This window comes from Zonotrichia leucophrys, chromosome 3 (assembly GCF_028769735.1).
Source record: "Zonotrichia leucophrys gambelii isolate GWCS_2022_RI chromosome 3, RI_Zleu_2.0, whole genome shotgun sequence".
NCBI classification, from domain to species: Eukaryota; Metazoa; Chordata; class Aves; order Passeriformes; family Passerellidae; genus Zonotrichia; species Zonotrichia leucophrys.
In genome coordinates, this window is record NC_088172.1 from 94,010,397 (window position 1) to 94,154,575 (window position 144,179).

Genomic DNA, 144,179 nt, shown 5'->3' on the forward strand with positions numbered 1-144,179 from the left:
CCTCACTTAAAGTTTATTCTTTTTGATCTTTTTGTCTCAGCACTTCTTTATATGGCAAAATGCTTGGAAAGGAGTTGTTGCCTTTTTCTGACAATAGCATAGACCATTGCCACAAAATCCTTGAAGTGGAGAAAAATGCACTGGCAACCCAAAAAGAAACAGGTCCAGCATCCTGATGCTGCATTGTAACAGCACACCAACACCATGAAAATTGAGCATTAACCACATTCTTCCACCCACACAAGCATGGGAGGAAGGATGCTGGGGCAGATCTGTGCTTCTCCATGTGCCACATCTCCGTGTGGTCAGTGTGACATCAGTGTGACATCCCTGGTGTCACCTCCCTGTCCTGCACAAAGCTGGGCTGCTCTCAGTCAGTCAGGTAGAAGCAGGAGACTGAGGATTGGGGGCTGCATTTAGAACTGATGTAGGGAATGGATGAATGGCAATGGGCGCTCACTTCAGGCAGGTCTGCTTGAAATGAAGCAGTAAATTCAGATGTGCTTTGCAGGCCCCTGGAGTGGCTGCAGTGCTTGCACAGGAGCTCAGTGCTTGGTGTCTCTGCTGCAGCAGTGATGCTGTGCAGGTGCTGCTGCTCTGATCACTGTCAGTGAACATCTGTGACTGGGGCTGGCATCTGCGTGTGGGGAGGAAATAACTGGCAGTGGAGCTGCTCACCTCCACGTGAAGCAGGTGCAGAAGGTAACAACCATCCAGCTGGTGCATGGCTCTGAGCACTGAGCTCCTGTTCCCTTTCCAGCCCCCCAGGCAGCCCCATCAGAAGATGGACAGCTGCTTCCTGAGGCTCCCCCTGCCTACAGGCCCTTTCCATGGATCAGTGGAGAGTTAATGGAAACAGGCTCTCCTTTGTCCACTCCTGGGAAGTTGATCCCTTTTTGGGAAAGAGAGCTTTCTGAATTTACCATCACGTGTCTGTGTGCACAGACACTAACCCATACTCCAGAAGGGAGCAGGACTGTCCTGTTGTGCACTGCCAGCTGCACAGTTGCAAGTCTCACTTTGTTTTTCTTTTTCCATTTCACAATTCACAACAGATGACACCTTCACTGAAACCTTGGTTTTAAAATCCCCAGGATTACGTGAGAATTTATTTGAAAGGAAGGCAAGTTCTTTGCTTTCATTTTTCCAGGGAAATATTTGAAAATTAGACCACTCAGTGCCTTGGATTGAAAAATCACCAGGCAAATTTAAAAGTTCATTATATTTTAAAGACTTGTTATTTTTTAATGCCCAGAGTTGGCAATGTAGCATAAGTCTGTTGTCAGCTCACAGATTTTACCTAAATTAGATACTAAAGGACTTCAGCAGTCCTTACAAAAAAAAAAATATGGGGCCATCTGTTACCAAAGAGTTTCTTCTGAAATTACAAATCTCCATTGCAAGTGCTGCCCAGCTGTAATTGGCTGTGAGGTGAGTAAGCCACCACCTGAGGGCAGAGAAAAAGACAGTGAACTAAAACTTCATCCAGAAAATGATCAGATTTTACTGCATCTATTTAGCCATTTTTCCAACACAAAATGCTTCAAACTGATGAAATGCATTTTCCATGCACAGGAAATAGACATGTAAAAATATATGCATTAAAAAGTACCAATTCAATGAGCTTGTTTAAGTGTGAAACAGGATTTTCTCTAAGGGACCCTGTGTTAAGATTTAAGGAAGAATGTAGGAGGAGACAGCAGATGCTCAGAGATAAGTGAAAAGGATTTAGGTGTACTTCTATTAATACAAAACCTGCACTGAATTATTACTATGAACACAGGATGTTCCAGCCATGTGGTAACAGACAAGTCAAGCAGTGATGTGGGAGTCTTCCGGCTGAAGCTGCCTTCCTGAAACCAGGAATAAAGGAGAATGTGTCAAACAGAAAACCATTAAATGTGAAGCTGAAAAAAAATTAGTAATGAAAAGGAAGTGTGTAAAAATGAGGCCTTGTTTCCTGGTAACCCTGTGGAAAAGTCAAATTTAGTGATAGAGATTGTACCTTAAATTATGCATGAATTAATGTCACAGCTATGAGTTTTAACTGCTGAAGTTCAGGCAGCACTGACAGCAGCAGACTTGCCATGCAAGTAGTGTAACCTCAAATTTGTGAAAAGGGGAAATATAGATATTTGCTGTCTGGCACAGAGACACGAACTCCCATTTCTGATGAAAATCACAGTTCACAGGTTATGGAGTCCCATAGACAAGATACTTGTCATTCATGGCTGCAGCAGTACTGCTCACAGAGAGATAATTATCCCACTACAATTCAGCAAAAACATCTAAAACCCTGCAATTTTTTTTAAGAACTATATACTTTGTATGTTTTTGGTGCCTGTGTTATACGTAGAAGGAGCAGAGGTGGTGGCCATCATTTTCTAACACCCAGCCGTGCTGGGTGATGCGCGCCAGGGTTGATTGGAGTGGGTTTTGCAGAGCAGAGCAGGAAGCCCATGGGAACTATGGGGACTGCTCCTTGATAAGGAACAGTGCCAGCAGGGTCATCCATGCAGTGTTTGAGGGCTGAGCAGCCTGAGTGGGGTCTGGGTCACCCCCAGGGGCTGCCTGAGCGCCAGCCTCAAGGGGAGCACGTGAGGACCAGCTGCACATCCTTCCCAAGATTTCACACATCAGGATACCTGCTCTGTCCTGGCAAAAAGCCTGGCATGTGTCTCTTCCAAATCCTCCACGGGAAATCAGACAAGAAAACACTGCAGTGATCCTAAAAATTAAGCTTCAAATAACCTTTTTGCTCTGTGCATACCAGCAGGGCTGCACGTGTCAGTGCAGAGTTCCATGGTAATACAAATGCCACAGATCATGACTGGATTGCTGGATTTATCAGGCAGTTAAAGGAAGGGGTGGAGGAGGACACCTTTTCATAATAGCTTATTTTAAATATCAATCAATCTCAGAGGTTTTAATTAAAATAGAAACTTGCTTGGGAAAGAAAATAACTTTTAGAGCTGACCGATCCTGAGAAAGGATTAGTGTATTTGGCACTGTCCCTAATTTGTCCCTAAGTGAAATGAATTCAGTTTTAAATTCTCTGCCTCTCCAAGGTGTGGATGCCAGCTGCACAAATAGATCCAGCAATTCTGTACTGTAGGTAAAATTGTCCCCATGTCACTCCTTGCCTCACTGCTTCCCCAGCCTGCTTAATTGCCATATCATGAAACAGCTGCCATCCAGCTACACCTCATGTCATTTTATTTTCTTTTTACCACTATAGTAGGAGATTACAAAACTGATTGCAGGTTGTAATAGAACTTACTATGTACCAAAACAATCATACCAGCAACTGTTTTCAATAATAATTATTAGGGGCCCACTAGAAGTGTCAGCTTTAGTATTTGGTGCTTTGATATTTTTCCAAATATTAAAGCAGTATTAAAAAATAATGAACTGGACTTTAAAGTTAAATGTGGAGGTATTTGTCTGCAGGGCCTGCTGCTGTTTCTGTTCATTTATGGTGGTCAAAACTTTGTGAAAAGTAAGAGGGGAATGAGGACAGATTGACAACCACCTACAGATCAACACCTTGCAGCATAACATTGTCCTCATGTCTGTGAACAGCAGCTGGGTGGAGAATGTAACATTATCCTGCATGGCTTCCTTCTCAATGAGAAAGGAAAGAAAAGCAGCTCCAAGTGGTGCTCTTGGCAGGGACTGGAGAAGCTTGTAGAGAAAAGAGTTACAGGAAAAATAAAATCATGGGAAACCTTGTGTCTGTAGCATGTGAAGAGAGATATGGTGTATGCAGCAAATAAAAGGGGCAACCACAGAGGGAATCCTGCACTTGTGAGGGGTGGAAAAAATGATATGGACAGGAGCAAGTGAAGTGACTCATAGAGCACTGCTGTCACCGTGATTTTTTAAGATTTCCTAAGCCTCCTGATGTTTACATTCTTGTAGCAAACTTTCTCACACACTTTCTGGAAAAAACTTATTGTTTTGCATTCTTTTATGGAGGAGGAGAAATTTGATGGGCTGCTGGTTTGTCCAGTGTCATTGGAGAGGTGGCACTGTAACCCTCCGACCCACTGAGAATTTTGGAAAACTATAAATGTTGGAATCAGAAAATAAACTTCCCTTTTCTTCACCTTGAGAGCAGTGGTGTGTGCACTTATGTTTTTTCATGTCCTAGAGCAACACACTGCCATGTACAGGAAGGAGAGCAGATTTACCATCATGGGGATGAGCAAGAGGAAAGCCCTGGTGATTCCATGGTGAGCTCTCAGCCTCTTCTTTTCCCCTGGTTTATATTATATTATTTATATATTTTTTATATTCTACCACACACCAGGGAAGGATCCCTGCTCTGCCTCGGGCCAAGCATGACTTGTTTCAAGGACAGGCCATTAGTGCCACCTCAGAGATCTCAAGCCCTGTCTCCTTGGAAGATTTGGTTTATGTGGCTTCTGAGCCCATCTGCTGAAAGATAATGTGATGGTGAGAACCAAACAGCATTAAAATAGCAGAGTTATAAAACAGAGTGAACTGCAGGTTAGAGAAATGGGTATTGAACCAGCTCCCCAGTGCACCTGCAAGCACAGTGAATTTCATGAAAACAAGCTCCTATTAAGCATTTGAAATCATGTTTTGAGCACCTCCGCCCTTCTGCCCTCTGTGCTGCTTTACAAGCACTAACCTGGCCATTGTGGGGAAAATTCATTTCTAGACTCACTTCAGTCAGTGAGCCCTTGACTGTCACAAGCTCAGTGAATGTATGCTTAAAAATGAAGTTACATAAATACAAAGCTGCTAAAAAACCAGAAACTTCAAGAAAGAGACCTCTCAGAGCATCTGCACAAAGAAGTCTGCAATAAAGGGCTCAGAGTAGTAGTTCTAATGAGCTATTTATTTCCAGCAGGATGACTGGTTACCACTTCCTTCTAAAAGCATACTCATTCAGAAAAGGCTCACAGCTAAACTCTGTCTCTTGCTAGGAAAGCCAGTTATCACCTGAGGCCTGAGTCAGAGGATGGATCTCGTGTGGACAGGACTCCCTGGACACAGCAGTCCTCCAGTGTGAAACTCAGAGCATCAAGTGCCAGCAGGACAGGCCACCTCTCCCCATGTCACCTCACCCTTGTCCCAGCCTGCACCCGCATCAGAAAAACAACTTTTGGAACAGATTTCTCTCGATCTAGTGCCAAAGTCACTTGGCAATAGATCAGCTCCACATAAGGAACAAACTTATAGATTTAAAAAGGAAATAAAGAAGCCTCTTCTTGCTTTTTTGCCATGTTCTAATTAGTGGGAACCAGTCTCCCTTTGGCTCTCTGAGCAGGATCTGGCAGGGATGCAGGAGTGAAGCATTTCATGTGAGCATTCTAGTTCTCCATCACCAGGCTGCTCCCCAGTTGCCTCTCTCATGCATCACCACTGCTGACAGGTGACAACTCTGAAGCAAGAGGACATCAGGAATGCAAGATACAAATAATTCATTTTTGCAACACTGATTTACTGATTCAGTGCTGGGAAAAAGTTTGGAACTTGTTTAACCCTACCCATCCAGCTCAAATTTATGTCCCCTGCCCTGATAGCTGCAAATATCTCATGGTACTTTATTAACAGACCACTGCCATTACCAGTCTTTGCAAACCTTTAAATCAAAACTCTTTGTTTTCCACAAGAAGTCATCTGATTTAAACAGGGATGGGCTCAGGGAAATTCAATGCCAGGTGCTCTACAGGTCAGACTGTTTGATTACAGCTGTTTTTTTCCTCTGGATTTGCAGCTATTTTTTCTTTTCAAATTGAAATTATCAAATTGTATCAGTGCAAAATCCACAAGTGTTCATACTGTTAATAGAAGCACAATAAAACAGAAGGCAGGAAACAGGATAACTGTGGGTGGCTACTACACTTTGAAATAGCAGGAGCATCTTGAACCCAACAAAATCAGCAGATGAATGTTCCTGTTCTGTGGGAGCAGCATGGAATCATGGAGAAGAGCTTGATCATCTTCAGCCCTGGCCCATTTTTATTTTGATTCCTGCTTTTTTTTTTCCCCCTTTCTAATTTTTTTTTAGGACATTCTATTATTATGCACAGATCGATACCATACCACATGAAAAACATCCGAATTGGAGATGCAGTCTGTCTGCAGTTCTGGTTGAGAATTATTTTCACAGGTTATGTTTAGACTCTTCTTGAATTTTGAACTCCTGTTTCTGGTAGTTCTGCTGCATGCTGTTCCAACAGCTCTCATTTCACTTCCAATCTGCATCTATGAGAAGGCACAATATAAGCAAAGCATCCTAAAATGTCATTTATTCTGAAAATCTTACAGTTCCATCTCTTCTTTTTGATGCTTTGTCATGTAAAAAAAAAATACATTTGAAAAGTTTTAGTCATACAGTGACATTAAAGGGACCCTAAATAAACATGCAGCTCTTACTTCATTTCTCACTGCTGTACAAGCTCTTCCTAAACTAGTACAAGGAATCTGCCTGTCTGCAGATATGTGAAAAAGCAAGCAAAGAAGAAATTAATCATCTCTGCTACTAAAATAAAGCTGGTTTCTCAGTCCAATTACAGGACAATGAGTTACTGCATTAACAGTTTCTGATTTATGTGTGCTGGATGCTGACAAGTGGTAACTTAGTGCTGGGGAAAAAATGGCATTTTGAAACACCCTGCATTTTTCCAGGCCTGTACAAAATGAATGTATTAGAATGTGTGATTTTTAGCAGCCTATCAGACTGATTATATTTAGGCCAGAATGACCTCAGTACTCATAAACATTTTGTCATGGTCGTATTTTTCTAAAACTTAACATTTCCCCTGGTTGCCTTATTTGCAGCATTCACCTCATGCTTAAATTCTCCTTTGGGGCATCTTCTGGGGAAAGTCAGCATTGCCTTCAGACCTGTCTGTACCAGCATGATGAAACTGTGCCTGTGAATTGTTCCACCTCACAGTCTGAGGCTGGCCTGGCAGCCTCTGTCACCAAGGTAAGCCCTGCAAAGTGCTCAGGTTACCTCTGATCATCTCACCTCTGTGGAGACCAAAGCAGCTCAAGTCAGCCTCAGAGAAAGGACACACATTAATCAAATGAAGCAGTGGACTCCTCTTCCCACCCCCTAGAAGATATTTGTATGCCAGAGTAATTTCTTTTTTTTTTTTTTTTAAATAGTTACTAGGTGTTTGCTGTTAAATCCCATGATCTTCGTCCACAGTCATTTGTTGTGCCAGAAATGAGAACAAAAGATAAACAAATTTTTTTGAGAAAGTGTGTTTAAAATAAAGGAGAAAAGTGAAAATCGTTACATTTGTCACAGTGGGACAACTGCAAAATATTGGGATAATATAATCTTAACAATTCAGTTCAAAATGAGAAAATTCTACCTATAATAGCTAGGCCTTTGGGGATTTTTTTCCCTCACTTTAAGAGCTCTCTGTTAGCTCTGGAAGCAAATTTGTCACTCAGCCCAGCAGACACATAAAGAGGGGTAGTGCACATAGCTGGTGCTTCAAACACCCACCAAAGTCAAATTTCCTAGACTGCTCTTGACACTAACTCTCACAGACAACACTCTCTTAGCAAAATTTCATCTGAAGAGCTTTCAAAAGTTTGATATCACCGTTTTTTTGCTTGCCTTGAGGATCCAACCTCTGCATGAGCAATGCTCCCTGCTGCTATGCCTGGCTGCAGCCACTCCCCCTGGATTGACCCTGGATCTGATCCACACCCTCCCTGTCCTAACAGGACACAAAATGAACGATACTCACACTCTGAGATGTCCAAGGCAAAAAAATAGGATGTTTATTTCCCAATTTCAATATTTATAGAATTCTAAAAAGTGAGGGAAAATATCCCAAAGGCCTAGCTATTATAGGTAGAATTTTCTCATTTTAAACTAAGCTGTTAAGATTTTATTATCCCAAGATTTTGCAGTTGTCCCACCGTGACAAATGTAACGATTTTCACTTTTCTTCTTTATTTTAAACACATTTTCTCAAAAAAATTGTGTATCTTTTGTTTTCATTTTTAGCACAAGAAATGACTGTGGACAAAGATGATGGGACTGGAGGATGAAATTGCTACCTCTCGAACCACTCTGGTCAAACCAACAGTCCATCAATTTTCTCTTCTTCCAGGAAGGAATGAAAACAATCATTATTTACATGAAAAATGGGTGAGAAACTGTTGCAGGGCTTTGCAAGTGTTTCTCAGGGTGAGAGAGATAGACGAGAATCTTGACTTCATGATCAGAAGGCTGGATTTATTAATTTGTGATATATATTACATTATTATTATTATGCTAATAGGAATAGAGAGAAAGTTCAGAAGCTGCTAAGCTAAGAATAGCAAAGGAAGGAATAAACAAGGGAGCTCTCTGTGAATCTGTCCCAGAGAGCTTGGTCCCTGATTGGCCTTTAATTGTAAACATGGAACATGGGCAAATCACAGGTGCACCTGTTGCATTCCACAGCAGCAGATAACCATTGTTTACATTCTCTTTCTGGGGCCTCAGCCTTCCAGAAGAGGGAAAAATCCTAAAGAAAGGATTTTTACGAAAAGATGTCTGTGACAAGAAACTCCATTAGAAAAATGTAAACATCAGAAGGCTTAGAAGAACTTTAGAAGAACAGGGCAACCCTCCCCTTGTCTGGGGCTGCTGTGGTGACCAGCCCCCTGCACTGCCCATGCAGCTCAGTGTCCCTGTGGGAGCCAGGAGTGAGTGGTGTCCCCCAGACTGCCACCAGCTGTATTTAACGCCTTCACAGTGACATGGACAGGGAGATCAAGTGCAGCAGCAGCAGTAAATTTGCAGGTGACACTCAGCCAGGTGGTGCAGCTGATGTGCCTGAGGGACAGGGTGACATCCAGGGAGGCCTGGACTGGCCTGAGGACCATGAGAGTCACACAAAGTTCAACAAGACCAAGTGCAAGGTCCTGCACAGAGGCCAGGGCAAACCCAACACAGACTCACAGACTCACAGACTCACAGAATCACAGAATCACAGAATCACATAATAATGAGGTTGGAAGAGACCTCTAAGATCATCGAGCCCAACCCATGCCCTAGCACCTCAACTAAACCATAGCACCAAGTGCCATGTCCAGTCTTTTTTTGAAACACGTCCAGAGATGGTGATTCTACCACCTCCCTGGGAAGAGCACTCCAGTACTTTATTATTCTTTTGGTGAAAAACTTTTTCCTGATATCCAACCTGTACCTTCCCTGATGTAGCTTGAGACTGTGTCCTCTGGTTCTGTCAGTGCTGCATGGAGAAAGAGACCGACCCCACCTGTGTACAACCTCCCTTCAGGAAGGTGTAGAGAGCAATAAGATCACCTCTAAGCCTCCTCTTCTCCAGACTAAACAGCCCCAGTTCCTTCAAAGTTTCCTCACAGGGTTTGTGTTCCAAGCCCCTTACCAGCCTTGTGGCCTCCTCTGGACACGCTCAACACAGGCTGGGGGATGAAGGGGGTTGAGAGCAGCCCTGCCATGAAGGACCTGGGGATTCTGGTGGATGAAAATTTGAATGTTGTCCCTTCCAGCCCAGGCCATTCTGAGATTCAGATGCTGGGGGTCTGTATCAGCTGGGTGAGCAAATGCTCTGCCTCTGCCAGGAGCAGCCTTGCTCCTGCTGCTCCCTATAAGCCTCACCAATTTGCTCTTGACTGCACCTGGCCACTTCAAGAACAAGACCCCTCGCCCAAGGAATGACCTTTCCTTCCTGTTAAATGTATCTTCCAAAGAATATTGAGTGGTAGCAAACAGTACAGAAGATAAACAACCAGGCTTCTGGCTTCAGGGGTACTTTGGTTTTCTGTTGTAGTTATGGTTTTAAGTATCCTTCTTGATATACATTACTTCATTTTTTTCCAGAAAGACCTCGTAATTACCTTGTAGCCTTTTCCTTATTCCAGCAATTAGCAATATAGAAATGAATTATTCTAGACTATGGATAAAGGCCTAAAGACTCTGGATAAAGGCTAGGTATAGCCAAAGTTGTTTAATTTCAAAAATTATGAGGTATTATCTTGAAAAAAGACAAATCCTTGCCATTGCCACTGTTTCTGGAATGGAAAATGTTCAGAACCACTTCAGGAGCTACAAAGCTTGGTTGAGGGATGTGTGGGAGTATATGTGTGTGCATTGTCAAAGGGAGAGAGAGGAAAAGAATTATGATAAATACAGCATTTTTTGGTGTTCAGATGAGTTTCATGTGAAGTCTGCACTTCAGCAACTTTATAATTCCCAATGGCTTTCTCTTCAAAAATAGGAAATTTTTAAAAAGGGAGGAGGAGGACAGAGTAGTTTGTAGAGTTTTCAGTAATAACACCTTTTGTAATCTCCTAACAAACAACTTCAGACTTTCATGTTTTAATTATTCTAGAACCTACCCTGTTGAGATTGGCAGAAAAACAAGTAAAATTACGTATTTTACTTGGGAGAAGATGAAGACTCTGTCCTAAAAACCCCCTCAGCCTGAGTTAGTGTGAATGGCTCCACCAGGCATGAGTGTGGATGCAGAAATTGGCACCAGGAGCAAGCAGGCTGAGGAGAGGGGACGTGTGTGCCAAGCAGCAGCATCCGAGTGTCTGCCAAGACCTGATAAGCTCCAGAGACTTCACAGTCCTGCTGAATCTGCAAAAACTGATAAACTGAGCACAGACACTCTGCCAAATCTGCCCAAATGCACTGGCATCAGCCATGGGTGTTGCACAATGCCAGCAACATCCATGAAGGCTGCTATATGCGAAACCACAAGATTATCTGTTTATCTGTGGATATGAATATATATAAAACACACACACACACACACATATATTAATGATGAAACAAAATGATCTGGAGGGGCTTCCTGAACATCCTGACACATCAACACACACCTCTGCTTTTGAGTAATCAGCTGGGTTGGTCTCCCAGCTCCTGCTCCACCCATCAGTGCAGATGTTTGTGAGCTGCACGAGGGAATAAAGGAATGCAGCATGCAATGAGTCCCTTGCTATTAATAACAGCATGACAAAAGGCATCTAATAAATGCTGTTGTGCTCTGTGCTTCCCCCAGCCTGATCCCAGAGAAAAGGGATATACAACAACCCATTACTGCAAATTTAAATTTCTGTTTTTGTGGATATGACCTCAGCAACAGTGTCTGATGCTGGGTCCAGACTTTCTAAATGATAGACTTGGGTATGTTTCCAGTGTGACATTTTTGAAATGGCTGCCACCATAAACTGAGGCATGCCCAGACACAGACACAGGGACACCCAGACCTGGAGAACTGGTATGGTGGAACGGGACAAATTACAAAGTTGCCTGGCTCCTCACCCAAGCTTTTAGACCCTGTGGTCTGTGAAGTCTGAGGATCACAGCCTCTTCTTGAGACATTGACAGTGCTGCCAAATCAGTAACCTGTCCCTCTCCTAGCAGAGCCACCAGGGCTGACTCCTGCTCCTCCCAGCTTGAAAAAACCCCAGGGCCACCAAACTCGACCCCTGTCAGGACCCAGGACACCCCTCTGGCTGTCCTGAGCAGCTGAGACCCCTGCCAGGGGGCTCAGAGACCCTGGCACAGAGCCCAGAATGCCCCTGTGGTTTTGATTATGACCTGTGGAGCAAATTACCAACCTTGTATGAAAATCAGCAAGCCACAGCAGTTTAGGTAGAGTAATAGTGAAGTTATCACGGGGTGGAAAAGTAGATTTTCGGGGTTTTAGAATGGGGGTTGAGGAGGCAAGATGGAGGGAACTGTGTCCAGCCTTTCTCCTTCTTCTTCTTGGCCTCCATTTTCTGCTGTGATGTTGGCACTTACAGATTGGTTTAGAGTAGAAGCTCACTGTCTTACATAGGTGATAGGCATTGGAAAGTAATTGCAAATATTGTATAAGTAGTTTTCAGTATAAAGACATAACACTGCCCCAGGGGCAGGCAGAATGCCTGGAACTGTCCTGCTGGACAGACCTCGGCAGGGCAGGAGAAAGAATTTTATAGATAAGATACAACAAACAACCTTGAGACCGAGCCCTGAGAATGAAGAGCCCTGACTCCTTCTTCGAGTGCTGGGCTGGGAAAAGAGACTTTGGAACTCTTCTTGGGGTCACTCTGATAAGCTAGAGAGCCCAACAGGCCCCGGCAATGAAATTACTTCTGTGCCATTCATACCATCTTGGCTCCAGAGGCCACCAAATTCAGATGGCCCTTCATGTTCTCCTGTCATCTCCATTGCTCATATGATCAGACAAGAGTCATCTCCAGGGAGAATCTATCGGGAGTCTGCTCAAAACAGCCTTTATTTTCAAAACGGGTCTACTCTCATCATTCACCCAAACTTTCCCCCGTCCTGCCTCATCCCATCTCCCTGCTTCTACCTGCCAGATGGATGATCAATGTCATTTTCCAGAAAAATTGTGATTAAATTGTGTTGCCTATTTACGGCAAAAAAATGACAAAAATGAGCCACCCAAACTCTTGTGCAGGTACTGGTCCTGGTGAGTGTTTTTGATGGGACCAGCAACACCAGCTGAGGGGGTCATCCTGCAGCATGTTCCACTTCCAAGCACTTCACATGCAGTGGAATCTGCTGCACTTTTCTCAGGAAAATAAATACCTTTGCTTTTGTGCTTCAGTTTGAGGCAGAGACCACATCAGATTGTTCCTAAATGCAATAGAAGACGAGTTAAATGGAAGTTCTGCTCTGATGCTAAAACGAAGTAGTTCTTTTAGAAGGAACAAGCTTTCAAAATCCTTCCACATCGGCCGGGTTTGCAGGACCTCTTGTGGTTAAAGCCCGGACTTGCAGTTCCACGTTTTTTGCTGGAGGTGGGAGCGCACCTGAGGCTTTTCCTCCTACACCTGTGCAGAGGGGAAGGAGAGGCTTTGGCTTGAAATGTCAAACAACAAAATTAGTGAAAGGAAAAGTGTGCTAACTGGCATCTGGCGACAAATAACAATAATTTGCAAAATAATAATAAGCAAATAATATTTTTTGTTATAATATTTGCAAATATTATTTGGGAGGTAACACAATTTTATAACAATATTTGCAAAATAATATTAAGCAAATAATTTTTGTGTGGACTTAAGCTTATAAAAGTAAGTTGTTCTTTTGCTGTATCTCAAGCATACCAGTGAAGAACCATGAAATGGAATTTTCTGACAGAGTCACAGAACCACAGAATACTCCGAGCTGGAAGGGACCCACATGGATCATTGAATTCCAGCTCCTGGCCCTGCACAGGACAGCCCCAAGAGTCACACCACGTGCACCACGTGTTATAATGCATCAGAAAATTGCTTTTAAAGGACGTAGCCTCACCAATGAATATGAAAAAAAAAAAAAAAACTAAAAAACCAAAACAAAACCATGGGAAGAGATCCTGTTATTTTAGCTGCCACTTCTTAACTCTGCCAGTGAAACCAGCTGAGAAGTGGGGCTGGCAGCTGCCCAAGCTTCTCCTCTTGCCACCATAGCGCTGCAGGGCAGGGAGGAAGCTGTCCAACGCCAGTGCCACAACTTCTCCCTCCTCAAGGGTGTTTTTGTGGGAAGGCTCCAGCTCATGCCATCACACCATCGACCATAACAAGCACTGTGCCCCATGGCAGGCAGGGAATGAGGTTTGGAGGTGTGAAAAATGAGTATTTTATGATTGACTTTTCGCAAATATTAAAATGAATATTATATGTGTTGTGTTAGAAAGTAATGCTGTATTAATTCTCTTAAGTAGTGTGTTAAATATAGTTTTATGTTATAACAAAATGTTAAAATAGAAACTATGCTATGTAGGATACTTTTTTTAAAAGAAAGGACTTGCACTGAGATGGCAGCCACAGGACTACTTTACCTAAATCTTTCAGAGAAAGAGAATTTATTGCCCCATTAACAGGAGAAATGAACTTCTTCCTGCCTCGATGCCATTAGGATTAGGAGGAAGTAGTTGATGAGGACCAGACAGAATCCTTTGTTTGAATGAAATTTATGCATCATATATGAAGTGTATGAATATGCAACAGGTTATTGTTTTTAAGAGGTAATCCTCTGTTAACATGTATCCTTTTTTGGGCTTATGTTGCCCAGAAAAAGGTACCGGGACGTCTGTAACTCTTTGTTTCTGTTGTCTCATGTTGTCCTAATCCAAATTGTTCAAAATTTTTATTACTCTAATTATATTGCTATTTTATAACAATTTTATTACTATTAAACTTTTAAAAACAAGTGATTGGTGTTTTTCACAGAGGGCAGCAGCTGTTGTCCCAAAATGGGTTCTTTGACTTGGTATGCCAGAGGCCAATCCACACACAGAGCTGAGGTATTTGATTTATTCACAGTTCTGCACAGAAAAGGGGGCTGGATGGCAAAGCCTCAATGCCAGCATGACAAAACCTTTAAATATTTATACATTTTAGTAAACAAAGGCATTAATGTTGACTGGCTAAAAGTTACATAGTTCTCTTATTAATTAGTATTCTGTCTTCTGCTTATTAATGATTCTCTTGTTTCTCCTGCTAATTAGTCCAATACTCAGTCTTTCCCTTCTTTTAGGTCAGTGGGTTTGGAGTGGTGGTCACCACCTCCCCGTGCCAGAATTACATTTTACCCAATTGGAGCTGGTTCAGCACAGTTGCTGAGCTGTCTTTATTAGTTTCTTCCTTATCTTTGGGGTCCTGCCAAATGTCCTTGTGGCCCATAAATTCTGCATTCTTTGTGTCCACTATCAGCTGCACATCCTTCTCCCCAGGCCTTGTTAACCTCCCCCGAGGTGGGACATCACCTCGAGCCCTAAACCTTTACAAGGTAACCCTACCCTCAAGTAATGTGTATTTTAACACCCGGACCAGGGATTGCTCGTCAGCCGCTATTTCATGGGTTAAATCCCCTTTCCTGTTGACTAGGGTTGGCAGCACACGAAGATCAGACATCATCCTACGTCCTTTCTCACGGAAATTTCCAGATATTCCGCGTTTTGCACCAATTGAGGCCAACAGGGACGCACAGGCCCGGCCACCCCACCAGCGTTTCCCGCCAAAGCCACGTGCGGGGCGGGGCCGGGGCGGGGCCGGGCGCGCGGGTTTGGCGCGCAGGGCGGCCCGCGTTTCCCGCCGCGGCCATGTCTCGGCAGAGCACCCTGCTCCGCTTCTTCTCCAAAGCCCAGCCGGCCGCCACCGAGCCCCGCGGCGAGCCCCGCCGCGCCTCGGGGGAGCGGAATGGCCTGCAGGCCAAAGGCAGCCCCCCGGGCGGGGCGGGCCGAGCGGCGGCGCGGCGCGGTGAGAACGGCGAGAAGGGCGCGGGGGACGGCACGGCCGCCAAGGCCAACAAGGCCCCCAGGTACCGGCGGGGACGCGGGAGGGGAGAGCGGGAATGGGAGGCGGGATGGAGCTGCCGCGGGCGGCGGTCTGAGCGGGACCCGCGGGGTGTCCGTGTGTCGCTGTCGCCCCGTGGCTGGCAGTGCCCGCCATTCCCTGGATGCGCTGCCCGGCCGGGCCCGGAGCGGCCTGGGCTCCCGGCGGGACAATGGGACACCTGCGGGGCGGGCTGTGCTGTTTGGAAGTAGTGCTGCACTCGTGTTTAAATTTGCTTTCCGTGCTGTGTCATAGAGGGACACAGTGGGTCAGGCTGGAGGGGAGCACAGGGGGGCATCTGGCCCAACCTCGCTGCTCGAGCAGAGTTAACCCGCTCGAATAGGGACATCCCGCTCGAATAGGGACATCCCAGAGCACATGGCACAGGGCTGTGTTCAGTTTTTAGTACCTCCAGGGAGGGCGGCTCCGCCTCTCCGCCCAATCAGGTCCAGCGCGCACTCACACACACACACACAGTCAAGAAGTTCTTCCTTGTGGTCTGGTGGAGCTTTGTGCCCTTTGTCTCGTGTCCTAATGCTTGGTACCACCAAGGAAAGCCTGGCTCCTTCTTCTTGGCAGCCCTTCATTTAGGTATTGATACATATTGATGAAGTCCCCCTCAGTCATCTCTCCTCAGGGCTGAACAGGCCCAGCTCCCTCAGCCTTTCCTCTTAAGAGAGATGCTCCTTCCCCATTGTCATGTTTGTTGCCCGCTGCTGGAGCCGCTCCATGTCTCCCTTGTGCTGAGCACCACAAGTGTCCCCCGTGTCAGCACGCTGAGTGTCACTCGTGGCTGGGCCACAGCCTGCAGGAGTGTCCCAGCCATCGTCTGTGCAAGTGTGGCAGTGGCTGGGGTGAAATCTGTGGGAAGGAGGAGAGAGCAAATAAAAGCTGCACCAGGTGCTTTGCAGTGCAGGTAGAGTTTTTTTATTTATTCATTTTTTGTAGCCTGAGGGGTTTTTAAGTCTTACTCCTTTCTTTAGGTGCCTGGTTGAAAATTAGTTTCTACAGGAAAAGGGCATGTAGCGACAGAGTGAGAGGGAATGGCTGCAAACTGAAAGAGAGTAGGTCTAATTAGATTTCAGGAAGAAGTTCCTCACTGTGAGATTGGTGAGGCACTGGCACAGGCTGGATGTGAGTGCTCCACCCCTGGAAGTGCTCAAGGCCAGGCTGGATGGGGCTGTCAGTAACCTGGGATGGTGGGAGGTGTCCCTGTGTCCGGCAGGGGGCTGGGACCAGGTGACCTTTAGGGTCCCTTTGAACCCAAACCATTCTGTGATAAAGCTCTGTCTCTGTGGGAATCCTGCAGAACCTGGAGGAGCAAATCAAAGTTTAGGAGAAGCGTTGGTGGTGGTATGGAAGAACTGTGTAATCCAGGTTGGAGAGCAAAATGCTCAGCAGCAGTGTGCAGGGACATTTGTGAAGAGAGCTGTTCCAGATGTTTGTGTTCCTTAAATGACATATTTATTGTCTCTGCAGTGTCTCCTGTGAATATTCTCCTGGGGACCTGGTGTGGGCCAAGATGGAAGGCTATCCCTGGTGGCCATGTCTCATTTACAACCACCCCACTGAAGGGACAATAGTCAGAGGAAAAGGAAAATCCACTCGTGTCCATGTGCAGTTCTTTGATGACAGCCCTACAAGGGGCTGGATCAGTGTTAAATACCTGAAGCCATATAAAGGTAAGAGATAGGAACCAAACTGTTTGAAATGGAAACATGCCACTTGTTTTGGAATTACAGGCTTGGAATATAGGATATATTATTCTCCATAGAGAAGAGCAGCAAAACCAAGAGTAGAATTGAACATGTTTTGTGCTTTGTAAGCTACAAGTTTTTGAGGGTTACAGATACATTTGTGTCTATGCAGTTCTTGAAACATAAAAAACCATGCCCTTTCATTTATTATATTAGAACAACTAATTAAGCAAACTTAAAGCTTGCTGATGTTTGGAGATATTTCCTTTTTTTCAGTATAAAAATGATGTAAAAGATAAACCCAGTATTTCCACTTTTAGCCCTGAAATCCCTAAAGTATTAGGAGTGTCAAACCCAGTTTTTAAGCAGCTATTTAGGAACCGTAGTATGTCCAGAATTAAAAGGTTAGGCCCAGGATATTGGGTAAATAAGATTCATTCTGCTGCAGTGTTTGTTCTCAGCAGTGCAGCAGTTCTGTAAATAAAATATATTAACTTCAGAATTGAGTGTTGGTGAGGGCAGTGCTTGTAGTTACATATCAGAGTTGGTGTTTGTGATACTGAAGAAATGACATGGCTAACTAGTGAAAATCAAATGTAATGAGTTAACATTTTGTATAATAAATCTCACCTTTTTAGTAAATATAATCTGTTTTCCCCTTTTTTTCATAATTTTGCTGTTGCTGAAAATAAAATAATTGGCTGTAAACTGTCTTATTAGTCGAATACTTCATATGTAATACAGTATTTCTGATGCCCTGTAGGATTTGCTTGTGTCAGGGAAAAAACCTGAATTTAAATATTCTCCCTTTTTACAGTCAGTGTTTCATCTCATGATCATGTAGCAACGTTTTTGTCTCCTCTATACTTCAGTGTGCTGCATTTCAGCCATGGTTTTAAATTAAAATGGTAATGTTATTGCTGCGAGCGTTAGCATAATTTATTGCAAGTAAGTTGGTCCGTGGTTATATGTGTTTTTCCCCAAAGTATTTGAAAACAATCAAAATATTCTGAGAGCTAGTAGCTGTACTTAGAAGCAAACGCAGGTAAGGGAAATTAATCTGTTTACCAAAAGAAAATTGCCAAAATGAAGTTAAGGCACAGATACACAGATCTATCACAGGAGAAGTGTTGAATGCAGAACAGATTAAAAGTATTTAAAATATCTATTTGCTTTAAATACAAACAAAAAGCATTTTTTATATACAAAGGAAAAGTGTTAGAGTCTTTGGGTAAGAAAATGGGTAAGTTTCTTGGGTTGTGTTAGTTTTTGTACCTGAGTAAGTGCAGAGAGCACAGGGCTAGACCTGTAACAGGTGGGCAGGAAGAAGTGGAAGTGCACAGCAGTTGGTTAAGTGAATATGCAGGTGTTTCACCCTTGAGTGTACAGCTCAATTATATGAGAAGATTTTTCTTCTGACGTTGTTCAGTCTCATTTAATATTAATGCAGAATATTTTTAGACTGCCTCATTGCCTTTGGAAGACCAAAAAGGAGATCTGGATTGTTAATGTGTTGCCTTTGTGCTGTTGAAGCAGCTACTTGTAATTCCCTGCTTTGCTACTGCAAACTGGGGGTTGATTGTGAGTCAGAATTTCGTTTGAGTTGTTTCTGGGGTGTTTGGCCTCCTCCAAGTCCGCTGCCTTTGTGTGCCACTGGGTTAGAGCTGAAGCTGCAGTCAGCAGTGGTGGATGGAGGGGTTCACAAGAGTGGGGAAAAGGGCCTGAAATCAGTCTGTGGAGTGGTTGGCTCTGGGTTAGTGTTGTAGGCAGGAGGAGCAGGGAATGCAGCAGTTATTAATAGCCGGCTTTGTTCCCTGCCCTGCAGTGGCAGCCTGGGTGCCCAGTGTGATTGGCCATCAGCTAATCTGGCTGATGGGCTGGGCTGGGTGCCGGGCTGCACTCACAGCAGCACTTTGCAGGCCAGCAGAGCTCTCAGGGCTGTGCCACAGGTGGCTTGTGCCTAGAAAGTGAAGATAACTCTGGCTGAGCTTACCTCTCACTGCTAAAACAGCCCTGTGGTCTCAGTCGGTCTGTCTGCTGCTCTGCCAGTGTTAAACTCAGTACTAACTGCAGTGGGAGTGAGTCAGAGCTCAGCCCAGGAGTGCTCACATGTGCTAATGAGTTACAGAAATAGAAGCAATTCTTCAAGTGTTCATGGAGGTAGGCATTTCGTTTGTGAGTGTGTGTCCTTTCCCCAGGGGTGCTTCATCAGGATGAAGGAGTGATAGATTGCTGTATTTAAGATGTGGTGAGAATGAGTGGTAGCAGCACAGGAGTTTATTTATCTGAATATGAATGCTAGTTGTCTGAATGCATTTAAAAGTGAACTATGATCACTAGACTTAACAAATGTTAAGTCTAGCATTTAGCATTAGTTCTTAACAAATCTGTGTTTTTTACAGGTTCATCAGACAAGGAGACAATGAAGGGAGGTATGTTTTACAGCACAAAGCCTGAAATTAAGAGAGCCATGGTGCTGGCAGATGATGCCATGAGCAAAGATAAAACCAAGAGGCTTGAACTGGCAGTATGCAATGAGCCTTCAGACACAGAGGAGGAAGAGGAAGAAGTGGAGGTAAAATGTTTCTTAATTGCTGTCACTTGCAGAAATATTGCTAGAACTTAGAAGCTGTGACTTGGAGCTGAGCATGGAATATCCTGCAGTTCTCTGGTACAGTAATCACAGTTTATCTCCTCGTTAATCTTGCACACATATGTATCCATTTGTCTTTTTTTTTGTACTGCTTCTGTGTTGTCAGGTCATATGCTGGTCTCTCATCTTTTCTAGTTGGAAAGACAAGTCTCTTTGGTGTTCTGTATGGTAAGGACTGACCTCAGAATCTACTCAACTTCTCTGACTCTCTTCACTCATCACTCCCTGGTGATCTACTTTTTCACCCAGAAATGCTTTTTTTCTGATGCATCATTTTATCTTCTCTATCTGCTATTCATAGTCCAAGTTGCCCTAAGTTTGATCTGGAGTTTAAATGCATCTTTATATATAAAATTATAGCTTATTGACTCTTCATCTAAGGCATCAAATTGCATTTTTGGAGCCCACCCTCATCTTGTGGAGTAGCACTAAAATACCAGTTCTTGCACTGCTAACAGCAGTCTTGATGGAGTAACTAACAAGTGATGTTTTATTGTGTTGTATTTATGTTGTGTTGATTCAGCTATAATTTCAGAAGCGCCATATGCCTTGGAATAGATTTTTTTGGAGAGGAATGGTATGGGGACACTGTCAGTGAGATGGTGGTTTCCCTTAGCTCATCTACTCAGTCTCCAGTGTGACAGTGCCCTGAGGGACAGGTGCCACTCCAGGCATTGTGTTGTGTGCAGTGGCACTTTGTACTCACTGCAGTCCCTCCACTGCTGGTTATCTATTAAAGTTTGAGGCTGAAAAGGCAAATAACAGAGTTATTTTATCTTTTATTTATCTTTCCTTTCTCCTACATGTGCCATATTCTTTTTCTGTGTAGTTTTAATGCTTGGTTCATCAGCATCACATATCCACAGTAATGAATGAGTCTTTAAAGAATAGAAATAGGAAGTGATTATGCCACTGGCCAGTAGAAGTTACTTGTCCAGAAAAAACCTGGGTTTTGTTAAGGTACTTGGAATTGGCTGTGGCTCTGCTGTCTCTTGCTTGAAGCATCATAGGTACTGCGTTACTGCACATTTTTGCACTTCTTTATGCAGCAGTATCTTTGTAGCCAGAATTATCTACAGACAAAATAATTTATTTTTCCAGGAGATGAGTGAAAATGCATCAGGCAACAGTGAAGACTGCAACAGTGAGGAGGATGTGAAAAGCAATAAGAGGGTGATAAGCAGGGAAAGAGCTGTGAAAGCCAAGAGAAGGAGAGTGTTGGATTCTGACAGTGACCACGATGGCTCTGATGTGGAGTTCAAGCCTGATGGGAAAGAAGCAGCCAGCAGTGAGGAAGCCAGTAGTGGGGTGGATGAAAATGAGTCCTCTGACACAGAGACAGAAGCAGAGAGTGTTGCAGAGAGCCCTGTAAAAGTCCCTTCTAAACGCAAGAGGAGAGAGGTGAAAAAGCCTGCTAAGAGGAGTAGCCTGGGAAATGACTGTTCTGAAACACCCAAAAGAGCAGCAGCAGTCTCTTCGGATGCCAAGTCTAAGCTGACATCCTTTGCAGCACCTGAAAGTTTTGAATCTCAAGCAAATGCTTGCAGCGGCGGCACTGGCGGCTTCTTGGTGTGGGAGCACGAGAAGCTGGAGTGGCTGCAGGAGGGGAAGAGGAGGGATGCGCATAGGCGGCGTCAGGGTGACCCTGACTACGACCCCTGCACTCTGCACGTGCCCGAGGATTACCTCAGCAAGTGCACGCCGGGCGTGCGGAGGTGGTGGCAGCTCAAGAGCCAGAACTTCGACGCCGTGATTTGCTACAAGGTGGGGAAGTTCTACGAGCTGTACCACATGGACGCGGTCACCGGCGTCAACGAGCTGGGCCTCATCTTCATGAAGGGCACCTGGGCCCACTCGGGCTTTCCGGAGACCGCGTTCGGCCGCTTCTCCGACGTGCTGGTGCAGAAGGGCTACAAGGTGGCGCGCGTGGAGCAGACGGAAACGCCCGAAATGATGGAGGCGCGCTGCAGGGCCGCGGGCCACTCCAGCAGGTCCGACAAGGTGGTGCGGCGGGAGATCTGCAGGATCATCACCAAGGGAACGCAGACCTACAGCGTCATGGACTGCGACCCCTCCGAGAACCACAGCCGGTTCCTGCTGAGCGTGAAGGAGAACGAGGACGCGGCCGGGACGCGCCTCTACGGCGTCTGCTTCGTCGACACCTCCATGGGGAAGTTCCACGTCGGGCAGTTCCCCGACGACCGCCACTGCTCCAGGTTCAGGACTTTGGTAGCTCACTACACCCCTGTGCAGGTGCTGTTTGAGAAGGGCAACCTGTCTGTGGACACACAGAAGATACTGAAGGGCTCGCTGGTTTCTTGCATTCAGGAAGGGCTGACCTCAGGTTCCCAGTTCTGGAATGCGTCTAAAACACTAAAAGTCCTTCTTGAGGAAGGATATTTCAAGGAGAAGCAGAATTCTGAAACTGGATGTTCTCTGCCCTCTGTAATCAAATCTCTGACTTCAGAGAGTGACTCCCTGGGATTAACTCCTGGTGAAAACAGTGAGTTAGCTTTGTCAGCTCTTGGGGGATGTGTCTTCTATCTCAAAAAATGTCTGATCGATCAGGAGCTGTTATCACAGGCAAACTTTGAGGAATATGTCCCTGTGGATATTGCCACTGCAAAAACCACGAGTTCAAGTAGTTTGTTTGGCAGAACTGGCCAGCGGATGGTGCTGGATGGAGTCACGCTGATGAACTTGGAAGTCCTGCAGAATGGAACCAATGGAAGCACTGAAGGTACTTTGTTGGAAAGGATTGATTCTTGCTGTACACCATTCGGGAAGCGACTCCTGAAACAGTGGCTCTGTGCTCCTCTCTGTAATCCTAAATCCATCAATGATCGTTTGGATGCTGTCGAGGACCTCCTGGCAGTGCCAGATAAAATGTCTGAAGTCACTGAGTACCTCAAGAAACTGCCTGACCTTGAGAGACTGCTCAGCAAAATTCACAGCATTGGGTCACCACTCAAAAGTCAGAACCATCCTGACAGCAGGGCCATCTTCTATGAAGAGCTCAAATACAGCAAGAAAAAAATCGCTGACTTTCTGTCTACCCTGGAGGGATTCAAAATAATGAATGAAATTGTCGAGTTCATGGAGGAGTTTGCCGGTGACTTCAAGTCCAGAGTCCTGAGGCAGCTGGTCACCCGCAAAGCCCAAAATCCCGATGGCCGCTTCCCAGACCTGAGTGCAGAGCTCACCAGGTGGGACACGGCCTTTGATCACAACCAGGCTCGGAGGACAGGAGTGATCACCCCCAAGCTGGGCTTTGACCCCGATTACGACGGAGCGCTGGAGGACATCAGAGCTCTCGAGGAGGACCTGCGCAAGTACCTGGATAAGCAGCGCAAGCTGCTTGGGTCCAAATCCGTGCAGTACTGGGGGACGGGCAAGAACCGGTACCAGATGGAGATCCCAGAGAGTGTCATCTCCCGAAGCCTGCCCGAGGAGTACGAGCTGAGGTCCAGCAGGAAGGGCTACAAGCGCTACTGGACCAAGGAGATCGAGAAGATGCTGGCTGCCATGGTGAACGCCGAGGAGCGCCGCGATGCCGCCCTCAAGGACTGCATGAGGCGCCTCTTCTACAACTTCGACAAGAACAGCAAGGACTGGCAGACAGCTGTGGAGTGCATTGCTGTGCTGGGTAAGAGCTTTCCTCCTTCTGACACAGTACAAGTACCCCTGGGCTGGTGAAATCTGATCTGGGGAAGCTCATTGCCAACTCTTCACTTGTTTGAAAGCTCCTGATTGTGGTAAAGGCTTTGATAATTGGCAGTGATTCCCTGTTTCATTCCTGTTGCTAAATAGCAGAACAGTTGCTGGGCCTTGCGATGTTTGCAAGCTATTTCTTCATTCCTGTTATGTGGTTCTAGATGTGCAGCTAAGTGTTTCTCCCAGTTCAGTGTAGCCTGGTAGGGCTCACTGCTTCCAGAGCCTTGTGTGTGGATTAGTAGCTTCTTATTAAATGGAGCTGTAAAAATCTAACCTGCTGGTAAGCTTGTTTTTTTTTTTTTTTTTTTTTAATCTGAGCAGGATGCTTTCTGGCCATCCTTTAAAAATATAAGTACTCAGTGTTGAGCCTTGAAGAAGGTAGTCTACTAAGAAGGCTTCCCCAAATCCTCCTTATTTCTGGGATAGAACAATCTCCTGTATTCCCTTCTCAGGACTGGCATACTTCTGTCCTGTGGATTTTCTGCTAGGATGAGGCACTCTGGGATGTCTTTGTTCCAGGGAAAAATGAAAGCACTCTCTGAATGCCACTAGAAAAGGGAGGGCAGGCAGGCAGGGAGTGTTGGCTGGGAATGGATTTGCTGGGAGAGCTGGGAAGCAGTCACATCAGCCACAGCACAGCTCAGGGCAAGCGCTGAATTGGTTCCCAGCAGGGAGGAATTCAGTGTCCAGGCTCAGCTGTAATGTGTGTACATAAAGCCTCTAAAATCATGAACAGTCTCGTTGTGTGGGTGATAGCTTTTAGAACCTCAGGGCTCAGCTGACTGAGGGGTCTTGTGCTGCTGCTTCCTGCTGGACACACAGAGTTTTAATATTTATAGTTTTCCTCTGGCAACTTTCAAGCAGAATTAGGATTCTTCACAAAGTAATTCACTGTCACAGAAGCTGATTTCCTCCTAGTTCTAAATGAAAAACCAGTGCAATAAATTATTGTTTTATTCATGAATTTTTGAAATGAAATTATGTGGATTTTAAAGACTTTTGAACAAAAATAACTATAGGGGGAGTGTTTTTATCATGACGTCTATAGAAATCTGGAAGGAATGAGGAAAGACACTGTAAATATTCCCACCTTTTACTTGTTCCTGGAGTCCTTCGTGGGCGTTTCCCTTAGGAGGAAAATGGAATAAAATAGAAAATTGTTTCTACAAAATTGCTGTTCAATGAGTAAATTAATTCCTGTGTATGAAGAAATTTGAAAGTGTGACTGACTGGAATTTCTCTTCATTTTCTAGATGTCTTGATGTCCCTTGCTCACTACAGTCAAGGTGGTGATGGACCTCTGTGCCGACCTGAAATCCTGCTGCCTACAGATAATGCTCCTCCCTTCCTGGAACTTAGAAATTCCCGCCATCCATGCATCACAAAAACTTTCTTTGGGGATGATTTTATTCCCAATGACATCGTGATAGGCATCAAGGATGAAGGCAGCAGCAGTGAGGCCTCCTGTGTGCTGGTAACTGGCCCCAACATGGGTGGCAAATCTACACTCATGAGACAGGTGATTGTCATGTGTCCCAGGCTTCCTCTGGGTTTGGAAGAGGGAATTATAGGGCTTGGCTGTCATGGCTGTCCCAGGAGGTCCCAGAAAGTGCTCATGTTCAGAGAGATTTGCTGCTTTAGGGAGGGATAAGTTTTATTTGTCCTAGGAGAGTTGGTTGGGAAGAAGTGATAGATAGAGTATGGTTTATCTTTTTCAAGTGACTTACCCAGGACTTGGCATCAGCTGGCAAAAGATGCTTCTGCAGGTTGAACAAGCTGAAACTAGAGATCAGCAGGGAGGTTGCTTTATAAACACTGCTTTCTGTGATAATTTGTGTTTTGAAGGCTTTCAGAGTAGTTCAGTCCTGCCAGAGCTGATGCTGCTGCAGCCTGGAGCTGTTAAAGCAGCGGGAAGCTTTATGTACTCCAGTTCCTGTTTTAGGGGAAACACAGCTTCGTGCCCTCGTTGCGTGTGTGGAACTGGAGCTGCAAACACCATTGCAAATGTTGCTGTCCCTGTTTGCTGTGCAGGCTGGTCTCCTGGTGGTCATGGCCCAGCTGGGGTGCTACGTGCCCGCGGAGTCGTGCAGGCTCACGCCCATCGACCGCGTGTTCACGCGCCTCGGCGCCTCCGACAGGATCATGGCCGGTGAGTGCCTCACACACAGCGGCCTGCACAGGGGGCTCCAGCTTCCTGCTCCTGCTTCCAGCGGCAAGCTGCAAAGGGAACAGCATGTTGCAGGAAGAGCTGTACACTCTTCATTTGTTGTTCAGAGTGGAGACAGGATTGTACTTAGGCTTTATTTTTTCACGTGTGCGTCCGTTCGATTTTTGACAGACTCACGGGATCACTTCCTAATGAATTTTAATATTAAATGCCTAATTCCCAGCTCGATTCAAGTCTGAGGAATATCTTTTTTTAGATTTGATTATATTCTGCTCTCACTGATACCTTTTTGTAAGTGTTCTGAAATAGGACAGTGATGTTGGGGCAGCTGTTGCACAGGAGTTGTTTTTGTACCATCCTGCAAGGACTGTAGAACTCCCTTGTTTCAATCATTATGTTTGAAATCTGATTTCTTCTGATGAGCAAGAGAGGCAGATGTCCTTCTTGGAAGCAGTAGTTGACAGTTCTTAGAGTATTTTGTTCCTTTAATGGAGAGGAAGACACAAGTGGAGGAAGACAAGTGGAATGGCAAAGTCTGCCAGTAGTGATGGGCAAAGTGCCACTGGGCTGGAAAAATAAAATGATTGCTGTGCTAAGAGCAGTATGTATCACTGCTCATTAAGGAGGCACAGGTTTTCTGTGATCTCTCTGCTGAAAAATGTGGGTCAGTGAATATGAAAGGAGTTAAGCCCACTGAACTTGTTGCACAGAAGGAATTTGGAAATGAGTCATTCCAAGTTCTTAATTAAAAAAAATATTGACACTTCCCCAAATCAAGGCTTTTCTTCTCAGCTAGAGAATGTTATTAAGGCTTTCTTTGCCCAGCTCGTCTCCATTTTATTTAATTTCAGTACAAGAAGGAATCAGAAGTGTGAAAGAATACTTAAATGCTTATGGCAGAGATGAGAAGGGCCCTTCCTTCATGAGAGATAGTCTAGCAAAATGTGGCATTTTCAATTTTTTTTCGGTTAACTGAGGACTATACTTCTGATTTGACATTTCAATTGTGAGGGTAAGCACTGCAAAGAACAGGCTGTGAAATCTCTTCTTCATCCATTTGTTTGCACACCATGTAGACAGGAAAGCACAGAAAAAGTTGTTCCACAGCAGTCACTTTGTAATGGATGTCAGCAGGACTTTTATGAAGTTAATTTTTTCAGTAATAAAATTTTAGGGCTTTATTTTCTGAAGAGAATAAAGGGTTATTCTTAAATATTGTTGAAACCATTAAATCCTGGTAATTTCTTTAAATAAATGCAGAAAATCAGGATTGGTGGATGCTGCTTAGTAATTAATGTTAGAAAACTTAAGTTAGAGCAAAGCAGTGCTCATGCAGCATGAGTACAGGAAAGAAGTGCTTGCCTTTAATGGAATAAATTGCATTAGTTGCTGCTACTTGTAATTATTTGTAATGATCTCCACAAAGAACAAGTAAATCCCGACTTTGTAAGTGTGGGTTTATCATGTGGAAGGGTGTGAATAATTGTATACTTCTGCTCATAATCTGCTAAAACAAATTTCAGGTGTAAATTTCAGGCTTTGTATTATCTGGGTTGCTGAAACTCCCATGAGATGCTTGAGCTTTAGCAGAAGAATTTTCCTTTTGTCATACTTCATTCAAGGAGAGAACATACAAATAAAGCCTTTATTATCCAGATAGTTCCCTCCTGACATCACAACCAAACCAGTAATTCCAGTCTCTGTCTTTGATTTTCTGCTTGTTTTTTTTTCACTGGAAAGCTACACACACCTTCAGCCTGTCCTGTGCATTCACAGCAAGAAAGGGACAAAAATTCTCCCCATTGCAGCATTTGTGCCCACTCTTTTTGCCCAGCTATTACTTTTGGCCGGTGCTATTAAAAGTAAGCAGGTGTGTTGGTCTGAAAACTTAATTAATTGTGCTTGTGCTTATTCCTGTACTCTAAAGGAACCAAAACTTGTTTTTTCTGGCAAATGGGAACCTGCTGTTTTCACACTGGAAAAAAAGTGTCATGTTTTTGTTCATCTTCAGTTAGCTACTGAGTTTCACTTTAGCTTAACCAAGATTCTAGCACAGATTAAATGAGGTTTTAGTTGTGGTTCTCAGATCTTTGACTTACTTTGTGGCTTTTTTTTTTTTTTTTGTAATTTCCTTTAAAGGTGAAAGTACCTTCTTTGTTGAATTGAGTGAGACTTCCAGCATTCTGCAGCATGCAACAGAGCATTCCCTTGTTCTCGTGGATGAACTGGGTAATTAGACTGTTTTGTAATAGATGGAAGCTAAATCTGTGGGATGAAAGACTGGCTGCAAGGTTTTTGGGCTGTCTGAAAGGCAGCCAAGTACCCAGGGCCAGTTTCACCATAATGATGCTGGTGTTTAACTGGTGTGTCAGCCTCTCTAACATGAACACATCTTGGGTGCCCTGGGAACTCATCACCCCCTCCCACCCCAGTCATTATTACCCTATTTCCAGCTGTGGTTTCCTGCTTTTGCTTTGCATAATTCTTGCAGCAAACCTCAGGAGAGGAGGAGAAACATCTTTTTTTCTGCAGTGCAGAAGAGGTGATTGTTATGGGGCCAACACCCAGGTCCCCTTCCCCTGCTGCTGGTGGCTCTCACCCCTCACTGCTGTTTGTTTGTCTTGCACACAGTGGGGAGGAGAATGTGGGGTGTCTGTCTGTCCAGCAGCATGCGAGCTGTGGGCTGACTTCACCAGTGTGCCACAGGTGTCAAAAACACACTGTGGGGTGTCTGTCTGTCCAGCAGCACGCGAGCTGTGGGCTGACTTTACGAGTGTGCCACAGGTGTCCCGTTGTGTCCGCAGGCAGAGGCACGGCCACGTTTGACGGCACGGCCATAGCGAGCGCGGTGGTGGAGGAGCTGGCGCAGAGGATCCGCTGCCGGACACTCTTCTCCACTCACTACCACTCCCTGGTGGAGGACCATGCCCACAGCCGGGCCGTGCGCCTGGGACACATGGTATGTATGCCTGGGAGCACGGGCTTCTCCCTGCTGGGGCTTTCCTGCTGTTCTGTGCTCTTCTGCCCTGAGAAACGGCTGGTTTGGGAACAGGACATGGTGTCCCGTGCCTTTCCTAGGCTGCAGGTCAGTTTTGCAAACTCTAACTTGTGGCTTGCTCTTCCCAGGCATGCATGGTTGAAAATGAGAGTGAGGATCCAAGCCAGGAAACAATTACGTTCCTGTACAAGTTCATTGAAGGAGCCTGCCCAAAGAGCTACGGCTTCAATGCTGCAAGACTTGCAGATATTCCAGAGGAAGTCATTCAGAAGGGGCACAGAAAAGCCAAAGAGTTTGAAAAAGCAACCATCTCACTGAGAATATTTAGGTAAGGCCCAGGGTTTCCGTATTGAAGTTGCAAATGGCTTATAGGAACCCATTTTAGTGTTTGGGCAGTTGCTTTTGCTCAGTCACAGCAACTGCTGTAGTGAACATCAGATATTCACAGGGAGGGAGGTACTATGGGAGGGCAGAGATGCTGAGCTGTATCTTAAGCCTTGGGTCACTGTGCCAGTCTGAATTTGCACACAGAGGTGCTGTGGGGGGGTGTGCTGGCAGCCTTTACACCAGGCCCAGCACCCATGTCTCCTAAAGCTGTTGCAGGAGTGGCAATCTCAAGCTCTGCCCCTCAGTGTCCCCGTCAGTAAAGGTGGTTGTTTCCCCCAGGTACCTGTGCCAGGTGGTGGATGGAGCAACCTGTGACGCAAACGCGGTTCGGAAACTCACGGCGATGATCGACCGGCTTTAGGAACTCGCATGGGTTTCTCAAGAAGGTGGAAGCAGACAACATTATGATCTAATAAACTTTATTTTTTAAAAATGACCATTTTTCCATTGTCTTTCCTAGGAAATTAAACCCTTTAATTCATACCTACCCTCTACATAATGGTTATTGAGTACTCCACAATATATTAAGTCTAGATGTTATGGTACATGCATACACTTTCAGGCTGTTGATTACCCACTGTCACCAATACACATAAATGGAAAAAAGCTATGAAACTGTATAGGGCTGTATATATACTTGTCTCAGCTTCATTAGAGCAGGAAATTGCTGTGATTTCCAGCAGGTTATGTAAGTAATGTCCAGACTGTTCAAAAAAAACTATGAACAGAGTAAAAGTACAAGACTGTTTTGAGGAGACTTTCTACTGTGTACTTTAAAACATAGTAAAATTTCTTTCACAAAACTTAGTTACATGGGTACTTTGTTTTATAGTGCATTATAGTCTAGGAAGTCTCATTAAAACACTCGCTTTTCTTTCTTTTGTTAGGGTGGTTTGAGTACAGACTATTGCTGGGGCAGGGGAGGAGATTATTCTAACTTCAGAGGACACCAGAAAAATTGCTGGATATAATTTAAGATTAGTGTTTTCTCTTTCATAGAAAGAACGTACATACTGGGACATGAGTACAGTTACAGCAAGTCTAGGTGTGCTAACAAAACAGGACACATTCAAGTACAATAAGATTTTTTGCTTGAAATTAGAAACAAACTACATGAGATTAAAGCATTAAAATCATATTTCTCAATCTGAATAAATGTTAAAAAATCAAAAGAAATGCAGAAGTGCTAGCTCACATTTTTACCATGTTACAAAAGCGATTGGTACCCATGTCCATAAAGGCAGCAACAAAGAATGCTGCTTGTCTACAGAATAGTACTACTGCAAATTGGACTGCGTTTCAATGCTACTTGTAAAAACACCAGCTCTCAGAAGTTGGTATCTGTACAAAATTGCAGCTTATTTTTCTTCACTTCTGTCCCTTCAAAGTCTTTGTTTACACAGTAATGCTAAAACGCCCAGTTCTGTTATCCTGAGTCAACATATTGCCACTTTCTTTTTTGGTAGGTTGAGCTCCATAGTGTCAACACCTCACACATCCGCTTTAATACAGTCTCTTTCTGCAGAAATGGGCAAGTGTAACTTCCTCCAAAAAAAAAGTTTTAATAGTTATGATATTAGAATGGCAGGACTTTCTTTCTGAAAAGGAATTCAGTTGTGCTGCAATGTATTAGATTCTATAGGTGGAGCAGAGTCATATAGTGTATCTGTATCGTGTGTAGGCTCTCCGGCGAGCGTACAGGGATTGGACAGTGTTCCAGCACCACAGTCACAGAAAAACCTACAACACAGAGAGACAGCTCTTAGTGCCATGCCCTCCTGCTCTGGGAGCAGCCCCACCCTGCCTGGGAACGTACCTATCATGTCTAATGAATTCTACGTCGTGTCCTTGATGGCACTTCTTGATGCAGTTCACACAGATGGCGTTGCGGTCTGTGGTGTTGCAGGTGTGACACCTGCAGGGAAAAGCAGCACGTTAGGCAGGAACCAAAACCTGAGCAGCCCTCAAGGGAGGGACTCCAGCAGGCCGGAGGGCCAGAAATGCACTGAAGGAAACAGGGGGCACAGGACTGTGAAGTTTGAGAATTTTACACAAACTTGGATTTCACAGCACGCTTTTTGTTACTTTTATCACAAAGAGAGGCATGCTGTGCAACACCCTGGGCTCAGGTTACAGAAACAATCTGTTTTTCTCAAGCCCAAAGTCAATTCCAGAAAATGGGAACTGAGGAAGAGCACACATTTGTGTGTTCACCCATACCCAGCAACTGTTCTAGGGGCCTTGCAGGAAGAGAAAGGGGGTTCACTGGAAAGCCCTTCTGTAGGTGAGGGGAAGGAACGTGTTACCTGTAGAAGTCATGCATCGGGTAGCTGGTGTAGCTTGAGATCTTATATAAACACTGGCCTCTACTGACAGCTTTCTCTATGGCATCTTGATTGTTCATTATTTTGTTATCTGTTGGGGGAAAAACCAGACTAATCACATCTGCATCAATGACTATTTTCCCGTGGCACTGAAGCCAAGGGCCCATTAGGAACTATAGGCCCATTAGTTCTGAAATACCTGCATTTCAGCTCTGGCATTTAAGAATATAAAATCCTCAATGCCCACATGCACAGAGTGCCATGCACTCCTGAAGCAAGTAACACTGTTCCTCTTTGCACAGGTGGCACAAAATACTGATAAATACCTTTTAAATACTCCTTTTGAACTTGGCTGTTAATAAATGCTTACAGACACACAAGGCTTCCTAGCAGGTAAGTTTGCTGCTGAGGAGACTGAAACCCAATGTTTGAAAGCCTCTCATTTACCATAAGGCCATTTACACATCCCTTAAAAGAGGAAAAGGACGGCTCTTTCCCCAGGAAAATTTAGGAATAAAGTACTTTCCAACACAATGGAAGTGGAAATTAAGTCTGACCAGCTCCAGTACTTCAAAGATGTGTCCAAGGCACAGCAAATTTGATAATCCCCGCTGTTACTCAACTACCTGATCTGTCTACTCCCAACATGCACCTCAAAAAGTTTTGCCCCCTCCCAGCAGCATCAGAGCACTGAGTGATGTCATTGGGAAGCCCAGGGCTGGGAAGCAGGGAGCCTGAGCCTGTGTTTTAAGAGGCACAAATCTTCCACAGGAAAGGGTTTAACAGCTTTATGTACAGCAAGTACATAAAACTGCTGCAAAATGAACCTTTTTCTTCTTAAATAACTTCCTTGAGCTGTCTGGCATTCAAACCATCATTCGCATCTCGTCCCAGAGGATCCTGTCTCATGCACACTTCCCCACTATACAAGGTAATTTTATGTATGTGAGCTGTTCATATTTTCTGAAAAAACATTTTTGGGATTGGCAATGTTCATGCTTTTAGATCCTAAAAGGCAAGTGAGGCATGTTTCTTTACTGGACACTTGTTTTTGGGTATGTGAGAAAAATACTTTCTGTTGTACTAAATCAGAATTGGAGTCTGAGATGGGCCAAAGATCAGGAACTGGTTCAAGAAATGACTTTGGGACAGAAGAGCTGATGACAGCTTTAATATAACAGCAAAACTTTCAGTTACCTTTGAACCCATCTGTCTAAAAATCTTAACACAGCTCAATGTGGCTCACAACCTTCAGCTGAAACTTAGCCACAACTCTGCTTTAGGTGGCACCAGCTGTGAGCCACAAAGGCTACGCTACCATAAACCCACGAGCCAGCAGCACCAAACAAGTGACCAAACACAAGCCAGGAGGACTTGGGCTCACCTTTCATCGTGACATTGACACCAGATGCTAGAAATAAACCTCCAAAGCGGTTGTTGAAAATCTGATTGCCTTCTAATGTTGCAGTCGCATGATTTGTTATTTCAATACCTTGAGTGGGTCAGGGAAACAAAGGAGAGAAAAGAGAGCCAAAGTTAAATCCCTGGTGGTTGTGCATTTGTACTTCTCTTGTCATCTACAGCTTGCTTGCTTGCTTGGTTTTTTATTAAGCCATCATAAACTCAAGGGGAAAAAAGGAAAATAGCTACAAAACTGCACTGTAATTTGTTATAAAACTGAGGTTCAAATGCTGCTGTTGAGTCCTTTCAAAGAGCTACAGCTGGCATGCATGGTCTCTGGGAGGAACAACACACTACTAGTTTATCTGGTAATAAAATGGTACTATGATCATGTTCATTTTCAAAGGGGATATGATTTTTGGGTGCTTAGAGCTGTCATCTTCATGTACATTTGAAAATTCTTGTGCACATACCTTACCCTTTTTAAAATATCTTTTTTAAAAAGTTCTCAAGATGGGCACCTAAAATTCATTTCTTTAATTCTCAGCTTTTATCAGTAACCCGTGTCTTCCAAGTCATTTGTCCAGGACTGCTCTTGACAGCAACCTATCCTTCCCCCCCACCACACTGAAACAACACCTTTAGAGGCTCTTCTCAGAAAACTTGCTTCTTCTGAAAGAAAGATGGGAGAAAACTCAAGAATGCAATTTTAGTTGAAATGGAATGGAATGCAAGACGGATGAAACTGTGATGATTAAACAGTAAAATTGCAAAAAATCACTGTTAAACATTCTTCATCTCTTTTGGAGAAAGAAACGCTCATTTTTACAATTTTTCAACTTTGAGGAGTGAGAAAGTTGAACTTGAGATGCAATTCAAATCTCTTTAAAATGTGTATTTGCACAGTTTCCTAGGTTTTAAAGCAGTGATAAGATATTCATACCAGCATCCAGCACATCAACTATGAATATATCCTAGACAACTTTACCAATTGCTTCTAAAATAAAATAATGAAAAGTATTTCACAAAAAATGACAAGACAGAATATGTGCCATTTCCCAACATGCTGTAAATATACTTTGACTACAATTCTCAAATGTATTTTCAAATGACTTTTAGAATACACTGAAGGATATCCCAGTCTCTTTTAAAACATCTAAATACCATGGGGTAAAGAAACTCTGTGTAAGCTTTGTGAAGAGCTCACTCCAAGCTTCCAAATTTGATTTAAACAGCACAAACCTGCAGCAAAACCATCGAATATTCGGTTTTTCCTTAGCACAGGATGGCTGTTGGTGCTGATAAGAACACCAGCTTGAGCATTCCTGAAGATATCATTCTCTTCCAGAAGACCTATGACAGACCAAGAGATGTTACATTTGAGCTTGGGTGCATTTCCTAACCTGTAACATTTCTGTGAAATATTTTCAAAGAATCTTATGTGTCACAATCTTGTTAATAACCCCTTTCATTTGGAGAATATGCACCGGTAGCACTGACATCAGTGATGCCAGTTTAAAATAGTTCTCAGTGTATAATTTTGGAAGTGCATTTTTTCAGTACACAGCATGGAATCTGCGATCATAGGCACCACTGCAGAAAACCAAGTCTTTCTGCTTTCCAAATTTTTCTTTAATTTTTCTAACACCTCTCTCTTCTTGTCTTCTAAAATGAATAGGATGCCAAAAGCCAAGCATTTTTTTGTTATAGGACAAGATTACTTTAAAATGCTGGGTTAAAATTAAAGCTCACGTAGAGCAAGTGATTACCTACAGAATATCAGAAGTTGGTATCAGGACACAGAGCAGTCAGGGGATTTCAGACAGGGACCACTTCTGAATTTACAAGTGTACAAAAGATTCCTTAAAATCTGTGGGATTTTTTTTCCCCTGAATCCTGGACACTCTGGCAGAACCTAAACTGCACAGGTGCATGATTTTGGCTACGTGACTTGAATCCAACACTGTGTTTCAGTCAAATGGTAAAGCTTAGAAAAGCAATTGGGATAAAAAGACTGTCCTTAAGCAGCAATCTAAGAGTTATCTTGGATGAGATTAATTACCTCTCTGCCTCCCACAGATTTCAGTATTACTAATGTAATTAAGGCTAAAAAGCATTAGGGTATGTTCGCTATAACTATTTTATCACTCCAGAAGACAAGAGCTGTGTTTCTAAAGAGCACTTTAAAAAGAACACTGCTTAAACTGAAATTTAACTCTTATCCAGAACATTCAGTGAAAAACAATAAGGGAAAAAGTTACCTCTTCCCCCATTAAATATACAGATGCCTCCATCTCTTCCATCATGGATTTTATTTCTCCTTAGTGTAGGATTACTGTCTGTTTTAATCCATACACCAGCCATTGCATTATCAAAAATTTCATTGTCTTCTATAAATCCAAGCCCTAAAATTGAAGGAAGGGTATTAAAATAAAATCAAAATGTTTAATAAATGAGAAGATAATATAACACCACAGATCACAAACAATTCTGGATAAACATGAAAAACAAACCTACCAGAATTATAGACAAGAATTCCACCATTCTGACCACCCCAGATCTTGTTGCGTCTGATTTTGGGGTTGCTTCCAGTTCTAGAGTGAAATGTAAGCAAATAAGTAATTTAAAAGTCATCAAAAATAAGTCATTTATAGTCATTTACTATATCCCAAGGCCAAACATCTCAAATACTTCCAAAGAAGTGCCTCATGGATCTCATTGCTTAACAACCTTAGTAAAATATACTTCTTTCCAAACATGCAAACATTATTTATCTTTACAGACTTCAAGGGCCACACATTCCAGTCAATACCCAGGCTGTATTTTTGGTAACTTTCTTGTAGGTTAAAGCAGAGGGTATTCAGACATACTGGATTTCAAAAAAGTTATTTTTATAAACAAAATGACAAGAACAGCTAAAAAGACACAATAGAGCACATAACAAGCTACGTCTGTTTTGGCAGAAAATCAGAATAAATGTTACCTTATCTGAACCCCTGAGTACATGTGATTATAGATGTCATTGTCTTCTAACACGCCATGTCCATTGTCATAAAAATAAACTCCAACCTAACACATCAAGAATTATATTATTAGTTCCAAATTAATGAGGCATAAAACCACAAGGACTTCCTTTTCTGTGGCCCCCTTGTAACCACAGAGCAAAACTCACTTGTTTCCCACTGTGTATTCTGTTTCTCCTCAAGACTGGAGTGCTCCCTGTTGTCACCCAGACTCCAGCCAATGTATTGCTGTAAACTTCATTTTCCTCAATCACACCTTGTCCTTTTTCATGCTAAATACAAGATGGTTTAAGAGTTAAGAAAACCTGCTTAACACCAATACTCTTTTTCCTGCTCTACCCATCCCTCCCACCCCTGGTTTCTTTACTGCAGCAAAATAATTCCTTTCCATTTGAGTAAGCTTTTTCACCATTAAAAAAAAATAACAGCATATCATGATTTTGAATATTTGCCATGAAACAAAGAACAGCCTGCATGTAAATCATTCTGTTTCAAGGCTCTGCAGTGGTATTTGTGAATGTCTGCTGGCTGTTGGTAGAAGTGCCTCCCCAGTGCTGTGCACTCACATGAAGGCCCTGGCTTGTGGTTCTTAAACCTACACCCAGCTCTGTCCCCAAGGTGGACAAAAAGCTGGCATGGCTCTCAAGGTCACCACGTGTCTGGGCTCAGAGGTCAAACAACAGTTTTCTCACTCAGGACAAGAAGCTGTTCTGGGTAAATTTACTCAATGAAGAGATGAAGCTGCACACTTGCAGCGTTAGCTGGACCTTAGGTAACCTTTGGCAGAAAGACAGACATATTTCTGAAAATCTGCTATTGCTTAAAGGAACCTGACAGCTCTTTCAGTTCAGTTAGCAGAGCTTTGCACACATTGGGAATTGGGCTTTATTTCCCACTTTTTCAATACAGCAATTCCAATTTCTATCATCCTGAAGGCAGTAAAAAAAAAATCTTCTCTGAGCTTAGTGGTAAACACATTACACTCCAAAAGAGCTGAACAGACTATTTTTTTAAATGATGACATATTACTATAAAAACTAAATCTTTTCAAAAAGCTTTCAACCGTGCAACGATAAAATTCTGTAATCTATTCCATTTTAAATATTTTACTCTGTAATAAGAATAATTTAGTGGCATTTATAAAAACCTTAGTCTTTTAAATAGCAGCAGCAGCTTCAGTTGCTTACCATGAACCTGGTCTCTAACATAAGAAGCTCAAGCATTGTAAGCACAAACATTCACATAGGGTACTTTCCCCTTTACATTTCTAAAACAGAACACAAGTCTGTGCCTGTCCTAGGCTGCACTTACAACATAAATTCCTCCATGTTGACCATCATGAATCTTGTTGTGTCGAACGATGGGACAGCTGTTTGTTCGGATCTGTATTCCTGCTAATGCATTACCTGTCAACAGAAGTGGTATTTAATACAACTTACACATTCATTTTTCTCAGAAATCAATATGCAGCAAGCAAATCAGCTTACCATAAATGTCGTTTCCTTCAATAAGGCCTCTTCCATCACCAAAGATATAAACACCACCTTGATTCCCATTAAAAATTGCATTCCCCCTAAGGAAAAAAATCAACATTATGAAGTTATTCTTATACATTGTACAATGTATGGAGTGGCCATGACTGTACCCCATTCAGATTTAAAATAATTTATGTTCTGTTGCTTTGAGAAAGACCTACCTGAGGGCACACACAAATTAAAAATGCATTCAACTGAGCACAGACAGAATTTTCATTTCTACAGATACAGGAATATTTACAGCTCCACATAATTAAATAAACTAACATGCACTTAATCCCATCCCTATCAAATCTCTCCTTCTTCTACATAGTGAACTAATAATGAGGAAAACAATACCTTATTGTTGGGTCACTGTTTGAGGTAATCCAAACACCTGCAAAATTGTTTGCATAGATTTTGTTCTCTATGAATTGTCCTCTTCCTTTTTCATGCACATAGATTCCTCCAGTCTGGCCGTGATGGATTTCACACCGCACCACTGTTGGGTTGGCATATGCTTTCACTTCAAAGCCTGCTATCCTGTTTCTGTGGATGTTGCAGCTTTCAAAATAACCCTTAAGACACAAAACATGCAGTTTCCTGTAAAAGTCCTTTTTTAAATGAAGGTTATTCCCTTCCCTTTAGATTCAATCCTCATTTAAAAGGAAACAGCACCAAAACTGACAACATGTAAGTACTTATATAGCTAATTAAAACAACTACTGACACTATATAATTTCATTTTTCCAAAAATAAAATACTGTTTCAAAGACACTGTGTTTGCACTGCTATTTCTGACTACTCATGGAATACCAAGAAAAAATGGCAACTCTAGATATAGCACATTGAATAGGACTCAGTATCAGGTTTCCTCAGCAGCTACAAGGATCAGACTCCTTTCAAAGGCCAGAAAGCCCAGAGCCCCACACAGAAAGGACAGTGCTATGGAGAAAACTACCTGCTTGTTTTCAGGCCAGGAACTATAGACATTTGGCAAAAATATGGTTCCTTTAGGAAGAAGTCTGCTAAATTTCTTTGAAACAACTGATCAAAATAAATAATACTAATGTGAGAAGTCAGTAATTTTTCCAGGGTTGGATTGGTCTCAGTGGCCAAGTGGTACAATTTTTTCCTTTTCTCTTTTTTAAAATGGTGTACACTGAAACACTCAGTAGCAGCAGACTTAAACACAACTGTATTTAAACAAGAGCATTATAAACAGTATTGCTGTGGGCAGGGAAAAAAAAAAAGTCATTGCATAAAGCCATGCCAGGCATGCTCCTTCCATGCCAACCATGAAGCAGCACCTGAAAATTCATCTGGCAAAATAATTGTTTCTTGCCTGATGATTTCTCCAATTCTACTTCCAGGGCCTTGCTAAGTAACTCTGTCAGCCCTTCCACAGCATTTTCCTGACATGGTCCTGGAACATTTTAATATTCAAATTCAACCTATTCTTAAGGTGAACCTCAATGGTATTTCATGCCCATTTTGTGCAACCAGAAGAATAGAAACTAAACTGAAAGACAGGAAGTATTTCTTAATGGAGAGGGTAGACAAGCACCAAGTGATGTTCTGTAATTTGTGGATGGCTTAGATGTAAGTTCCTGAAAGCTCTAACCCAAGCCTGTCTCCAGCAGCACCATTTTTCCTGTAGCCACCTAAGTTAGGTATTTAGACCTGCTCAGCATGAGACTTGTTATACTTGTGCACCAAAAAAAACCCAAACAACAAACAAACCAATAAAAAAACCCAAAACCAAAACAAACACCCCCCCCTTCAAATTCCTGCTACTGCTCAGAGTAACTGGATTCCATGCTCACATGATCTACTACCAGGAATGCCTCAGGCCTGGAGCTGCTACTACCTATCACGTGGAAATTACTCAATTCACTGCCAGCCTAGGCAGTCAGCACCCTGTTTTACTGTGCTGTGAATTGCTGTGGGACTCCATCAAACACTGATTACAAAAAATCAGAAATACATCCAGCTTAATGAGGAAATCAAGGCAGATGCTCTTCTCCCTGCTCTGAGGATTGCAGTCAGGAAAGGCAGTGCATGGATTAAAGATCCTCCAAAAAAGTGCTAGCCATGCGTACAGCCTGGCTCCTCAGACTCCTCTGGGTAACAAATGAAGTCAAATGGAAGATGCTTACACATTCTGTAGATATTCAGAGCAGAGTTATGTTTTTTTCAAGAACTTTAAAGAAATCCAATCCTAAGTGGGTCAAGATGGTTTCAGAGTTCTCAAGGAAGCAACATACTGACAGACAGGGGAATCCAAAGATCTCCTCAGAAATATGCCTTCATGCCAACAGGCAGTCTTTTGACTTCTTATCCTGAAAGGAATCACTTTTTTCCTCCTAATTTTCACTTAAAATTAAGCTCTCAGAGAAACTTATCTAAAATGACAATTTGGTATATAAAGGCAAGCCTGATTCTCCTGATGGAATACACAATTTCAATTAAAATATTACTAAACATGGTCTGACATATTTTTAATTACTTCACACATTATTCTCCCTCTGAGTGCCAAATGTTTTTGACTACAGCACCATGAAGAAAGAAAAGGGGTATTTCAGGTGTGCTTCATCACAGTCATTTTGGATTCCAGGTAGAAGCTGCAAACAAACAGAGCCTTTCTCATGTGGCCTGCAGGATCTCCACAAGCTTCAGCAAGCATCAGTATTTAACTTGGAAAATCTGACTTCTGATTCAGAGGAAAGTGGGAATTTGCTGTAAGACTCTGTGAAGGAAATGCTCCTTCAAAGGGGGGAATAAAACAAAATAAATCTGTATCTCAGATTCCTTTATAAGTCTGACTAATACGTTGGAAAGTCAAGGCTTTCTGCTAAGCAAGATCCTGTAACATTCAATATCCATGAAGAGAAACTGCACTAAAAAAGCCCAACCCACCTTAATCAGTCAGCTTAAGCTGAAGGGCTGACTTTGAGTTGATGCAGTTAAGACTCAGTCAGTCTCTGCATCTGTTGAGACCAAATCTGAGCATCACCTGTGTGCATCACTGTTGAACTCCAGTCAGCTAGACCAACAGAGCTGCTGTTTGTCAGGAACGCATGCATTCCACCGTTCTGAGCAACCACCTCATCCTCTGTTTCCTATTTCCTATGCGTCTGTTTCCTAGGACATTCTCTGTTGATACCAACAACTTTTTTGGCCCAAATTCACCCCCTAGAAAGGCCTAATACTGACTTCAGTCTTTAAGAAGTCCTCAGCAATCCCTGGTACCTTTTTAGCCACACTCATTCAAAAGGCATGACTGTGCCTTTGAACTCCACAGTCTGTCAAAAAGGTCTGGTGATGAACTTGTGGATCCCAAAAAAATCACATATGGGTTCAGGCAACAGTTTTTCTTTGGAACATTAGGGATCATTTTTTTAAAACAGAAATTGTGTTTCCAAGTATGGAGTTCCATGACCTGTTATCCACAGGCTCCAGCAACACTGCTAACACAAAGCTCACTGTCAGCTCCAGTACAACCAGGTATCACCATCAGACACACTCCAGCTGCCCAACACTTATGCTCTGTCCAGCTGTTGGGCAGCTCAAGCTACTGAGGTCAGGAAGTCTGCACAGAGGGACTTGCAAGCCTTACATTGCCTCCACTTCCTTCAAAAAATGGTTTTCAAGTGCTGGGTGTTTGACTTGGGCTTTGTGGGGGTTTCTGGTTATAATTCAGCAGCTAATGGAAGAAGAACCTGGAGGGGACAGCACCAGACAGGAAAAGAGGCCCCAATGATTAGTAAGAAGGAATAGAGGATGCATGTGGCAAAAGTAATACAATCTTACAAAAAACTACCAAGTAGCTTTCTGCTTGAAAATCCTAACTATTAACAAGCAGCTCTGTACATCAAATTTATTTACAATCCCAGGCAGAGCATTAGCAGTGGACACAAAATGACAGCTACACTGACAGCATGTGTGGGCAAGAACACTGCTGCAGCCTGGTAAGCTCTGGGCAGGTGAAGGAATCAGAAACAAACACCACAGCAGTGAGAATGCTGATATTCCCACCTGGCATACACTGCACAGAAAAGATGTGATCACAAAGATGGGATCCTGCACAGCTGGAAAAACTCAGAAGACTTTTTACATCAAGACTAATTCAGTGATTGAACTTGGATGCTTTTTTCTTTCTGCATGTTGTCCAGTCTAACAAACATGGCTCTGAAATGATTTAGAGTTAAAACTTTTAACTGATGAGATTTTGTTGCTGCTTTTCTTCTCAGAGGATTTCTCCCTCCTTTATTTCTAAAAGGACTTTTTCTTCTTTCTCTGTCTTGAAGATTACATTATGGAAAAAGAGGCATTCAGTATTACTGTTTGAACAACACATGTATTCCAAGAAAAGAGATATAATTGTGTAAGATGTAACATTTCCTAAATATTTATAGACTCAAGTATTCCCAACAGGGTAGGAAAAAGAAAAAAAAAAAAGACAACAGGAAACCAATAATGAAAAAGAGTAACTGCCTATGCTTATAAAAATTTGCCTTCCAAACGCTGGAAGGGTCCTTATTTGAGAGTTAGTGCATTTCATGAAAACTCAAATGCAACATAAAGAAAATCACATCCAAGATGCAAAACAAACCCTTTACTTTTATGCACAGCAAAAGGCAGTTAAATTTTTAATGTAGTCTGTACAGAATCTGGCATATGCTTAATTTTTTTTTGACTTTATGTACACATTTCTTTAAAGTGATCTGATTTGTAGTATTTAGAAGACAGAGAAGTAAACTAGGCATGATGACCCAACTTAGACACATGCTGCTACACTTTCATTTCATCAGGAAAAAAAAACCCCAAGTTTCTCATTTAGGAGCAGTGAAAATGAAAACTGTTTTGCCTAGAGCTCAGCTTTAAACTGTAAAATTAGGCTTATTTTTACATTAAACTGGAACTTCTCCATTGTGTACATACAGCTACAAAATACAATTTATGACAGATGCCTGGTAACTCATCTCAGGCACCTGAGAGGTCAGGGTAAGGCACCCAGGGCTGTCAATGCCACACTGCATTTTTAATGTCAGCTTGTTACATATTTGTCACAGCACTAAGGCAAATATCAGGATATTGCCAGTTTAGAAATAAGAGGTTAAGTTTCTACAAGTATCAAAACACAAAGACCAGTTTGAAAACATGAAACTGAAAAACAAAGCATTCTTGAACCCTTTGGAGAGAGCACTCCAGCACAGAAACCCACAGGAAAAGAATGTGTAGGGTAGGAATTCAGCATAGGAATGCACTTATCCCACTTCACAGGCACAAGCAAAAAAAAATAAATACAGAAAGTAACAGAAGTGAGGGAAGAAAAAATGCAAAATCCATTAATTTTTTTAGGAATACAGGATTTGTATCTGAAGGATTCCATGTCACTTTGTCACTTAAGGAGCATATAAACATTGCCAATGATGTAATTTCATTGACTCCATCACTAGACATGATGCAAAAGCAGAAGATCCTGCCAAAGCAGACTTTGAGACAGGGGGATGGAATCTTTCAAAGGAGTTTATGACTGTGAAATATTTCAATAATATTTGCAGCTGAGATAAATATTATTCACACATTCTCTTTAATGTGCTTCTGATTCCCTTAAACAAAAGGGAAACATTTATTTCTACTCCATTTTGCTTGTGATATCACACTGATCACAGCTCTGAAACAGACATTTCATTGGTAAGAATAAAGATCAAATGCACTTTTATTTAAAATTAATCAAGTCAATTCAGCCTGGCTTTTAATTTTTTTAATATTTCAGTACTCATATATTTAATATTTATACTTCAGTACTTAAACAAGAAGCAGCTCCTACCCAGACTTTCCAATTAACCCTCAAGCCTACGCACAGACACCTCCCCTGCAGGAGTTGCTGAAGCACTTTCCTTTATCAGTTTTCCTATAGCTGAAATCACTTCATTCCATGTTTCCAAGCCTGTTTAAGTCTTGAAGGGATGGATGTACCCACTGAAGTGGACCAGAAGTGCTTGTACAGTATGTTAAACACAGCTTAAAGCAGTCCAAACAATGAGATAATATAAACCAAAGACATCTGCCACCACTCTCTGCAAACCAGCCCAGCAACATCATCTCTAGAGGACAGAAAATGATGTAAAGCCATCCATCAGGAGAGGGCTGCCAGCAGGGCAGTCACAGCTGCTGCAGTCTTCCCCAACACAGAACAAGTACAGTCCTTAGGATGGAACTATCAGAGTGGAGGAGGCACCTACCACCAGAATCCCAACATGTGGGGTGTTTCACCTTCTGCTGCCAGATTTTATGCTGACAGCAAAAGTAGCAGTCCTGTGACCTGTCTGCCTTCTATTGAACCCAGAAAACCACAAATCCAACAGCTACAACTAGCACTGCCTCCATCCTTTACCTCTGCCCCTCAGCAACCTGGGCAAAGAAAGGCCTCACTGGATTGTACCCACAGTGCATTTCCTGTTAGTGCTATTTACAGGCTGCCAACTCTCACCAAAAACCTGGGTAGGTCAGGATTACAACTTGCACTTGATCCCCTGTCTGTATCACTGATGAATGGTACTCGGCCCAGTACAGACCACTGAGGGACATGATTTAGCCACTGGCATCTACCCTCTGGATGCAACTATCCAAACAATTCCTCATCCACTAAACAGTCTATCCATCAAATCCACATCTTTGCCACTGAGGGAGAAGGATGTTGTAAGGGAATACCTGGGGAGGTGGTAGAGTCACCATGGATGTGATTAAAAAAAGACTGGATGTGGCACTGGGTGCCAGGGTTTAGTTGAGGTGTTGGGGCATGGGCTGGACTCAATGATCTCTAAGGTCTCTTCCAAACTGGTCATTCTGTGAATTCTGTGCATATGTCCAGGCCCTACAAGAGTCCACATAAATGACATCCATAGCCCCTCCTTTCCCCACTGAAGCTGGTCAGGCAGGACTTGTCCTTGGTGAAGCTGTGCTGGCTGTCCCCAGTCACCTCCCTGTCCTCTGTGATCCTCAGCACAGCTTCCAGGAGGAGCTGCTCCATGATCTTCCCAGGCACAGAGGTGAGGCTGACAGTCAGTCCCTGCCAGGGTCCTCCTTTCTGCCCTTTATTGAAAATGGTGCAATGTTTCCCTTTTCCCAGACACCAGGGACTTCACCTGACTGCCATCACTTTTCCAACGTCATGGAGAGTGGCTTGGACTCTACATCAGCCAATTCCCTCAGAACTCTGGGATGCATCTCATCCGGTTCCACAGACTTCTGTACATTCAGGTTCCTCAGCCAGTCACAAATGTGATCTTATATTACAGTGGGAGTGACTTTGCTCCCACTGTCCCTGCCTTGAGGTCCACCCAATAAAGAGGTGTGGGAAGACTGCCAGTAAAAACTGCAGGAAAATGATGAGTGCCTCAGCCTTCTCCTCATCTCTTGTCACTGCTGTTACTCATGGGGTGGGGTGTTGTGCTTTTTTCCTGCCATTCCTTTTCTGAAAGACACCTGTGGAATCCTTCCCTGTCCTTCCTTGCATGCATTGCCAAGTTCAGCTCCATCCATGCCCTGACCTTCCTGACCCTACACAACTGGACAGTGTCTCTGGACTCTTCCCAGGTCACCTGTCCATGCTTCCACTGCCTGTGCATTTCCATCCTGCCCTTTAGTCTCAACCCAGCAGGTCTCTTGCCTTCCTTTCCTGATTCCTTACACCTGGGGATCAAGAGCGTTTGCACTCTGTGGAAAGCACCCTTAGAGATCTGCCATTTTAAGAGTGACTGAAAGAAAACTGCTTGTTTTGCCAGCTGGGCGTGGGGAATTGGGACTTTGTCATTCAAGCAGGAAAAACAATGATTTGGCACTCTTTGGAAGACATGCAGAATATTTTCCTAAAACAAGTCAGCAAACATCTTTTATTTTAGAGACAAAAATCTCTTCTATTTCAAGGGCTATGAATGCTGTTTCTCACTACTGTGCATGTACTTGGAAGTGATGAGCTTCACCCCACACAAATAAACATTTATGAAAGAAGGCCTGAACTCTGATATGAAATTCTGTGCTAAAATTCCACAACTAATTCCCTGCTACAAAAGCCCTCTTCCCAGAAAAAGGTGTACATACCCTATTTCAGAGTTTTAACATTAAAATAAGGCTAAGTCTTCACAAAGCATTTTTTTTCATTTCTAAATCACGCTGCACATTATTTTTGTTCTTTTTCAAAGGGAAAAGAATGAAGTATAAACGTAAGCCTACAGTTTACATCCTGTTTCAAGAGGTATTTTGTCACTGCAACATAATACAATGTAACAGGCTGCCAATCAACTGCAAAAGCCCGCTTAAACCTCTTTCAGCTAAAATTGTCTTTAAAATGAAGTCTCCCACTTAAGGGCAAGAGAACAACAGCAGGCATATTTTAAACGACCTGTTCATGAATAAATGCACTTTAAAAAAAAAAAAAACATTTCTCCAATAACAGGCAAAATGGAAGACTTCAGTTCTACAACATGTGTATTTTTTCCTTCAAAAGAAAACATATAGGTTACCATTCCATGGTCAAAAGTGAACACGCCAACGTCGCGTCCGTGGTGAATGTGATTCCGTCTGATAATGGGATTCCCATGGTTTTTAACCCAAATCCCTGCTAATGCATTATTGGAGATCTCATTGTCCTCATATATTCCCTGGGAAAGAAAAATGTAAATTAAGACAGGAATCCGGAACAGTGAACAACTTTATCAAAGTAAAGAAATAAATGTGGAAAATTACCTGTGCATGGTCTGTAATATAAAGTCCAACATTTTCACAGTCGCTGATGTTACAGTGTTTAATAGTAGGACAAGCTCCCTGGCCACTAACACATACTGCAGAGCCAACTGGAAGAAAACAGTACAGTTACCATAGCTTCAAAGCATAGTGCATTTATAAATAGTCTGGCAGAGCAAGAAAAGTTAGCGTGAACTGATATTTTAAAAAGATTTGGTGTTCACAGAGCCAGAGCGTTGCAAGCCACTGGCAGAAAAACACCAATGTCATCATTTTGCAGATGCAAAAAACCACGGTAGGAGTCATTTTAAAATCATCTTGCCAAGGTTAAACAGCTGCCAGGACAATGGTTTATATAATAATTCATGCTTATGAAAGTCCTCACTCATTTATTTGCCTGTGTTAGGTCCACTGTATACTGACCGTTCACAGCAGAGCACAACAGAAATCTAACAAAATTCTCTAATTACTGCCTTGTTGTGCTTCCCTTGAAATTTTCACAACTCAGTACATCAAAGAGGCCAAACAATAATTCTGTAGCATACAAAGACACACTGTCTACCCAATACTCAGCAGGACACAGAAACACAATCTTGAGTACAGAATAAACATCATAAACCAACAGGTCTCTCCCCAGCTGAATTACAAAACTCCTTGAATGATTTCAGCTACCATACCATAACCCAGAAAATATGTATTTTCCAGGAAACTAGGACTCAAACTGCTCAGGACTTCAGCATACCAGCTCAATTCCCTGAACTCCATGAAGTGTGACAACATAAAATTCTGCAGGCACTAAAATCAACAGTGATTTCTGAAAGGTAAGAGCTCATCTCAGGGAACCTGGCCTACGTAACACACGTTCCCCACAATTAAACACCACTACATAAGCAAGCCAGTACCTGCTCTATTAGTCAGTTTTCATACATCTTTCTAGCAAAGCACCACAAAGACTATACTTAAATAATTCACAGACTCATTTACAGAGAGCTTATTCTTTTTTAATTCCTAAAGAAATTATTTTGATTGTCTAGTCTGACCTTATGAATAATACAGGCTATACTAATTCCCTGAATTAAGTCCTGCTTCAATTCTAGCAGCAGGAACTTCAGCACATATCTTGTAGAAACATATTTAAATTTTGATAACTTTGACTTCTAGCAACTGAGAAACTAGCATAAAGCTTATTAGCTGGCTAGAGGGCTGTTGTCCTTTTAATTTACACTTTAATTGCTCATCTGAATTGCTCCAGCTTTGGCATCCAGTTCTCTTTATACCAGTGTATGCTGCATCCAATGCACACACACATTCAGCGCAAGCAATTTGCTCCTTCAGCCTCCTCCTTGATAAAGTAACAAATTACAGTCACTACAACCAAAGTTTTCTGCTTTACCTTATATGACTTTTCATTGAACAGTTTCTAAATTTTCCAACATGTTGCTATGGACACCAGAAAAGAGCACTTTATTCAGAGGCAGGACTAAGCAGAGGCATTAACAGAGTCTCTCTACTTCTACTTGGTGCTCCCACAGGTGTAACTAAAGATCACATCAGTTCTTTTGGCCATTTGACTACATGAGGGCTCACATTCAGCAGTTTATGCACAGTGAGCCTGTAAGCTTTGCCCAGCATTCCAGGAGAGGGGTTTAGAAATAGGAACAAAAGCAAGTTGTGTGTGTCTAACTCTGCACTTTGTGAGATTAATGTAAGTGGTGTATGACAGTCCACCTACCAGGAAGGTCACAGCAACCCATCCTCCTGGTTATTTTTAAGACTGTAGTTATATTACATTCCTGTTGTATCTATAATACTTTATAGTAAAGTCTACAGGTCTCATTAATATGGGTCTTATTTCTTCTCTTCAAGTCAAGAAGTCATCTTTGAAATAACCACCAAAAAAGCCAATACAGTTACCCTGAAGGTTATTTTTCAGCTATTTGGTGCAGACTCTGGGCATTCTGTAGAACTCTAATATTTTCAGGCACTATGTGTTGATGTCAATATCTTTCAAGGATCTGTGTAATTATACTGGGACTGCTGCATTCTTTTCATCAAATAAAGTAATCAAAAATACCAACAGTGTAATGCAACCATTATAACTTTCTGTATATGCACTAAATTGATTCATCATAAATTTTATATTCTTGATTGGCCACACCCTGCATTTATATCTCATCATTTTACCCAGGATCAACAGGCAGCACTCCTGCCATTCTTCACCCTGGGTAGTCTCTCCCCTCCCACCTCCCCCAGGGACAAAACCATCTCATCGAGGTTTCAAGTTACCATTGATACACAATAGGAAGCCAGAGAATTTCTTGGCCAGCTCTTTCTAAACTCCTGCATGATTTTAGAATGTCTATTTTCTCAGCTGTTTAACCTCATCCACAGTTACTGTCAAGAGTGGAACGTGTTTCATTATCCCTCTAGGGGATGAGGGCATTTATCATTCCTGCCTATTCTCATTAAATATGGAACAAAAATTACACAACACTTTGCCATTCAAATTTTTCCATTCTATGATGGATCAGCATCACTGCTAAAACTCCCTTTGTTCCCCAAATTAAGACAGAAGCACTGTCTCTTCTAGACAGAGGCTGCATCTTGTCTTGTTTATCAAGTTCTTTGTGGCAGTAAAGTGGTGTGTTTTTATTTTAGAGGGAGGTCCCCACAGTTTCCTTCAATTGCTAATTTCCTATTTGTATTAACTGTTAATAATTTATTCTTTCTTGCATTTCATAACAGCTTTCACTCCCCTCCTTCTATCTCTTTCTGACACTGAGGAGCTATGGATTTTTGGAACCTGGTGTGATGTTCTAAAAGCATATCTCTATCACATTTTGCTTATTTAAATGAAAGCAATCTTTATTCTGACTCTTCACTGGACTTGAGTATTGATTGTGTGAAATGGCTCCTTTTGGAGTACAAAAGCACTTGTAGTACAGGTTTAAGCTTTATTTTGTTTACTCAGAATAAATGATGGCACACACTTCAGCAATATTAAATTTTTTGAAAAAAGGAACATTGCCATCCACTACTACCTTATCCATCGAGGTGAGGGCTAACACAGATTTTTTCCACAATGGGTGCAACAGAACCTCTAGACTCAGGATCTTGCCATTTAAACTTTATTTGAAAATATTTCAAAAGATGCTTGGGACTGGCAGCAGGAACCTTCAGCTTAATGCATTTGCACTTACATAGCTCCCATCTTTACATATGACATACATTAAGAACTTTACATATGACATAATGTGGAAATATGCTTTAATGCAACTTGGAGATCTACAGAAAGGATATCAAGCATGTGCTAGGAAAGAGGTTTTGAATGCCTATGGATCAATACTTCAGAGATGTCAATTATCTGGAAACAGTAAATGCCTTTTCTGGCAGACTGCCATTCTTCATCCCTTTTTACACAAGCTCAGTACTTCCTGAGTAGGTAATAGCAAGGCTTGGTAGGATTAAAAAGCCAGTAAAACTTGATAATTGGTAAGTGATGATAGCACAGCCTACACAGAGCCTCCAAAACTGAACAGAATTTCAGAGAGAAGAATTTAATTTTGGAAAAGAGAATCAACAACTCAATACAGTACAGATTCAGAAATCCAGAGTTTTGGAGGGAGCAAAACTTCAAAATTCTCAGAAATGGAAAGCGGTCATGAAAAAAATCATCTAAACTTAATTTTCATAAACAACTTTCACAAAAATATCAGGATCTAGTAGCTTATCTATAAGCACGTTTCCATCTGAAATCATGCAGCTCTTCAAACTACTTTAATACTCAGGCTGAATGTGGTCTCATCTAATTCCACTCACTGGTTGTCAGGGTTCCCAGTATTGGTATATGGTAAGTTCCAGAATACTTTTTCTCTGTATATTTCAATTTCCTAGTGTTAGCATTAACACTGGGATAACTGGGATACTGGGAGCAGCTCACTGTCCTTTGCTCCTCTTCTGCCACTTTTAAAACCTCCAAGTATTCACTGATGTGTCTCCAATAAAAGAGATGGTGATGCACAGCACAGAGCTGCGAAGCAGAGAACTGCCTTGACCAAGTGCAGTGGTTTATAGCCCAAAACCTTCAAGAAAGCTCATCTTCCTCTAGAAGGCACACACCAAGAATCCTTCCATCGTTCTCATCATGGTTCCCTGCAGTATTCTTCACAGGCAGTACCAGAAAAAAGTTGTTTTTATACCTAGTTGAAAGAACTCTTCTTTTTCCTTGCCTTTATGTTGAGCTGAGCAATGTCCATGCACAGCCTGCTGCACAGATCCATTCCCTCTCCCTAGCTGACCTTGGGGAACCTCACACATGGCCATTTCCACACGAAGACTCAATATCTTAATTCTCCTGAACCTCTTCTTTCTGACACTCCAACTCCACTCCATCTGGCTGTGTTCAAAGATGTTCAAGTTGCCATATCTTGTGTCCAGGGATTACAAACTGCTATGTCTTCCTGCTGGTGACTAAACTGCCATCCAGCTCCTCACTTCCAGACACTGATTCCTTCTTTCCTCAAGCTAGACTACTGATTTTTCCCACATCAGGTGGTATAAATTCCTCATTGTCTCTGATGGCAAAATGAGTCTTTCAACACTTCTGCCTGTAGAGCTACTACTCATCCTCTGAACATGTCAAATCATTCCACTCAGAGAGAGATGAGCTCAGCAGTTTCATCTTGTGACTGTTTAATGCCATTGATCCCAACACTGAACATCAGAACAAACCCATGAACAACTCCCATGTGTAACCCTTTCAAATGCCCCATCCTGCCAGCTACAACTATACACCAAACCCAGGTATGTTTATTTAACTGTCACTTCTCAATTTCAAACCAACTGTCCAACGAGTCCAAACAGATTCAAACAGAAAACCAAGTACACATTATCACAGAGGTTTTGGACACAAAGAAGTCACTCTAACAGTGATGCTCCAAGGCAATTAAGGCTTGCAGACCTGTATTGAATACCTGCATCAAAAAATAAAGATATGCCAATTGTAATCATACTCAATTTGTAGAGTTTCTCAACCAATAAAAAGGCCACTAACCTGTACAAGTACTTCGGATAATACAGTGATCTATAATTGGACTGCAGTTCACGGTAATCTCTAAGCAGTGGTGTGCATTGTGGTGCTGAGCAGATTTGTCATCAGGGTTGAACTGAAAAGGAAGAAAACAGAAATGTTGTATTTAACTGCTCAGACATTAAAATAAATTTTTTAGAAGATCTGCTTTCAGTGAGATTCTTACCCTGATTGTCATATATCCAACATAGGCATCTTCAGAACCCTCCATAAAAACGAAGGTGGAATCTCTAGTGTTTTCTATTATAACTTTATCTGCTACTTTTCCAGGTGCTGTAAAGAGAACAATTAAAAAGTCTTAGTTTATGCTGCTGAAAAAAATCCTCAAAATACTTACAGAATTCTGTTTGAAGCAACAAAGGAAAATTAACACTATCGTTGGCACATAAATAGTCCTCCTGTCAAAAGGATCTTAAAAAAGGATGTTTCAAAGACAATGAAGAAGCTAGTCTTTAACTAAGACAATGTGGCACCAATTTAGTAATATCTAGTACTGTGAGAAAAACCTCCTCTGTTCCAGAGCTGGTTTTTGACTCCTATTTACAATGAACAGCTTAGACATGGGTACCAGGCTAGAGGCAGTTTAACTCTGTTCCAAGTACGATTTCTTCTGGTATTCCAAACCCTTTTATTAATGCTAAAAACATTCATTCCATCACTGACACGAACCACTATTTACTAATCTACTCATGACCTACAAGTGACCTCCCCACACTTCTCAAACGTAGGATTTAGGGTTTTGAATTGAATCCTTATTATTGAATCCTTATTATTCTTTATGAAAAAAACCAAACAAAACCACTTATTGAATTAGATTGAACTATACTACTGGCAGCAGGTACAAAAGGTTATGAAGTGGTTCACTTGCAAAATGCTGTAATGTGCCATTTGATTTCCTGTGTTACCAGTGAGGCTCTGCTCCATCCTTTACCCCTAATCCAAAGGCAGGTGATGTTTACATGGGGATGGCACAAGCCAGCAGAGGGAGCACCAGTTAACCTCAGCCACTGACTGCAATAAATTCAATGACGCTCATTCACAAGCAAGATCGTTTGCCTGATTCAGACCTGCACATTAAACATGCAAGCCAGAAGCAGCCCTCCCTCAACACACCAAATATAAAGGTGGATGTTTCACATACTATAGCAGATAACTTATCTGACAGCATTTTAAACCATTCCCAACACAACACAAATATGAGCAGGTATTTATCCTAAATTCTGTATTTTATTGAAAAGTCTATGCACAGGATTCCTCATGAGCAGATCCTTTTCTGTTTGTTGACATTAGTACAGACAAGCAGTATGTCCTGTTCTTTATCACTCTGGCAGAAAGATGTCAGTCAGAATGAAGCAACATTTACATTATTACCCAGCTTGTTCTCACTATCTGAAAGCTCAATCTCTGCTTTCATTACTGCAGAGCTGCACATATTTTAAGGTAGTCTGGCTCTCCTCTACACCACTATTCATTTAGTACCAGATAATGAAAAGAGGCTTTGATGAGGAGTTGTGTCATCATACAAAACATTTCTGTGCTTTGGTGACATTTCTATATATTCACCATGGTGCAAATGCAGTGGCATAAACAAATCTGTGTGTTTCAGCACACGGAAAGGAACAGCACCACAGGACTGCATGTGAACCAACCCAGGAAATAAACAGAGCCCCAAGGAGGATATGAGAGCCATAAATCAGTATCAGAACTTTCAGGATGGCACAGAAAAATTGCACTTCACACTGGATGCTCTGAAACACTATCTAACAGATTTGTGGAATTGTTTGCAAAGCACTTGGATCATGTTCTCTACAGACACCTTCCTCTCATCCCATGAGTTCCTCCTACACAAGGAGTAACTTCTGAGCTGGGAAGGTCCCAGAATGCCCATCACAGAACAGGCCAGTTAGTAAGATCACTGCACTTAGGTCTCCCTAGGAAAATAGTGAAGACTTCCTTAAGCATTAGTTTCATTCCAAATGCACCAATGAAATTCTCTGCAACATTCTGCTTAATCTTTGTGAAATCATCATTCAGAGAAATATCTCCATTTCAGCTTTTGGCTTAGACCACTTTAGAATAAAGAAACCAGTGTTAGAATTGGAAACGGAAGAAAAGGATCATTAATTTTGTAATCAAGCAAAACACAGCTCCCAAGAATTCAGTTTGCTGGAACCTAAGGGAGTCATGTTCCCCAGGATCAGAATTCATGCTCAGCTTAAGGACCATGGATAGACCATTTAGAAATAATGGAACAGAAAGCCTACAGTAAGGGACTGTCTAAAGAAATATACATTAACTGGATATTGCCTCAGAATTACTTAATTCCTCATAAGGAATAAAACAATTTCCCTTTTCCTTGCATTAGAAGACAAAAAAAATCACTACCTTCTGCAGGAACTGTGACCCTGTCCAACTGTACCAAGCAAAAACCAGATACTCTTTTAGATCTTACAGTCTACAAGATGTAAACCACAAAGGTCTAAACCAGTTCAAAGAAAACTTTCAATTCAAAATGCAGAATGGGTATTTGAAGAACAACTCAGGCATGTGAATGTACTCTTGCACTCTAAAGTAAAACAATATCTTTTATATTGTAATTTTTTTATCAAAAAAACCTTTACAATATAAAGTAAAACAATTGTAATAGTTATCTTACAATTTTAGATTTTTCCACCCTTAAAATTACAATAACCATTCCTATTTGTTTTAGTAATTTGTTTTCTTGACTGAAGGATCTTTTGATAATCCATTTTTATTTACTTGCATATTATTTAAGTCAAATGGAAAATGAAGGGAAAAAAAATGAAAGATGTAGCTCTAAAAATACACATTAAGTGAAGATTCTCAGATCAGGACATGTCTGCTGCAGAAACTCAGCAACTGGGTGATTTTGTGTCTTGAGTGAGATGAGCACACCATGGAAGGCTCCTATTCCTGCAGCAAACACCCCCCTCTCCAACCCTGAAAAACAGAATCCTTTTTAAAAATCCAAAGGCATTTCTGTCTGCTGAACCAGATGCAACAATTTTCTTACAGAACCTCTCCTCTTGCTTCTTTCTTGGCAATTCAGATATGCCAGAGTACTAGTAATACTTCCAAAGCCTTCCTTTTGTAGCAACTCCTTCCCTCAGATTTAGAGGAAGAAATAACCCCAAAATTAAACAGAACAAAAAAAAAAAAAACAAAAAACCCCCACCCACCAAAAGACAACAGGCATTATTCTGTAAGCACATTTTGCTTATGTGACCAAGCAGAAGCTTCTTCCAAGCTCAAGGTATGTTAAGCTGCCTTTCTAATAATGTTGTGCTTCTTCTGAAGCCAGAAGAATAAACTATTAAAGAAATTTGAGTAGAAATGCAGAGAGATTTGGTACTGCCTTAATCCCACCATTCTGAAAAGCATGCCAGACTGAACAGAGAAGAGGTAGCTCTCCAAGGCTTAGCGGTTCACTTTAATTTGTTTTCTTTTCCAGTCAAATGAAAATTGACTCTCTCTACAATGTCACTCACCATTCAGAAGAGAAAGTCTGAGGAAGTGAAGTCAGCAATGCCAAAAACTGAAATATAAATACATCTAGCATTGCTGGATTCCTCTTGGAGGTTTTGTTCCCCAAGACAGCTATTCTGTTACAAAAATACACAATAAAGATCCCTGGCCTTTAAAAGGCTGTACTTATGATAACTGTTTTTCTGAATAACTTAGGTTAATTCCAGAGGAAGGGAAAGCAGATGGCTTTTCAAAACTTAAAAGGAGACAGAGAACATGCACAAGTTTACCCAGATATTCAAGATATCACTTCAAGTGTCATGAAGTGACTGGGAAATTTTATATCTTAGGACAGTGCTGATCCAATTTCTCTGGATTTTAAACACTTCATGAATATGACCTGCCCTATTTTTACTGTAATCCTCCCTTCTGTGAAACAGAAGCCAGGGGTTATTTGTCTGTGGCCACATCTCCATTAGCAAGCACTGCAGCCTAACACAGGAGTGGCACTACAGAGGGAACCAGAGCTGAGGATCAGGCACCCCCAGCACATGCTGCAGGCAGGGAGGGGAGAAGGGACTGACTGCTCTAGTCCTCCCCACGTCCCTCTGACTGAACACACACACTGCCTACAGAAGGGCACTAGGAGTATTCCAGGAACATGTCTTGTAAATTAGTCTCATCCAAAAGGAATCCAGTTTGTCCTCCAAAAGCTCTCCACAACACAGTCCAAAGCACTGCAAGTGGGCACGTTCAGAATGTTCACTCCAGAAATGCAGTCACAAACTGACAAACTCACATACTAACACAGCCACATCTTGCAGATCTGTGGGGACAATTTTTCAGAATAACACTGGAACAATCTGCCTGCATTGCTCAAAACCACTCTCTCTGCCAAGGCTGCAAAACCCAGGCAAGAAGTGCCAGAACAGTCTCACTCAAGAACAAAACAGTTGGTATGGAGAACAGTTAAATACTCAAAAAGAGAGACTTTGCAAAACAAAGAACAGATCCATAGGAAATACACCCACCAAAGCAAACAAAAACCCCTCACCCTTACAAACAAACAAAAACCCCAAACCCACCACAACCCAGTAAACCCAACCCAGAGAGAAAGCTTCTCAAAAACACAAAACAGCAGGTAATTCCCTTCTAGATCACCACAGGAGCAAGAGATCTGAGACCCCTTAACCAAAATCTCTACCAGACAGTAATACAGCCTGAATTCCTACCAGTTACATGCCATTGGGAATTGGCATGCTCCTAGTAGTGACATGAAAAGCAAGCAGCTCCACAATTTGCAGCCTGGTATATTATATTAACTTCCTAAACTCTTCCTATTCTCCAAGTCTTATTTCCTTCTCCATAAAGGTTCCTGTTCAGAGGAACAGTTGGCAGAGAACAGAGGAAGAACCTCCAGTCTCAGAATCTTTCTGCTGGATGCTCTCATTTCCTTCCTCAAGATGGAATTATGATACTGAAGAAAATGGGACAGATACTAATTTGGGCTTGTTGTCACTGCTGGTTTCTACTCTGGAGATGGGTTTTATATATATATATATATGTATGTATGTATGTATGAATGAATGCAAAAGTTTCAACTGCAGTCCTGTTACTGAATAAGCTTTCTGACAAATTCCATTTTTTTTCTCATAATGAAATAAAAAGATAAATGAAGTTATTCTGAGAGCTAGCAAGCAGACAACAGCACTTCAGTCTGAATCCTCAGCTACTTTTGAGTTAGTGATGCTTGTACAAAAGCTACATGTTTGCTAGGTAGATGAAGGAAGGTGGCCATTTATACTGGATATTTAATATATCTGAGTATCATGTTAATTAACATGGTAATTAATACAGGTTTGAGACAGTGATGCTCCCAGCTTACATACCTGCACCAATCATGGTGATTGGAGATTCTATATATATCCATTCATCAGTATATATACCAGAGTGAACAAAGATAAGTCCATCAAAATGAGCTTCTTGAACTCCACCAAGAGCATCCTCAATGGTGTCATAATACTAGAAGAAAAGGAACAAATTTAGAGTAATGTCCATTTCCATTTATGAGGATATAACAAATAGTTTTAAGAACCACTTTATGAACATACCAGCATATTTTCTCTTCCTTTGTATCTTGCAGGATTACTGTAGAAGTGTTCAGCAAAGCCTGGCTTTACATGTGCTCCTTTGTACTAAAAGAAGGAAGAGAGTTTGTGAGAAGCTTGCAGACAGGTGGGCCTGAATGCACTGACAGGAGATCTACTAACTCCCTAATTAACAAGCCTTTTGCTTTTAGTTTGTCCCCGGAAGTAAGGATCCTATACTGACCTCCCACTCTAGGCACACAATTTGAAATGGCAGCACCAAAAAATGTCTGAGCCTGAGGGAATAATCAACTAAGCCAAGAGTCCAACTACTTACACAGCCATAAGCCTCAAAACTGACTGAAAAGCCTCATACACCTGAATCATTCCACAAGAGCTGTCCTTACTTCCATCTCTTGATTCTCTAGCAGCTAGCCAAAAAAACTGCATTTATATGGTGAGGAAAAGAGAATCCCATACCTTCACTAGTGACTGAATACTAAACAAAGAAGCCAAGTCAAGCATTTTTCCTCAGTGCACGTCAGAAATTCATTAACCAACAACACATGGCATTGTTTGGTACATTGACACTGATGTTTCTTTCCCTTACTTATGTTTTCCTACTATCATGCCCAGCCATTTGTTCAATACCTTTGAAATTCTGGATTGGAGGTGCAATCACATTCCTTAAGGGACAGTTGTTTACCTCCAGTCAGGCCAGCTGTAAATCACTATTTAGCCCAAGTGGCATTACCAATATGTGTTTGGTTCACCATACACATTGGTTTAATAAGATATACAACAGCATCTTTCACACTGTGAGTCTCAGACCATGACAATCTTGTACACAAAATTTCAGTGTAAAACCCAATCAATGCAAAATTTCAGTGTAAAACCCAATCAATGCAAAATTTCAGTGTAAAACCCAATCAATGCAAAATTTCAGTGTAAAACCCAATCAATGCAAAATCCAACACAGCAGAGCTGGATACTCAAGGACTCCACTTCACCATGTGGTGTCTCCCTAAAGTATGCCTCAAAACAGGAAATAACTTCTGAATTCCCCCTACTGCACAATATCACAAGGATTTTAAAGTCTAAACCCAAGGTAATTACTGTTCGTCAGCCACATTTCAGAAGTGTGTGTTTTTACTTTTAGAAATACCCATGAATTTGAATATAAATGAATAAAACTGTTACCAGCTGCTGGAAGCTTTCTTTCCAGGGATTTGGATGTTCATATTCTTCTGGATTAATCTGATAAAATTTACCAGGTTCAGGATGCATCATTGGACGAGTGTACTCAAATACCTCCATATACAATCTTTTCCTGAGCAGAAGAGAAAATTAATTTTAATTTTCCATTTTAATCTTCCATTTTAATATAAAACTAAAGGCTAAAACCTGGGGTTTTTCTGAGAAGAATTTGCCAGTGACTGTGAATATGACCAAGATCAGCACCTACCACTTAAAAACAATGTTTTTGCTGTACTGACTTCTGTGACTTTCTGACAAAAATTTGTCTGTTTGATAAGCCAAGAGAAAAAGCTCTCAACATGCAATTTTCATGAAGAAACTTAAGCAGTTACATACACTATTTGTGAATCAAACTGTACATTAACTACAGCATTAACACTTACAAAAGCTAGTAGCACAAGGATAACAAAACTTAAGACCAAGCATGCCACCACCTCTTCCTCACCTTGCCAAAAAAAGACTGAGAAATGCATTCAGTGAGAACAAGTGATGCACTGTATTCCAAAAAGAGTTCATCAGTGAACAAATTACAGTGGTTTAAAAAGAAGAAAACAGCACACAGCAGTTGGATTCTTTTCATTAGTGCCAGAATGCAAATAATTGCAATGTCTGAGCCTGCTGATACTAAGCCCAGATCTACAGGATGACACTGAATCACAGAAGTCATAATTCATCTGACAAGGCATCCCCAAAGCTGTCTTTAGGACAGGAAAAGGGGGTAGATCTGTGATGTTATTGTCTTATTATTTTTTTTAGTCCTAATCTTTACTTTTAAATCAAAGCAGCTTAAGAAATACGTTGAGGTTTTTCCCTTATAGAAAAGTACAAATTTAGTTCCCATTTATTAAAACTCTCAATAACCCAGGGGTAAACCAGACTCATGTGAGAAAACAACCCAAGTATCCAACCATTAAACAAAACAAACAAAACTCAAACCAAACAAAAACCCCATTTAAGTAACACTAGACAAAGCTCGCATCTAAGTTGAAGAAACGTTTTGTTCCTTCTGTGTGAAGTAACACAATCCCCACATGGCCTAAAAAAGGTTAAAGGGGGAAGAAGGAATGGCAACTGAAGGAACTGATTTTTTTATAACAGGCATTGTTTAACTAGTATCTACACTACTAGAAAATCAAGTTTTACTGTTTAATACATATAATACAAAAATAATGCTTAACTAAATCAGACATAATAAAATACAACTGGTTTTCCTTCAACTAATTGTTGCATTTCAATTTTTCTATTGTACTGGTATCTTGAGCAGCACATCTAGTATTTCTCAAGATAATGAGGAATAGCTTTTCACTTACCACAAAATTGGATCATTAGCCAGCTCACTGAAGCGTTTACACACACAGGCTGCTCTACAGAGATCCTGCTCCAGCAGGTAGGAGAAGATCTTTAGAACCACTTCATCTGGCAACTTCTCCTGAAGATACTGCTCTGCAGGTGCTGCTATTAAACAGTAATCAATACAAGGTTATTGACATATCTAGTGAGTTCAAATTCTGACTGCAAAAGATTACCAACTTGTCACTTGAAAGGTTCCCACTTAAAATGTCAATTATCTCAAGACAGTCTTTTTTTAAAGCTCATTTCTTCTAAAACCAAAGGTAAAAAATCTGTAACTTGAAGTTACAGACTTAAGTCCTCTTTCCAAACTTCTAATTTCACCTTTTCTATTGGAGGTCTCATTCTGCAAAGAAGTGCAGATGTTAAGCAGGCTACTGTGCATGTTCCAGAAATGCTGGCTTCTCACTGCTATTAGCTTTATTGTGGTTCAATTAACCCACATTATCTATACAATAATAATAATGCAGTCCCAAAGCCAAAATGTCTGCAAATGTTTTCAAACACAAAAGAATTTAATCAGAAATAGTCACTCTCTGGAAAAACTACTAGGAAGACTTCCTTGTTCTCCCACAATGAACACATTAGGGAAGAGGACATCTGGGATGTAGGAAATCAACAGCCATCAATAACTCCAAGTCTCCTCCTTCAACTTACTCCCATTTATGCTCTTCCTTTTAAAATGAAAAATCTAGAGCAGAAGTATTAGTCTTGCCAGATGCATTTGTTCAGAGAAGCTGGAGAAAGTTGTATTCCTGTGTCATTGTGTTAAACCCTGCTATGGACACTCCACAACCAACAGCTCCTTTGGGAAAGCCCTGCCTGCAGTTTGTGTTCTCACCAGACCCTCCTGGGGCAGGAACCCTCAGAGCAGGTGAGTTCTGCTTGCAAAGGGCACTTTGGCTAATGCCTTCAGGACCCTCTCTATGATCCTAAAGGCACAACCACACAGAGCAGCTTCCAAAGTTTGGAACATTTGTATGCAAGGCATTCAGAGTTTGTGCCTGCTAAATTCACAGCACAATGACATCCATGCAATGTCCCCCACATCAGATTTTCTTAGCACACCTGAGCCTGAGGAGCAGCAGGACTGTCATTTTGGCTACTACAAGAAACCTATGAAGTGACCTTAGGGAAGATGACCTACTAAATATGAGGGAATAACATTCTGAAAAATAATATCCATGTGAGACTTCACATATAAACAAAACAAACTGCCCCAGGATTCCCCTGGGCAAGACAGCACAAAGAAATGTGTTATTTTCAGCTGTAAGATGGAGAAGACAGAAACTGCAGGCACCAAAGTGTGACTTTTTTAACCTGTCTTAAACTGGGGTCTGCAGACCATATCACCAGAACCTGTGTACTGTGATAGAAGTGATTTTTCCAGGATATCATATCAGATGCTTACACCTCTGATCAGACCAGGTAGAAGAAATTCTGAAATATTTCTGAGATTGCAGCACCTTCCCTGAAAGTGTTCCTTATTGTGCCATCCTATGAATGTCCCCTTAGTGATTCCTGAGTGCCAATTTCATCTCAGATGCCAGAGATGCACTTTATGTATTGATGTATTTACGCAGTGACAGCTGCTCACAGCAGTATCACGGTTTACAGCCATGAACTACAGGTATGTGCCTCTTTAACCCAACAAAAATCTGTGCTGTGCCAAAGTGGTAAGTGCCACCACTCCACATGCCCACAGCTACTTGCTCCCACAGTATCCTATTCCTCCTCCAGTTTTTTATGATCAGCTCTTTGCTGTAGTCCATTGCAAGCTACGGAACTGCTAGCATGGGACACAAGGAAAGAAACAGGAACGAATGCCCAGAAGTTGGCCAAGAGAGTTCTCTTCTGCAACAGCATTGATGGCAGACTACAAAATTATTTTTATTCAAGAAAAAACAAAACAAAGCCTTATGAGCCAGGCTGAACCCACTAAGTTGGTAAAACTTACAAAATGCAAGTAGTCTGGAAAGGCCTTCTGCTCTAGAGACACTTGGGGGGGGCTGAAGTCTGAAGAGCTTAACAGCAGCCAGTAAGGGAACATGGCTGTACATCACCAAAAAATGTTACATGCATTATCAATGCTGGTTTAAAAAAAAAATTATCAAGGGTTTTTAAAAAGGTTTTTTTCCACTGGAAGTATAAAGGGTCAAACAGGCAGGAGCAGTTTGTTCTACAGTCCTAATTACTCTTGAAATGCATCACAGGATAATTGGACATTGCTTCTGAATTAATATTCTTCTGGTAGCTTTCCAGTTAGATGTAGTCTTCTACTGCCTTACTGAAAGCTGAAATCTTATACTGCAGATGCAAAACAGTAAATCTTCCCACGTTTTCCATGACCTGTCTTCTCCTTTTAACACAAATCCCTGAGGCATACAGTTACTTCCAGAAACAAACTGCAGGTTTTTTTCTTCCTTTATCTATGTTAGGACCTTGAATAAATTTTTATTGAATGGAGAAGCTTATTAACACAGTGCCTTCCCACTGCTCCAAACTTCTCCCTGTTTTCCTCCCTATGCTCGATTTCAAAATCAAAATTGAAATCCAGATGTGCTTCCTTATTGCAAGGGACAAGGAGCAACTTAGAGAAAGTGTAAAAACACTTGAAATAAAAATAATAATAAAAGTTTTAAAGTCTCAATTAACCTTCTTGCCCCTGCAATTTTTCAAGTTGCATTTACTTGGAAACCTAGGCACCGCATTCAAAATGAAGATGATGATTTTACAGGTGTTTGCTATCCTCACTCAGCTTTATTCAAAATCCTGTAGAAGTGAGCAATTTAATTTAAATTGCCCTTCTGCTCAATTAAGCAGGGGTTGATTTAAGATTTCTCCACTCAAATCACTGATACAGTGATTACCTGGTGAAATTCTCCAGTATAATTTGAAAAAGCTAATTTGCTTCTTAATGTGAAGACTTCTCTGTATCCAAGAGAGAAGTCTGTATCCAAGAGAGACCAACATGCTTTTGTTCTATAAATCTACACTTCACATCTTGGATATCTTTTAGTAATGTGTCAAAGCAAGGATGTAATCAATGTGTTCTTCCTCTCAGTTTACAAAAATGAGCCAAAACAGTTTTAAAATGCTTGTCTGGCCACCAGATCAGAAGCATTTATATGTTCCTACTCCTGACACTTTCATGCCTACTGATGAAGTCAAGGTAACGGACAAAATGCATACTCATATTAAAAGAACCCAACCAGTTTTCCAAATAAGTGTCAAAACCAGGTAAGAATAAAAATAAAAATGAATTGTGAGGTCATAACCAATCTTTATCTTTGCCCTACTGTAAGTTGACAGTTGAACTATTTATAATTTAGTAAGTATTACTACACTGCACACCTGAAAGTTAGAAACACAGCTAGTTATGTCATTCAGTTTCCACAGGATATTCACAAAGCTAATTCAGTTTCAGTTTTGATAATTCAGCTGATAGGGACTAGCAAAGTAATACCAAGACAAAGAGCAGGGAAAGCTCCCTGAAAGTGAATTTCCTTCTTTGTACAAAGACAAAGAATGCCATCCCAAGAATCCAAAATTGTAAATTATGTCTTATATGGTTGCCTTTTTTGTCCATTTTAGTGGAGAAGATGGAGACAAATAGCTTTTGCTCCACAGGGATGTATTTAGTAAACATCTTTTCTTGTTAAGAAGCAGAAATATGTCAGAAACATAGCATATATTGTTCTTGGGAAAGGATCCTAGGAAATCAATGGGAAAAGAAAAAATCAATTTAAAAAGTCAGTAAGTTCTGTAAACTTATGCATGTTCCTAGTGTACAGAACAATCAGTGAGTGAGCCAGTAACCTCAAGTCTCAGAATGTACTGCAAATCCATAGTTCAGTGAAAAGAGAAATTTAAAATAGCAGCACTCCCAGCAGAACTAACTCTGAAATCTGTATTAAAATACATGTTTTTCTGACTCCTGGCTCCACTCCAGTTGGAAACTCTAGTTGACTGGCATTTCTCCTTTCAACTTCACTGAATTTTATTCCACTCAGAGCCTGTACAACAAGGAATGGATTTCCACCAAGGAATTTTCCTGTATTTCTAGTCCTTTGCCATCATTTCATCTACAGTTCTAAAATAAACACCTGTACAGCCCAGATGACAATACATAGTCACCACTCATGACAATCCAAGAGGCCTCACACCTACAACTCAGTTACAACAGCTATCATTACCTATGCCAACAAAAAATGTGAGGTGAAGGGGACTGTGTGTTAAAATAAATCTCACCAAAATCAACATTTGTACAAATTCAGAGGAATCTCTTAGAAATTCAACAGGGAGAGTAAAAAATAACTGTCACCCATACTAGGAAAGAGATTAACAGAAAATGGTTTGAGGAGGACATTCCTTTCTTACATTGCAACTGGTTTGAACACAGTCTTAAAAGCAAAATTGTAAAATCACTGTTTACAGTGATTCCTCTGTCAATTCCATGCTGGAGAAGCCTCCACAATCCCCATATGAGTTCAAGATGCTAACAAATGGAATGCACAGTGAAAGCATGCAGAATTCCTCAGGAAATCAGTGTCATTCATGTTGGAAAGTTACACACTTTCACTAAAGAAAGGAGGAGAATAAAAGCACAATGACTAACACAGCAAAGAGTGAAAGAAATGGAAGAAAAACTAAGAATTGTCAAGAGAAACAGAATCCGTGACAAGACAATTCTGCACAAGGCTCCAGAGAGCCAATCAGGAAATGAATCAATGAAAAATGACACAGGGTTAAGTCCAATTGGTTCTGGCTATTTCAAAAATATAAATCTGAAGTTAAATGGTTCTTAAACAGCTGCTGAAATTAGAGAGTTGATCAAAGAGGGGGAGAATAAAACAAAGCGGGAAAAGGACAAAAAAAGACAACAAACTACGCAACGGAGAAAATGAGAAGCCAGAAAGAGCAGACCTCAACAGAAGACATGAAAACAGACCCCAAGTCTTGTGCCAGCTGCTCAGCTTTAATTCACAATATTAGGGGAGATGTGGACTAAAAAAAACAGAAGCAAGAAAAGCAGGAGAAACCACATCGAAGGGAGTTGGCAAGCACTGGTGTTGATTTTCAAGGCAAAAGTGACAGCAGATCTCCTGGAACTGAGGAGTGTGTCAGGAGACAAAAAATAATAGAAGCAGAGAGATTGAAAAACTACACAGAAAAGAGAACAAGAAGGGGGTGTGTGCCTGTATACACCTACAAAGTGTGTGCACACGAATAAAATACACACAATGCAGTTATATACACATGTACTGGATGTGTGTTTATTATACAACGTGCATTTACTGTAGACGTGTGCGAAAACCTCCATACATTATGTATGCAGGTATATCTGGTTTTTATTGACAAACACACCAAGTCTCTCACTCTCTCCACAACCAAGTGCTATGATGGCAGACCCAAACTATCCCTGAAAATGCAAAGGAACAATGTCATCAATATGAGAAATGGTAATTAAGCATTGCATTATTACTGCTCCTAACAGCAGCTTAGATACAACTACACAGTTCTATGAGAACATAAAACAACGAAAACATGCCTGCAGTGAAGCAGACAGAACAAAGGATCAGATTAAAAAAATTCTGATAAAACCATGCTACCAAATTTTAGGATCAGAACAAGCTTGGAGTTTTCTTTTGGTATTTTTTCCCCACTACTGTTTCTTAGTTGAAGAACATACAGAAAAATAGTTTAGAGACAATCTGCGTGGGAGAATGTGTGACATTAAAATTCGCTAACTCCTCTCTTGCCCTTTTTCTGTACAGAAGTTATTACCTGATAAATCCTGGGATTTCCCAGATACTCTAGCACGTTTTGCTCGGTGACCAAAGTTTTCAGTAGCTGAAGTAGAGGCACCCTTTGATAAAATAAATTAGAATTAGTGAAGTCATTAGATAACTTAAGAAAAATACTAGTTTCATATTCTTGAAACAGTAACATTTCCTGCACAATTAAATCCATAGAGGTTACCTCCATACTGCTCTTTGTAGGACAAGCTGTTCTTTTAGGTAGAAGAGTTTTTCTGCGAAGTTGGTATGGGCTGTTTTGTGCACCAGGACCTGATTCTTCTGCAACCATATCTGCAGGTACATCATCATCTGCAAACAAAAAGAGAAATCTGATAATTGGAATTGTAGTTTTGCTTTATACCAGGAAAATGCTACAGAAATTTTTAGGTAAGTGCATAATCAGAAGGGTGGGGAGGAAGTGCTAGAGAGCAGAGCACTTCTAGTAAAACAAAAAGTCAGAATATCTCAGCATACAAATCTAAGATCCTTCATGTGTATTTTCTCCATACACACACAGCAGCTACACCAAAAGCAGCTTAAGAAAAAGCAAAAACTAAGGGTTTTGGTTTCCCTGCAAGCATTTAATTCGCTATGTCAATTCAATCCCCTCATTACTTCAAATTTTTTACCTAACACAATCAGCAGAATGAGGAACACTGAAGTGTCAATTATTAACTAAATGTTATCAAAAAATCCTTTAGTAAACATAGCACTTAGTACAAAACTCAAGACTGAGTTTTCCTCAAACATTTTGGGAATAGCTCAAGCCAGCACATAAAACCTTCTGTAAAATGGAGGCAGCTTTAAATACATACATTCTCTTCACCTAAATTACACTTGAAAAAGTAAGAGCATATTTTCTCCATGCCCTTTAAATAAGAAGTGCAGAAAGTGTCATGAGTATAATTCTAAAGGCTTTGATTCATTAGTTTCAATTTTCCCTGTTCATATATTTATGGAACATACTTGAAACAAGCAAGAAATAATTACTCATCACTGCATGCCCTATAACTAACATTACATTACAAAGCTGCAAGAATTTTAAAAAGGCCAGAACAAAAAGCATCTAGAAAAATAAATTAAACCAACTCCACTTAAGAAAAATATATACTTTCTGCAGATGCTTAACTGTGAGAAAACAATTCTGCATTTCCTTTCCATTTTAATTGCCTTTTTCTTCCTAAACTGGGCAAAATGAGATGTGAAAATAATAGCCATAAAAGCAATGCCACAGAGCCAGCAGTTTTCCTGAATGCATTAGGTTGAAGAGACTAATGTAAAAAAACCAAAACAACACAACACAAAAAAGAACCAAATATGCCACCAATAACTCCCAATACTACAGCAGTCTGTTTAAAAAAACAAAGCAATGCAATTCTGAAGTGACTCATTCGCATTTCAAAATCTTAATCTCATGATTTTCCTAAGGGTTTCTGGTTTGGAGGTTTTGATCATAAATTACAAAACATTGTGCTTATATTGGATTATACATACCATGCAGCCTGAGCTGCTACATCAGTGAAAAAAACAACCAAAACCCCAAACTATTTTTCCCCTTCCTTAGCAGGTATTTATAAATGGCAACCTTGCCATGAACCACTAGAGATCACAACACTGCCACAACATCCAAATAGAGGACAGAAGGTGTGCAAAGATGAAATTCACTGGTGATGTGTACACATCCACACAGGCTCTCAGAGCAATTCAGGAGAGCTTCATCAGCTCATTAATCCATGTGAAAATTAACCTGCAAGTACCTCCATGATCAGCCTTCAGCCAGCCCAGCACAGGCACAAGACCACATATTTGGGAAGAACCACCAACAGCACAGGTCTTTAAGGACAGAAGCGAACTGTGAAATTTCTATCAAGACCCACCACTTCTTAAAAGAGAGCCACCTCCAAAACTTCAGCTGGAAGCTGGCTCACACTCCCTGTCTGCTGCTTCCCAGGCACACCTCACATCTGACCACTCCACTACCTAGGAAGGATAAGTATTTATGAATTATGCAAAAAGCCTAAAGGACACTGATAGATGAACTGCAGTGAATTTCCCTGTGAAGGTGTGTCTGGCCCAGCGTGGGGATCACAGCCTGTGGGAGGGCAGTGACCTCAGAGCACACTAAGAGCACACTCATGGCTCAGTCACTTGGCTTTACCCGTGTCTGAGCGACTCTGATGGAAAACACCCTCTCAATTTAACAAGGCAGGCAGAAGACAGAAGCTGCTACAGGAGAGCTCCCAGCCCTCCCTGGCACACCAGAGCAGAAAAGCAGCCGTGGGTGTGAAGCAGCTCTGCCAGCAGGAATTCAGGCACCACCACCAGCCCCACAGCAAAACACCCAAATGTACTCAGACACTGCAGCAGGGATGATTCTGCAGCCCTGGTTTCTATTTTAGATTTGATACAGTAACTATGATTACTGGCACTAATATCCCCCAGAAACTACCTGGGGACTTCAAGCATGGTGTCTCAAGCCCCCCCTGCTCCCCTATTTTGCATTGAAGACACAAGATGACTGTCAAAACAGCTGGGATTTCCCCCCAGCTCTGGATGGTCAGTACAATGGTTCAAAATTGCCACAGAAAACACAGCAACAGTATAATAAGCGAAAATAACAGGGGGGAAAAAATAGAAAGCAAAGCAGAGAATTTTGATGTCCCAGTAGGTGATAGAAAGGGCACAGATAAAATCCAGTCAGGTCTTCAGAACCACCCATGGAGGCCACAAAGGACAGAACATATTACTGCTGGAAGGAGACAGCAGAAGCCTGTGGGGTAAAATGGAAGGAAAGGTCAGTTTGGCTGAAACACTGAAGGACTGGCTAAGCAGAACAGAAATATATTCATTTTCTGCAGTGTTTCCTACTAAAAGATAGTTCTTCCAGCACAGATGACAATAAGGGATAAGGCACACACTCACAACAGGTACCAGAAGAATTAAAATCTTCCTTTTTCCATCTGAACAAGGAAGACAAGGGAAGGGTACTGTGATGTCTCTCACCAGCAGTTTTTGCCACACTTCTGAGGGGCTTCTGCACGGATTTCTGACACTTCAGGAATAACAACTGATCCTATTTTTCCAGATGCAGCCTGGAAATTCCAGTGCAATTACTGCCAAGTGAAACAGGGAACCTGAAGGCCTTGGGTGACCTCTTTGAGCCTTGGTGCTTGGTTTTAGCCTTCCAGATGCTCCCTGTAAGCCTGAGCAGACTAAAGCAGCTCCACTGGGAGCCTTCAGAGAGATGCTGCTCACAAAGTAATACTTCAACATTGCACACTGCCCTTCCCTGAGCAAAAAAATTTAAACCAGAATGCCAGAGCTCTCTTTTGAAAATCCTTCCCTAAAAAACACTTTAACATACATCTGCTTTAGCGCAGAAATATCGGTTTTAAAATACAGTGCCTCCAAAATATTTTGAAAAACCCTATTTGAAAATGTAACAGTATCAGGCAGTAACACACACAAAAAGCATTATAATCACATTTGTTGATGATAGAAGCATAAAAGTCAAACAAATTTGGAAGAGTGTGTGTGTAATATTAATATCATCATACAAACACCTGCTGAAATGACTGCCAGATGCTGTCACAGTTTCAACTAAGTCAGTATGTTTGCAGTTTTTAAGAGATTAAATTAAGCTGAGTCTGCTCTCAAATAAAAATATTTACCCGAATATTATACACCAATTATATTGTATAGTAAGATAAAATAATTTCAAATAAAAATCATGTTTACTGAACTTTGTGATTATGACAGGTCAAAACCTAAATTTAAATTAAGAATTACCTCATCTGATAGTTCACAATTACTCATGAACCTGAACTGTAACACTATAAGCTTTAAGACCCACAAAAGACCAAAAAGAACAAATACTTCTAGGAGGAAAAGAAGAAAAATCTGCCATTCTAGCAACTACTGTCAGGAGTGCTTTGTATTTCCACAGATGCTGTGGAAGTGAGTACATTAAAATAGAGAAAAATAAAATTATAAAATTGATTTCTTTTGTTTCATGAAGACATAAGTTAGAAAGAAGTAACAAAGTGTTGTCAAGAGCTACCTATTAAAAAATATACACACCTAGGTCACTTCTAGAGAAAATTTATCATGTTCCAAAACACGTGCACATGGTTTTGTTTCTACCTTTTTTGCGTTCAGATATCATCTCCAAAATACACTGTTAATATAATTGTCTGTAAGGTTGATAAATTCCTTAAAATGTACAGAAAAAAGCTTTAACTTCCCCCAATAGACTCATCATAAAGCAGACAAAGTGGGGAGAGGATCCCAAAGAAGGCAGCTCATACACTAACCTGGAGTATTTGACCACTTAACTTTTTACTCTGCAACATCACATTTTTGTGCTGCTTTTCTCTACCTTCCCCAAACAGGGCAGGAGGAACAAAACCAACCAACCAAGAAGATTTACAGTCAGGAGAAGGAGAGTCCTGGGGGTGGCAGATATTTCCAAACAGACACAGCACTGAAATTGGTCCTGTAGGCTGGGGGAAAGTCTGCTGAGAAATCCAACCAACCCATTTTCAGACAGGAAAATCCCTATCAAATTGAGAGTAGATCTAGAAGAGCAGCTCTGAAAAATGAAGTTAATCCATACTGAACCTATTTGAATGAAGACATGATTCATCCTGCCTATCAAACAAATTTTAATAGGAAGAGTTCATTACACAGTGTTTTAAGTAGAACAAGTACAACTTCAGAACGAAATAATAAATAATTGAAACAAAAAAAAAATTCCAGAACTGTCCATCTTCATAACTAGAAGAAAACACAAACTAAGCAACTAAAATGTTAACTGATACAACTCATTTGCTCTGGATCGAGCTCATCTTGCCATAAATCTGGCAAAACCCATATCAAGCATCCTGCCAGCCTGTGAGATGACAGCCCCAACTACTTGATTGGATCCACTTCTAGATTAGCTCCAAACTCCAACAGAGAAGAGAGGATGACACAAATTTAAGGGGGTAAAGAGGAAGGAACCCCCAGCAGAGCTAACAATGAAGGCAAATATCTTACAGAGCAGAGATTCAAGGCAGTTCTATATTTGCACTTCCAGCAACATCTCTGCAACAAACTGCTGCCCAAAAAAGCCAAGCAAGCACACCCACTCACCATTTTCCTTAAGGAGCAAGTCTCTGGGAGTGAGCTGTTAAATAAATGCATGTATCAGTGGTGTGACTGACACTCATCCTGTGTCCTTGAAAACATTCCTAACAAGTGGCTGACACCTGAAAGCAGATACAGCACCAAAACATTAAAGATACTGAATATGGAATTTGTACACACTACTCTGTATCTCAAAGCAAAGGTTTCTCACACCAGTGGAGGCATACACGTTGATTCCAGGCAGCATTTAAGGATTAAATTATGAATGGCTTAAGGTTGCTTTTGAAATGGAGACCATTTTCTTTTGAGAACTATCTGAGGACCTCTCTGAAGAGAAAAAAACCCACTAGCTAGGAATACCACAAAAAAAGCAAGTGCACCCCCAGAAACCCCCATCTAAAGCTAACAGAACCCCTACAAAACTGAGAAAGAGGACATGCAAAGTTCACAGAGCTCAGATCCAACACATCCTAAAAGGCAGGAGCATTGTGGTGGTGCTTCACAGTCAAATTCCACAGTGGACTTGAAAAAAAAAGGTCCATCAGGAACAGGAGGCATGTATACAGCTACTCCATTTTATGCTGAATGTCAAAAACATGGTATTAAAAAAGCTGCAAACTCATTTGCTACTATTATCAGAGACTTTAATAAATACTGTGATATAATTTTAATTATTATAGAAAGAGACCCCACAGTATTTTCAAGCATTATCTGGAGCAGCTCAGCTCACAGAAAGGTAAAATCTACAAGGCAGTATTTTGTGTCAGGTTCTGGTGGCACTGCTCAAGGAGAAGGATTAACCTCTGACTGCAGACAAAGCTGTTTGGAACGGAAGAGACCATGCAAGAAAAAGATTCTGAGTCAGAACTGCTACTCAGAGTAGCAGGCTCTCAGACTGGAAAGGGGACAGAGCTAACATTAAAAATGTATGTTTTCTTAAAGACTACAGAAAGATCAGACTTCCTGAACGCCATATGGAATAAAGAGATTCTGCCTTCTGGGAAGCAACAACCAGACACAATAACCATTACTGACTACTAGAATATTTTAAATATACATACAATTTCTTACTGGCAATAAACCAAAGATATACAACAATATGCAAAGCACACTGTAGCTTGTAATAGTTTATCAAATAAACAAAAATTGTGTGGAATATTTTGAAATTTCCCTGTATGAGATTTATTTTTAAATTTAAAGAGGGGGAAAAATTATGCTTAAAACATAAGTCACAGTACTTGTACAGAGCAAAATTTAAGAAAAAACACACACCACACCACCCTCTACCCAAAGAAGCAAACAGTATTTTTTTTTTGCATTTACATTTAAAGCTTTTAAACATCAATACCTAAATAAGACATCTTATTACTCTCTCTGGAAATAGGTCGTGCAGTCATGATGGCCTAAAAAGAATAAGAATAGATCAGACACTCAAACTCTATCTGTATTTATCCAGAAGCTCATGTTATTTTTACAACATATTTAGAAGTATTTTCCAAAAGAAGAAAAGCAACTACTTCCAGCTACATAGAACTTCTTAAAGCTGACATTATTTCTCAGTGTTATTCTTAGATAAAAGTTATTTTCCACAAGAAATTCTCAATAATCTGATCTTTTCTCTCCCTCATCACATAGTGAAGCCCACTGCAACAATCCTCACCCAGGTCACTCAAACCACACAGAGACATCACCCCCTCAAAGGTCTGCTGGGGAGCTGGCACCCCCAAAATGCTGCACAGGAAAGCAGGGTTCACACAGCAAGGTAAAAACTTCAGTTCTTAGAGCTGGCACAAAACAGCTAATAGAAAAGGAGACAAATGGGAAAGATACACTGGCTGTGAGCCCAAAACTTGTCCTCATCCATATTTCTTAAAAAATTATCAACAGTCACAAATAGCTATTCACATCTTTACACTTCATTCCCTAGGTAGCTCACAGTCCAAAACCACCTAGCACAAAAAACGTGTTAACACCAGTTAAAAAACCCTCCAGCTACTATGAAGAATATATTCCTTTTCAAAAGCCAGAATCAAAAAGTGATAACAAGGATTTGATGAAAAATTCTGGTTTCTTTTCACAACCATGCCATCAAAAGAGATATTTAACATTAAGCTAAAGACTAAAATTATAAAAAAAAAATAAAAATCACTAACATGCACATTTTTATTAAGACACAAAAAATAATTGCGCAAGTACCTGCATACTTAAGATACTTGTTAAATAACTCATTTTAGAGAGGGAAGAAAAAGACCTTTTTCTTCAAACAAGCAGCTCTAATGATCAGCACTAGAACGTAGAACTGATTAACTAGAATTAGAAGACAGATCTTATTTTCTGGTATTTTTTTTAAATTACATTGTTTTCCCAGATTGATAACTGTACCACAGCACCATCTATAACATTTAGCAAATAATAAACAACCCTCCAGGTGGCTGCTGGACAAGTATTAAGGGAACTTCCCTCCCTGCTTAATAGGCAGCCTGACTTGTGCTCTGACAAGCTTTCATTGAGAAGGGACAAGGAACCCTTTTTGGGTGCATCCCTCATTAAGAAAGCAACACTTTCAACACTCTGGCCTTGCTGCGTGGTTCCTTGGTGCTACAGTGAAAAAGCTGACCAAGGAGATTTTAAGGTTCAGAAATACACTGCTAAGAGCCTTTCACTGTTACATTTCTGAATGACACTAAATAAAAGAGACTATTACTACAAGCTGATTTTTTTTTTTTTTGTCTATTGTAATGATTATACACTCAGGATTCCAAGTAGGACCAATTAAAATTTCTACCTGGCCATATCACTTCATTTGTTAGGGCAGTCAGATTAGCAGTCTCAAAGGTCATCTCCCTCTCTGGCTGGAATACAGCAACTTTCATCTCATCAGAAAAGTACAGCCAGTGAGAACAATAAAAAACACTGAAATAGGTTCAAGCATTGCCACTTGATTCTGACCAAAAATATGTTTCTGATCAATCCTCATGCTTCATCTTCAGGCAGTACTTCAAGGTGCCTGAACAAAGAGGTGAGAATGGAACCCTGTGACCACACCCTTGGGGCCTACAGAAAATTCCAAATTCCCATTTCACCAGGAAGTAAAGTGTCTCAGACAGGAAGGAATTACAGATTCTCCAGCAGGAACACTAAAGTCACCAGAAGGTCTAAACAGAGGAACTGTGGAACCAGTCATCGGTACTAAAAAAAAAAAAGCCAAATAACCCCCACCAAATCACACACACCAAACTAACAAACCATCAAAAAAATTACCAAACCCAGAGAACTCACTTCCATCAACAATGATGTCAGTCAAATTACTGGACATGAACAGGATGAAAACCAGCCTCCAAAACTCAGGAGGTAAATGTTCTAACAAGCACATGTAAAATTAATAAGAGATAAGTTATTTGTGAGGACAGACTATTTCTAATAAGCAGAGAATACCTAACTATGAAGTAGAAGCCTTACCTTCTTTAATTAGACTAAGTCTGGATATTCTTGATACCAATAACTACAGAAAAATAATTAGAAGTTTGTGATTTCCTCTTTGTATTAACTTCTGGCAGCAATTATTTTCAGCCTCACCTCCTTTAGCACTGCTGAACTGAAGAAGGGGCAGGACAGGATTCATTTTTTCTCTAGTTGAGTTTCTGATACCTTTGAAAAAATTTGGGGCACACCCACAGTCTAGGAATGAGTAGATTCAATGAGAATGCAGAGATTTCACTTAAAGCACCCTCAATTTACACTTCAACTTTTCTACATTCCATAACGGATCCATTTACAGAAATTTTTCTGTGATCCATGGGAAACCAAGAGAAACATGGCTCCTCTAGAAAGAGCAATAAAGCAATTCACAAGTCTCATTATGAATTAACACTACTGCAGCTATTCAAGCATAACCCCTGTAAAACACCATCTCAGGGCACAATCATTTCACCCAATTTTCAGGAAATGAAAGCCTCCCACAGATTTCACTGTCATGAGCCACATCTGCACAACACTGTTGTAACACAGGCAGAAAAAAAATACATATCTCCTGCTACTAAGTGTAGTAGCAGATTTGGAGATACTTGCCATGCAAAGCCATCTGCCTCCTGAGGCCTCTCCATGAGAAGTGACTGACATCTATCAATACATTGGCCCAGCTGAAACCTCATTACGTCAAAGAGCAGTTTTGATGAACTGTAGGAAATTCCTGGTTTAGGGCTTCAGAAATAAAAGAGCTTCTGAAATGCCTAGCACGACAAGGAAAGGCAGTCATGGATCTGCCTGGCAGTGGCAAAAAGCCTAAGGAAAAAGCCAACCAAGATGAAAGGCCAGACAGCATTTTGTGTGCTGGGTTCCAAGGGGTATAGTCAGTATAATTTCCTCTAAGAAAGAAACAAAAGGAGGAAAACTATATTAATAATATTTTACAGCTTACTGGGTTTGTCTTTCTTCCCTTCTATACCAAGCAGAGTTTTCAAGCTGACCACTAGTCTGTGAAGAAGCAGAGAAACAGCAAACAGTCCAGAAGAAAAAATATGGACCCTGTAACCTTGACAGATAGCTGGGAGGAAAACACACCTTGTGCTAACACTCCTCACAATTTTGGATCTTCAAGAGCATGTCTCTAGAAAAAGACAACTGTGCAAACTGCAAAAGGAAAAAACTATTAATTCTGCTACCTTTTTTGGCTATTTCCCCTTACTATTACACTGATATTCAACAAGCACACTGCCTTCTCCTGCTGCCCTAGTACTACAATCAACACAAATTTGAAATGTCACACCTGAAATGAAAAAAACAAACAAAACCCAAAAGAAACTCCAGCACATACACCCCCCAAAAGAAACTGTGAAATAGCACTATAAGAACATCATAACTAACAACAGTATCCTGAAAATATAAATACATTACACAGGAGAGGAAAAAAAATTGAAAGTCATTAGTTCCTACCAAATTATTGCTCTTTAATTCACCAAAGAGACCCCTTGTCATAAGACAGTTATTTTTAACCTTTCAAGAAAGACTATTTAATGAAAATTATACATACATATATATATATGTGTGTGTGTGTGTTATTATGCCAAAAACATGCACACATAAAAAAAGGAAAGCAAGCATTTCTTATCCTTGAATTAGTCAAAAATATGTTGTATCTAACATATGTCATAGTAAGGCTGAATTTTACAAGCCTAACTGTGGCAAGGTTTTACATGCAGTCTCTCATCTGATCCTCACTCTGAAAACTTCTCCATGACTGCTCCTATTATTCTGTTCCTTAAATTACCAACTCTGAGGTGACTGTCAAGAGCAGGAAGGCATGGTTCTGTTTAGCTTCAGGGAAATAACTGAGAAAACAAAGTGTGGAACCACAGCAAGTGCCAAGTATCGTTGGGGTGCAGGAGGGAAATACTCATTTGCCAGCATATATGTTATTAAGATGGTGAAGAAATCTGTCATCAAACTATAAAACACCACTGCAGTAGTCAACATCTGATTCAAAACTAAATTTGTTAAGAGCTACAGTAAAAATAAGAAACTGCTGACAACACCAAAGACTGCAGGACTAAGGGCCTACCTAAACCCAAGCTGCTTTGAGAAAAAGTAAATCCTACACACAGAGAATAACTACAATTTTTCAAACCTATTCTGGGAGATAAAGGCTAAATAGCTTTTCTACCAAGTTTTACTGTATTAATACATGATTTAAATACAAGTTGGGAGAACAGGATCATCTGTTTTCCACTGCCAACATGTGTTGCCAAACAAACATGAGGAAAGCTGGAAAGAAGGTTTTGTATTATACGTTCAAGGAAATTGCAGCACAGGGAGAACACTCTGTTCCTCCTTGCCCTGTAGACTAAGGATGTCTTAAACACCCCAATCCAGAAGTTACTGCTCTTGGATATCTGGAGAGGAAAAAATAATAAAATTACATCCTGATTCTATTAGAAAACCAAATGGCATCATTTTGATACATTAATCAAGTTTTTACTTTTTTTTTTTTGTTTTCTATACCTTTAAATAGAACTTTTTTAAAACCAGGTTTATTTTTACAGACATACACTTCTTTTTTCACTATGTAAATTCTGCACACATAAAGTTATCCAGCCCATTCCACAGCACTGCATAAGCAACCACCCCTCAACTGGTTTTAACTTTCCTGTTTTCAACTGCAAGGAAAAACAGGCTGTCAGAGGCTGACTAAAGATGTATCTTTGCCATTAAAAGCAGTATCATGCATGAAATGCTGCATCAATGAACTTCCCAAAGCTTTTTTTAACTAGCTATTAAATTTCCATTAGTATTTTCTATTAACACTGTCATTTCACATCATGAGGAGCTGTTAGATATATATCTATATATATATATATCTAACAGTTGTATATATATATTTAAACTTCAGAAACATGTATTTAATGAACAACAACTGATTCTGATACTGATTTTGATTTCTGCTTTTGGTAAAATTTCAGTGACTAAAACACCCACAAACTGTCAAGGTGTGTGGGTGGTGGTAGAGGGCAAAAAATCTGTATTTGGCTGGTAATTATATCTTTTGGTAATTAGTTATACTATTTGCAGATACATTTTTCCTGATAAATTCTGAAGTTAAATGTAGTGACTGCAGAATTTAAGAGTTTCCAGAATGAGACTTTTTGCAGTGAACACTCTCAAGTTTAAAACCACAGATAATGCCCTGTAAGTGATGAACTATTTTCAATTACTGACAATTTCATTTAAAAATAAATCAAGCTTCTTTTCTTAGTATCTCTCAACTGTTTTTCTTATGGTCCCAATTTGACTAAAGCTCTGTTACATTAAACAATATGGGAATGCCCATCTAAAAATAATAAAGGCCTTATAGGTTCCTCCTTGCCAAAAGTAGATGCTTATTATTTCCATTTCAAATTTATTCTTAACAAGATTAAGAGGAAATAAAGTTCAAGCAGGCAGAGTAAGCTTGATCACCTTAGACCAAGCATAGGAAAATGGAAAAAAACTACCAAATTTTTTGGTTTTGTCAAAATTGTCCAGAAATACTGACAGTTTTCAATAGCGCTGTTTTTCTTCTTCCACAGTCCTTTTGTGTCTGGTCTTTTTGTATACTTACAGCAGAATCCTGAACTTTTAATTTCTTAAACAGGTCCTCCTTCTCACACACCTGATCTCCCATTTTTAGTTTCCCAAATTCTGGATATTCAGTCATTTAAAGACCAGACAGAACGGGGGGTTCTGCCATTTATTCTGTCTCCATTTTGAAGGTCTGAGCCACCACACTTCCCACAAATTTGTTATGCCTCAGTATGGCAAATTTCTATCCAAAAATGTGTTTTTAAATCATGTGCATTAACTGTAAAAGGTGTTTGAACACATGCAGCAAAAAGCAATAGGGAAACAGCATGGTTGAAGAAGAGCCCATTAACAACGCCTTCCATCCAGACTCTTACACACTTCACTGCACACAGCAATCCTGTGTTGTGAGCCACTGAAAGACACTGAAACAGCCACCAAAAAATAAACCCTATGCTAAAAGGCCACAAGGACCTAAAGAAGTTTCAAGAGGAACGTTCTTTCTCACTGCGCCAAAAAATCAAAGATAATCTAGAAGTTGCACATTAAGATGGTCAATTTTCTCTTTTCATATCTCCACAGTTCTGTCATTACCCACTGACCTCAAATGTTTTGTCTCAGATATCTACACCAAGCAGTGTATTTACAGACCAGGGCACTCTGGAGGATCAGTGGACAAAACACATGCAGAAAAAAGCTGCATCAATAAACTTCTTTTCTGGTTATTTTACCTACATTTCCCAATTTTTTTTTTCCAAAGAAAGATTTTAAAAATTGAAAGACTGATTAGAAAGTATTCAAAGATGTCAAGATGTGGCATGACAGCTGCCCCATGGCGAGGTTCCCCTTTATGCCTTGACTAGTGCTGACTATCCTGTCACCCCCACATCCCCAAGGAGCCTTATGCAATTTGATCTTGTCCCTTTCAATAATTTTTAGTGTTGATGAGAAGTTAAAACTTCTCATCATGTACAAAAAAAAGTAGCTCTGTATGTACACAGAGCTGTCAAGGCAATCTTTTGGAGACAAATTTGATATATACACAAAAACACACTGTGAGAGAAGAGTCAGAGGTGTGCAGACCTGATACAGCTCTGAACACACTGATCCACCAGAACACAAAACACCCCTTGTTTAGCCAAACTAATTTTACTTAGTGCATCAACCGACACATGAGTCACAATACCTTGGTTGAAGAGGGCTGCCATTTCACAGTACTAATTTATTGTGGTTTTTAGGTCATCTGCCTATATCCTTAAAAAGCTGCAGGTATAAAGAGTATTAACATTAAGAAGGAACATCGTATTACAAACAAGACAGATGGCCAACAAACCTCCAGATAAGTTCTGTATGACAAATAATCTTATAGGTAATTATCTCTTCTGCAGGACAAACTGCTCAAATATTAAAACTAAAAACAAAGACTTCCTTGGCCCAAAGCACTGAAGAAGTTCACAGAGTTTACAGCTGTACACAAATAAGGTGAAAAAGCATTAAAGCACTGGAAGTACATCAGAAAAACATTTCCATGAGGAGACTTTTTTTCTTTTTTTGACTGTGAGGGTGACTAAGCAGCAGCATAGGTTGCCTGGAGTTTGTGGAGTCTCCAAACTACGTGAGCCCTCTCCAAGATGGCCATGGCTTTGTTAATGTGGCAAAGGCAGAAGGCACCATTGGAGAACACTTCAATCACTGCTTGACTCCAGCATTCTCATCAGGTAAATGCTCTCCCACTCCTGCTTAACACCTGAAGTATTTGCTCTTCAGATTTCCATTACAAGGCCTCACCATTTTCCTTCACTGAAGCTCCAATCCAACTGTTTTGCTATAAAACATATGTATTATTTCAGCATCTCAAAAACCTCAGCCCATTTTAATTCTGCTGAGTACTCCACACTTCTAAAAATCCCAGACATGGTGACATTAGGACAGGAAGAGAGACCTTAGTATTTTCAACCATTCACATGTAAAACTGCACTGCTACATAAATGTGGATATTTTCCACACCAGTGTTACTATGTTAAGTTGTCAAATAATCTGTATCAGAATGTATTTGGTCAGCAAAAAAAAATATATATATATTATCAAGAAATACTGTGTTAAATTAAATCAAAGCATCCTCAGCACAGCAATTTAAAGATTTGATTAGAACTGCTAAAATATAACTTGTTAAAGTAACAGAAACTGTGTCCTTCTCTTAGATTTCCATAAAACACACATTCCATCATTCCTTCCCAACTGTCAGACTCAGTTTCATTTCATTATCATCCTGGTCCAAAGATTTGAGAGCAGAAAAACACCAGTGCTGTGCATTTTGACCCAGAGTTAGGCTGTAAAACACCCCTTCTATACACTTAACCAGACACGTGGAACATCACCAAGTCTTTATCCATTTGTTTTTAAATAAACAGTGTTTTTGTAGAGGGACAGCAACTGATAAGGTATTAGTAACAAAAAGCTGTTTTAGAAAAGCAGCAACGTTTCTATGAAGTTGAATGCTGATGATTAACTGATAGAAACATCCTTCCTTTTCAATTTCTTTAATTATATGTACAGAAAAAAAATTCTAAAAGGTCAGTCTCAAAGCCAATGTGCAGAAATTTTAAAGATGAGATTCAAGCTGCTTCTCTCCTCACCTTTCCACATTAAAGACCAAAAGGTAATGAGCTATTACTGTTTACCTGGAAGACCAACATGAAGTAAACAAACCCCTGCCTGACTGTGTGATCTTGTTTACACTGCTCAAACGTGGTTATAACCAAAATAAAAGCTTTGATTACAGAGCTACAGGAGAAGATTAATCCCTCACTGCTAGAGCTGAGAAAGAAGGGAAGACAAACTCCAAGACACCCACCAGACCTTTGTTTAAGAGAAAGAAGATTTCAAAATCTGCACTGCTAGGGTGGCAGCAGAGCAGGGGTAACCCCCAGGTCTGTTCAGAAGTGAAGCGCCCCAGGCACAGCGAGCTGAGCAGAGGCCATGGCAGGAACCCCTGGGCTGTGCCTGCTGGGCTCTCCCGAGGCTCAGAAAGGACTCTGGGCTCTCTCCAGCAAGCTGTGCTCCCTTCCTGCTCCTCCTCTGCCCATCTCAGCCTCTTCCAGTCACTTCTGCTCACACAGGAGGAATGACATACAAGTACCACCTACTTAAGGCTGACCTTCAAAATAGTGTCTACCCCCACCCCCAGGTCTTTCACCTGGAATGAGGTAATACTTACACTATTACTGTGCACCATCTTTGACAATCCTGTGAATGTCACTGGTACAGAAAGAGATCAACCATTCTTTCTCCATATTATTAAGCTCTCAGCAGTTACAAAAATAAAATTAAAAAGAAAACTCAACAAGTGCTACTGTGCCAATTCAAGGTTTCAAGGACCTTTGCAGCTGTAAATTGAAGTATGCTAGAACACATGCTGGCTGAACACGCTGAAAAACTCACCTGCTAGACAAGATCACACCAGCTAGAAAGTCAGAGTATTAATATATTCTACCTCCTACACCTTCACTCTAAATTACTGTCAATTTGCTAAAAGCAAAGCCACACACAATCACTCTCCCTTACAAAGTATGTTCCCAAACTAATGAATCTACAGGCTGCACTAAGATGGTTATATAACATCAGCAAATTGAATTTATTTTCCAGGCCCTATTTTCTGTCAGTCTTTGTAATCATCACCTCAGTTTCAGCTTCCTTCATCAAATCATCCTGTCACAGTTTCACCTGTTCTGAATTTACCAATCTGACACACCTGCAAACTACTCAATTGTTCCACTGTTATTAATGCACAGGAGCACCTGGAGACTCAGCCAAGTCAGTCACTTCAAACACTTAGAGCAGAGGGGAAAAACTCAAACGTACCCTGAAGAGCTCATGGACACAGCTGCAAGCAAGGCCAGAACAGGAGAAAGTAAGGCAATACAGGCACAGTGAGTTTGTTTTCACACGGGCTTAGACTGATGTGTTGGCTGTGCAGTGCTTTGGGGTTACATGAACAACACTCACAGCTCTTTCCCTGCTGGTTTGCTTGCAGCCATTCCTTCTCCTAATTGATAATCTGGGATGAGATGATGGCACATTGTTAAGGAACTCAGCACTCACACACTTGCTTGGAACTGCTGGAGCCAAACCAGAGCTGGCTGCTGCCATTTTGGCATGCTCTGCCTGATTCATGAGTTAAAGGATTAACATCTTTAAAAGTAGGTGGGGAGGATTTAAAAGACATTGCTGCTCATATTCTTTCACCTGCTGCTCTTTCAGACATCACTACTGTAAAGCAAGGGTAGAAAAATATTTTCCATGAACTCATTTGAATTTAAATATTACTGAAAATTACTGTGAAAATAAAGGAGAATCTAGTGAACCACTTTCCAATGTTTGATCTGAATTACTTTACCTTGTGTTAGCACTTAGGAGGAGATCAACTCAGTACCAAAAGTCCTTAATTCCATTAATCACACTTATCCCACATTTTTCTTTACTGAACCGGACAACTACACAGTCACACTCATTACTGTGCAACTGAAATTTTCATAGAGCAGCCACCTCCTCCCTCCAACCCAAAGCTACCAAAACCATCTCAATGCCCTCCTGTGCTTCTGAAACACCACTCCCAAAAGGGCTTTGGGCAGCAGTTAAACTGGGGAAGAAAACACACATCTCATGGATTCTATACTCCCAGCTAAGGGCTGGAGAAGTGGGCATTATCCAAACCCTGTGAATCCAAAAGCTTGCAGCCAGCACAGCTAGAAGGCAGGTAACAGAAAAATACACCTTGAAGAATCCTGTCACTGCACAGGAGCTGCTTGACAATATTTTTTTCTTTAGATGTCAGAGCATATGCCACCACTGATGACTAACAAGTAAGGAACACAAAGAAATTTTGGTGCATCAGTCAAACCATGGTTGAAAAACTATGAGGGCTGACATCAAATCAGGCTGCTATCTTTGAAGTGTAGCACTTAACAGTCAGTGAATTATTTCATGCCAGTGCTGTGTGCATTTCTGATACTGGCACAAGATGAGAAACAGGCCAGTGACTGAACTATGGTGGAAATAATTTTTACTTCCATATGATAGACAATAGACACTCATGGATGGATGCACTGCACTATCTACAGTGATATTCTGAGAAAATACTATGGCAGTTGGAATGTCCAGTTATAACCAGAAATCAACAAGTAAACAAAGCTGAGGCACCACTGTAGAGATGACCTTCCCTTAACAGATGCCTCTCATTTGCCACATGTAGAAAAATATTTCCAGAAAAAGATATTCCACTTTATATCTCAGACTCTCAAAGGACTCACAAGAGGTCCTGTCTTTGGTGGAGGCAAAGTTCAAGATTCTTATCACATACCAAGAGCTACACATGTCTGCATACATATGCTAGCTAATTAAAAACAAAATAAGAACCAACCTTAAATTCTTAGAAGAATCAAGCATCAGAATCACTTCATTCTGCTCCTGTCTTTTCACATTTCCTGTATAATTTAATCCTGGAGAACTGCAGTGCTTCAGGGAACTCAGGTCAATGCCAACAACTCAGCACCAATCTAGTACTAAACATCACTTCTAAACACAAGAGGTTTTTTATTGACTACCTAGCATCTTTACCTTGAAGAGAGCCTCTGAAGTGTCTAAGTGTTCCTAGAGGAAAACCTTGCATGCAAAGCATCTACAGGCTGATGATCCTGTCTTTATACAGCCACTCCACATCCACCTTCTCCACAGACCAACACCTACCATGGGACAGCAAGACCATAGATACAAACTCAGAACAACAAATCACAGTGAGTTTCAAATCCTACACATGTAGAATGTGCAAGACCCTGTCCATTTGCAAGCACAAAAAGCCCCCCATTACACAACTACATTTATGTAGTCTGTCAGATTTGAAGTGCCAGCACAGACACAAGCAGATCCAGCATCACTAGAGACTCAAAAGAAAAGAATCCTTTGTGAGTTGTTCTTAAATCAGGAGCATTCAAAACATTTCTAGCAAGTGAAATATATTTTGTGCACTCAACTTCAAGTATGCCACAAGGGTCATGAACACAGTTGAATCCAGCCTACTAAATAAATGGGTATTTTCCCTCACTGAACTAAAACATACAATACTTGTCAAATATTAATTACACTGCATCAAGTACAGCATTCTTACATCTCTGTTCTAGAGGCAAAACTGGGGTATTCTCCACATTCTAATATATATCAAAGACAGTTTATAAGTGCATTGAGCTTTGCCATGTTCCCCTTGTATTTTGGTTGAGCCCATGGAGTATTAGTCATCTTTGTTATATTCATGCTCAACATAGCTAAAAAAATTGTCTTAAGATGTATTCTAAGCAACTGTCAGATTGAATTTTTGACATGTTTATTCTCAAACTATGGCTAATTTAACAAACAAACTGTTCATACTCTATAGGTTGAATGAATAAACTTATACAAAAAATGGTACTGTATTTATTTAAATAATTCGTTCACATGTAATTTTATGATTGTTTTACACAAAGTATGTGTTTTAAGAATGATTCTTTAAAATACTGCATTATGTATTTTCCTGCAAATATACCATCATCCATCCTACATCCAGATGCTGTAAATATGGTGGGTTGGGTTCACTTTCTGAGGTTCAGTTGATTACTGAGGTTTTGTTCACAGCTTCACAAACCAGTATTTTGGTAGGAAGAAGTGCTGCTTCTGAGAACTTTTACCTTCACTGACATGGGCAATCTAGCAATCCAAACTCCTCAAAAAACAGAGGCACTCTCCAGGAGAACAGTCCACAAGCAGCTCCAGGCAATGCCTCCAGGCAAGAGGCTGGTGGCTCCTATAAGCAACATAAACCTGTTCCTTTAATTAAATATACAGAGGAGTAAGTTGTGCAGGACCAGATTGAGCCCTGGTAGAAATACAGTGCACAGAAATAGCAAATTAGATACTTTCTGATCAAGTGCACTAGTCAAATGCAGTTATCAGAATGAAAAAATATTAAACATTTATAACAACCTAGGCTGAGAGAGTAAAAGTCATATTTAGAGCTCAGGCTAGATTTGTTACCAGGCAGTAAACTGCTGAATGCATGTAATTAAGGACACAAAATCAGTATTATGCTAACAAGACTTTAAGAGCAGCACTTAGGTGGAAAGACTAAAACCATCTTTCACAGCAGATGAGTCTTCTGCATTCCAAGGGCAAGAACCATCTCTGCTATACATAATGCCATCTATTAGGCAGAAAATGTCCCTGGGAACAAAGTAAAAAGCTATGAAATAACAGGTTCTGAAAAATCTGTTAATAACATTTCACACTTGAGAACCCAAGCCTTCAAATTTAAGAAGAACAATAAAAGAAGTCATGTGCATCTCAAAATCAAAATCCAGTTTGGCTATTTTCGCTTAGATTTTAAGCCAAAAGTAAACCCTTATTTTAATATTTTATGTTCTTCAGGAAACAAATGGAAAAGGAAAGATTTCCCTTAATGAAAAGTTATCAACTGTGGCTGAAGTCCTGAAAACCTTCAGCTATGACAGTGTTGGGAAGAAAATCTTATGAAGTGAAAACTTCTAGAACAAACACAGGAATAAAACTGTCAACAACACAAGCAGCAAAAAGATCTGTTTTGTGCCCTTAGTGGACAAATACAGAGGTGCAATTATCTTCACTACAGAGCAGTTCAAAATTAATTTTCCTTTTTTTTATAGAGCCAAACCTTATTGCCAACTTGGCACACTGTAAACACAGAAGACCTCTGGTTTCCCAACATAGAACAGACTTGAGATTTAAAGGAGGGACCAGGTCCCACCACCACATTCCTCCCCACTCAGTCACAAATGATACTGGAGGCATGTATGCATTAAAACACAAGTTAAAAACACTAAAAAAATACTAATATAGCAGGAGTCCTCCCTGCAATGGGACAGGCTCAGACAGGAGGTTCCTACATGAAGTTGTCTCTGGTGTGCTCCTACTGGGGAGAATGGTGCCCAAGGAAAGATCAAAAGCAAGGCAAATAAGTCATGGGCTTGAACATCTCAAAACACAGACAGTATCAGTCAAGTTCCTTATCAGAAATAATTACACTGGGAGTAATCGTAAAAGTGTCACTGAACTTCATTTTGCCAGTACAAATGAGTACAATATTTTGTCAGTGCCCTTTCTGGACAGTTGTAACATTTTATTCCAAGTCATTACAGCTTTATTTTTTAAATCAACTTTGAAAAGTACACAGAACTAAATATAATTTCCTGCAAATCTGAGGCAATTATTAAAGTCAAATGTTTCCACCACATGTACGAGAAAAAAAATTGCTTTCCTCTAGCAAACACCATAATTTAATAGGACAGATATAAGGAAAATTTAAATTCCAGACTGTTCTCTGAGCTACATGTAGCAATGAGGGGATGTCTCAGACATGTTCTATTGCACATTCATAAAACTTCAACCCTAACAGCCTGGAAGCCCTACCATTTACTCCTAGACATGATTGAGAAAGGCACAATCAACACTGACAGATTCTGAGACCAAACTATGGATTCATACCAGAGCAATGCATGTTGCACATATTCCCTTTAAAAATCTCTGGCCAAATGGATGGAGAAGTGGACAGAAGTGGATAGAGCACCCATATGCCAGGTCCCATTTTTATGAAGGTCCTTTCAGAGCAGCCAGTAGCAGGTTCAAGTTGGAGCAGAACAAATCTGTAGCAGTCCAGATTACCTCTGAGTACCAGGAATCCATTATTTAAATTCTGTTGCTTCCTAGCCTCTCCCCCCAGCACATCAGAGGGCTGAAGGCATGACCAAGTTACAGCAGGTAAAGCCAAGGTACATGCTGAACTTGCTAAGAGTTTCCAGAACCACTAAACCATTAACTCATGCCTAGTCTTGAAAAAACAAAAGAGCTAACCACCAAACAAAAAGAGAGGGAGCAGTACTTCCCTTTCTGATAAAAATATTCAAAGCTTTTCAAATTAAAAGCCATATACTGTTTGACTACCAACTGCAGTGTTTTCTCCAACTACTTGTTTTCCCAACCATTACCTTTTATAAACTCACATAGTTTTCCTCAGATAAAATGTTATCAGTGTTTTTTTCTCTTTCTGTCACAGCAATGTGCCAATATGATCAATACCATTAGGAGTTCCCACATGTCTATTCAGAAGCCTATGCTGAAGTTTCTGAAGAACCAGAGCAAAATCTCAGAGTTTAAATCTTCCACGAGCTGTAGGTCATCTCTCAGTGCACTTCCTTTGGTATTTGTGCTTTCCCAATGTCACACTGCATTTTAGTACAAATGTGTCATTTTCTTGTGCCATCCATATGGTTCAGTGCACCCACAGGCACACCTATGGCTTCACAACTGTCACAATGCTGTATCTCAAAAGCACAAAAAAGAGTCTATAAGGACACAGAATGCAAGTAATAAGAACATTATTTATTCTCACGGAAATGCCCACTGTTCCTCTTGGGATTTTTTTAAAGTTAATTGCACAAACAGTTAAAACAAGCCTTACTCTCTGCCTTACCCACAAATAAGGGCTTTGACTGACACACACTGGCAAATAAAGAAAAAAAAAAGTCTGCCAGGCAAAGCAAGCCTCACCCCTGCCAGCTGCCCCTTAGAATGTAAGTTGGTGCCCCAATGACAGATGGCCACACAGCTCACGTGGCACTGCAAGAGCAGCTCCAGTTTTCAGCCCAGCATAATTAAACCAACCAACTGCAACTCTCCTTTACCTTCATATGCTGCCCTGACAGATTAAAGCACCACCACAGCCATATCCTGAGCCATTCAGTGATCCCTGCCTTGAACAAGGATCAGCTGGGAGCACTGGACAAAGGGCAACTGAGAGCAACAACTCCCAGCACACCCATCCAGATTTTAGCATGGGACAAGATGAGCACTAACAAAAGTCCAGAAAGAAAACAGGTATTGTACTAAGAGACACCAACATGGTTCACAACTGGAGTACCAACCACAGGAACCCAAGGACATCACATTCAATTGTGTGCTTTGCCACAGATGTGGTTCCATGATAAAGACAAAACAATTTGAGTGTATAATACTGCCAGAAAGGAGGGTGCAGACCTTTTCCCACCAGCTCCCACACACAGTGGGAGTGATTGTACAGGTACACAGTCATTAAAACAAAGGAAGGAAGAAGCAAATCACTGAGAAAATCCCTTCTGGTAGCCATTTGCAATCACACTGCTTAAAATATCAGTGAAACTGTGCCTACAGACTTCCTTGGTGACTTTGGGCAAGCTCTGCCATTTCCTCATGCTTTCGTTTCCCAGTGCTGATGTCAGAACAATGGCACATCACAACATCCCAGGTGTGCAATGACAGCACAGACTCCACTGAAGGCCTGCAACACACACAAGCTCTGCAATACAAATACCCAAATTAGTAAAACAAAGGGGATCCTTTACCAGCAGCTGAAATTACTCTAGGCAATCACTAGTGGCAGAATAACAGATATTTCCCCATGTTTATTGCAATTCCAACACAAGACCTTCAGGCAGAAGGGAAGGATTCAAGTTGAGTGCGCTGATTAGTATTCTTTTTACATCACTGAATGCTTGAACAGCTCTTTCCCAAGTAAACTCTGAGCATATACAAGAGTAAGGATTTCTGTGAAAAGATCAGTAAGTCAGGAACCTTCTGGACTAGAAACTGCTCATTAGTCTTACTCCACCCACTGCAGGGCTGTTACTAGAAATACTAAAAGAGGAAACAAAGAACTACTGATTTTTTCCTCTCACTTTAAAAATTAAATATGCACACATGCAAGCAAATCCACTCTTAAAAGAAATTCTTATTTAATTTAAACTCTTAAGGTCATTAAGTCTACTACAGTGATTGTCTCTAAGAAATTTTATCTAGATGGGGAGACTTTTGCCAGCTGGGTTTGCAGAATGGGATACTTATGAATTGTCTCCATATATATCGTGAAAAGTACCTGACAGAGGGGAGGAAGAGGCAAGGCTTGGGAGGAAATATATCACTTATCTGTTTTACTAAAAAAAGAGCAGGTTGTTTTTTGTTTTTAACTGAGAAAAAAATTCAACACAAGCAGGATAACACATTCTTAAACTCTGCTCTTCTGATGCCTTTGCCCTTTCTCAAACCATACAGAGATTTCAAAAGCTAGACAAATTAAAATTCATTTTCTGTAATGTACTTGGCCATTTCTGTAGTACTTTGAAATTTGGGGAAAAGACAAAATATGGCCCAGAAATCTTAAGGAAATCTTAAAAAGGCTCAAGCAGTTACCCCAGCCACCATAATGCACTCAGCATTTATATCAATGCAAAACAATCTTTCTGCCAACAGGACCCTACACATGTTACAAGAAATATATCTTGGTTAACGTTTAATACTCAGTATATATACATAATTTTACTGACTACATCTACAGAAAAACATCATAAAGATAATAAGAAATTGTCTGTTTTACTATTTAAAATTTGCTCATTATGAAAGTGGTAATTATTTCTACCATGCAACTGACAAAGAGTTGAAAATTTCTGCCTTTCACAGCCACTACAGCACAAATTCACCAGACTACCTGTTTGCTAACAGTGGTAGCCCAGAGGAATGCTCAGGGCCAAGGCTGCTGATAGGAAAGAAACATTAGGATAACAACTGAAGTGTATTTAGTCTGAAAAATCACTGTGCCCAACTCACTATGATTCAGGTAACGTTCTCGATGCCACACAATTGTGCAACATTTCTAGATCTTACACACAAAAATATACTGGCAGCTTCTTGCACTCTCTGATACTGAAATGAATGAAAAACTAGGCACTCAGTCTGCTGGGATTTACCCAAGAACATGGCAATAAATCCACTCTCAGCACCAATGGATAACAGGCATTGTTTGGCAGGCCTTTGAAAAAGAGGAGTTAAAAATCATGCTTTTTCCACACACTACCTATTTTTAACTTCCACTATATTAATCAGCATACGAGCAACCCACAGCAGAGAGAAAACTCTAAAAAAAGTTATCCAGAAAAATACAGGCTGAAAAATTAATTCATTTTTGAAATGAATTAATGAAAATTGATCTTGAACTGGAACACCACATACTATTGAGACTGAAATTTTAAAATAAAAATTTGTTTGAAACTGATTTTCTGTTGTCTCTTTCCCCCACATTTTTACAGACTTACAGGTCTCAATGTTAGTATGATCAATACATTTTCTGTTAAACTTACATATTAAATTTAGGTTGTCTGTAACCGAAAAAATCAAAATAATTTCACCTCCTCTTTCTTTTCTGACATTTAAAAAACAGTTTTAGAGGGATAGGGCTGTTAGTAAACATTATTTCCTGTTTAAAGTTAACAAGGTCAGATGTTCAAGCGTTATTTAGACAAAATGGGAGATCCAGCATCACACTGACAAGTACTGTGATGAACTGCTCTTCAGAACTGAGCTTCATTAGACAGACACCCACTGAACCTTCTGGGATATGCCTTTTTCAGTTACTGAAACCTTTCAAACCAAGGTAAAATTTGACAATGACCAACAACCATACTGATACTGTCAAGTGTATCAGCAGATTATTGATCACAAGCTGCTGACCAATGAGAAGATATTTGGCAAGATAGGAAAGGTTTTAAACTTGTTATCAAAAGCCACTTGAAGTTGCTCAGGTATCACCCATTATCACAATCACACCCATTCCTCTTCCAGTCATCCTGACAGCAACAGTAGCCCAAAGCACTGATCCCCTCTCCTCCCACTGATGCCAGGCTGGCCAAACAACTCTTGTGCTGAAGGAGGTTCTCTCAACAGCAATCCAAGGCACGCACCTTAGAGGCTCAATTATTGTAGAGCTTTAGGGACGCTTAAAAACGGAACCAGAGGAAGCTGCAAATGGATCTTAACACAAGAGGGAAATTAGAAATTGAAATGAGATGATTTTTAAGGTCTCTTCCAACCCAAACCAGTGTGCAGTTCTATGAAAAGCAGTTGTTCTGGGATGTAAAACCACTCTGCACTCTCATACATGGCAATTGCCCTGGACCTTTGCTCTTCCAAGGTCATAACAGATGGAGCTCAGCTGTCTCCTGTCCTACCCATGGTCTCACCTTGGACAGCTGCAGCCCACACAGGCCCAAGGAGAGCAAACAAGACTTCAGAGTAATTGGTTTATTTTGAATAACTGCTCTTCAAAGACTGTGGATGAATGTCCAAGGACATGGTCACAGATCCTACCACCTGCAGAGAAAGGTGAGGCATCACACCTTGACAAGGATTAATGTAACAACCATCTAAGGGCTGTAGTCCTTGTCAAGACAGCAACAACTGAAGGAAATGGTAAACATTAATTTGAGCAGCCACTACACACAATTTACATTGATGACCCAACAGCATTTGGGTCACCTTTCTGGGCTCCTGCTTTCCCAATTGTCAGGAAAGGCTTATTTAGACAAAGCATTCAATTCTGTCCTCAGCTCACAGAAACAATGACTAAAATCTGAAGTTTTCCCATGCTTCTGCAGCATAATGTTCTTTGTAAAGGTATGCTGACAAACTTAACTTTCTAAAAGTATGTTGATATACTCCCCAACTATTTATTTCTCACAGGACTACAACAAGTCTGCACCAAGGCTTACGTCTCAAATTCCAATTAAAGAAGAAATTTACACATTTCCTCGGACTTTTCCAAGTACAAGAAGCTTGGGAACTGTAAATTTTACCCAATTATCTCCTAGAAAAAACATTTATTGACCAAATAAGAAAGAAAAAATAGGAAGGATACTTTATATACACACAGGACCAGTAATGCAGTAATTAAGTAAAGAGATTAATCTGTGTAAGAAGAGGAAATGGAATAGATTCAAGAGACAGTTCTGAGTTTCTCTGGGAGCCTTAAGAATTCACTAAGGCAGCAGGAGAGGATGGCAGTACCACACTACGGAAAAATATTTTCCCATAAACAGTTAAGTAGTATTTTAGATTTTTAACAATTATTGATGAAGCAGACTGGACTGGATTTGCTGTTGCAAAATCAAATTTCAAATAAGAACTAGGCACTAAAAAGAAAATCAATTGTTTTACCTTTCATGTCATTTCAGATCAAATTTAAGTGCCATTTGAAGCAAATGGGAATTTTTCAGTTAGCTGGGATTTCAATAGGCTTTGAATGAGAACATTGAAAATTGTTACTGCAGTGTTAGAATTATTTCAATTACCAAGCATCATCTGAGAGAAATCAAGGTAAAACGTACTTCTTCAAAAACAAGAAGTATACCAAGATACTGTGAAATAAACAACTTGTTTTATATGTTTATAAATGCAATAATAAAGCTTTGTGTGTTCTGCTAAAGGAAGACACCTGGAAATTGCAACATCTGACTGGTTTTCAGGATAGCATCTTTGTAGTATTTATTTCTTCAGCAAGGTATGGCCTCAAAACCACAACAACACAGGAAATTGGTGAAGTCCTCATCCTGCTGTTCTACAGCTAAACTATCTGAGAGACAGAAACTGCATTATTGTTTTAGCCAAGGCTCTTCAGCAGATCTAACAATCCACATGGAGAAGGGAGTGCCTTGCAAGAGCATAATGAAAGAGGGTCAAGCTAACTCAAATTACCTTCCATTTGCCACAGGCTAAGAGCATACACATGAACAATTACTGTGAATCAGACACCCCAGATCAGCTGACACATGGTAACCTGTCATCCTACAATAACCTGTCCAAACACAAAGATAGCTTGAAATGTAGACCTGCTGTAGAGCTACAGCTCACCCCTATTCAGAAAGCAAGACACTAAACCCTGGAACCTTTGCTTCTGGATGCATAACCTGAAAACAAGCAACGGGAGAGAACCCACAGATGAGACCCCTTAAGGTAAACAGGCTGTTTCCAAATACTACAAACTGGGATTACCAAAAGGAAACAGTTACTGTAACATGACCTATTAATGCTAACCAGCCCTTCAGTATAAAACCATACACACAGTATGATGACCATGAGACTGCAAATTCAGCTCTTCTGCTGGTGTGGACAGTGGTTATTTAAAGTAAGTATAGGAATTTCAAGTACAGTTGTTGATTTGGCCTTGTTACCATGTAATGGCAATTCAAAGTAGGATAAAACCCAAGCTTTTGTTTTCCAATCTCATTCTCAGGAGTGCTCATCTCTCTCTGCTGTGTTTACCTACCAAGCTCAATGCAGGAAATCAGCACAGAAAAAGTGAGGGAAAGCTCTAAAGGCTCTACCAGCACTAGACTGGCACTCACATGGTACAGCTGAATCAGATTTTTGGAACACAGAACTGGTTGTGCAAGAAGATAAACACCACTATTATTTTGATACAGGAATACCAGAGATATCCGGTATGTATGGGAAGCGTATCTCCACAGGCTTCTGTGGAACAACCTACATAGAGTCAAGGTACAGCACTCAACAGAAACAAACCCAGGAGCCTGAGTGACAAGGTTTCCAGGCAGAGCTCAACTATGCAGCAGTGTGAGCTCCCAGAACAAAGCAGTGCCTGAACTCTCACATACAAGACATCAGAGGGACCTGACAAACCTGGCAACGGAATGGAAACTGCAGGTTTCTGTTACAACGAACAGAAGGTTTCATTGTATGTCCCACAGCACAGAGCCCCAGCAGCACTGCACAGCTCCTCTCAAACACACAGCACTGGCACCAGGCACCGGGGCAGGCACAGCCAAGCTGATCTAGGGGTGACCTGGGAGGGCAAGGGCCAGTGCCACTGATGGGCAGGTCTCTGACTCACCCAGCCCTGCAGGGAGAGAGCTCCAACAGCCAAAGCAGCAGGGAACTACTCCCAGTGTTTTGGAGGCTTGGTTTCTGTGGTGATATGGTTCAGGGAGCTAAGGGTGACAATGCAAGGCAAAGGCTGAGCATCAAGTTAGAAGCAGGAGAACCAGGACAACCTCTTTCTCTAACAAACAGCTCTACAATTACTTAGCTCTCTTGGAAAAATGCAAGAAAAGGAAGTCTCTCAGAGGAGAGCAAAAAAATAGTCCCCAAAAGCCTACTGAAAGAACTCCAGGTTTTATAAGTGCTCATTGCCTGTTTAGCCTAGCTTCTACCCACAAATGAATAATAATTTTAAGAACGGGGAATTTCCTGATTTTTATAATCAGGAAAACTGTTATTGAGAGGAAACACAATGACTACTATTCAGGCTATCTTTTATGAAGGATTTCAGATTCATATATTTTAATCATCTCAAGAAAAGTTAATTAAACTTGCTAACAGGAAGTACAAGGCACATAACAGAGGATGCCTCTAGAGCATCTTCTTTACTTAGGAACCCACATCTAGAACTCATTCTTTTCTTCTACAAAAATTTAAAAGCAGTAATATACTACAAAAGCAGAATTTTGATACTCTGTAATTTCACTGCATGCTTTTAATTTGCTCTCTTTCCCTTCCCCCTCCTTGGTCCCCATTTCACAAGAACTGCAGGACTCTGACTAAAAGCTAGATTATATTCAGATACTACAGCTTAGTATCATGAGCAAGAATCACCAAGTTTTACTCCCCTCCCAATCCAAGTGCTGAAAGCAGAAACATCACACAAGTAAGAAACAGAAAGAAATACCTAATAATCCGAAACCAAGAAAAGATTAGGCAATGACAAATTCAACTGACAAACCTTCCATTTTCTCAATTCCTGTTAGTTCAGTCAGTTCACCTCTGCTTCTTTTTTTATCCATATGTTGTGCAGCTCTGGGTTAATTTTCCTATTGCATCTGTTGTAATGTGTAAGACTAAATACCTTTAATCACTAATCAATTTAGAAACCTTACAGAAGCACACTACCTCCTCTTCCTAGCAGACCAAAGAGTTTCGAGGCAAGGCCTGCAAGAGGAAGTTTAAGTGTTGCCACAGGTGATGCACGTTAACAACGCACCTGGTGCATCCCCCTTCCAATTAGCCAGGGACCCAGAAGAGAGTGAGTGTGGGCCACAGCTGTCCTGGCTGCAGTGGCAGCCCTGGGATGTCCCTGTGTGTGTGTGTGTGTGTGTGTGTGTGTGTGTGTGTGTGTGTATGTGTGTGTGTGTGTGTGTATGTGTGTGTGTGTGTGTGTATGTATGTGTGTGTGTGTGTATGTATGTGTGTGTGTGTATGTGTGTGTGTATGTATGTGTGTGTATGTGTGTGTGTATGTATGTGTGTGTGTGCTCAGTGTGCTGAGCAAACACCCAGCCCAGCAGTGGCTCTGCACACTCAGCACTGCTGAGGCACACGGGGCTCACACGCTGCTGAGGGAGCTGCCATGGAAGCAGGCTGCCAGCCTGACCCTCCCAGGCAGCTGCTGGCCTGACACAGCCTTCCTAGGGCTCCACTTCCATGCATATACATCAAAGCCCCACAGCCAGTGCACAGAATGTTTATTTATGTTCAACAAATGAGATGCTTCATGCCTGCACACCTGCAGTAAAAGCCTGACGTACGCTGCAAGCTTTGGTCTACTCTGTAGCTGTGATTGTCCCAGGAAGCACCAGAGCAAGGAGGGGGCACAGAGCAAAACCTTCCCCCAAAGCACAAAGATATAAAATAGACCCATGGAGGAGGCTTCATTATCTCTTAAACCACTGGGCTCCAAGTTTTTGTCACACAGAAAGTAAAAAAAGATTTGGTATTTCTGGGAAACTATAACTGATGTTAATGTTAATAGATTGACTAAAATATACCATGACTATAGGCAATGAACACTACTGTGTATGCCAAGAACAAATACACTTGATTTTGATCTCTCCAATTGAAATAGAAAGCTTTAGCATAGGTTTAGGCACTGGTCCTATATGAAGGACAACAAAGGTGCAAGGATACCCTTTGTACTCCTAATGCAGAATGAGGCTTTGGGAAACAGAAATTGTACTTGAAGAACCAAGTTTATAGACTCCAAACTTTTATCTGTAAGGTAGACTTTGGAAACTTTTCATTGCAAAACCAAGAATTTTATTTCCATATCTTTTCCCAGCCCATGACTCACTTTCAAGAAATAAGAGAAAAGCCTTAACTAGATTTCTTTCCATGTGGAGCAACTGATGCCTGATTTGACTTCTTGCCCTAAGGGATGACCCTACAAAAACTGAAACCCATTTAGATGCTTTGATGCAAGTCTGTGCACTTGCTTCAGAGTAAGAATAATTTAATTCAGTTACTGTTACTGCCCTGAACTCACCAAATAAGCCTTTAGCACATACTAAAAAAAACCCCATATATAATAATGCACGTGCTTTCACACACACACTTGAAACAGAGCCAAATAAAGACTCCTTACCTTTCCTAAGATATTTATCTCAATATTACAAAATTCAAACGTTGTGAGCAAGAACTCTACTGGAGTTTAGTTTCTACATGTCTGTTTTACACAGCCTGACCCACTCTTTTTCCCAGTCCGTCAAGCCCTTGTGTCCCCTATAAGACAAATGACTAATTCAATTACCTTGTGTGCTGACAGGCCAGCTGGTTGCTGCTTCTTGGCATGGGTAGAAGAGGGTGAGTTATAAATGTCTTTCCCTCATTGTCTTCGTCCTCTGCCCAGCCACAAAACTTAACTTCACACCCCTTTGTCAACTTTGGTTTAAATGAGCTAACAAGTTCAGAAGTTGCAGTGTGACACACAGACTGTATGGGTGTATCCATCTTGTTTTTACTGGAAAATAGATTGGGGCTAGGAGGGGAAGCAAACTTGCAAGGTAGGTTTACAGCACGCACGTATTAAATTCGCCTCAGCTCCAAAAGTATTGACCCAGCTTAACCCAATCTAAAATGGAGCTGCCACAGTCCCACCACACCCACAGGCGTTCAGTGTTATCCCTTCCCTTGCAGCAGCACTCGTGCCAAAAATCAACCTGGGAAAAAAAAAGGCAGTTAGCATTTGGTGCAGGCAGCTCGGAGCCAGCCCCTGCCGTGTCACATGGACAGCAGCAGGAACAGCAGCACCGTGGCAGATGCAGCTGGGGACTTATCAGCACACAGGAGCCCAGCCTAAGAGCACTTAATTCTGGACATGCAGCTCAGAACCTCATTAGTACTGCAGCCAATGATGTGCTGCTTTTACACAGGCACATATGCACTAATGGAGTTATTATTTTGAGAAGAACAGAAACAAGAAAAAAATATTCATATGATAGCTCTGAGGTTGACAATTTCAGCTGCATTCTGGACAAGATTTTTTGGTCTTTTAAAATAACTGTATAACCTTGTCTTCTTCCTAGCAATACTAGCCAAACCTATGCAATCAAGGAAGAAAAAAACAGCACTATAAGCAAACATGGGAATATTTAATCATAAACATTACCGAGCCCAGATTTCCTTTTGGGTAGACCTTTGTCCTAAAGAAAATAAAAGGGCACATCTATTCTATATCATTCATGCAGAATAGCAAAACCACAGAATAAAGCACTGGTAACCCCACTGGTGACTGAGGAGAGATCAGGAGGGAGAAGGCAGAACACAAGTGGCACGGTGCAGCCAGAGTGGCTAACTTAGATGGAGGGAGGTGTGAACAGCAGAGCATAAGGCAAAACATCTTGGGAAGTGTATCCTGATGACATCTTATCTTGGCTGAACAACACAGGGAGTCTGGGGGAGAAAACAGTTTTATCTGCAATCATTTATGATCTCCCTTCCCCACTAATCAGAACACAGGGACACAGGTATTGTTCATCAATGTATATTATAGATAGCATGGTTATATATTCATTAGATTTGTTCCTACTACACACTTAAAATGAAAATTACTTCAGTATAAAGAACAGCTTTGTATGATTTTTAAATTCTTATAAGGAGCCTTTGAGGAAGGATTTTTAGAAAAGTATTTTTTCTCAGTGGTCTATTTATTAACAATAGGCATCATAACTTGATTTTAACCCAGTGAACATGTAACAGCTGTTACTCAGTTGTAAAACACTGTCTACTTACGCAGCATTAAATAATAAATAAAGCTCAAGACCTAGTACATGTTTTACTAAGCAATTTAATGATATGAAACAAGAAGTTCCAAAGATTAACTGTGAGCTGTATTATCAACTCTGTCCCATGATATCTGTGCCTATAAGCACAGAGCTGTAATATGAAGGAGGAAAGACATCAACAGTAACAAAAAATAATTTTTGTTCAGTCACAGCTGCACTCACAGTATCCAGTAAGAGGGTTTTATTAACAAATTTAAATCTGAGTTCAATAGAAACCCTTTCCTAATAATTTATACTGATTCTTTTGTACAGCCTTTTTTAGGATGACCTACATTGTCTGGGAATAAAGGTGAAAAAAGTCAACACTGATTTGCATGGTATAGTCTAACCCCAGCATATTGGCTTTTAATTTAGTAGCATTATTCATCAGCCTTTACTGCAATAGCCCTTGCACAAAGCCATCAAAGTCACAGGTAAAACTGAAATTACCTTCCAGATATGGTGGATCAGACCTTGCAAATCCTGAGACAGAACAGAAACAGCACTAGAGACACCCCCAAATGCAGATGGAACACTAATGACAAAAAACCTTCATGCTGTTGATACATTTTTAGCCAAGTGAGACCTAGCACAACTGACCTTCAAAAATGCAAGGAAAAAGCTAGCAGTGATCCACATGGAACGGTAATTTCCACAACCATGGAATTTGATTTTGTTATAATTTCATCACCACTGAGTGGTCAACCATGTGAACCAGAAGAACAATGTGAAAAAAAAAAATAGGTGAGTCCAGAGTTCCAGAAATGTCAGAGAAATACAAATACACTGCAGCCTCACATTTTAATAGAGAAAGTTTCTGCCTGTATCTTTAGCAAATTAGTAACATATGAACAGTGACAGTCCAACGTAAAACTGAATAATCACTGCATTTAATCCATAAGCACACCATTCTGGATGCCTTTTATAAGTTGTATTTTCATCTGTTTAAAAGGCAAAGCAAGCCATGGGGATGAAAAAATGCCTATATTCTGCATATGGAACATCGACGATGAAAACCCTCAGTGCATGTCTTTGAGAGGAAGTTCTTTTTTTTGTTGTTGTTTTGCTTTATTTTCTGTGTTGTTGTTTTTCTTTTAAATGTCAGTATACCAGAGAAGTCATTTTAATCATATAATTACTGAAGATTTTGGAAGGTTTACACAAGACCCATAATTGGGCATAAGACATCACATCCTCTGGTTATATACACAGCAATCTGGTCTGGGTAACATTCTTTGCTCTGACCAATGTGTGCGAGGGGGGGCGGGGGAAGGAAGGGGAGGGAGGGCAGGGAGAGGAATGGAGAATTAAAAATACTTCCTCAGATTAAATTTTCTTTACTTCATTTACTTAAAATGTTCTGATTGCAGAAAATGCACTAAAATATTTTTCGCGACCCATCTCCGTAGTTGAAACACCTTGTTCTCAATGCGATATCCTAGATATTCAAACAAAAGACATTCAGCTGACAATGAAGCTTTTTTTTTTTTTTAATTTTAAAAAGGCATTTGTACACCTAAGACCGCACCACGGATCAGTCTTCTTTATCATGCCGGAGTTGTGACAGGTAATGCATAAAAAATTAAAATCCAATCCACCAGATAAGACATGCAAAATGTCTCCTCCAATCCCACCCCCATCTCGCCTTCAGAAAAAAAAAAAAAAAAAAAAAAAAAAAAAAGCCCAGCCACCAGCAGCCCTGCACATTCGGAGCACAGGCACAGCGGCACCCCCAGAGCCACCGCTGGGGCGACAGCACCAGGCCCGAGGGGCCGCCACCCCCGAGCCCCTCCCTGCACCCCGCTCCGGACTCCAGGAGGGGCCAATCCCACCTCGCCGCTTCCTCATGCCCTCACACAATGGTGCTTTTCCCCGCTAGCTCCCAATTGTCAACATTTTCTCGCTAGGCCCCGGCCGGGCAGGGCCGGGCTGCGGGCGGCCCGAGCCCCCGCTCCGCTCGGGGGCGGCGGGGGCGGCGTGGCCGGGGGGGATCAATGGCCGATGGGCCGCGGCCCCCCCGCCGGCGCTGGAGCCGGAGCCCGAACTGCGCAGCAGGCGCGGCGCAGCGGGCCCGGCCCCGAGGAGCCTCGGCCAGACCCGGGGCCGCCGCCCCCGGACACCATTTCGGGGAAGGTGCCGCCGAGAGCAGCCCGACACCATCGCCTCCCCCCGCCCCGCAGCCCCCCGGGCGCTCTCCCCCCGCGGCCCTCGGGGCCAGGCCCGCCGCTCCCCGCGGGGAGGCTCCGGTGTTCCCGGGGGGAGAGGGCGGCTCGCCCGCTCGCCGTCCCCGGGGACGGGGCGGGGGCTCGGGGGGGTGTCCTGTCCCGAGGGGCCGCGGGCGATCCGCTCCCCCCTCCCCGGCCCGGGAAGGGGCCGAGCCCCCGCCTCCCCCCGAGCCGGGGCAGAGCCCGAGCCAAACAAAGCGCGGCCTGAGCGGGAGCCAAGGGTGAAGCAGCCTGGGCTTTTCCTGCCGGTCCCCGCGCAGGGCGGGCCCCGAGCCCGGCTTACCCCGATCCCCGGCGGCGGCGGCGGCGGCGTTGTTCCTCTCCTGCTGCTGCTGCTGCACCGGGCGCGGCCTGGACACTCGCCTGGGTCTCCTGTTGGCGGCTCGGACCGAGTTCATTTGCCGGCTCGTGTGGGCGGCGGGAGGGGAGGGGGGAATCCTCCGGCAACCGGTGCCTCGGCGGGGACGGGGGCGCTCGGAGGGAGCCCCGGGGCGGCCGCCTCGCAGGCGCGGGCAGCAGGGAAGGGCGGGGGGGAAATCTCGGGGCGCGGGTCCCGCCGCCGCTGCCGGCTCGCTCGAAGGCAAAGGAGCCGCCGGCTCTCTCAGCGCTGCTGTGGGGGACGATGGCGCCGCGCCCCCCCGTCCCGGCCCCCGGCGATCCCGCGGTCCTGCCCGGCTCAGGCCCGTCGCTGCTCCGTGGCAGGAGGAGCCATTGACACCGCCAGGGACGCGCTCGCGAGCGGGCGGCCGTTGGGCGGCCGCGCTCCGCCAATCGGCGCGCCCCACACAAACGGCCGGCGCCGGCGCGGCCAATGGGCGCTGCCGTACTATCGGTGCGCGGGTTGGGGAGGGGCGGGCGGGCGGCACGGCGCGGGGTGGGGCGGCGCGGTGCCTATAAAAGGCCGGGGCCGCGCGTGTGGGGCGGCAATGGCGGCGCCCGGGCCCGACTGTGGCCGCGGCGGCGCCCGTGAGGAACCGGCACGGGATCCGGGCCCGGGGCAGCCCGGAATCCACCGGCAGCACACGGGCAACGGAGGGGTCCGGCAGGCTCCGTTCAGGCCGTGTGTGGCGAAGGAGAGAGGGCGGGCGTCTGGCGACGGTGCCTTGTTGTGGTGCCGTGCGCCTTGGTAACCCTGCCTGGGCTGGGATTAGCCGTGCTGTGGGTGCCGGCTCGTCTCGGCTTCTTGGCTGCTTGTTAACCATTTTTTGTCCTCTGGATTTGTGTATATTCCTTGGCCGGCGTGCCCACTCTTGTTTGTGCTGTCTTTTCCCAGTACAACGATAACACTCTTTAGTTTGGGCTTCAGACAAGTGTATGAGGCTTTTCCTCCTTTATTATATTTTTCGTGTTGGTGCTCAGCTGATGGCCTCAGAGCAGGGAAAAAAAGTAAGCGAAGCTAACTGTGATCTTCCTTTTCAGGAGTCACTTAATAAAATGGATGGCATAACCCAGGCAGTAAGGAAGAGATCATCTCTTTGTGGGTTTACTCAGGAATCTGCTTCTAATGTTGTGAAGGTGGGTTTTTGTGGAGTCCTACTTAAACGGAGCTCTGGGAGCTTCTGGAACCAGGGCCCTTGTCTATGCCTGAAAAGCAAGTGTGTTATCTGGTATAAAATGTAAATAAATGATGGTAATTAAAAACACATTAGGTAGGAGCTTGTTTCAAGCTGACAAATGAAGGTATAATATAGCTGAAGGAAATGACAGCTTTTAAAAAGAAAAAAGCTTTAAAAACACTTACACTTGTGATTCCAAAGGAAATGACAGCGAAATTCTAATTCTCAGTTCACATTAGATCAAATATAAATGTGTGAGAAATCTCAGTGGTTGTTAAAGAGCACCTTTTAGACTTAAGATTTTGTTGCCCTAAAGAACAACTGGAGAAACAGTAGAGGATGTTTTTCCATGTCCAAGAGAAATAATTCTTGCCAACTTCCTTGATATTAGGGGAAGAGATAATGAAGTTAAGCTCCTGTGAGAAGAACTTTGTAGGGAAAAAGAATATAAACATCAATCTGTTTGGGACCAGTTTGTCTCCTAGTGATTACTAGGCTACTATACTGAACATTCTGTAGAGCTACATAATTATATGTAAATATCACTAAAGTATTTTTATTTTTGGTAGTGGCATTGTGAAACTCTGCTTTAACTCTTGAATGGGAAGAATAGTCATAGCCAGGTATTGTTCTGAACTTACTGTGTCATGGTTAGGGGTTTTTCCTCCTCACTGGAAACTTCTGATTTTAAACTGGAGTGTTTCAACTGATTGAATCAATTTCTGTTCAGCTGTTCTAGTTGTGCTCTCTTCCCCAAGCAAATGAATTCTTGGTGTCACAAGATTACCTGAAATTGCTCAATGTGGGTATACTCCAATTTTTTAGTACTCTGAATCTTTGAGAGCTTGTTCAAAGATGGATGACAAGCTGATTCACAGAGAGCCTTCAAGAATCAAAAGGTTCTGATACTAGAATAAAACTTTATTTAATTGAAACAAATTCTGAAATTCCTTAAGAAGTCTTGCACTAGTTTGAAACTGAATGGTCTCTTGGCCTACAGAAACACTTTCTGTAATTAGCTCCTTAAGGTCCAAGGTGTGCTCTCACTGACAACCAGAACACATCGAGGGCAATCTATAGAAGTTATGCAGAAGTTTGGGATAAATGCTCTGAGTTGATACAATAAAAACCTCATGGTGAGTTATACAGACTTGATTCAGTGACTCAATAAATTACTGGTGCAGAAAAAGTGATTCCTGTAAGTATTCAGTGTTTGCTTACAAGGCATGGAGTAAAGAAATACTTGCAGTGCTCTTGTCTGACATTCTTGGTTGTACTTTAGAAGGCCAAACAGTAGAAAGCCTGAAAGCTCATCAAAACATTATTGACTAAATCTCTGTATCTCTTCTCATAGCTGTTAAATGTATCCTGTCTGGGACTTGGCCATAATTTCAGGTTTGTTTGTCAGTCTTCAAAATGCTCTCCTTAGCCACCCTGTGTCTCCCTTGCTGCTGGAAAGCCTCTGAAAAGGAAAACACCATTCTGTGATGGAAATGGCACTGAAAGCCCAAATTAATAATTTGGGCTTCATTGTGTTGACCACTGTGGAGGTGCTTTAAGCCATCCTGTATGATGTGCTAATAAGCCATTCCTGAATGTGGGTGTGATTTATACTGGCAAGATAATTTTGCCTTTGTCAAGACAGCTTTTTCTTTATTTAAATTGGGAAGAGAGGGAATGGGAAGTGGAGCTAAACTGTACAGTGATCTTTTTGCATAATTGTCCAGAATAGAAATGCTTGCTGGGCTGGTTATGTCGGCCACAAATCACCTTTTGGTGACCCCTGAACAGCCTCACATTATGAACAGAAAGGTGCAAGACCCGGGTGAGGAGCTTGCTTGGAGCATTTATAGCATAAGCAATTTGGACAGAGCTGTCAAGTGCTAGCTCATCATATTCAGACCATCTTCTGAGCTGCACTGAACTTCAAATGAGTGTGTATTTAAATGTTAATGATAACTGGTTCTCTGTTTCTTGAAGAGTTGGCTGCTGCTTTGAAGGGATCACCTGCCTTCTTGCATGAAGGAAGAGATGTCGCTGAGTGCTTAGTGATAACAGTAACTTGTTAATTATGTGTTAGCATAGAATAGTTGGAGATGAGGCAGCTTCACAGAGGGATCTAGTGCAGGTTGTCATGGAGGGGATTCCCGTTTGTGAGGGTGATGTGCAGGGACAGAAGACCCACGTTGAGTCTGCTGACTTTCCCTAAAGTGAAGAAAGTTAAAACAACTTAAATATCAAGATAATGAATCACTGTTTCTTTTCTAGAATCTCAGAGTATTGCTGTGAGATTAGAGGTGGTGGGGTCACAGAATAAGCAGAATTGGGAAATTACTGTGGGACAGTGCAAAGTGGTAAATCAGCAAGGCTGATTGAGGTGATCTGCAGGAATCACCACTATTTTATTCTATTTAATGTATATGTCTACTAGCAACCTGAAAAGCCTTGCTTCAGAGCTCATTAGAAATGCTTTTTATGGGACAGATTCATTTAAGTTGTCATGATCCATCCTTACCCTGAAGATGTGGTTATTCCTTTAACAGTTGATCAAAACAAATCTAGGATAACAGATGTCAATGAATCTGTGATCTGTGAATTACTTCTAAGGGGTTCACAAAATGCAAGTAAGGACAGCCTTCAACTTGTGTATGATGGCCTAAAGCTCTATTTCAAAATTATTCAGAAACAAAAATTTTGAAAATTGAAAAAAAAAAACCAACACCCCCCCAACTTAATTAGTGACTTTTAATTAAGTACAAATGGACAGTATTCTCCCTAGCTTTTGCTTCCTAATAGATGTGAGAGAACAAGAAATACTTTGAGAACATGGTTATAGTTAATTACACAAAACCCACCAAAGAGCCTTTATCTACAGCTTGTGGATTTGAACAAGAAATACAAGGAGTAATTTTTTTTTGTACTTTTTAATCGATTCAGGTGGTTTTGCAAAGGAGCCACATGTCTCTCCCTCTCTGTATGGATGAAAATGAAGCAGAAAGGGTAGAAATGACTTGTCCAAGAGCATTAACAGGGCTATGAACAGCGCCCAGGGTACAGGAGTTCTTACCTAAGGCTTTCTCCATGGTGTCATGTTACTGCTTTCAGAAGAATAAGAATTTTCTCTATAATTTTGAACCATCTCATGTGCTGCTAATATGTCCCCAGACTAAAAATGCTGCATTGAAGATTTGGGACTGACCCAGTGTGAATTTCTGACATGTAGCTCTTTAAACTTAGAGGGTTGTTCCTCCCAAGCTTGGGAGTTGTGGGCCTTTCAGAAATAGCTCAGGATACCTAGAACTGGTTGAACGTGCTTGCTGTGCAGCTCAAAAATTCCAATGTCATTTTGTTGTGATGTCTCTGACCCTCAGTTCCTCTTAATTGTGTCTTACAACCCATCTCTTGCATCTAGAATCTTCCCACTCCTGCAGAAAAAGACTCTTAAATCTCTTCTTTTACCTGGAATCCTTGTCTCCTGAAATCCAGCTTGATGTTAGCTGACCTTCCTGGGCTGCCTTCTGGGTGAATGTCTGTGGCTGGGATGTTTTCTGTTGCTATACCAACCTGGTTTCTGCACTAAAAATAAAGACCTCAGGGTGGGGAATGTGTGTTGTTTCCTATAAGCTCACATGACTGTTGCAACATGTTTATCTAACATGTTAATTCTAATTCTGCCCTAACAAAAGCTCTCTGGAAGCATGAGTGGTACTTCAGTTCTCATTATTTTTTTTTAAATAAAAGTAACTTCTAAATAAAGTCCTGGAGGGGTTGTGTCTGAGTTTTAAAGCATTATTAGCTGTCTTGGTAGAATTTTCATGGCTAGATAAATATCTACACAGCTGCCTTCTGGATTTTTTTGTATGTTCAGAGAGGGAGTGGGAGTATGGAGCTGTTTCAAGTATCCATCCTGTATTTTCAGCCCATTTTTCCTGACAGTATGCAATGAAACCCCCAAACTTGGTCCTCTGGATTGTACCGAGTTTAGATGCTTCACATAGTCTGAACACAAGGCAAGCCTGATACAAGGCTTGATTTTTAAAATTAATTAAAATATATTTGGGATAAATCACATAACTTTATGGGTGATGAGTGTTATTTTGACTTTGTGGGTCTCATTCACTCAAGGTTTGCTTCTCACTGTTCATTTTCAGACATGCATGCACAGAGATCAAGTATGGGCTTCACTCAGTTTTTATTCCTTGGAGCCTACTTTTGTTTTGCACATTGCATCAGCAGTGTGTCCATATGATGAGTTCTGTCTTTAGAGCTGGGGTTTTCTGCCCCCCAAATAAGGCTGGTGTGGGTGTTATTTATATTGCCTTGGAGAGGATGCAGCCTGAAGAGATCTTTCAACATAATGAATTGAGTCAGGTCCCAAATGAGAAGTGTTTACAAGAAGTACATCCAATACTCCCAACTGGAAAAATCAATCATTTAATACCAGGAGGCTGGAGTAATATGAGGGCCTGGCTCCAGATTTAGATGTAGGAAAGGAAAATAATGGCTTCTTTATGAAATTTTTTGTTTGTTTAGGGGGTGGTTCTTCCCTAGGAATATCTCAGTGGGGTTTTGAACTCCTCATTTTTACAAAGTCCTTAAGTTTCCTGAAACTGGTCTATCACAGGCCTTGGGGGGAAGAAGCAGCTGGGGACGCTGCTTCACCTTTGTTATGAACAGCTAATATGAAATTATGAGGAATGCCAGTCTTCATTTTCAATGTGTCAAACAGTTGGCAGCATTGTAGAGCATCCAGAGGTGGGGTGCTTGAATGGGATTTGGTATCTCCATACAGAAAGGGGTCAGCAGTGGGAATGGATGCTGCTTTCAGTCCTGAAGGCAGGAAGACAGGAGTGGTCTCAGCATCAGCACGTGAATACAACTGCCTTCACTTCAGATCTGGAGAGCAGCTGGGTGTGGGCTTTATTGGTACTGACAGTTTTAACCCCAACAGCAACTGCTGTTGTTAACTGGTGGGAACAAGTTCTTCATGGTAAAAAGAGAGAGATTACAGTTTTTCACTTTGCTGCCTGGTAGACATATGCCATTTTAAATGTCCTGCTCCAAAGCTGTATCCTTTCCTACCATTAGAGTTCTCTCAGTATAAAAAGATTGGACCTGGCCAGGAAAAAAAGTATGTAGCATATTGTGTACATATGTCTTGCCAGCTTGCTCCTCTAGTTGGAGCAGGTAGAAAATATGAAATTGGGTCCTTTTTCTCCATCTTGCTGCCTCAGGTGGACCTCTTGGTTGTGCCCTGTCTGATAAGTGGGGGTAAGGTCTAATTATTCTTATGACCAAGAGATATTTCATCAGAAAGCATTTTTGGATGCCCTGAAGAGCATTTTGCAGTTGGAGACCAAATTGCTGTAGCCCTTAAGAAGCAATCCTGCTTTTCATTTTTGCTGTCCCTACCCTGTACCCTGTTCTGTCCACCAGCATTTCTGCAGCAGCACAGTTAGGCAGGTCGAGGAGGGAAAATGACTGCAAACTAATCCAGCTAAGGCACAGCTGTTTTACAGACCTGTGCAATGGTAGTGCAGAAAAGGGTGGGAAAGGATGGCCCTTCCATGAAGGAAGCTTGCAGACAGATTGGAAGCATGCCTTTAGCATTTCCATGGGCCTGGAAAAGTCATTCCTAACTGGATCTGTTTTATTGGAATGCTTTGAGCCATGGCTGTGCTGCTGTAGGAGCTGTCTGGGCTGCTGCTGGAGCCCCACGTTGTGCTCTGTGCTTGAGCAGTGCATCCAGGCAGGAGGCAGCACCTACTCCAGGGATCACCAGCTCGGGAGTGCACAGAGAATAGAGACTTTAACCTGTGTAATGACTTTAAGCCGTTCATTTCTCTCTGTTGCCACGTGGTGGTGATGTTTGTTGTTGCCTTCAAGGAGCTTTGGACTTCTGCTGCTGAGGGCACGTGACAGATAAATTGCCAAGAAATGTCTTACAGGCCAGTACCTATAGGTGATTTTCTCCAGTGCTGCATGGTTTGTGCAGTTATCCACATGGTGATATGTTTGCTTCTGTTTATCCTCCATTTTCAATGTACATGTTCCTACACCTCAGCAGGGTCAGCTAATCAACAGCAGAATATGTTTCCTAGGAATAACTGACAAAATATAATAGATTTCAAGCGTAGCATGATGCAGGTATCCCTTTTTGAGTCTACTCAGTTGTCATCTTAGGTTATTCCAGATCTAGAAGGTTTTCCTATCCCATCTTTATCTCACCAAAGTCTTGGCTGTGATCATTTTGATTCCCTGATGACCCTGTTTCTGTGGTGAATCCCTAATGTGTCAGGTCCTTATCATTATCTTATTTTATGCTGATAAGCAGACACAGAGGATAGATCATCCATTCAGAAGCATGTGTTTATAAATGAGATCAATGGCACTGTAAAATCCTCTCCACCAACTCTTGATGATGAGCATGAGTGTGATCTAAGCCTTAACAAAATTTATATAGTATTTGTAAATGCACATTCACTGTAAGGGCAGCTTACAGAGCAACTGTTTTAAATATGTTAAATAAAATCTGATTTTCCTCCGCTTGGCTGTGTCCAGTACTACAAACTCAGATTTCCTGAGTCACTGAGTTCCTGAGTCTTAAATCTTGTTGCTTAAGTTTTTATGTTTCTTACACTGCAAATCAGAAGAGAAAAATGGGAACTCAAGATTATCATATGTTTTCAAGTCTCGGCTAAAATGAGAAGGGAAACTTGAGTAAGGCTAGTGTAATATTATAAAGAATTTTCCTTTTGGAAATTGGATAAAGGGAAGTGATCTCTCTATGCTGTTTTATGGAAACAGATTACTGGCTGTCATTCTAAGTTCATGTTCAACATCAGTAGAGAAGCTGTTACTCTAGAAGTTTATAAATGTTTAACCTTTATTGTTTGTTTTGTAATCTTCATTTCTTAATAGCTGATCCTTGTCTTTGTTTTTATCCAATTGGTCATCTTATTACTGTGTGTGATTAAATGGATGACTTTGTTTTGTAAGCTGCTTGGCAAAACCAGGTATATTTTGATGCAAGTTGGGTTTTTTCAGATTTACATCTGTGTAGATGGCATTTTTTTTGGTGAACCACTTTGGGTATGGAGTAATTAATAGTTGTTCAAAAATGCAGTCAGGCATTTTACTTTTTTTTCTTTTAGGGAGGCAGAAACCAACTGAGGAGAAGGAAAAGCATGAAATCTAATTTTCTCTCTCTGTACTTTGTTCCAACATGACATTGGGTGCAGGAGTCAGTGTTGGGCAGTACTGGGCTGTGGCTGCTCAGTGCTGCAATTTTGCATAGCTCTGAACACGTTTGGGTGGAAAGGGGAGGTCCGGCTCTCACAATCCCAGAATTTCCACAGCCTGCGTGAGCATCTCAAGAGGTGACTGGTTCTGTTGCACCACACTCTGTTGGGCTGTGTGTGTGCAGGGTTTCCATACTCAGCCTGTGAGGTGTGGAAAAAGGAGGTGGCAGCCCAATCTATGAGTCAATTTTTGGAGGTGTGGAAGAGCAGTCAGTGAAGGAACATAAAAAGGTGAAGATCGGGGAATGGAATGTTTGGCGTTGGTTTTAATTAGAAACATCCTGTTCATCACTCATATGTGAGATAAAAAGGGAAGAATATCCATTACTACAGTACTCTGACAGAGGAAATATCTGTATTATAGTGAGCAATTCTAATTGAGCTGCCAAGTATAATTGAATTGAAATACAGACCATATTCCAACAGTATTTCCCTTATTGTGATGTATGAGTGAGAGTCATCTGGCATTGTATTTATTCCTAATCTTTCTGCAACTAATGACTTTTGCCTAAAATCCAAAGTACTTCAGTACTGACTCAGTATTAAACTTAGCAACTACCTCTGTCAGCTAAAAGATGAATAAAGCTCAAACCCCAAAACTTTTTCTCATAAACCCAAGGCTTCTTGTACCTGTCCCCTCACAAAGGTACAAAGGTGGCACTGGCACCGTGACTGTGTAAATCCGAGCAGGAAGCTGATACTTGCAAAGCTCAGAGCTGAATGTTCTTTTGGTTTTGGGGGGAGCTTTGTTCTTGCCGAGGAGGAACCAGCCCCTGAGCTGCCCTGCTCACGCTCCCTGGGCGTGGTGCTGTGACTCAGGAGAGGGGTGTGCGCTGCCCTCATCACCTGGAGTGACCTCTGCCTCCCAGCACTGCAAACAGCTGCTCTGAGACTGTTACTCCAAGTGGTGCTGGAAATTAGATTAAAATCTGCTGCTCCTGGATTTGGGTAATTAGCTGGCAGTGCCTTAAAAATACTTTTTTAGAGCGTTTGGACAGCGATGTGAAACACGCATCGTTTTCGAGGCTTAAAGCTTACTAAATTAAGCAAAACAATCTGAGATCCTTCCACATGTCAAAGGGAAAAGTTTAAGAGGTTTAAATTCAGGGTGTTCTATATTATAAAACTTAACAAATATCAATATAAATGGGTACAAGTAGTCTTTCCACCCTCCACTTGATACAAAAGACTTTCCTCACTTTCTATTAATGGATCTATGTAGACTGAAGCTTCCTCTGAACCAAGTTTTTTTCACTTCTGATTAAAAAGCATATGAAGAGCTGTCATAAAGCAAATACTTCGCGTTACTATAAAGCTGTGACATACCTAAAAACAGTAATAGCAAAAATAAAAATCTTAATTTCTAAAATTTTTCTAAAATACACAGACATTTTTGACATTATTCAACTCAGGTCATCAAATTGTTACAGGCTATTGAACTACAATGTAAGACATAAATTTTAAAAGAATGAAAAGTGCAGGAAGTTTGAATGATGCATTACCATAAATTTACTCATCTTTTATAAAATGCCTGCTTGAGGTGCTGACATTTTCAGTACATTAATTGTTCATAATGAATACTCTTGCATAAAACATTCAAAGGTAATTTTCTGAGGCCAAAGAATGACTAAAAAGGTATTCACTAGGGAGCAATCAATAATCTGTATCCAAAGGAACACTGGTGGAATGTGAAATAAACTGATGTAACAGGTAGAGGAGTTTGCATATGTAAAAGAATCTGCCCTTTTTACAGGTTTGATGCCCTAAAACACCATAGAGTTGGTGTGGACTGGTGCAGAGGCAAAATCATTATGTTCTAATCTTGTTTCATTGAAGGCAAGGAAAAAACCAGCTTTGGGCAAAATATCTATATCTCTTGTGGGCAGAGATCCAGGAGGCAGCCCCCTCTGCTGCAGGTAATATATGATTGCTTTTGTGCTGTATACTTCAGGATGGGTAATAACAATCAGTGAAAATATGTTTAAAGGATATATTGAAATAGCAGGGAAATAAATTAATTGATCTATCAGGCTTCTTCCAGGCAATAGATTTTAAACAACTTGTCAAATATTTCTTGGCTGTTATACCCTCGCATAAGAGCTTTGCCCGGTTCATAAAGAAAATTAATGTGAAATCAATAATGGTATTTAAAAATTCACCAAACACTTCCCATCCAGTGCAAGTCTCACTTCCAGAGTGCCACTAATGCAACAGGCAGAGTGGGAAAACCACACAGACTTGACCCTAGTGGCTAAAACAGAAGCCAGTGCAGATGGAAAGTGCAGTGAAGAGAAGCTTTCAGAAGCAACCAGGAGGAGCTGCCTGCCTCCCCACAGGAACCAACCTCTAAACAGAGCCCCTTGTGAGCATCAGCTTGCAAAAGTCTTGTTTGAAGATGCAGTCGAGATGCTACTCTGACTTCCTGCTAGAAGATACAAGATGGCCTGAACAGCAAGGAAAAAAGAAAAAAAAAGAAATATCACATAAGGGTGAAAACCACAAGAGAAGAACTGTAAAATAAGTTTCCTGTAGCATCACATAACCCTATGAGCTGCCCAATTTCAGACAACAGAGGGAACATTTGCTACTTCAGGTTGCTTCGTTCTACTCTTTCAGAAAACCTGGGATCATTTTAAAAATGGGAAGAAACAAACCATAAATTAGATTTGTGTTTTGGTTTATAATTTTTCATAAAATCACAAAGAGGAGTAAGACAGTACATGGTGGTTTTGTGGCTGTATCTGTATTTAGGCTATTTTTCTGGTGAAGGAGGAACATTGTAGTTCCCATTTCTGTAAATTAATACAATTGTGATTACCCACCATTGCCATATTTGATCTGTGAAAATAAATAGGATTTGTCAGTATCCCCTCTTCTTCCCCTTCCCCCCCTAAGTGATTCAGAGCTGTTTTCAGCCTCTTGCACAGGGTTGTTCAGCAAGGGCAGAAGGTGAAGTGCAAGCCTGGGGAGTCTGGGGGTGGTGGTGGTCTCTCCTGAAAGGCTGATGTACTGAGCTGCTGCATCCAAGAGCAAACTCCAGAGTTTGCTCAGTTTTGTCATCTCCAGGCACCTATGCCCATGCTCTCTGGGTGATATTCACAAAAAATTAAAAACATACTGCTTTATTACTCGTGGTGGTATCTAGTTTTGGGGGTTCACATGTCTCATACCTCTTCAAGCTTTTTTATCTGACAGAGTTAAACGTTTGTTTTTCTTTTTAGGCTAGAATTCAGATTCAGATGGAAGCACTTGACTCCCAAAGCTGCGTCCTCAACCAGCAGCTAGGAGATGCACGACAGAATTGGCAGAATTGCACTGCTCTAAGCACTTTTGGAGACATATGCTGCTTTTCCCACTCCTGGAAGCAGTCCCACAGATGCCTCATGATTATTCACTTGAGTCATGGTCGCAGAGTTGACTTTTTGGAGGTTTGGATCCCCAGATTTCCTACACTGTGCGTTTCACAGAAGCGCAAACTCCGAAGGTGTTTTGGTGTCTTTTCTACTAATCAGCTGATGAATAGGAAGGACATGATTCCAACTCCCTCTCAGCCAATGAATAGGACAAATAGGTTGTTGGCAATGATTAGGATGAGTGTGGTGATTAGGAAGAATAGCAGGTGGGTGAAAAGTTTTGTAATGTAGGGGTCTGAGGCCATATATTGGAACTTGTAGGATAGGTTGTGATATGAACAGTGCAGTGGGGAAGAAGGTAAGGGACTAGAAGTCTGGTTTTTAGGCTGATGGGGATTTTGAAGTTTATAATGAATTTTCATTCCCAGAAGGAGGTGAGGCTTTCTGTTCCAGAGTGGATGCAGATTGTTATTTGGATTAGGTTGATTAAGAAGGAGGTTTTGACTGTGTTTGCAATTGTCTTGGGGCTGTTCTTGCCTTCAAACTGCAAGAGAGGATGCATTTAACCCAAACCCAGTGCTCCCACCGCAACCTTGGACCGCTGTTTGGTGGGATGGAGCCGTCCCCAGGGAGGCGGAGCCCCAGGCTGGTGTCGGTGTCGCTCCTTGGGGACATTCCCGCGGCACCAGGTGGCGCTGGCAGCGGCTCCCGGGGCTTTGGGGAGGGAGCGCGGCAGCCACAGGGCTGGACAGCAGCAAGCCCTGGATTTCCAGAGCGAAATCGCTGCTGGGTGATGTTTCCTTGGCGGAGGTTGCAGGGGCGGCATCGCCTGTGTGCCATCGCCGAGCGGCTCCGCTGCCCGGTGCGCTCCGGGAGAAACGTGGGAACTTAACTCTGTGTGCTTTAATATCTACTGTAGCAACAGAATAAATTCCTCCTGGTGTGCTCCAGCTCGTAAATGAATGATTATTACATGCTGCACCATGAGCAAATGTTAGACAGCCTGAGAAAAAAAAAACTTTACTTACTTACTTGACTTACTTACTTTACTCACTTACTTTATTTACTTTCCTTACTTTACTTGCTTACTTTACTTACTTACTCTACTCACTTACTTTACTCATTTACTTTACTTACTTTACTTATTTTACTTACTGTACGTGCTTACTTTACTTACTTACTCTACTCATTACTTAACTTACTTCACTTACTTACTTTGCTTACTTTCCTTACTTTACTTACTTACTTTACTTGCTTACTTTACTCACTTACTTTACTCATTTACTTTACTTACTTACTTTACTTACTCTACTTACTTACTTACTTTACAACCTGACCAAAACTTTAATTTGCTTTAAAAATTCTTTTAAATGTTGCTAGAAAGAAGTTATTGTTACGCAGCTTACCGACAACAGATTATTCTAAATCTATTCCAAAACCCTTAGAAAAATGGAATCTCAGATTTTACTGACACTATCAATCTGCACTGTGTTGCACTGTGAGTTATCACAAGTGAAGGAAAGTAAGAAAGTTGCTATCCAGTCTAGTTAGTTGAAACAAAGCAAGAAGATAAATTGCAGCATTAGTAAGAGTTCTTTTGTCATCTGATTTTCCAGAAAGCATTTTTAATTTTACAGTACAATATTGGAAAAAAATTTCTTCAGAATGATGCCTCTCTGCTTCGTAGGATTTTCAAATACGATTCCTCTGTACTGCTTTGATATCTAGTGTATCAAGGAAATAATGGATTTTTACTTCTCCCCCTGGTGTGCTCCTGCTGTTAAATTAATTATTATTACATGCTGCACCATGAACAAAAGTTAGACAACCTGAGAAAACTTTATTTGCTTTAAAAATTCTTTTAAATATTGCTAGAAAGAAGTTATTGTCACATAGCTTCAACAATAGATTATTCTAAATCTATTCCAAAAGCCACACAAGAATGGAATCTCAGATTTTACTTACACTATCAATCTGCACTGAGTTATCACAAGGGCAGAAAAATAAGAAAGTTGCTATCTGGTCTAGTTAGTTGAAACAGAACAAGAGGATGAATTGCAGCATCAGTAAGAGTTCTTTTGTTATCTCATTTTCCAGAAAGCATTTTTAATTTTACAGTACAACATTGGAAACAAATTTCTTCAGAATGATGCCTCTCTGCTTCATAGGATTTTCAAATACAATTCCCATTCTCAGCTAGCTTGCTGGTGGGAGCCATCTACTTGCTCCAGATGCAAAGCAAAGTTTGCTTTAATTTTACTTTAAAGATTCCATCAGTTTGGTTTTTGGGGTTTTTTTTGGTTTGGTTTGGTTTTGGGTGTTTTGGTTTAGTTTTTTGTTTTGTTTTGTTTTGATTTTTAACCAAAAAGAAAAACAAATTCTGTTGGTAGCAGTCCATTACAGAGTTTGGAATATTACATACACCCTGCAAACAGAGATTTAAAGATTCATTGGATACTAGAGATTGTACAAAAATGATAAACATTTCTCAGTGCTTTCTCTAAATTTTCCACACAAAGCTTCCCAAACATTTGAATCAACTGACTCTAAGCTGGTTCAGTTTTCAGGCAAGGAAAGTTGTTTTCTTTTTTCCTGGCTGGTAGTGTTTTTACAAGAAGAGAGGACAAGATCAGACAGATGGAAGGGGAAAAAAGTGTGAAGGAATTGTAAGATCAAAATCTTTAAAACTGCATTATTGGTTTGGAAAAATAAAGGCATTAGTTGTGTAGCTTCTGAGTGTAAATTACAGAATGTTTTGAAAATGCCATTTTAGTTTTTAAAATTGCTGCATTTATTCAGAGACTGCTGAGAATGAAGAGTATTGATAAGCTCTACTAAGCATTTTCATATGGAACCTATTTTCAGCCACATACCAGAAAATGTCTTTGTTATTTTTTTGAATGAGACCCTAATCTCAGAATGACTTTTCATTTATCAGAGCCTTTTAAGTCTGCTATTGTGTTTCCAGTCAGATCCTTTCCACTCACTTCTTTTTTCCTGTGTCAGCCTCTTACAAACTTGCCATAGGGCAAAGTTCACAGCTATTTTCCACAGGCACAAGGATTTCCCCTCTCAGGGGTGCACTTGGGCTTTATGCAGTGGAAGCCAAGCACAAATTAATGCCAGCTCTAATAGTTTGTGATAAAGTTTCTTGTGGTATATCATACTTAATGGCAAACCCTGCAATTTGTGATTTAACTTGTTAGCAATTCCAAGGCTTTTGTTTCTTATGCTGTTCAGTCAGATGAAATGGCTTAGTGGTTTTCTGCATCACCAGCATTGGCATTTGTGTCTGTTGGTGTTCTTATTTAGTGTTGTGTCAGTTCCCACTTCAGCTATAATTTAGTAATGTTCAAATACCACTTTCTAGAAAAAAAAAGTAAGTTCTGGCATCTGCAGTTGAGAAGTTGGAAAACGTGAGTGGAGTATGCCAAAAAAATCCCCAAAGAAATATAATTGACTCCTCTTAAAATTTCATTATTTTTTTGTTTTGGTTTTTTCTTTTGGGGGGAGGGAGAGGAGGGGTAGATTACAAATGTTGTAATATGTTTCAGTTCCCTGAAATATATTTATTTTAAGTTTTTCCAGGGTGTCCAAGTTTATTTCTGTGTATTTTATGCACAACAAACAGCTGAAATTCTCTTAAAAGGGATTTAAAAAAGGCACAAAACCTATTTGTTCTCTCCTAATTCACTGTTACAGATTTTACGACTCCTGGTTTCAAGAAGGATTTGTGTTCCTACCCTTGACAGAAACCTCCACCATCCCTCTGCAGCGAGGATGTGCCAGCTGTCAGCCTGGCTGCCATTTCCCACCCTCCTGCAGCTGAGCAGAGCTTTTAATCAGTCCTGGAAAGTACTTTGCTGACCCTTCCCTTCCAGCAGAGGCTGATGTTCAGGCTGTATCAAAATTCTTTTGGATCTCTTGCTGGGCGTTGCTGCTTTCAGCTGGAGCTGGGAGCAGCAGTTTGCCTGTGTCAGTGACCAGCTAATGGCAGGAGAGAGCAGAGAAAGAGATGGATCAGAGACAGACCCAGAGCTGTCCTGCTCAGTGGCACCAAGGGCCCAGATGGCTCAGCAGTGGTTTACCAAGTATCAGCGTGGAATAATAATCAATCAGCTTTATTGGGTAACCTGACTCAGCTGTGAGGGGCAAATGAACATCTGCATCACAAAATGCAAGTGATGGGCAAGAAATCTGGGGATCTGTGTGAGTTCTGTTTTGGAAGAGCCAGCCTGGTCAGAGTCAGCTCTCTGGGAAAGTGGCACCACTGCAGATCAGCCAGGGCTCCTGAGGCTGCAGCCAGTACAGCCTGGCTTTTCTTGTCCTCCTGACACCAAGAGTGACCTTTGCCTGATTCCCTTCCTGTATTTCTCTGGTCTCCTGCTGCCATTTGGTTGCTTTGTGCTGTTGAAGTTGAGCTCCTGGGCAGGGGGAGGCTGCAAGTTCCATTTTTAGGATCTGTGTGAAGCCCTCAGCACATGGGGCTGAGCCTGATGAACATCTCCAGGCTGCTGCACCCAGAGCAGCTGTTACCAGCAACACAAAAACGAGGAGCTGCAGTAGTGTGTGGGAAGGGGAATAGCTTGCCATTACTGATGTCAGGTTTAGAGAGTAAGAACTGCACTTGTGTTATTACTGATCATCCTCTGGAGGGCTGTAAGCATCTCCCTGGACAGGGATCCAGTTTCTGCCCTCACCCTGTATAACCTCATCAGTTTCAAAACAAGATTTAATGTCATTAGAGCAAATTGGCTTTAAGGCAAGGGATTTTGTCCAAGGAACTCAGGTTGTCTTTACTTGTTTTTCCTAAGCATATGGCATCAGAAGGATCATTGAGAAATTTACCCAAACCAACCTTTCTTCCCAGCTGTCTCAGGTCCAGCTTGTGTCACCAACCTTTTTGCTTGTGCTGCTTTCCATTCTGCTAAGTGGTAAACACCCTGAAACATTTCAGCATCCTTCAGGATATTTTATACTCCCTTTGCTCAATCTCATCCAGGCACAAGGGACAATTGGGTGGTCTGGTTGTTAACTAGAAACTTGGTCTGCTCTCCTCATATTTTCAAGATTGGTTATAGATTAATATTTTTTTTCTGGTGAATAAGTTATAACTCAACAATGGACAAGTGTACATGGCTAGCATTTAGTTTTATGCATTTCCCTTCCTTTTCTGCAACATTTTTCTTTTTTGCAGTTTAGTAGGGGTACCTAGTTGCAGGATAGATTGTGTCTGGAATTCCTGAAGGAGTGATTTAAGCTATTCTGCTCCCGTTGCCTTTGCTTGCACTTTAGCACTTTGAAATTTCTGCATTTCAAGAAAAGGAAGAAAATTCCCTCCAGTATGAAACTGCTTAGATTTCATTGGTAGCCTTTTAGTATTTCAGTCAATGCTTTGTCTCCTGATAGGTACAACTCCTCTGTAAATGTCTCTCTAAAGTCCTTCAGGATACCCCCTGAAAGAATGTGGAGTTAATATGACTTGCAAATTGTTTTAACTGATTTGTTTATTGGGTAGCCTGGGCTTAGTTCATTCTCCTTGACAAAATGCAATCAGCTGCTTTGCATCATTCCTCATAAGCTACAGTTAGAACCTTCCTTTGTTTTTCCAGAGAAGGATCTGAACCCTGACCCCAGCTGCGCTTTGAAGTCCTCCCTGACAGACAAAGATGAAGCTGGAGGTACCAAAATGCCCTGGGAGGGACGTGACCCTTCAGTGAGCAGGGACCTGCTGGGGAGGGCTTGCTGCACAGGGCTGGAGATGGGGAGGAGGGTAGGGGTAATTCTGGAGCCCCTGGAATTGCAAATTGCAGCTGGAAGCAGGGGAGAAGCCAGGAGGGTGTGAGGGGCAGGGTACAATTTCCTGGTGTCGCTGCAGAAGATTAAGAAATATGCTTTAGTGGGGAAAGGGGTTTTATCTTTGGATAAATGCATGTGGATGCCCGCATTTTTGAATCTAAAAGAAATTCTTGAATCTAAAATAAAAGGAGCTGAAGATTTCCACTATGGCATTTTGATTCCAAGAAAGACAGTGGCCTTGATAAGAAGTAAAGAAATAAGGCTTGCTGTGATTCTTTCTTCCTCTGAAACCTTCAGCAGAAGAAATAGAAAGTATGGAAAGGCAAATTAGAGGTTGTGATATAGAAGAGGATTAATTCAGATCACATGGCACATCAGGGTGTTCCCAAAGTTCAGGACACTCTTTTAGGAACATCCCCACATAAAAAGGAAGTATAAAATGCCTTAACCAAACTAAATCAATCTTCATGACATGACACGTCTGTGGGCATTTAACATCCTTGCTGCAGCATTGTAACTGCACTCTTGTGTTGCATGGATGTGTCCCAGATAAACATTTCATCTTTATTGAAATGCAGGCTGTAAGAAAGATGTTAAAAAAGACCCTGGGATTTTTTTTTTCTCAGAGAGCCAGTATACATGAGATAATGTCAGGTGTAAAGAAAAATTCTTATATTTGCAGTGAGAATATTTCAAGTGAAATGTTTCCATCTGAACCCAGGAAAAAGACAGAGGAATGATAACAGCAGATTTCTTGTCAGAGATCAGCTGTCAGAATGAACAGATAATACTTACTTAATGGCATCCAAAATAGAAATCCTCCAGATCAATCTGCACAGTCCCTATAAAAATAACAAAACCAGAAAAAAATGAGTAATTAAATACTTGAGAGGTTTACAGTGACAAAATGAAAGATGAAATAAAGCTGTGAGAGATTAACACAGAACAGTTATTTTGCCTTTTCTCTCTTTATTTTCCTTCCACTCTTCTGCTTCTTTTCATTTTTTTTTCCTAAGGCAAATGCTAAGAATGTTCCCAGTGAGTCACTTCAGACAGGTTAAGCAGATATCTAAGGAAGCAGCCTTTGGTAAATCCAGTGGGATCACACAGGTGGAACAGGAATTCAGTGGCCTGGGCTGAGCATCCCTTTGTAAAAGCTTTGCTGGTTCAGCCCCACAGAGGCAGCATGGCAGCAGGGATGTGACATATTGCTTAGGGGCATGTGCCAGAAATTGTGAAGGGCACATCAAGCCTTCTGAAGGAAAATCAAACCAATTAGAACCTTGTCTCATGTTTAATTAACTTAAAACTCAGCCTCTTATTTCTAGGAAGGAGTGCTTGTGGGAATGGAGGTACTTGAATACCAAATCATCCTCCAAACCATTTGGAATTCACTCTGGTAAGAGGGGTTTGGACTGAGCTTTATTTTCAGCTAAATTCTAATGCAAGGTGCCAAGCAATACAAACCTGTACAAGCTGAAAAGAAAGAGGAAAACCCTATTGGTTTCTGATACTGAACCAGTCAGTCCAGCTACTACAATATCTGAACATCTTAATCTTTAATGTGTGTCGCTTCCAAACTTCTATATAACTAAAATTTATTGTAAAGGTCAAACTCATCTTCTTAGAAGCCACTCAGAATGTAAGAATCCATTTCTAAGATTTTGCATGCCTATAACAGGTGAGGACATATTGCAATAGCTAGGTTTTTTCTGATTTTTTAATTTATAAAATGTGTTTTTCCCGGGCTTACAACCAGCACAAAATCAAATATAATAAGCTGATAAAAAGCAGAACATCATCCATGACACTTCAGTCTGCCAATTCTTATATTTTTCACCCACTTACTCTGTTCTCAAGACATCTTTTTGCCTAGGGAAAAACACAAGATTTATAATACACCAGGAAAGAAAAAAATCTGGTTCTTACCACACTAAGGTGAAAGTTCCAAGTAAAAGGATCATCTCCCAACATATCCTTGTCCATGTTTATTTCAGTCAAATCTAAACTAGATTAGATTCTGTATATTTTTAGAGCATCTTCATCATCATAGTATTTGATCATTACCTCCTACAGACCACATATGGAAAGAAATACTCTGGTATATGGCTGGTGGATATTCAGGAACAAATGGGAGTCCAAGAGGAATAAGCCTGGGTGGCTAATGACATCTTTAATACTTACAAGGAAGTATTAAAATTCTGATCTTGCTTCAGGCAGATGCACACCTGAAACCTGGGTGGTGTTGGATCATAAATGAGGAGCAGAATGCACCCACATTTTTCAGTTCTCTCTAAAGCTGTGGTGGGAACTTGTGGCTGATCTTCTGAGCTGCCATGGGAAGGGTGAGTGGGGCAGAGCCAGAGAGGGAGATGATGCAAATCCCTCTGCTGTATGTGTTTAATAAAGGGAGCACCAGGAGCATCTGTGCCTGTGAGCAGCTCTGGGAAGCTCAGTCCCACTCCCAGAATGAGCTGCATGGAGCACCTGTGCCCAGTTAAACTGGGCAGAGAGGTGCAGTGCAAGTCCATGGAATAATTTCCTTTTACACATTGTTGGAATGCAACTGCTGAGTGAATGTATCCTGCCTTTTCACTAGGCTGTGCAGGGCTGGGAAAGAATCAGCCGCATCCACTCATTTCCTTAATGAAAGCTGAAAAAAAGATGAAGTTGGACTCTGTAATGCCATGCTGACAAGTGATATAATATTCTTATTCATCTTTTAATCCTGTTCTTTCAGGTGTCTAATTTGGTGCTTCCCCTATTAACTTTCTCATTTCTTCCTGTGCAGTACATCAGAGGTCACTGTGCCTCTTGTCATAATATTTCCAGTTTATAAGAGGGCAGAGGGAGCAGAAAGTAACTACAAGGTAGTTCTGAATCTTTCATCTTCATTTCTAAATCCTGTAATTTCTTTAAAGTACATACTCTCCTTCTTTCCTACCACCAGAAACAAGAACTTATTTGAATGTCAAACAGGGCTCTAATGAATCTCATAAGATAATCATAACAGCAGCTGTCCAAGTTAGTTTCTTTAAAAAATTCTGTATGATTTCACTTATGTTTTTAAGTGTTAACTCGAGAGTTTGCCTTTTTCTTCCTCTCACATATCCCTTTGAAAACAGGGATGTTAATTTCCTAGTTAATGCCTTTTTAAGTGCTTCTTCACCCAAGACACTGAACACAGCTCCTCAAACGTGCCAGCTGAACTGGAGCACGTGCCATTGAGGAGAGAGGCACTCAAGTAGCTCATATTGCAGTCATGACAGTGTTAATATAAATATTTAGAAATGTCTGGAAATAATGTTACCATTCAGCAAAGGTTGGCACCCCTAGAATGGTGATTACTACATATTTTTATGCTGTTTTTGGTTCAACAAGGCCCAAAGGGTTTATTTACCCTCCTCTGAGGAAGCACTGAGCACATGCAGGGGTTTTTCCTGTGCTCTGCCCTTTAAAAGTCTCTCCTACAAAGCAGGGCAGGTGACAGTAAATTGAAGTTTTCTTCTAACATCTGGGTGTCTTGTGCACCACTAGCAGATGCTTATGCCTTCCTTTGGGCACAGAAGAAGTCTGAGGGAGTTCTAAATTTGAGTCACTTGACTCACACATACATCCCAGTCCTGAAGTGGGGATGTACAGCCAGCATCTGAGGCAGCTCCTTCCTGTAGGAGTCCCAGCCCAACATCTCTGTCTGCTTCCCCAGCGACAGCTCCCAGCAGCAGAATTGCTTCAGTGAGAAGCAGGGCAGGCTGCCAGATTCCAGGCTGTGCACATTGCCTCCTCTTCTCCTGAGCCTGCCAAGGCACAAAGTCCTTGCATAACCCAAGCTCTGAGCAGCAAGGAGCAGGTCTCTCTAAGAGATGGGAACCTGCTTGCACATTTAAAGGTAACGCTTGAAGGCTTTGTGGTGGTGCTGCATGGGGATGCTTCCCATGGCAGTGTCCCTGCTTATCTGTTGACAGAAAAGGGAATTGCAAAGCTTTAGCACTTCACTTCTGGCCAGCATTTCTGCAGTTGAGGTCTTATCCTATTAATTTTTTCTCCAGAACAAGTAGGAATCAGCTTTCTCATAGTGCACTGATACTGTTACAATTTATCTTTAAATTTTTTTCCATGTGTTTAGTGACAGGTTTGTTCTCAACGATTTTCATTCCCAGCATGATCAGTTTCACATTTTTACTTCACGGGGACATTTTGTACTTCATTTTGCTTCCATCAGTTACTGAGGCTTCATCCTAATGTCCAGCAGGGCATCCCTCAAGAATGCTGTGTTTCACACATGCTTTTCTCAGAAGAAAAGAAGAATTAAGGTTTTTGTACTATGTCAGAGCTGGCTGTCTCTAGTCCTGCTTCACCTTTTCCCTTCAATTGTTTCAGATTTGCAAGTAAGATGCCACTAGTAACATAGGGAGGCTGCAGTCCCTTCCAGCCTGTTCTCAGCACTGCCTACAGACTGATGCAAATTGGCACATTTAAAGCCCAGGCAGACAGCAGCTGTGTAATCCAGTGGCATTTCCTCCTAAAATTTTCTGCGCAGAAGTGGAGCTTGAAAGGAAGTAACAGTTTGGGGAGAAATCCAATTCCAGCCCCAGAGGCAATGCTGCACCAAGCAGTAAATCTCCTTGTCTGTGTCTACAGAGCAAATAAGGAGCTCCTGGCTTGCTGGCTGTGTCTCTGCAGCCAGGGAGGAGCCTGCAGGCTTGCTGCCCCACTCTTCTCCAACAGAAACCTATTTGACCATGCTGCAATTCCCTGTCAGTGCACACTCCAGGTTTTCCTTTCCACAGACGCTGGGATGCTGCCAGTGAAGGAGGATGGGAGAGATGCTGTGTACCTTATTTCAACCTGACATGGCTTTAGGACATGAGCAGAAAACAATACCAGAGCCAGACACAGCTCTTTTTTTTTTTTTTTCTTTTCCTTTCCCCAGCTTGCTAGGTATCCAATAGTTTCAGGCAATCAGACATTGTCTGATGTAAAAAACAAGCTTCCAAAAATCTGGAAGCATCTAATTCATGCAGAAAAGTACCTACTAAACTGGGGGGAAATAGAGACTGAAAGCAGTGCTGTAAAGTCAGATACACAGATCCAAGGGAGCAATGCTTCCCATGAAATTCCAGCACAATCTGTCACTGGGCTTGGGAAAAGGCAGCATGAGCAACAGCCATTGAGAAGAAGAAAACACCAGCATCTATTGTGCTTGTACACCAGTATTTGAAGGATGATTTCTGCATGATTTCATTCCTGAGATCCCATTGGGGCTTTTTGCTATTCCTTTTTCAGTAAGAATAGACCTGCTTCTAAATTTCCCATTAAAACCATGGTTTTGATCAAAAATGCAGTTTCTGCCACATGAGCAACTCTAAGGCACTAACAACTCTTTCATCAGGCCACGTAAAAAAAAGTCTTGTGTTTAGGGCTGCCCAGCCTGAGCTCACTGTCCTTCAGCCTGTTGAGCTAGAAGGTTAAAGGCTGGATTGCCATTCTCCAGTCTCCCCATTCCCAGTGACTGTTCCAGCAGCAAAGCAGGCGGTTCTGCCTTAGCTGAGTCAAGGAGATTGCTGTAGGTGCTGTGTGGCAGTGACATTTTGGGAGAGGGAGTCCAGTGTGGGAGGCCAGAGCAGAGAGGAGACACAGAAACCCAGGCTGCAGCTCTCAGGAGATGTGGTTTCCCTGTGCAGCAAGATGTAATTTAACTTTGAGCTGACTCAAAATAAAAGGCTGGAGGATTTTTCTCTCCCACCTCGCTTTTGCATCACATGGGTATTTTTCTCTTCAGCAGTGTCTTCAGGCTTTCAGTTCCTCTACCCAGCTACAGCCTGTTCTGCTTCTGGGAAAATTTGGGGAAAGGAGCTGCAAATAGAAAATACGTCTCCTTGTTTCTATCCACCTCTTCCCTCACATGCTTTGGTAAAAGAAAAAAGCTCTTATATCTCTTTTTTTTAAAAAAAGTCCAGATTGCTTCCCTTAATGCTTTCTCTAGTGGTTCCAGATAGACTTTTTCCTTCAAAAAGAAATAAACCACTTCACATTTAAAAGTCACAAATTGTGGCTTCCATTTTGTCAAAAAGGCTGAGCTCCTTCCAGGTTTAGAAATACACTTAAATCTGCCAAGTTTTGTCAAACATTACCTTCCTTTAACAAGAAATAGTCATACTTTTTGGATTAAAGAGAAAGAGGAGAAGCAGCCATTCAAGTGCCTTTTATAAGAGGGAACATTCTGTATTTTCTTGGGTGCAGACATGGGGGAGGAGGAATATGAAGGAAAAAAACAAAAAAGAAAAGAGCAGACAGAAATACTCAGCTGAGGGCCAATCTGAGTTTATAATTGGTATCAGACTCTGCCAGTCTTACTCATGTAGTGCAATTCCTATTGATTTCTGGAGGTTCCTCACAGGGTAAGCTAATGTTTAACATAAATAAGGGTTACTGAATCTTGCCCTTGAGAAGGAGGGGTCAGGAAGCTCTTATCAATTGAACTGCTCTATTCCTGACTGGCAATTCTGTTCAATTCAGGGTTAATTAAGTGATTCCTTAAAGTGCAAGTGTTGTGGAGGAGCATGATCATTACCATTTATATCCATTCTAATATGATGTATTCCAACTCCCTCTCCATCAGGTCTTACTGAGAGGGATCTGGTGAAGGAGATGGAAAAGTCTTTGCAAAATGGTCTTGAATTCTGCCAGATACTCTTAGTTTGAGTTGTCTGGTAGTGCAAGATCAGATAAAGTGTCAAAGGCAATAATGCACACATTTTTTTTATTCTAGCTTATTATTAAGCTTGTGTGGTACAAACCCCCATCATTGATGCTTGCTCCCTTTTTTACATCCACCTTTGCTACCTATCCCACTCCAATGTGCAGGACAGAAGCTTTGATTGGAATTGCACCAAGATGCCATGGATCTTAATAATGCTCTGGAGTGATTGGCATGGAGTCTGGGTTCCAGAGCTGGATGCAGGAATGCTGCCAGGAGGCACCACAGCCATTGCTGTGCTCTCTGAAGGGACCCAGCCACTCCTTGTGTCCTTCCCTGTGTCTTGCAGTGCTTGAAAGTATTAATTTGTTCACATTTTCCTCTGTTCATTAATACATTCTGTCCTTAAAAATTGAGTTTTTTAAGACAGTCATGTGTACTGTCTAGTTGAAAGATTAATCACAAGGAGGTGCTTGAGGTGGGAAGGATTTACTGGAGAGGTGCAACATGTGGTCAGCTAGTCACTCTTAATGGCAATTTCCAGTAGGTTCCCTAGTTTTGCAAGTGACATCCCCTGGCTTTTGGAAGTGACATCCCCCAACTTTTGGAAGTGACATTCCACAGCTTTTGGAAGTGACATCCCCTAGCTTTTGGAAGTAACATCCCCTAGCTTTTGGAAGTGACTTTCAGCCAGGCACGTGCCAGCCACTCAATCTACCAAACCCTGCAGAGTGCAAATATCAACATAAATGGATGTTAAGTTGTTGTGTGTTAGCTCTTAACTGAAACAGAGAGTGGGCTTCCAGCAGAGGCAGACAAATAGCATTGGTTTGCACTGGCTTGAGGATTTGGCCCATCACCATCTCCTTGTACCCTTCTTGGAGGAGCTGCAAACCAGATAAAGGCTTTTCCTGTAACATGGCAAGTCACTGTCTGTTAAGGCTGACTGGTAGTAAAGCTGGGGAATACTTCTCAAAAATCATTCTGCTGGACAGCTGATTCCTCAGGTAAGAGCCACTTATTTAGTTAAATCCTCCATCCTAGCCCTGCCTCTCAGGTACATCTTCCTTGTCAGCGAACCCTTTGAAATCAAAGTGGGTTTTGGAGAACATCTTTGGTGATCCAGGATATCTGTGTGTCTGATCAGCCTCTCTTTTGGAGGAGCTCCTGGGCCAGCTGCACTCTCCCTGTGCTGAGCAGAGCAGGGCCCCAGCAGCACCTCCCTCCCAGCCCTGTCTGAAAAGCTCTAGTGTTACTGCACAAGTGCAAAACACAGCATAGCATGTGAAATAACATGGATGCTTCCAGAACATATCAACCTTCCTGCTCTGTGCCCACAGTGTGCTGGGGTAAGGGCCATGTGCTGAGCACCCTGCATGCTCTGGCCACCCCAGCAGCTCCCCAGTGTCTCCTGAAGTACTGCTGGTGGTTTTAGCTGCTTAAAAAGCTGATTTTGTTTGTGGCATAATTTGATGGCAGTTTTCTTGGGCGTTTTTGCTGCTCTAATAAGTATGCTGTGAGTACATCTGCAAGCATTCATATGTTAAGATAAAATTACTGGTGGTGCTCATCTCCCCCTGTGCCTCTGCTTCTACCTCCAGTAAATGCTTGTGTGCTTGCATGCCCATGTACAGCATGTGCACAGCACCTGATCCTGCTTCTTAATTATTTTTAGCCCAATTCCCAGAGTTGTTCTGCTTCCTGCTGATGAATGGGAAATTCTAGTAGTGCTGTTTCATTTCACCAGCCTCTCAAGTGTAGAAATTATGGTAAATTTGAGAACAAGTGAGATTAGATTGATAGTTACACCTCCTTCTTTAATTAGCCAGCCATGGGATCTGTGGAGATAAGGGAGGGGAGTAAGAATTTACCACGGTGAGAGAGCTGGAGGCTCTTTCTTCTCTTCCTTTCTTGTCCGTCTGTTCTCACTGACTGCAGCCCCTCTCCTGATGTGGGGTTTATTTACAGCTGCCCTGCCTGTGCTGCATCAATGCTTCCCCTGACCTTGCCTCAATGATTATGCAACAGAGCGTTGTAAATTATCTTGTCACCAGAATCTCTATTTAGGCAAGTATAATCACTTCCTTGTAAGATCCCAGGCCTGGCGTACAGAGAAACAAAAAAGATCTGCTGCATAATAATGAGTGCAGCGCCCTGTTCGGGATGAAAGAGCCCCTCTGCCATGTGGAAAACTGCCACACACTGGCTCTGGGAGCCTGCACGTCAGGAATATGGGTGGAATGCTTGGAAATCTTTGGCAAAAAGGTGTAAATTAGTGAATTTGCAAGGTGTTTGCAGTAAATGCAGCGTGCCCGTGGTTCCTTTGGTGCAGCGCTGAGCTCTGTCCGTCCTGGCTGCAGTGACACCGGGCAGCGCAGCGCTCCCTCCCCGCCTCGGATAAAGCAAACCTTTCCCAAGATCTCACATCAAATCCCGTGTTTCACTGCTCCACAGTGCAGGGTAACTCCTCCTGCCTCTGTGAGCAATGGCTCTGCAGCCTGGCTTTCCCACAGCCAGGGAAATGCACTGGAGCAGGGAATGCAGCCATGCAGCGCAGGGCGGAGCGCAGCGCTCCGCTCGCCCCAGCAAATGCCATGGTGGGGATGGGGGATCCGAGCGGCCGCAGGGGCCGCATGGGCAAGCTGATTCCTGCAAGGGTATAAGGATATAATGTATTCTGGCTCGGCTGTGCCGCCTGGGCTGCAGGAGATGTCACAGGGATGGGGTCTCAGAGGGGTGGCTGTGTCCGGTGGGCTCGAAGCAATTCCAGATGCAGCGCAGGTTTGTGATGCAAACCTGCTCGCGATGCGTTTTTTCAGATGCTCATGGCAAACCTGTTCCTGTGTTTGTTTTGCTTCACCTTCCCTTCTTGTACCTCGGAGTGATGGAAAATGTCCCTCCCATGAAACACCCCTTCGGTACATCTCCAGACCAGCTCATCAGCAGCTCCCTCCAAACCCTTGAATGTAAAACCTTAGGCTGCTGAATTATTATTACTGTGTCTGAGGGAACCACACTGCCTTGTTCTTACTCTTACCAATTTTACAATTAGTCCTCCAGCACAATGCCTTCTCCTCTCCCTCTCCATAGTAACAGGGGAACTGTTATTTCTGTATATTTGTCAGGAATGTAGTTAGCATTTGCTGAATAAACTCAGAAAGCAATATTTCACATGGAATAATTATGAATATGTATTTACTTGAATAAGCTGTTGATTTTGCATGAATTCTGTACACTGTTTCTTAGGCAAATATGCTAGTGATTGATGTGTGAAAATTTACTTTATTTTGGGCTTGTCAGACTAATTAACACAGTGATCCAAATCCAGAAAATTGTTTCCTTATGCCTCAGGAACCATAACAATTCCAGGAATATTCCAGAGAAGTTGATTACTAATACATCAAACCCCTCTCTCTATGGATGTGATGATTTTGCAGCAGTATTTCCAAACAGAATTTACTTTGCTGCTGTCTCTTGGCACTGGTATTCAACCAAGTCCTCGTGGCTGTATCAGCTGTACCAGGAGACCAATGGCATTAGAATCCTTTCATGTGGTCTCTGTGACAAACCTGGGGACAGCACTGTGGGCAGTGATGCCAATGGGCACTGAAAGGGCAGTGCCAGAGGGCCATGTCCATCTCAGCAGGCACTGGGGAGAACTTCTGAAGTTTACCTGAACTTCAGCCAGGCTTTTGACAGCTTCCTGCAGCCTCCTGGGTGCTGAGCTGGAGACAAGAGGACTGAGTGTGGGGATTTGAGAAGGAATTTTGGATGAGTTAGAGACAGGACCTCAGAGTTGCTTTAGATTGTGTGATTTATTTTTCTCATCTTCTCCATAGGCAGGAAGGGTGAGTTTGGCTCACAGCTTCGCCACATGGCTCAGAAGGCCACAAGACCTTTAGTAACAAGACTTTTTAAGGATTTATTAACCAATAAAACACTGCCAATAAGGATATTGATGGTTTTGACCCAATCCTTAAATATTTCATCTTATGGACTCATGCTACAGTGTAAACTTTCTTAGCCAATCATGTTATGACACACAAACCTACAGTACTGTACTCTAAAACTCCAAACTTTCCTCTACTTAGCTTAACATGTCTCTGATTTAAACTATAAATCCACATTCTTGTTTCTAGCACCTCAGTTTGGAAGCCCTTTCCAAGGTCTCAGATCAAATCCTGTGTTTAATTCTAAGCTTTGGCTTGCAGGCCCAAAGTTCTGAGAGTTCCCTGCACTTTGGATTCCAGCACTGGGCAGGAGGGTAAGATGAGGAGTGGAAAATTGGCTGGACCACAGGGCTCCAGGTATTCCATGGAGCAGATCAGAGCTGAAATAGAGACTGGTTACTGGTGGTGCTCCTCAAGGTTCACTGCAGGGTCTGATGTTATCCAATGTCTTCATTACAGATGGACAATGGAGTGGGATGGAACCTCTCCAAGTTCACTGATGGCCCAAAACTGGTGGAAGAGTGGATGCACTGAAGGCCAGGATGTTGAAGAGGGGTGACAACTGGCTGGAGGAATGGGTTGAGGGAAACTTCACCAAGTCCAATAAAGGCAAAGTCCTGCACCCAGTAAGGAATAATGTCCTGCAACACCTCAGGCAGGGATTGCTAGAAAGCAGCTTTCAGGGCAAGACCCAAGGCTCCTGGTGGACAACAGTTTGGTGGTGAGGCACTGGCGCAGGTTTCCCAGAGCCATTGTGGCTGCCCCATCCCTGGGAATGCTCTAGGCCCGGTTGGGTGATGCTTTGAGCAACCTGGTCTAGTGGAAGATCTCCCTGCCCATGGGGGAGATTGGAATTATGTGATCTTTGAGGTCCCTTCCAACTCAAACCATTGTATGATCCTGTGCTGGATCAAGTGCAGCAAAAAGCACCAAGATGCTCAGGTTGCAGGGGCACAAGGAGTGCATGGAGTACTCCTTGCATGGAGTACAAGGACAGGCTGAGAGAGCTGGTGGTTCATCTGGGGAAGAGATGGCTCAGGGAGTATCTAACTGCTCCCTGTAACTACCTAATAAATGATTATAGACAAGATGGAGCCAGACTTCTCTTGGGGGTGCACTGTGAAAGGCAAGGGGCAGTGAAGAAGGTGGAACTCAGATATAAGGAGCAAGGTGGAACTCAGATAAAAGGAGGAAAACTTCATGCTGTAGAAGATCTGGTGCTAGAATAACTGCTCAGAGAGGTTGTAAGCTCTCCATTCTTGGGTATACTCAAAACCTATCTGGATAAGGCTCTGAGTGTCCCTGTGTCACTTCAAAGCTGACCCTGTTTTGAGCAGGAGTATGGACCAGACATGAAAGCTGCCTTCCAGCTTATTTTATGGGGAGTTTATAGCGAATACTTCCAGTGGATTTTGCACTTGGAAAACTACTCCTTTTATCTGTATTTTGGATATCTTTCATGTCACAGTAAATTTCACCAGAAAGGCATCCAAAAGAATGGGAGTTTTGCCAAAGAAAATGAGTGCTGAGGCTAATTTGTATCATGACAGTCTGGCTATGAATTTCTAATTGCACCTCTCTACGCCCTGGCTGGTTCCATACCTACGGCTCTCTGTATCCGAACATCAATCACCAGCTTCCAGTGATGAAAACCTTCCTGAGCTCCCATCCCCAGCTCGTGGGGGATGCGAGCTGTGCCCTGCAGTGGGCAGCCAGGGTGCCTGGCTGTGTGTTTGCAGCCTGCCTGCTGCACTGAGCAGCCCCACGGAGCGCTGGGGATCTGTGAGCGCTCTTCAGAGCAAGTGTGGGGAGCCAAACGTGCAGCCCGAGCGTCTCCCACCACATCAGCTGCATGTGGAGAACTGTGCAGAGAACTTCCCAGCTGTCCTGAGTGTTTGTCATCAGGAATTGTGCTGCTGACATAAATGACACCAAGATTTTCACAGTTCCCTTCCCTTCAACATGTGCATTCAAATCCTAGAGGCGATGTTTAATGCAAAAACAGGTTAAATAAGCAGGTTTGCACAAAACCACTGCTTTTTTTTGGTGCTTTTATCTTTGAAATGTGAATGGGACCTTGCTTGCAAACTGAATTTAATTTTTCAGTCCTGATGATGAACCAGAAATAACTGTCTTGATGTGAGTTTGTATCTGGAGGAGCACGCTCTGCACTTTGCTCAGCCATTTCAGTGGCAGAGCACCTCTTCTTCCGGTTCCCTGGCTGATGTGCTCAACAAAGCATACACAGAGGAGTGCTCCAAATTGTTTAAGAAGCTTTCATTCTAATCTGTTTGTATGGCAAGCAAATATGTAAGAGGAATTAAACTAGTGGGTAGCTGCATGTTACAAGATTTTTTAGCATTGCTCTATTAATGTGACTGATTGAGTACAAGATGTGTTGCTTGCCATTTCCTGGAATAAAAAAATGAGCTGTTGAGTCTTAATGTGCTATTCCAATTATGGTTATAAAATACTGAATCAAGTCTTTCTTAAAAAAAAAAAAAAAAAGAAACAAAAAAGAGAACCATTTGGAATTAAACAGTTCAACAGAATTAATAATGATTCCAGATGGGCCTGTATTTGGCACTAAGAAGTGTGTGAAAGGAAACATTTTCAACCAGAAGCTTGAATGATTTATAAGAGTTCTTGAGAGATTTTTCACTAGTAAAGATGCCCTTTCAGCCTCTGCACATTTGGAGCTAACAAAGGAAGTGACACTCAGTGAGTGAAAACCTTGGCATTGGTGGAAAACACACATATGCTCACAAGCAGAAGTGCCTGAAATAGCACAATTAGCAAAGCCAGGTTCTTGACACACTCCCAGCTCCTTGTTTCCCTATGAGTAAAAGAGGAAGAGTAGCAGTTCCTCACCTTGAAAAGGTACTGAAAATAGGAGATCTTTTGTGATTACTGTGGGGTAAATAGATACCATGATATTGATACCTGTAGCAATATGGTGAGGATAAAAGTGACTTCTGCAAGTTAAACCTTTTCTTAGCTCTGGGAGAGACAAGACACTGGGCCAAAAACAGAGAGGTCTGTGTTTGACAACAATTATTTTAGTATCTAATGTTGGGCAGGCTTGGGACTACTGGAAGCAGCACAAGGCAGAGTTACAAGATCTTATCCAAAAATGAACACTATCTAATGAACTGACTAATTGTCTCCCTCTTCCACAGCATTCCTGTAATAACCACAAAGTATTTAGCAGCCATTTAACTTTCTTAAATGCAAGTCAATAGTTGGAATTAGCAAAAAAACTTAGCATTGAGTGATCAATCAGCCACTTTACTGGTCACCATGATTCATGGATTATATTAAACAGAGAAACAAGGAAACAGATTACTCACACTTCGTGTATTACATTAAATCAATTATTAATAGACAGCTGGGTATCTGACTGCCTGTTACTCTCTTGTGAACTGGTGGGAATGATGAGCAGCAAAGCAGAAGTTAATAGACTGCCCCAAACCACTTTTTTACCAATTACAGTGCTAGCCTGGTGTCAGTTAATGGAAATTACTGAACTTTGCATCCTGCCTCTTCTGTGATTTACAGCCCACTCCTTGATTGAGACTTTAGGGAGGATGTCTTTTGCAGGGGGAGTGGAAATGACAACATATGGCTTCTATCTCATATTACATCCATTTGTAACCTGCAGATTTAACTTCTTTTCTTCCTATACAGGAGACATCCCCCCCTCCCTCTGCCTTATTGCAGCCAGATCCCAATGCCACAGAACCTGTCCTTGCCAATTCCTCCCTTTTATTCCAATGTCCCTTTTCTTTATTTCATCATTTTAACACTTTCTGTCTGCTAATGCCAGTCTTCCTTTGCACATAAGCCTGCCCAATTATTCACAATTTCTGGGCCCAGGTTCAGCAAGTCTGTTTGAAGATGATAGTTGCTCTGCACACAAAACTTCCCTTCATATCGGTGGTCCTGAGACTTGTATCAGGCTCCCAAAAATTTATCCTTTTTAATGAATCAATGGCATTTTTCTTTACCTGGTCTGAAATGTTAAAAAAATATTCCATACACAAGTGATTGGATTCCATCCTAGAGCCACCATGTGCTGACAGTCCCATGGCTTTATCCTGTGAGTGTCATGATCCTCATTAAAATTTAAAGTTAGATGAATTGTGATCAGCAAACTTCATTCACTAATTCCAGTTGCGGAAAATAACCAAGAATTAGCCTTTAATGTTTCATTTTTTGTTGCATCTTAGTGCTTAAGCAGTGTACCTCTGCCTTCTATTAATTGTACACTTAAGAAGTATTGAAACTGGTCCTTTCACTTCCTGAATTTTCCAGGCCTTCAGTTCTTTCCCCTTTACAGCTGCTTGGTCTTGGGAAAAAAAAAAAAAAAACCAACAAAATAAACCCAAACCTTGCAGGCTGCATGTCAGATGCAGGAGATTTCCATGTTTTCCATGTACTCTGTGACCTGCAGGTTGTGCTCCCTGCTCTCTTCTGCTCCAGGAGCTGTGAGCACAGGCACAGCTTCTCCTTCATCCTCACCATGAATTTATCCCTTCTAAAGGGGTTCACAAGGTGGCTGAGCTCCTTCTTGCTCTTGCTTGTTTTGTGCTTTTGCTGAAAAGATTGGTAGAGAATCTGATCATGTTTCTTCCTTCTCTCTGCCTTATTCACCAGCCTCTGTGGAGTGAAATGGATCATGTTGTCCACAGCTCTGTAACTTTTCCATTCATCCAGTATGTTCAGATGAGTCTGAACTTTCTAGTGTTTAAACCAAAACTCATCCAAGCAGATGGAAAAATTTCTAATTCCCTCAGTTTCTGGGCCTCATAAACTTGGCTTGTCTCTGCAAGTCCTTGCACCTTTTGTACAATTATTTATAACTTTGCAAAGTCGTTAGAAAGTTTTCTAAATGTTGCCCAAATGAAATATCAGGGCTTCACACCCCCTCTGTGGAGCTGTAGATGAGCTAGAAAACTCAGATTAATTTTTTTTCCTGCTGAATAAAATAATACTAAAGATTTGGAGTTAATGTTGGGTTTAGGCAGGCAGAGCAAAGCACCAGCAACTGCCTAGGAAATATAGAGAGAAAAGCCAAACCTCATAAACATTTCCTTTCAGGGAAAGGAAAATATGTTTTGAAACAATGTAAATAAAGGCATTACAAAACCATGTTTTTCTTTTAGGACAGCACCATCCAAAAAGGATGTTGTTTTTTTTCCATTTAGGAAACAAATCTGTGAAAAACTATCAAAATCGATCAGAAGCAAAGCAATCTGGACAAGAATAGAAACAATCAAATTAAAATTAACCTTTTCTTTTTTAGGATTGTAGGAGCTGTCTGTGGGGTTTTTTGTTGGTTTTGTTGTTGTTTTTTTGTTTTTTGTTTTGCTTTGAAGGCCTCATTTTCTGCCAAAAGATCAACTTCAACAGAATTTTCAACTTATGATTTTGTACACGTTTCCATAAAATAGCAGATGCTAATGCTAGCAATTATTCACAAAAACAACTTCAGATTTGAGTGAACCACTAGGAAAAATACAACCTTGCTCCTTCTAAGAGCCTTTTTGCCTTTTTCCTGCCCCAGCCCACGATAAAGGTACAAGCTGGGACTTGAATCCTGCAAGACCCTGTGCAGGCTGGGTTGTTCCCTTACTGATTGCAGCAGTGTGACACAAGCCTCAGGTCTGCACCTGCATGGCATTACTTCATTTTTGGGATGTGCCCTCCTATCCTTAACAACCTCCCTTTCAAAGCATGAGAGGCTTTCATCCATTCCCTGCTGGCTGGGAAAGGAGAGGGCAGTTCCCAGCCCATTCCTTGGTCTCCAACATATCCAGTGGGAGGATCCCAGGGAGGAGGAATTAAAATGAAGGGAAAGGCTGTACTTCTAATGTAGATCCTGGGTCATTAAATCAGTACTGGGCTTGCAGGCACACAACACCTGTGGGAAAGGAAAAGCTACAAGCCCAAAGTGATTGTAGGTACGATTTTTCTTCTAAAAACTGAATTTTGCAGCAGAGCCACCCGTGTTTCTGCTGTGCCAGAAAAAGACATTTGAATGAACTGGCAGATTCTAAAGCCCTCCAGAAAGGGAAGCTCACTTCTGCTTTCCCAGTTGCCTAGGTGATTAACATGAGACAAACACAGTTCTTCCTATGGTTAGTCCTAAATCCATGAGACAAAGAGCTTTTTGGCTTGGTGTTGCAAGATGTGAAGGTGTTCCAACAGCAGGGTTTCGCAAGAGCTGTGCCCTCCTCCTGTCCCTTTGCTTGCATGGCATTTCTGCTGTGAAGGTCACCTTCCAGCCACCATCTGAGCACCCTCCAAGCTGTCCTGGGGCCAGGAGGGGACACTGTCCCCAAGTTCAGGGGTATGTAAAGCTCCTGGCAGTTAAAAATACCAAGCCACCCGCAATTCTCTTTGGTGCCATTGGAGCCCTGGCCACGGCTGCTGGCCGTGAGCAAGAGCAGATTGCTGGGCTGGAAATCAGAACCCCAGGCTTCTGTCTCTCTGGGCTCTGATTTCAGCTGATTTCTAATCCTCCTGCTGCTATTCTTCCCCTGCTGTGCTGTTTGGAGAGCAGGTCCTTTGTGGCAGGGGTGGCTCTCCCCGGGTGTTTGCTCAGTGTTTGCACAATCCCTGCTGCCCATGGATGGCTCCCAAGCACAGAGCCTCTGGAGCAGGCTGCTGGGGCACAAATCATCCTGAAAAGCCACTTCACAAAATGTGTGATGGTTCAGAAAAACCGCGGGTTTCCTTCTCCTTTCCAAGGATTTCAGGCTGCTCCTAAAGCAGCATCACCAGGAGACATGGAAATGCTGCTGCCCTTCTGTGACAGATCAGGAGAGAGAACCCCAAAAATGTGGAATGAGTTTCTCTGCCTTGTTTAGCGAACAGACTTTTTCTGCCCCTTTCTCCTCCCCCAGTTCAGCATCACAAAGAGACAAAACCTTTTTCAAGACAAAAAATTCTCTGCATGTCTTCAAGATTTTGCCTCCTGCTTCCTCTTCCTGGGCTGGCAGAAGCTGCCACATTTGCAGATCTGAGCTTCCTTTAACATCTTCACTTTCTTCCATGATTGTCTGCTGACCTCTGGGAACTCTCCAAGGATTACTGGAGCAAATTTTAGCAGGGGAAAAATGGTCTCTTCTTTGCAGAGACAGCCACTGCACATGTGTGTTATGCCTAATCTATGATGAGGTTATAAACACCTGCATCCACCTAACCCTATTTACCCACAAATTAGAAATTTTTTTCGTGAGACTTGAACATCCACACATTGATTATTGTTTTAAATATTGATTTTTTTAAAATTGGGAAGCAAAAGAACATTCATTTAACCTCTCAGCTCCGTGGTGGAAGAGACAAAATGGCACAGGATCTATTCTGAAGATGGGCAAATAGAGGTGAGGGATTACAGAACAACTTGTCTGGCTCCTGGAGAAGTCACAGATGAGGCTGGAGGGATCAAGCTGGTGATGCTTGGGCTAAAGTAGCCCATCACCTGCTCGCTAGCCAGGAGGGAAACCATTCTCCTTCAGGCCAAAAACTTTCTATTACACTGCAGAGCAAAATGGAGAGCTGCCTTTTCCATCCTGTGCGTTGTGCACGAGTTTGAAGCTGCTTCAAAAAAGGAGAGTTAAAAAAAAAAAAAAAGAGAAAGAAAGAAAGAAAGAAAGAAAGAAAGAAAGAAAGAAGAAAGAAAGAAAAAAAGAAAGAAAGAAAGAAAGAAGAAAGAAAGAAAGAAAGAAAAGAAAGAAAGAAAGAAAAGAAAAGAAAGAAAGAAAGAAAGAAAGAAAGAAAGAAAGAAGAAAGAAAAAAGAAAAAGAAAGAAAGAAAGAAAGAAAGAGAGAAAGAAAGAAAGAAAGAAAGAAAGAAAGAAAGAAAGAAGAAAGGAGAAGAAGTTATTTCAGACATGTTTCCTGGGTTGTTGTCTGTGTTTGATGCTTTCAGCTGACGCCAAGTGGAACGGAGCAAACACAGCCCTGGCTGCGGCGCTCTGTTTCCCTGGCTGGCAGGGACACCTAGTGGGTAGGACAACGTGTGCTGCTGAAGGCCGGGGAAAACACGCCGTCTTGACTTCCCACCAAGGGCACTATTTCATTTTCTGAGTCATGGCAGGGCCTAATTGATGCTCGTGTTACCCTTTGGAATTAGCGTGGAGTCGGGAGGAGTTTACAGCCAAACCTCCTTCAAGGAACGGAGTGTAACGTGAGAAGGTGATGTGAGCAGTGTTACCCAAACTGCTGCTAACAGGAGCCACTGCCAGCCTGGAATTTGTGCAATTGCCTCCTTTGAAGGCTGCCACAGCCACAATAACACCTACACGGGCTCTGGGTGGGAGCAGACTCGGGGCTGGCGTGATTCATCCCTGTCTGCACTCACGCCTTCCATGGGCTGCTGCATTGGGGCCACTTTTATTCTCTTGCAGACACCTACAAAATGACATTTACTGCTGCTCTCAGTGGGACAGCTCCAGCAGGGAAAGCCAGCAGGAAGCTTAAAAAGAAGAGGAAGGCAGTGTGACCATCTGCCTCCCCCAAAGCAGCAGGGCTGCTCGCAGGCAGCGCCCAAATCCCTCCTGCCTCCTGCAGCACAGGTCAGGCTTTGCTGGCCCTGTCCCTCAAGCTGTTTACCAGATTGGATCCTTGGTTGCCTTCCCTTAACACGTGTTTTTTGTGGGAAGAGGTTGGTGAGTGATTCCTTTGTTTCCATTGTGGGGCTGTTTTTCCTGGCATCTTCCCAAGCACCTGTCTGAGAGGGGCTGGCATGCGGATGCTACGTTCCAGATCAGTGGCATCCCTAAAATCCTCCAGCCTGTGCCAGGAACAGAGACATTACATGGGAGAGATTTCCTGCAGGGAAAAATCCAAACCCCTTTATAAACCTTTATAAACTTTTATAAACACAGTAATTTTTTTTGGTTGTTGTTTATTTGGTTTAGATACTTTTCCTCTGCAGAGGCTGGGAAGAAGCAGCCTCCTGCCATGCCACCACTCTGGAGACATAGGCCCCAAAAAGATTCTTACATTTAAAAATATAAGATGAACTGCAGCTTTTTATTCAGAAACAGATCATCTAAATAGCAAGAAGCAGTTATGCTCTGGACATTTTGAAATCATCTCCTTCTAATCTAATTATGTGCTAGCAGTAAAACTGACACAGTTATGGTTATTGAGCACTTTTCCTTTTTTCCTCCTTTTACCAGGAATCCTATCTTAGGATTAATAGGCACTTGCATCATTTCAGTCCTGTTTGCTGTATTAAGTAGCATCTACATCACCAGCAAATATTTTTATTGTGCTGACACTGCACACAAAGTGAAATGTGAAGGTACAGAACCTTGGTTTTTTTTTTCCTCTGGACTCTCAACATAATTTGAATAGCTTATGCCTCATAAGTTCCTTCATTAAAGAGGGAAACTTAATTCTCATTTAATGAAATTAATAACTTTGAAGGAAGGGAATTAAAAATTACTTCTGTCCAACATAGCTGCACAGTTTTGTAGCAGGGCCTGAATATTTGTATTCTAAGTATTGATGATGGGGAGAAACAGTAAGCAATATATTTAATAAGATTTTTGGCACTAATAACCTGAATTCATACATATAAGCAAGCAAGATGGAGTTTATATGAAATCATGATTATCAGTGTGTATACAAATAGATGAAAAAACTCTCAAAGCATTATTGCCAATGACTCAATGTCAAACTGGAAGGAAATTTCAAGAGAGCGTTCCAAGCAGATGTGCAGAGATCTTCAGAACTGATTTCAGTCAATATTTTTATTAGTGATTTTCAGGATAAATATAGAGTACACTTGTAAAATTTGCTCAGTCTGGCAGGCAGGATCAGAATGCCAAATGCTAAATTGAAGAGATGGTCTCAGATCAACAAGATGAAGTTCACTAATGACAAGTATGAAGTGCTACACTGCAGAGGGAGATATCAAATGCATAAATATGAATTGGGAAATAATCAGCTCAGCGTCAATATGAGAAAATTATACTCTGTGTATAGTGGTTCATAAATTAAATATGACTCAACAATGTGATTGTGCTGCAGAAACTGCTAATACCACCTGGGGTTCTGTTAATGTAAGTGTTGTATGTGGAAGAGGAGAGATTGTGCAGGCATCCTGCAGCTCCTTAATGACAATCTGGTCACTCACGTCACCCATGCTCCCCGTCACCTCCCAGGCCTTCCCTGTGCTCCCTCTCCAGGCCCTGTGCACACTCTTAAGTAGTGTGGTAAATAGAGTTTTAGGCTATGACAAAGTGTTAAAATTGAAATTATGCTATGTAGGATACTTTTTTTAAAGAAAGGACTTGCAGCGAGATAGCAGCCACAGGACACCTAAATCTTTCAGAGAAAGAGAATTTATTGTCCCATTATCAGAAGAAATTAAATTCTTCCTGCCTCACTCAGGTTTGAAGGCACCGTCAGGATTCAGAGGAAGAAGCTGACATTGACTGGACAGAATCCTGTGTTTGAATGGAATTTATGCATCATGTATGAGGTGTATGAATATGCAACAGGCTGTTGTTTTTAAGGGTTAATCCTCTGTTAACATGTGTCCTTTTTCGGGCTTATTTTGCCCAGAAGAAGGTACCTGAACGTCCCTAACTCTTTGTTTCTATTGTCTCATATTGTCCTAATCCACATTGTCCAAATTATAATTACTCTAATTATATTGCTATTTTTATAACCATTTTATTACTATTAAACTTTAAAATTTTAAAACCAACTGACTGGCGTTTTTCACAGGCTGGCTTCTGGCAGCTCTGCTCTGGCACAGGGGAGCATCGCCCGGAGCAGGGCACGTCTGTCGCTTCCAGGTGCGGCTCCTCCAGCGGGAAACAAAACACTTGAAGGAAAAAAAGGAGACTGTCCCCTGGGAGTCACCCCGGTCCGAGGCACAGCAGGAACATGGAAGGAACTGACGGCATTTCATCGCATCGGTTTTTCATCCCAGCGAAATTTTTTGGAGGTGTTTGGCTGTGGGAGATTTTTAAACTCCCCAGGATTTAATGCTGCCCGGAGCCATCGCCATGCACCGCAGGGCAGTGACAGTGCCACAGCCAGCAGCGACAGCGCTCCGAGCTCCTTCCATCACTTCTGCGGGAGCACCGGGATGGTGGCAGGCTCAGAGGGAACTGGAAATCCTGGCTGGGTCAGAAACCAAAAACTGATCGCCCAAAAACCTGCTCGCTGCTCCCAGGAGCCCGAGGCTGCCGCTAGATGGCAAACGATAATTTCCAATTCCTGGAGATGCCGGGATCCTGCCTGGGGCACTGTGCGGCCAGGGATGGGGATGGGATGGGAATGGGGAAGGGATGGGGATGGGGATTAGATGGGGATTAGATGGGGATGGGGATGGGATGGGATGGGATGGGATGGGATGGGATGGGATGGGATGGGATGGGATGGGATGGGATGGGATGGGATGGGGATGGGATGGGGACAGGGACTGGGGATTGGATGGGGATTGGGGATGGGGATGGAATGGGACGGGGATGGGAATGGAGATGGGGATAGGATGGGACAGGGATGGGGATAGGATGGGATGGGATGGAATGGAATGGAATGGAATGGGGATGGGTACGGGGACGAGGAGGGGGATAAGATGGGGATGGGATGGGGAGGGGGATGGGATGGGGATAGGGAAGAGATGGGTATGGGGACAAGGAGGGGCATAAGATGGGGATGGAATGGGATGGGATGGGATGGGATGGGATGGGGAGGGGGATGGGATTGGGATGGGATGGGGTGGGATGGGGTGGGATGGGGATGTGCTGGAGAAGGGGATAGGAAGAGGCTGGGATGGGGATGGGTACGGGGATGGGGACGGGATAGGATGGGAGCCAGGTCCTGGCTCTGCACAGACCCAGGTGCCTCCTGGCTTTCCGACTGCCCCACTCCTTCTGGGCACCCATCCCAAAGTTTTCCCCAGGAGTTTGTGCACAGTAAAGAGCTGGGAGATGCTTTGCCAGGTGTCTCTCTCAAAGCAGGGAACCAGGGCTCTCCTGCACTGCTGTGTGGAGACTCCTGGTGATGTTCTGAGCAAGGCTAGGGGGTCAGAGGGGGTCAGAGGTCCAGCAGGTGGCTCAGTCAGGCTCAGGGCCCTGCAGGACAGGTCCCACCAGCAGCTGGACACTCTCCAATGAGCCATTGCCCCTTCTCCTCCAGCTCCAACTGTTCTCCCCCTCTTGGCCCCAGCTGGCACTGGGTGCTCTGGAGAACAGAGGTGTTTTTCAAGGCTCAGGACATTGTACAGGATGGGAAAAAGCCTTTTGTGCACTTCCCTCCCTGATAGGTATCTCGGAAAGCATTACAAGCTAAGCTAAGAAAGCAGCTCTGCTGAACCTGGTCTTCTCCAGATCCCTATCAATCCCCGAGGAAATGGGCACAGACTGAAAATCAGAGTGGTGCCAGCATTGCAGCAACCTCAGTCTTGCCATATTGTGAGATGTGCACATAAAGTCTTAGATATATTTTAGGAAAGCCTAAAAATTGTCTAAATCAGCCTTTATTTTCCTATGAACTTAATGAAAATATTAATCTTCCCCATCAGCCACATGAGTGGCCTTATTTTAATCAGTTAATTTTTCTCAGTGTGAAGATCCTGGGAAGCTCCAGCCCAAGTGTGAGATATGTGCTCCCCGCACAGAAATAAAATGATTATGTTTCTCACAGCACAGGTTTTAGACCAAGAGCTGACCTTATGAACAACAATGCTTCTAACATGGAAATGCCAAGATCCTTCCAGGGGATAAATCACATTTCCTGCACAAATACAGTTCACTATTCCATGTCACACTACCAGGAAGAGCATTTATTCACCACAGCAGATATGCTTTTGTGGCAAAGCACAGTGGTTAACATGGAAACTTCTGTGATTCTGAGGGCTGTGTAGGGCTCCACATGGTTTTCCTTGCATCTGCCAGTGGTGGCAGTCCTTTTACATCTTTTAAAATCTCACTTACTAAGTCATTCAATAGCCATCAGTTGTTCTCTACACTCTACAACTCCTGCAGAATTTTGCAATGTGTTATTAAAAATAGGGCTCATTTTACTGACTCTTTTCAATTGCATGGCATGAATGTGAGCTGCATTCTTCATCATATATATTTTAATTTTTCTTCAGTTGTCTGGCCCTACATCCAGTGTCATCAGCTGAAACAAAAGCAGAGAATCAGAGCCATTCCAGATCCTGCTGACAAGGAGCTGTCTCCTCCCCATGGTATTCAGAGTCTCCATTCTGAAGCCCAAACTTCCCAAAGTGGGGAAGGATCTCCCCTGACTCCACACAGCAGGGTTAATCACCTGGTTTCAAAAGTAATGGCCTGCAAAACCACAGGTTTTTTACCAACAAAAGCAATATCTACTGTCTAGAATTCAGATGTTGCAACCAAGTGAGGAGCTCAAAATACCCTTGGGCTGGATGAAGGATTTCTGCCTCCAGCCTCCTGGTGAATCCTTTCCCCTGAGGCGTGGGCTGGTGTTCAGAAGGCAGCCCCTGCCTCCAATTTGCTTTCTCTGGGATTGGGATGTGTGGTTCCTCATCTTTTTCTGCAAATGCCTCCCCAAACTTGTGTTTTCCAGATCACAAATTACGAAGTCAAACGGAGCCCAGGCACCACCTCCTCCTTTTCCTTCTCCCTCCTCCCATCTTGGGAACCATAAACTTCTTCCTGAGTTTTTCCTTTCTTTTGCTGACATCTTGTCAGGACTGGGCAGAGAGATGTGATGCCAATGATATTTATTAATGTGGAAATTCAGTTTTAGCTAATACAGAGCTCAGATAAATAACGAAGCATTTTTCAGGTTTCTCTGATGGATTCTTGCCTTAGTACCTTTCAGTAACATGAATCACAGGCAGGTGAAAAGATCAATTTAGGGTCAAATAACAAATTAGTAATATATTGTTAGTTATTATTTCCTACAGATGCAGGCTGAAAAGTGCAAAGAAAGTTTTGTTATTGAAATGTGTGTTCATTTTTAACAGAGAAGAGCTAGCTTAGGGAAGGCTGAGGCTGTTTATCCTTCATTTTCTGAGAGGAGAAAACACCAGGTAGTTACAAAAGGGCAGGGATTTGGTTTGGTTTCTTTTATTAAGGTCTCATTCCATGCCCTTGGCTGTAGTCAGGATGGACAGAAAGGAGTCACCATCCACCTGCAGTAACCTGGGACACAATGTCCACACACTGGAACACCAGGGGAAAAATTGTATTGGGATGCTGTCAGCACTCCCCTGGCATCAAAAAAGCATTCCCTGATCTCACCAACATGAGGGACGTGCCCTGTGGCTCTGAGCAGTCAGAAATGCCCAAGGGGAAGAAACATTTCAGACTGTCCTCTTACACTTGAGGAAAGAAAGCAGAGCACAAGCCACTTTTCAAAACAACCTTCCTTTTCAAAGTTAGCTGTGCTGTGAGAGGAGAAGGGAGATGAAATGCAATCTGGCCATGGAAAGTGCAGCCTTGAACAGTGAAAAAGTGCTCAGGAAGGACTGGACTATGTAGGGGGATAGAATATAAGAAAATAAAGACAGTGTAGAAAGTAATCTCAGCCCTAAGGAGCAGCAGCTGGGCCAATTATCAAAGATTAGGAACGGGCCTGACTTTACCAGGCCACAGCTGTAATCAGTGAGAAGAAGAGGCTATAAAGGAGTGGGGGTGGCTGGGTGAGAAGGACACTGGGGTCAGTTGGCTGCTCTGTGAAGCAGAAAGAGTCAGTGCTCTGAGGAGCTGCCCGTGAGAAAACCCCAGGAAGGTCTGGAACTTCTGTGATAAGGAGGCAGCAGTGCGGAGCCCCTGCAAGAAGATGACAACAGGACCACACTTGATAGCGTTTTTTGAGCTCAAAATTATATTGTTTACTCTTTTTTCTCAAGTTTCTAAAAAGTAACTTTTTAGAGCTTTTTGTTTTCTTGTGTGTTATGGTGTTGTCTGTAGCCCTACATATTATGCCAAGAAATACCTAGGGTAATATAAACCCTGACATATTACAACAAAATATTAATGACTACTGCATGGAGAAAAGGGGAATAATTCTTTGGATTTTTCAAATTTTATTGTCCTTACTCATAATAAAACAATGTTTAAAGCCTGCAAAATTTGTTGTGAAAGGGATTTAATTTTTCCTTGTGTTTTTACTGACACATCTTAGACATGTTTTGATTTTCATTAGCTATTTGATAGCAGATTCCTAAGGTAGTAGAGAAAAATCAAGAAAATAAAAGTGATATTGGTAATTGCTTTTCAAAGGGCACTGTTAGCATTCCAACTGTTCCCTTTATGCAGCAGGGTAAATAAAATGAATGAATGAAGGACTGGCTTTATTTAAAAGCATTAATTGCTCATGCAAAAGGTGGATGGAGAAGGCAATAAAAATCCTTTATTGTTAATTGTTAATTTTTAACTTTCTATTTTCTTGTCATGAGTCTGTAAAAATGCAACATCCTATTTTTTTTTTCATGTCCTAAGTACAATGGATTGCATTGAAGAAAATACAAAAGCTTTCTCTTTTTTCAGTAATATTGTCTAATTCTTCCGATACCCCCAGGTAATAATTAAATATAGAGCATGGAACAGGGAAGGTCTGTTCATGGTCTCAGACTGGTATGAACTGGGAGTTGATCCATGGTTGTGTGACATTGTGAGAAAATGGTTGGGAGATCAGAGTAAAGGCTCCTGTTTCTAGGAAGACTCATTGAAAAGCATGCAGCTCTTTTCCTGGAGAGATGCTCTGCAGCCTTTCACATGCTTATTTTAATCATTTATGAAAAATACACTGAATAGAAAAAAAAAAGATGTTTCTAATTCTAGTAATGCCAACCGGTGTCTCAAGGTTGAGCACAAAACAAACCATACATAAATAGTAGAAAACAGTCTGCATCTTGTTGCCATGACAATGCCCTACTTATAGCACATTAAGCTGATTCATGTCTTTTCTCACCTCACTGTTAATAAATTATGGTGGCTGATGAGAATTAAGCCAGCTGGAAGAGCCAGTGAATGTAAGCAGCAAATTAATTTGCCACTTAAACGTGGTGTCCTTCAGGGGAATCGCCCTCTACATAGCAAATAATACCTTACTGTATATGTAAAGCAGTAGGAATAAGTTGAAACAGCTGATCTTTGTTTTCTTTGTGA

The 144,179-nt window shown here is 41.8% G+C and overlaps 2 protein-coding genes across 4 annotated transcripts; one reads left to right on the plus strand and one right to left on the minus strand.

The window, feature by feature from the left end:
* Positions 1-15,032: 15,032 nt before the first annotated feature.
* On the plus strand, positions 15,033-29,361 carry MSH6 (mutS homolog 6). The gene is made up of 10 exons (XM_064709352.1): positions 15,033-15,295; positions 16,789-16,991; positions 19,409-19,581; positions 20,761-23,305; positions 24,627-24,892; positions 25,405-25,522; positions 27,680-27,769; positions 28,345-28,499; positions 28,667-28,866; positions 29,205-29,361. Exons 1-10 carry the CDS (start codon positions 15,078-15,080, stop codon positions 29,284-29,286), a joined length of 4,050 nt encoding a protein of 1,349 aa, XP_064565422.1. The 5' UTR covers positions 15,033-15,077; the 3' UTR covers positions 29,287-29,361.
* FBXO11 (F-box protein 11) lies at positions 29,328-100,113 on the minus strand. 3 transcript variants are annotated; one of them, XM_064709354.1, is made up of 23 exons: positions 99,666-100,113; positions 65,190-65,317; positions 64,995-65,076; positions 59,168-59,309; positions 57,801-57,930; positions 56,625-56,708; positions 56,403-56,535; positions 51,194-51,300; positions 50,992-51,103; positions 45,942-46,048; positions 45,719-45,856; positions 37,548-37,765; positions 37,161-37,246; positions 36,985-37,079; positions 35,823-35,945; positions 35,634-35,719; positions 35,168-35,244; positions 34,912-35,055; positions 33,893-34,003; positions 32,634-32,741; positions 31,232-31,340; positions 30,742-30,840; positions 29,328-30,665 (listed from the first exon to the last, which is right to left on the minus strand). In XM_064709354.1, the coding sequence occupies exons 1-23, from the start codon at positions 99,778-99,780 to the stop codon at positions 30,536-30,538; spliced, it is 2,664 nt and encodes an 887-aa protein (XP_064565424.1). In that variant the 5' UTR covers positions 99,781-100,113; the 3' UTR covers positions 29,328-30,535. The 3 variants fall into 3 exon arrangements, with proteins under 3 accessions (XP_064565424.1, XP_064565423.1, XP_064565425.1); XM_064709353.1 differs by having other exon boundaries at positions 59,168-59,312; positions 99,666-100,112; XM_064709355.1 differs by lacking the exon at positions 99,666-100,113 and adding an exon at positions 93,846-94,035 and having other exon boundaries at positions 59,168-59,312.
* Between the last annotated feature and the right edge of the window lie 44,066 nt (positions 100,114-144,179).

Coding starts and splice junctions, on each gene's coding strand:
- MSH6 (XM_064709352.1), top strand. CDS start 15,078: ATGTCTCGGCAGAGCACCCTGCTCCGCTTCTTCTCCAAAGCCCAGCCG. Junction 28,500..28,666: donor CCGTGCGCCTGGGACACATG/GTATGTATGCCT, acceptor TGCTCTTCCCAG/GCATGCATGGTTGAAAATGA. Junction 28,867..29,204: donor ATCTCACTGAGAATATTTAG/GTAAGGCCCAGG, acceptor TGTTTCCCCCAG/GTACCTGTGCCAGGTGGTGG.
- FBXO11 (XM_064709353.1), bottom strand. CDS start 99,780: ATGAACTCGGTCCGAGCCGCCAACAGGAGACCCAGGCGAGTGTCCAGG. Junction 57,931..59,167: donor GCTAATGATCCAATTTTGTG/GTAAGTGAAAAG, acceptor TCTTCTGCTCAG/GAAAAGATTGTATATGGAGG. Junction 35,056..35,167: donor AATTCTTGTCTATAATTCTG/GTAGGTTTGTTT, acceptor CTTCAATTTTAG/GGCTTGGATTTATAGAAGAC.